General features: G+C 37.3%; 2 protein-coding genes across 3 annotated transcripts; one reads left to right on the top strand and one right to left on the bottom strand.

Annotated features, from left to right (window-relative positions):
* Positions 1-50,529: 50,529 nt before the first annotated feature.
* Positions 50,530-99,102, bottom strand: Vom2r24 (vomeronasal 2 receptor, 24). 2 transcript variants are annotated; one of them, XM_039091517.1, is made up of 10 exons: positions 99,050-99,102; positions 97,350-97,418; positions 95,855-95,886; positions 85,156-85,313; positions 80,571-80,746; positions 67,710-68,001; positions 60,330-61,136; positions 53,934-54,161; positions 52,840-52,963; positions 50,530-51,457 (listed from the first exon to the last, which is right to left on the bottom strand). In XM_039091517.1, exons 5-10 carry the CDS (start codon positions 80,696-80,698, stop codon positions 50,538-50,540), a joined length of 2,499 nt encoding a protein of 832 aa, XP_038947445.1. In that variant the 5' UTR covers positions 80,699-80,746; positions 85,156-85,313; positions 95,855-95,886; positions 97,350-97,418; positions 99,050-99,102; the 3' UTR covers positions 50,530-50,537. The 2 variants fall into 2 exon arrangements, with proteins under 2 accessions (XP_038947445.1, NP_001092963.1); NM_001099493.1 differs by lacking the exons at positions 85,156-85,313; positions 95,855-95,886; positions 97,350-97,418; positions 99,050-99,102 and having other exon boundaries at positions 50,538-51,457; positions 80,571-80,785.
* On the top strand, positions 96,916-129,837 carry Vom2r23 (vomeronasal 2 receptor, 23). Its single transcript, NM_001099649.1, has 6 exons — positions 96,916-97,130; positions 112,855-113,146; positions 114,283-115,089; positions 115,739-115,966; positions 123,909-124,032; positions 128,915-129,837. Exons 1-6 carry the CDS (start codon positions 96,916-96,918, stop codon positions 129,835-129,837), a joined length of 2,589 nt encoding a protein of 862 aa, NP_001093119.1.
* The last annotated feature ends 14,342 nt before the right edge of the window (positions 129,838-144,179 follow it).

The raw sequence follows: 144,179 nt of genomic DNA, 5'->3' as shown, positions 1-144,179 counted from the left end.
CCCTTTGTGATTTCTTTATTGTTTATATTTCCATTTTTAGGTTCGTGATGGTTTTATTCAATTCCTTCACCTGTTTGGCTGTGTTTTTTCTGGAATACTTTAAGAGATTTTTTCTGTTTCCTCTTTAGGTGCAGCTTGTTACCTGTTTAGCTGTGTTCTCTTTTATTTCTTTAAGGGATTTATTTATGTCCTTGAAATCCTCTATCATCATTATGAGATGTTATTTTAAATCCAAATCTTGCTCATCCACTGTGATATGCTATGTAGGACTTACTGTGGTAGGAGAACTGGGTTTCTAATGATGCCAAGTAGAATTGGTTTCTGTTGACTTTTTCTTGCCTTTTCCCCTTGCCATCTGTGTATCTCTAGTCCTACCTGTTGTTGCTATCTCTGCCTCCTCCTGTCCGTCCTGTGATCCTGATTATGTAAGAACTTGTAAGAGTCGACCTTTCTCTGTGGTATTATAATTCTCGAATCCTGTGATCCTGAGATCCTGGGTTTGTTAGAGCTCCTTGGAGTCTAGCTCCCTCTTGGATCCTAAATTTCTGATGTGCCAATGCTCCTGAGATCTTGTTGTGCCAGAGCTCCTGGTAGTCAACCTTTCTCAGGCTGTTATAGGCATGGGTAGTTTGGAAGGCAGTCATGATAGGTCTCTTTTTTCTCAGTACCCCATAGCCTCAGTAACAATGTCAGGTCTTGGGGCCTCTCCTGGAGCTGGATCGCACCATTTCCATCCTGCATTTCTTTCTGACAAAAAGAATTATGGGTCAGAGTTTTGACTGTGGGAAAGCAATTCCATCCCTCACTATATGCGTTTTCTTACTAATGGAGGTGGGTGCAGAAAGATCCCTCTCCCCACTGTAGGTCATTACATCTAGGGTCCCCCCTACTTTGAGTTCTTAGAGTCTTTCACTTCCAGGTCTTTTGTACATTCTGGAGCATCCTCCCTACCTCCTTCCTCCTGAGGTCACTTGTTTCCATTCTTTCTGCTGGCCCTCGGGGCTTCATTCATTTTCCCATATCCAATACCAGATTATATTCCCCTTTTTCCCCACCTCCAATCCCGTTCCCTCCCTTGTACCTCCCCCTTCTTTTGTGGTTGTTTTCTTCTCCCTCCCAAGTGAGAATTGTTGAACTTTTTGAGTTCTGTGGACTACACCTTGGGTGTTCTGTAGTTTTGGTGTTTTGTTTTGTTTTGCTTTGGATTAATAACCACTAGTTATTAATGAGAACATACAAGGCATGTCCTTTTGGCTCTGAGTTAGCTCACTAAGAATGATATTTTCTATTTCCATCCATTTTCTGCAAAACTAAGGATGTCTTTGTTATTAATAACTGAGTAGTATTCCATTGAGTAAATGAACCACATTTTCTGTATTCATTCTTCTGACATAGGACATCTGGGTTGTTTGCAGCTTCCGATTATCACAAATAAGGTCATTATGAATATAATGGAACCGATGCCTCTGTAGCCTACTGGGGTATCTTTTGGGTATATTCCCAAGAGTGGTATTTGTGGGTCTTTATGTAGTTCTATTTCCAATTTTTTGAGGAACCTCCAAATTGATTTCCAGACTGGTTATACCAATTTACAATTCCACCAGCAATGTAGGAGTGTTCTTCTTTCTCGACATCCACACCATCATCTTTTGAAGATGATGAAGATTTGATCTTAAACATTCTTACTGGAGTAAGGTAGAATCTCAGGGTCATTTTGATTTTCATTTCTCTGATCATTAAGGATATTGAACATTTCTTTAGGTGCTTCTCAGTAATTCAAGATTCCTCTGTTATGAATTCATGGTTTAGTTCTATACCCAATTTTTTATTGGGTTGTTTGGTTTTTTGTTATTGTTTAGTTTCTTGAGTTCTTTATTTAATTTGGATACTAACCCTCTATCAGATATAGCGTTAGAAAAAAAGCAATTTCCGAATCTATAGATTGCCAATTTGCCTTACGGAAGATTTTCCAAGCCATTAGGTTGCATTTATCAATTCTTGATCTTAGAGCATGGGCCATTGGAGTTCTGTACAGGAAATATTTCCTTGTGCTAATGAGTTCAAAGCACTTTCCCACTTTCTCTTCTATTAGATTCACTGTGTCTGGTTTTATGTTGAGGTTGTTGGTACATTTGGATGTTAGGTTTGTGCACGGTGACAAATATGGTTCTATTATCGTTTTCCTACATATGGACAGCCAGTAAAACCAGCACCATTTATTGACAATAAATTTATTTTACCATTGAATATTTTTGTCTTCTTTGTTAAAGTGCGAGTGTGTATAAATGTTTGGTTTTATTTCTGGCTCTTTGATTCTATTCCTTTGATTAACCTGTCTGACTCTGTACAAATAGCATGCAGTTTTTATCACTATTGCTCTGTAGTGGAGCTTGAGGTCAGGGATGGTGATTACACCAATAATTCTTTTATTGTTAAGAATTTTTTCACAGTGCCACGAGCTGACCTTGCCCCATATCTCTCTGAACCCAAATCCTTGGGGGAGAGAACTGGACGCTCAGAAGGCTGGATAATCCTGAGAGCTCAAGGGAGACCGTTACTTCTGCTCACGTTCCTGGCCCAAAAGGAACCCACCTAGAGCCATCTGGACACAGGAACCTAGGAGCATTCAGGGAGAGAATCCTTTCTGTCTCTGCCTGCAAACAGAGCTGAAAGCCATTCTTCAGGAGCATTGACAAACTTAGGTAAGACCAACTTTTCCTCTCCTAGCAAACCACCCACAGCCCTCAAGACACACAAACCCAGAAGCAGTTGGGACAGGACCCTTCCGGTTTCTGCCTGTGCCCAGAGCTGACCCAGCCCCATAACTCTCTGTTCACAGATCCCACTAGGAGAAAAATGTCTATAGGAGTGCTGACACACAGACTTATAGGAGGGTCAAGCCACTATCAGAGACAGCAAGACAAGCTAACACCAGAGAAAACCTGATGGCAAGAGGCAAGCACAGGAACCTAAGTAACAGAAACAAAGCTTACTTGGGTTCATCAGAATCCAGTTCTCCCACCAAAGCAGATACTGGATATTCAAACACCCTAGAAAAGCAAGATTTGGATTAAGAAATCATATCTCATGATGATAATTGAGGACTTTAAGAAAGATATAAATAACTCTCTTAAAGAAATACCGGAGACCACAGGTAAGGAGAACTATAAATGTTGCTGGGACAAGCATAGGTCATCATGCCTACCCTCAACTGGGTAGTCCCAGTGAATTAATAAGAAATAGCAGAAAATTTCCATCAGAGGCGCATCCAACAAAGTACTTCAACTAAGAATCTGTGGAGGCCATTGATAATAAATTCAGTGTAGTCAATAGGGATCTAAGAGCTGCGATAGCTTAATACAATGTGATACATTGGAACAGACAAAGAATGTGAGATAAACACTATGGAAAATTCATAAGTGGTGTATTGATTAATGTTGGTCACATATGCTGCAGTAGAAAGAGAAGCTCAGCAAGATGCTATGCCTTCATTTCCCTAAGAGGCAGAGGGTTCAGTCTTCTTGGAAAAGACTCACACATGCTTGCACATTCTAGTTATTTTACCCAAACATTATACAAGGTTAATTGGGACCAGAAAAGGTTCATGCTACCAAAGTTGTCTCACACTTGCTATCCATGAGAGCAGTCCCTTTTGATCATGGCTAGACATAATCAAACTTAAGAACTCAAGGTTTGCCAGGAGTGTCATAGGACCAAAGTTGGTGCAGCTGCAAGCTCTAATATAGTACCAAGTACAGATTCTCTAGATTGGCAATAAATTTTCAAAATTCAAATGGTCTCAAAATTATTTGTTAGCCTCTATTATTTGACCAAAACATAGCAAAGGCTTTGCTGAAACATTTTACTTAAAGTCAGACATAAATGCTTTACTCTGCATACTACAACAGTGGTGAACTTTGTGTGTGCATTATGTGTACATACATGGTACATGGAAGACCTTTTGCTCTCAGACCCGTATCCTCAAGTCATGAATTTCAATGAAAGACACTTTACATCTGGATAGTTATCATTCAGTTCCTGTTATATTCCCTGGCCACTGCCATATTGCACTTGTTCAAGTAAATAACCCCTCTCCCAATCAGGCAACCATAATTACAAGCAGTGAGCTCTCTGTCACAACAAAGTCCCACAAAGTAAAACAAAAGAGGACATGAAAGTGTTTGAGGGGACTTGTTGGAGAAGGTGATAAGAGGAAAATAGTGAGAATATGATCAGTATTTGTTAAATTGTAAAATAACAAATATATTATTCAAAAGATTTGTTTATAACAAATGCTTATTCCTTGTCTAGAGAAAATGATGAGCAGCATGTTCAAAACTTTTAAGGGCTAGGAGTATAATTTTACTTTTACAAGTCTTTTAAGTAACAACAACAAAACATTGTTTCAAAAGGGGAGGAGCATTTAGGTTTCTGTCAGCACCAGGAGTTGAACCTGTGCTACATCTCTGTGTAAGTAGATCCTGCTGAGAGTGAGCTGATCTCCCAGGAGTATTAACACACCTGAAAACCTTTATTATATTTGGCTGTGCCCACACCATAGTGTTTGTCACTGTTGAATGGCCACATTTTTCTATAACAGAGTTTTGTTTTTCACTAATACATCCCTACTAGTTTCCCCTCCCCCATTACTCCTATTTTCTCACACCTCATCTTCCCTCTCTCTCAGATCCACTCCTTCACTCCTCTTCTCTTCAGAAAAATTAACAAACCAAACACAGATCCAAAAACCCTGAAACCTCCACTCTACCACTAGAACAACCACCACCACCACCTCCCCCGCCACCACCACTACCACCACCAGCACCCTGTCCATAGTCTCCCAAGAATATTGACATTATACTTAGCAATTTCTGACATAGAACACATCCTCCAGAAATCCTGCATAGTGCTTAGGTGTTTGTAAGCATCTTTGAGTTTCAGACTCCCTTGGTGGATTTGTTGCATAGTCAGTGATGCTTGCTTTTTTCTCTGACCCAGATGTCACATAATTTTTGATATTCTACACACGATTTTTTATTAGATATATTTCTCTACTTATATTTCAAATATTATTCTCTTTTCCAATTTCCTGTCCATAAGCTTCCATCCCCTTCCCTTTACCCATATGGGTATTTCCCCCATCCATCCCCCTTATGGCCCACTACCATAATCCCCTGCACTAGGGTTCGAACCTTGGCAGGACCAAGGGTTTCCCCTTCCACTGGTGCCTCAACAAGGCTATTCTTGGCTACATATGCAGTTGGAGCCGTGGGTCAGTCCATGTATAGTCTTTTGGGAGTGGTTTAGTTCCTGGAAGCTCTGGTTGGTTGTCATTATTGTTCTTATGGGGTTGCAAGTTCCTTCAACTATTTCATTCTTTCTTCTAATTCACCCCAAGGGAGTCATGTTCTCAGTTCAGTGGTTTGCTTCTAGCATTGACCTCTGATCTGGACATGCTCTGGATGTGTCTCTCAGGAGAGATCTTTATCCAGTCCCTTTCATTGTGTACTTTTTAGCTTCATCGATCTTATCTAGTTTCGGTGGCTGTATATATAGAGTCCACATGTGGGGTAGGCTCTGAATGGCTGATCCTTCATTCACTGCTCTAAACTTTGCTTCCATATTCCCTCCTGTGGATATTTTTTTTATCCCTTTAAAGGAGGGGGAGCATCTGCATTTTGGCCATCCTTCTTCTTGAGCTTCCTGTGGTCTGTGGATTGCACCTCGTGTAATTCAAGATTTTGGGCTAATATCCCCTTACAAATGAGTACATACCAAGTGTGTTTTTCTGTGATTGGTTTACCTCACACAGAAAGATATTTTCTAGTTCATTCCATTTTCCTATGAATTTCACGAAATAATAGTTTTTGATAGCTGAGTAGTACTCCATCATGTACATGCACAACATTTTTTAGTCCATTCCTCTGTTGAAGGGCATCTGGGTTCTTTCCAGCTTCTATCTATTATAAATAAGGCTGTTATGAACATAATGGAGCATGTGTCTGTGTTGTATGTTGGAGCATATTTTGGGTATATGCCCAGGAAATGTATAGCTGGGTCCTCAGTTAGTGGAATGTCCAATTTTCTGAGGAACCTCTAGACTGATTTCCAGAGTTTTTGTACCTGCTTGCCATCCCACCAACAATGGAGGAGTGTTCCTCTTTCTCCACATCCTCGCCAACATCTGCTGTCACCTGAATTTTTTATCTTAGCCATTCTGGTTGGTGTTAGGTGGAATCTCAGGGTTGTTTTGTTTTGATATGCATTTCCCTGATTACTGAGGATGTTGAACATTTCTGTAGGTGTTTTGTGGCCATTCTATATTCCTCAGCTGAGAATGCTTTGTTTAGCTCTGTACCCCATTTGTAATAGGGTTATTTGTCTCTCTGGAGTCTAACTTCTTGCGTTCTCTGTATACGTTTGATATTAGCCCTCTATCAGATGTAGGATTGGTAAAGATCTTTTCCCAATCTGTAGGATGTCATTTTGTCCTAATGACAGAGGCTTTTGTCTTACAGAAGTTTTGTAATTTTATGAGGTCCCATTTGTTGATTCTTGATCTTAGAGCATAAGCCATTGGTGTTTTTTTCGGCAAATTTTCTCCAGTACCCATGTGTTCTTGCCTCATCCCCACTTTTTCTTATATTTATTTGAGTGTATCTGGATTGATGTGGAGGTCCTTGATCCACTTAGACTTAAGTTTTGTACAGGGTGTTAAGAATGGATCAATTTGCATTCTTCTACTTGCTGACCTGCTGTTTAACAAGCACCATTTTTCACAATGCTATCTTTCTTCCACTGTATGGTTTTAGCTACTTTGTCAATGATCAAGTGACCATAGGTGAGTTCATTACTGGGTCTTAAATTCTGTTCCACAGATTTATCTGCCTGTCTCTGTACCAATACCATACAGTTTTTATGAGTATTGCTCTGTAATACTGCTTGAAGTCAGGGAGGGTGATTCCCCCAAAAGTCCTTTTATTGTTGAGTATACTTTCCCTATCCTGGGCTTTTGTTATTCCAAATAAATTTGCAAATTGCTCATTCTATCTCTATAAAGAATTAAGTAGGAATTCTGATGGGGATTCCATTGAATCTGTAGATTGCTTTTTGCAAAGTGCCCAACTCTGAGATATTATTCCTGCCAAGCCATGAGCATGAGAGAATTTTTCTTCTTCTGATATCTTCCTCAATTTCTTTCTTAAGAAACTTGAAATTGTTGTCATACAGATATTTCACTTGCTTGGTTAAAGTCACACCAAAATATTTCATAATATTTGGAACTATTGTGAAGGGTGTCACTTCCCTAATTTCTTTCTCAGCCTGTTTATCCTTGGAGTAGAAGAAGGCTATTGGATTTTTTTTTAGTTAATTTTATACTCCAACACTTTACTGAAGTTGTTTATCAGGTTAAGTAGTTCTCTGGTGGAACTTTTGGGGTCACTTAAATATGCAAACATATCACCTGCAAATAGTGACAATTTGATTTCTTCCCTTCCAATTTGTATCCCTTTGACCTCCTTCCATTGTCTGATTGCTCTGGCTAGAACTTCGACTACTATATTGAATAAGTAGGCAGAGAGTGGGTAGCCTTGTCTAGTCACTGATTTTTAGTGGGATTGCTTCAAGTTTCTCACCATTTAGTTTGACGTTAGCTACTGGCTTGCTGTATATTGCTCTTACTATATTTATATATGGGCCTTGAATTCCTGATTTTTCCAGGAAATTTTGTAAAATGTTATCTCAGCATCAAATGAAATGATCATGTGTTTCTTATCTTTGAGTTTGTTTATATAGTGGATGACACTGATGGATTTCCATATATTAAAACTTCCCTGCGTCCCTGGGATGAAGCCTAGTTGATCATGATGGATGATCGTTTTGATGTGTTCTTGGATTTAGATTGCAATAATGTTATTGAGTATTTTTGCATCAATATTCATAAGGAAAATTAGTCTGAAGTTCTCTTTCTTTGTTGTATCTTTGTGTGGTTTAGGTATTAGCTTAACTGAGGATTCATAGAAGGTATTTGGTACTGCTCTGTCTGTTTCGATTTTGTGGAATATTTTAGATAATATTGGTATGAGCTCTTCTATGAAGGTCTGATAAAATTCTGCACTAATCCTATCTGGTCCTGGGCTCCTTTTGGTTGGGCGACTTTTAATAACTGCTTGTATTTCTTTAGTAGTTATGGGTTGTTTAGATGATTTATTTGTTCCTGATGTAACTTTTTTACCTGGAATCTGTCTAGAAAATTCTCCATTTCTTCCAAATTTTCCAGTTTTGTTGAATATTAGATTTTGTAGTAGGATCTGATGGTTTTTATTTTAATGTCTTCAGATTTTGTTGTTATTTCTCACTTTTCATTTCTGATTTTAATTTGGATACACTCTCTGTGACCTCTGGTTATACTGTCTAAGGGTTTATCTACCTTTTTGATTTTCTCAAAGAAACAACTCTTGGTTTTGTTTATTCATTTTATAGCCCATTTCATTTCTACTTGGTTGATTTCAGCCCTGAATATGATTATTTCCTGCCTTCTACTACTCGGGGTTTTTTTTTTTAATTTCATTTTGTTCTAGAGCTTTTATGAGTGCTGTCAAGTTGCCAATATATGCTCTCTGCTGTTTCTTTTTGAGGCACTCAGAGTTATGAGTTTTCTTCTTAGCACTGCTTTCATTGTGTCTCATACATTTGGATATGTTATATCTTCATTTTCATTAAATTCTAAGAAGTCTTTAATTTCTTTCTTTCTTTCTTTCTTCCTTGACCAAGTTGTAATTGAGTAGAGCGTTGCTCAACTTCTATGTATATGTGGGTTTTTGGTCATTATTGCTGTTATCAAAGACCAGTCTTAGTTCATGGTCATCTGATAGGATGGATGGGATTCTCTCTAACTTCCTCTATCTGTTGATGCCTATTTTGTGACCAATTACATGGTCAATTTTGGAGAAGGTACCATGAGGTGCTGAGGAGAAGGTATATTCTTTTGTTTTAGGATAGAAAGTTCTATAAATATCTCTTAAATCCACTTGGTTCATAACTTCTGTTAGTTTCTCTATGTCTTTGTTTAATTTCTCTTTCCATGATCTGTCCATTGATGAGAGTGGGGTGTTGTAATCTCCTACTATTATCATGTGCGGTGCAATGTGTGCTTTGAGCTTTAGTAAGGTTTCTTTTATGAATGCCAGTTCCCTTGCATTTGGAGAATAGATAATTAGGATTGAGAGTTCATCTTGACGGAATTTTCTTTGTGGCATATGATATGTCCTTCCTTATCTTTCTTAGTGACTTTAGGTTGAAAGTCAATTTCATTTATATTAGGATGGCAACTCCAGCTTCTTTCCTTGGGCCATTGGCTTGGAAAGTTGTTTTCCAGCCATTTACTCTGAGGTAATGTCTGTCTTTGGTCTCTGAGGTGTGTTTCCTGGATGCAGCAAAATGCTGTATCCTCTTTACATTTCCAGTCTGTTAGTCTATGTCTTTTTATTGGGGGAATTGAGTGTGTTGATGTTGAGAGATATTAAGGAATAGTGATTGTAGCTTCCTCTTATTCTCATTTTTAGAGGTGGAATTATGTTTGTGTGTCTCTCTTTTGGTTTCATTGCTAGGAAATTACATTCTTATTTTCTGTACAGTGTAGTTTCTCTCCTTGTCTTCCAGTTTCTATATCCAGGGTTGTCTTCCTTTTTGCTTTCTTTATTGTGTCTATTTCCATTTTTAAATCCTGAACGGTTTTGTTCAATTCCTTCTCCTGTTTGGTTGTGTTTTCCTGTAATTCTTTCAGGGATTTTTTTGTGTTTCCTCACTAAGGGCTTCTCTTTGTTTACTTGTGCTTTCCTGCATTTCTTTAAGATCACTCTTTATGTCCTTCTTAAAGTCCTCTATATTTATCAAAAAATGTAAATTTAAATCTGAGTCTTTCTTTTCCGGTGTTTCTGGATATCCAGTATTTCCTTTGGTGGGAAAACTGGGCTCTGATGATACCAAGTAGTCTTGGTTTATGTTGCTTAGGTTTCTGTCTTATTTCCCTCTATATCAATACAAGTTCTTTGTTGAAGAGAAGAGGTGAGAATGAACAACCTTGTCTCGTTCAGACGTTCAATGAATTATACTTTTTCTCTGTATCCTATGACGTTGTCTGTTGGTTTTTTAAAACAAATCTTCTTTATTAAGTTGAGCTACATTCTTTATATCTCCATTTACTCCTGGTCTTTCATCATGAAATTATGTTGGATTTTGTGAGAGGGCTTTGCTCCACTCAGTTTTTCCCCTGTACTTTGGTCTGTTTATATGGTAGGTAAATTAATTTATGTAAAAGTGTGGATCTCTTTGATGAGAGTAACATGATCAGAGTGTATAGTTATTTTTGCATGATATTGGATTAAGTTTTCAAACATGTATTTGTGTCTATGTTTAAAAGAGGTTGCCCTACAATTTTCTTTGTTTTAATTTATTCTATGATAGTGTCTTTTTATGTTTCTGAAACCAGGGTAATGCCACCTTCCCAAAATAAATGTTCTTTCTTAATTATTTTGTATAATATTTGAATATTTATTAGTGTTACTTTTTCCTTGAATGTCTGGAAGAATTGTATACTGAATACATCAAACTTGAGACTTTTTGACAGGAGATTTTTAAGTTGATATTTGGATCATTTTCAATGCTATAGTACTACATGAATTATTACTTTAATTTATATTTATCATTAGTAAGTCATATTTGATATTTCTTGAAATTCATACATTTCCTTAAAATTCTCCACTTTGTAGGAACAGATGTGTTTTTAAACATGTTTATGGTTTTCTGAATTTTCTCAGTGTCTGTTGTAATGTCTTGCTTCCAACTTGAATTTGAATTCTCTCATCTTCTTTTGTTACTTTGGCTAAATTTTTGTCATTATTTGTTTCATTCATTGTCTGTGTTGAGTTTTTTTTTTTATTAACTTGAGTATTTCTTATATACATTTCGAATGTTATTCCCTTTCCCGGTTTCCGGGCAAACATCCCCCTCCTCCCTCCCCTTCCTTATGGGTGTTCCCCTCCCAACCCTCCCCCCATTGCCGCCCTCACCCCATAGTCTAGTTCACTGGGGGTTCAGACTTAGCAGGACCCAGGGCTTCCCCTTCCACTGGTGCTCTTACTAGGATATTCATTGCTACATATGGGGTCAGAGTCCAGGGTCAGTCCATGTATAGTCTTTAGGTAGTGGCTTAGTCCCTGGAAGCTCTGGTTGCTTGGCATTGTTGTACTTTTGGGGTCTCGAGCCCTTTCAAGCTCTTCCAGTTTCTTTCTCTGATTCCTTCAACAGGGGACCTATACTCAGTTCAGTGGTTTGCTGCTGGCATTCGCCTCTGTATTTGCTGTATTCTGGCTGTGTCTCTCAGGAGCGATCTACATCCGGCACCTGTCGGTCTGCACTTCTTTGCTTCATCCATCTTGTCTAATTGGGTGGCTGTATATGTATGGGCCACATTGGGGCAGGCTCTGAATGGGTGTTCCTTCAGTCTCTGTTTTAATCTTTGCCTCTCCCTTCCCTGCCAAGGGTATTCTTTTTCCTCATTTAAAGAAGGAGTGAAGCATTCACATTTTGATCATCCGTCTTGAGTTTCGTTTGTTCTAGGGATCTAGGGTAATTCAAGCATTTGGGCTAATAGCCACTTATCAATGAGTGCATACCATGTATGTCTTTCTGTGATTGGGTTAGCTCACTCAGGATATTTTCCAGTTCCAACCATTTGCCTACGAATTTCATAAACTCGTTGTTTTTGATAGCTGAGTAATATTCCATTGTGTAGATGTACCACATTTTCTGTATCCATTCCTCTGTTGAAGGGCATCTGGGTTCTTTCCATTTTCTGGCTATTATAAATAAGGCTGCGATGAACATAGTGGAGCACGTGTCTCTTTTATATGTTGAGGCATCTTTTGGGTATATGCCCAAGAGAGGTATAGCTGGATCCTCAGGCAGTTCAATGTCCAATTTTCTGAGGAACCTCCAGACTGATTTCCAGAATGGTTTTACCAGTCTGCAATCCCACCAACAATGGAGGAGTGTTCCTCTTTCTCCACATCCTCGCCAGCATCTGCTGTCACCTGAGTTTTTGATCTTAGCCATTCTCACTGGTGTGAGGTGAAATCTCAGGGTTGTTTTGATTTGCATTTCCCTTATGACTAAAGATGTTGAACATTTCTTTAGGTGTTTCTCAGCCATTCGGCATTCCTCAGCTGTGAATTCTTTGTTTAGCTCTGAACCCCATTTTTTAATAGGGTTATTTGTTTCCCTGCGGTCTAACTTCTTGAGTTCTTTGTATATTTTGGATATAAGGCCTCTATCTGTTGTAAGATTGGTAAAGATCTTTTCCCAATCTGTTGGTTGCCGTTTTGTCCTAACCACAGTGTCCTTTGCCTTACAGAAGCTTTGCAGTTTTATGAGATCCCATTTGTCTATTCTTGATCTTAGAGCATAAGCCATTGGTGTTTTGTTCAGGAAATTTTTTCCAGTGCCTATTTGTTCCAGTTGCTTCCCTAGTTTTTCTTCTATTAGTTTGAGTGTGTCTGGTTTGATGTGGAGGTCCTTGATCCACTTGGACTTAAGCTTTGTACAGGGTGATAAGCATGGATCGATCTGCATTCTTCTACATGTTGCCCTCCAGTTGAACCAGCACCATTTGCTGAAAATGCTATCTTTTTTCTATTGGATGGTTTTGGCTCCGTTGTCAAAAATCAAGTGACCATAGGTGTGTGGGTTCATTTCTGGGTCTTCAATTCTATTCCATTGGTCTATCTGTCTGTCTCTGTACCAATACCATGCAGTTTTTATCACTATTGCTCTGTAATACTGCTTGAGTTCAGGGATAGTGATTCCCCCTGAAGTCCTTTTATTGTTGAGGATAGCTTTAGCTGATGTCTAGTTCATAGATTTGTGCCCTGATTTTGGTGAACTCTTCCCATTTACCTTTATGTGATTTTTCTTATATATTTAAGACTTTCAGGTATTTAATAACATTATTAATTTGTAATTTTCAAAACTTTTTTATGTGGATCCAAGTGCCAAAAATATTTCTCTTATGACAACTTTCATTGTGTGCCATAGATTTTGAGATTTTGGTTTGTTGTGATTTTCATTTCAATCCGTTCTAGGAATTTCAATGTCCTTTTGATTTCTTCCTTTAGTCAATTTTGGTTTAGATTTTTGTTACATCGATTTCATGGATTTGCCTGTCTTTCTTCCTTCCTTCCTTCCTTTCTTTCTTGCTTCCTTCCTTCCTTCCTTTCTTTCTTTCTCTCTTTCTCTCTCTCTCTTTCTTTCTTTCTTTCTTTCTTTTCTCCCTTCCTTCCTTTTCTTTCTATAGTTGTTTATATTGTTTATTTTTCTCAGTGTCTGTTGTAATGTCTTGCTTCCAACTTGAATTTGGATGCTCTCATCTTCTTTTGTTACTTTGGCTAAATTTTTGTCATTATTTGTTTCATTCATTCTCTGTGTTGATTTTGATATAGTCCAGATTGTCTGGTAAAGTGCAAGATGTAATTTCAGTTTTCCTATATTTTAGAGACTTGTTTATATCCTAATATGTGATATTTTGGAGAAAGTTCCATAAGCTTCAGAGAAGACTGTGTATTATTTTAGTATTTGATTGGAATTTCTATATGTGCGTTAAATGCATTTGATTTTTCCAATATATTGGAGCACAAAAGAATCTTTCCACGTTAAAAATAATAGTGACGGTTAATATAAGGAACCCAGAAGAGACACAAAATGTTGCAAATGAGAAATCTCTTTTCAAAGAGAGGCCCTTCAGAGTAGGGCAATATCATTTCAGTAGACACTAGAAAGTCACAAGACATTGTGATGATATTCTATGAATTATAAAACAGGATCAGTTCTCCCCTAAACTACTCTACAGAGAAAAACTATCAGTCTTAATGAATGTTAAAGGCAAATTTTCATCATAAATGAGATTGAACAAAATTATGATCACTGACTGAACCAGTTCTTAAAAGACATGAGAAGGAGTAGTTAGGTTTATAGAGGAGGATAAATAAATCCAAATTGACAGTGAGAACAGTAAAGAATTCCAGAAATCAGAATAAAAAAACTTATACTAGAATAGCTAAAAACAAACTAACAAACAAACTAACAAAAACTAACATATGCAATTCAATAATACACATCAATATTTATGTTTACATAAAAATAATAATCAAAGAAGATAAAGTAGACTGCATAAGAAAATGATTCTGTTTTCTCCATGAAACATAATTCATATTCAATGAGAGATCCTAATTTAGGATGGAAGATGTAAAAAGCCTTCAAAGCAAATATAATAAAGGCAATGTACAACATATATCCAGCACCAAATTTAATGGAGAAAGACTTAAAGTCATTCCACTAAATACAGGAAAATGATAAGACTGTAATTCTCTCCCCATCTATTCAATATAGTACTCAATATTCTAGCTAGAGCAATAAGACCACCAAAGGAAATTAAAGGGATACTACTTAAAAAGAAGAATAATTAAGAGCGTTACTATTCAGAGATGATACTATACAGGTGACCCCGAAAATCCTAAAGGAATTCCTACGGCTGATAAATACTGTTAGCAAAGTGGTTGGATACAAAATTAACTAAAAAATCAGTATCCCTCCCATATAAAAAGGTACAAATGGACTGAGAAAAAATAATCCATGTAAGGAACATGCGTGACAATAGCCACAAACAGTACAAAATAAATTGAAACAATTCTAACAAGGAAATGAAATACTTTTATGATACAAATTTTAATTCTATGGAGAAAAAATTGAAGAACATATAAGAAGAAACAGTATCTTATGATCATGGATCAGTGGAATCAAGATATTAAACCTCATCACATTATCAAAAGCATACAAAAGATTAAATGCAATCCCCATCAAATTAACACACAATTCCAGCATCTCTGATTTCAAAGTGTACTACAGATGTATGGTAATGAAAATTTTCATGGTATTGTCATAAAAACAAGCTTGTTAATCAATGGAATAAAACTGAAGACCAAAAGATAAATCCATATATCTATGGACAAAAAAAATTGTTAAATAATGCAGAAATAAACAATGAATACGAAAGCATCTTCAAAACATGGTATTGATCTAACTAGATGTCTGCATGTAGATGAATGCAAATTAATCCACATTTATCACACTGTAGAAAACAAGTCGGAATGGATCAAACATTTCAATATAAAACCAGATACACTGAACCCAACAGAAGAGAAAATGGGGAATAGCCTTGAGCACATTGGCACAATAGACAGCTTTTTGAGCAGAACACTGATAGCTAACACTGGCTCTAATACTGACAATTAATAAATGGGAACTGATGAAACTGAAAGGTGCCTGTGAGACAAGAGACACTGTCAAAATGACAAAACAGCCGAACACAGAATAGGAGAGAGATCTTCACTAACTCATCTAATAGAATGATAATATTAAAAATACATAAATCACTCAAAACTAGATATTAAGAAGTCTATTAATCTGAATAAAAGTTGGGGTACAGAGTCAGAAAGAAAATTCTGAAAAGAGGAAATCAGGTAAGTAGTTAGGAAGCAGTTAAAGAATGTTCATCATACTTAGCCACCAGGATAATACTAATTAAAGCCACTTTGAGATGCCATCTTAAACCTGTCTGGAGGACTACAATTATGCTGGTGAGTATTTTGAGCAAGGGGATCACTCCTTTATTGTTGGTTGGAGTACAAACTTGCATAGTCACTATGGAAAATAATATGACAGTTACATCAAAAACTGGGAATTGACTTACCTCACCACCCAGCTATACTACTTTTGGGCATATACTCAAAGGATGCTTTATTCTACTATAAGGATACTTGCTCAGTCATATTCATAGGACCTCATTCAAAATAGCCACAAACTTGAAGGAATCTAGATATTCTTCAGCTCAAGGATTAATAAAGATAATGTATTATAGTTATAAAATAGAATATTGTTTGGTTTTTTAAAAAGACATTGTGAAAATTTCATACTAGTTTATAGAACTAAAAAAAATCACGCTGATTGAGGCAACCCATATCTAGAAAGATAAACATGATATGTACCCACATATAAGAGGATATTAATATATAAGTAAAGAATTTTCATGCTTCAATCCACAGAACCAGAGAGGCTAAGTGACAAAAAGAGCTCTAAGTGGATGCATGGATCTCCATGGAAAGAGAAAGTAGAATATATTTTGTGTGTGTACTGTGGACAGGCATTTTTGGGAACAGTACTAATTTGGTAGGGGTGGGGAACAATATGGAGGGAGAGAATCTATAGCAAGCCAGATGGAACAGGGGAAAATTAGGGAAGTGATGTGCAAACCTAATGCAGTGAAATATTCTAGAAATTTACAAGGATAACTAATAAAATTCTAGTGAGTACTCCCAGTAAAGAAAGATATGGAATTATGTAACAGTAAGAAGTGAAAAGAACCCAGAAGCCCTTCAACAGAGGAATGGATATAGAAAATGTGGTACATCTACACAATGGAATGCAACTCAGCTATCAAAAAAGATGACTTCATGAAATTCATATACAAATGGATGGAACTAGAAAATGTCATCCCGAGTGAGGTAACCCAATCACAAAAACAAACAACAAACAAACAAACAAATAAATAAAATACCCACACATGGTGTCCACTCACTGATAAGTGAATATTAGCCCAAAAGCTCGAATTACCCAAGATACTATCTACAGACCACATGAAGCTCAAGAAGAAGGATGAGCAAAGTGTGGATGCTTGAGTCCTTCTTAAAAGGCGGAACAAATATATGCATAGGAGGGTATATAGAGACAAAGTTTGGCGCAGACTGAAGGAATGGGCATTCAGAGCTTGCCCCACCTGGGGATCCAGACCATATATGTATACAGCCACCAAACCTAGACAATATTAATGAAGCCAAAAAGTGCATGCTGTCAGGAGCTTGATATAGCCATTTCCTGAGAGACTCAGCCAGAGTCTCTCAAATACAGAAGTGAATGCTAGCAGCAAACCATTGAGAATAGGATCCCCACTAGAGGAGTTCTAGAAAGGATTGAAGGAGCTGAATGTCCTTGCAATCCCATAGGAACAATAATATCGACCAACCAGAGCTCCCAGGGACTAAACAACTATCCAAAGAGTACACATGGAAAGACCCAACTGCATATGTAGTAAAGGATGGCTTTGTCGGGCACCAATGGGAGAAGCCCTTGGTCCTGCCACAGCTGAATTCCTCAGTGGAGGGGAATGTCAGGTTGTGGAGGCAGGAAGGAGGGTGCCTGGGGAGGGAGAACACCCTTATAGAAGCGGAAGCGGGGATGGGATAGGAGAGTTTATGGACAGGAAACTGGGAAAGGGAAGAGCATTTGAAATGAAAATAAAAATATGCAATAAAAATAAATTAAAAAGAAAGATATGGAATCTGAACAATCCATCTTTGTAACCAATTATTCCAGTCCTGGGACTGGTGCAACAATGCCATAAAATTTTAATTTATCCTGCCAGTAAAATGCACTGAGGCAATGGAGAGGCAGAACTTGCTGAAGTTGCTAACCAAAGTCTCATCAAGTTTGAGGCTGCTACTAGGAGGCTTGACATTGTGCAGATGACCAGTCACCAGAGACTGGATAGCATATAGAGGTAGGATAGGAAAAATTAGTAGAATGATTCCCAAAGATATCCTGTTGTATTCATATATCCATGCCTAGGTCAATTGTAATCAAAGAGGCCCCCACTGGCAACTAATGACCAACAGTCAAACATTACATGGAGAAAGAGCTAAAACTGGAGATCTCTACTGGGTCCTTCCTATTGGAGTTCTAGAACAGGTGGAAGAGGAGGAAAAATTGGAGGAGTGAGTGGGGTTTTTGATACTGCGAGAACATAGCCCAGAGAATACAACAAGCAGGGCTAGGTCCTTGCCATATATGTTACGGTTGTTAGCTTGGTGATTTTATGCGACAAGTGGGAGTCAGGATGTCTCTTAGTCTTTTGTTTGTTCTTCAGACACTTTCCCTTCTAATTAGTTAACGCACTCATCCTTGATATGTGTGTTTGTGCCCAGTCTTATTGTATCTTGTTATGCTGTCTGTGTTTGACTGATATCCCTGAGAGGCTTGTTCTTTTCTGAACAAATCATGGCACAGATCAGGGGGAGAAAGATTTGGGTCAGGCTGACATTATTGGATGGTGGGAAAGCTATGGTAAGTTTGAATTAAAAATTAAAACATTAAGAAAAAGAAATCTAAGCAGGCATATCTTTCCTGAGATGTAACAGAATAAACATCAAACCAACCTATTGAGAAGAGCTAGTCAAACATACTTTATCTTCATTAAAGGAAAAAATTCATCAACAGAGTATTGTAGTTTTACATATGCACACATTCAACATAGGAGTACCCAACTTCACTAATGAAAGTATATTTTAAAAAAAACAGATCTACCACAGCACAAATGTAGTGAGTAATTTCAGTAGCCCACTTTTTGAAATAGACGGGTAATATAAAAAATCAAAACTAATTAGAGAAGCTTTGATGTTAAATGACATCATCAGTCAGTTCAATCACTACATTAACATCCCTTGTACCCTTGTAAACCTCTAGATAAACGACATGTTTATACTATGTAATATTTATCTACTATGTACTCACCATCTTTCAATGACTCATGTATGTGAAAAAATATTTTCAAAGTGTCTTAACAATATAATAATTCTTTCCAAGAACCCTTCTGTTCTCTACCAAACAGTGAATTTTGATGGTCAAAAATTTGAGGTCATTGTAACATAAGATGTGTTTCTCTTTTCATGAATATAAGCAATACATTTTCTTTTAAATATCAAATTAGAAAAGTTTTTAAAATGTTGAGAATATCACATTTTATCAAGAAGGTGAGAATGCAGGTGTTCTCTACTTGGTAGATTTTTAAAATGATATCTTTCCAGTCAAATTCTTTGTAAAATGTCTTTTATTTTTGAGATTATAATAGAATCTCAGAATATCTTTCTTTCCTTTTCTCCCTCTGAATACTCCAGAACTACTTTGCCAGCAATCATTTTAAAGATGTAATTGTCTCTTTCTAAAGATAACAAAATAAAGCTAGTTATTATAACATCGGTTAGAATAAATGAAAATAATAGATACTGCATGCATGTCCACCCACAGGGGTTGGCCTAAAGGGACTGGTGTACCACGACTGTTCCCATCTCACTTCACAGCTATGATACATCTATAGCACATATCTATGTGTTTAAAAGCTTTTTTCATATTTATAGTGAACAAATGAAGTTAATAAAGACTCCTTTATGTTTGTCTTTCTGTCTATCTGTCCGTCTAGTTGCTTTTTTTCTCTTTTCCTAGACATACACACACACACATATACACACACATGCTCACTCACATAACACACACAAACCTACTCACACCACACACACACACACACACACACACACACGTCACACACACATATTGTTCTATATAGACAGCAATGAAATATCTTTATAGACAATGTTTCTCTGACTAACTTTGTGCACAGAGGCTAACAGTATATTCTTGTCCTGGGAATCATGACACAACAATACTATGGGGAAACTCTAGGGATGTTTATATCCTCCCTAAACCTCTATTATATATGAATGTTGACCAAAAGCTATTTATGTAGTGTGCTATTTTACTAGTTCTGCTTACAAAGTTTCTCTGGCACTTAAGAGAATATAAAATCATGATTCCAATAGAGTATTCAGTGTAATTATTTGGGTGTTCCACATTTCTGTATAGATAATGCTTGTCTTGAAAACATAGGTCCACCCATCTGTGACTCAAAAATGATCAAATTAAAGGTATGCACTATCATGATAGCCAGCAAGTTACTTGGTTTTGAGAGCACATGGTTTACAATAAGTTGTATAATTAATCTGACTAAAATTAAAAGTAGATATATTATACTCCATAATTTAACCATTGTATATTTCCCATAGGATGATACTGCTGTCATGATAAAGGAATTTGCATACGTATTACTGACATAGCTATAGCAATGCATATTTAAATTAGTGCAAACAGTTTTAAAATAAAACTGGAAAGATGTGTCTTATCTGAAAACTATAGTTTTGAAAACCAATAAATTTACCTTGGACAAATAAAAGTTCATGTTAGATTATAACTTTAGCATGAAATATCAGAAGTATTTAAAGTAAACAGTACATTGTAGAATATTTTGAAATAACCAATAAGGCAATATTTATGTCCTTTAAATTGCAAAATACTAAAAAGAGAAAGTATCCACAGAAAAGCAGAAGAAACATAAAATCTGACATTTCATATTTTAATACATAAATCATTTCAACTTATTGATATACCTATGCATACATAACTAGTAAAATATAACTTGGATGTATTTTATGTTAGTGTGAAAGAATAGTACTCCATACATGGTGAAATAAACTGTCATTATTGCTTTGCAGGAAAAATAACCAACATGCATAAAAGATTCCATAATGTGCATATATTTACTACTGTAATTTAATCTGTTTTAATCTATGGTAGTCATATTGTGTTTATCCAGAGCATATCAAATATTCATTTATCATCTTAATTTGTTAAGAATGTAAAAAACCCAATTATAAAATTACACCACCAAAATTAGTGTCATAGAAAATAATGCTAGCTCTATAACACTTGGTCTTTTGTATTCATAATTAAAACAATTATACTTAATGTAGCTACAGTTACAACAGGAAGAAGTTTATCGTAATAAAGAATTGTTTCTCTTTAAGTAATATGTGGAGTCTCTTATACCTATGTAAAATATTTTATTGAACTATGAATGCACTTGGTAACCTTGAAGCGTATATGTTTGTATATGCACCAATCTCAATGAAAAATAGTATGTAATAAATGATGTGCTACCTAAACCAGATATGCTGTTTTTTATAGCATTTATAATTGTAAGTTCATTTTAATATTATTTCTAACGTCCTAGGGTATTAAATCACATTTATACATCATTCTCTTCTTTTACATATTAAACAAGCCAGTCATAGTGGGCACATGTAATTACAAGTATGATACTTGCAGATATGGGTCTGCTATAGTACAACTTGAAGTGGCATTCAGGCTGATGCACAGTGGTGTCTGACCTTTTGATATTGGAAAGTTGAAGAGAAGAAGAGAAACTAGGATAGCATCGCTATCAACCAGAAGAATTTTCATCTTAGTGTGAAAGGTACAAACTTCTGGAAGACCATACAGCCTTGTAATTTTCCTTGAATTAAGCAAGTATCTCTGGAACCAATAGACTCTTCCACAGAATATTTTGGTGAGGTATCAGTTTCTAAATTTCCCAAGTTGCCTATGGTAAGGCCAAACCTAATACAATATGCTTATTTAAATTGACATTGTACACTTGAACATATTCTTCTTTCACTGATGAATTAATGGCTTAGATCCACAGTCACCTTTCAGCAAACACAGTAATACTACACTAATCATAATCCATCCTGAGCCCTATGTTTATTTTAAGTTAATTTCCACCCCTTGTTTCCAACTTAAACCCTAAAAGTATATTTCCATGCTCCTTCATTGAGTTCAGACTTGAATGCAAGCTGCACTTCTCATTTTCAGATACTTGTATGGTTACCATCAGCAAAGAACATGTCTGTCTGGGATAAAATGCACTGTTTTCCTTTAAACACTAACATGCATGATTTTTTCTCTATAGCAGGACCTAAGAAACTGAATCAGAATTTTCACTTTATGTTAATCTTGTGTCTTTGAGAATGACGAGAAACATGTATTATGCTCCAGCAAAATCAAGATGTTCACAGAAATATTCATGACAGTACACGCACACACACACACACTATATATATATATGTGTGTGTATATATATATATATGCAGCAAAGAGGCAAACATGGCAAGCTATCACAGAATACAAATATTAAAAGTTAGATAAAATAATCTGAGGCAGATGGAGGCATTTATGAAGCAGAGAGTAGGTCTCAATTTCTAATATTTCCATTCCTGCTCCCAAATTGTCAGCATCAGACCCAGACATTATTTGTCACTGAAGCCTCACACAAGGAAATAGTTGGTCACTAACAACAGTGGCATTATCACTTCTTACAGGAGCACAGATAGATTTCTAGAATCCTCTCAAATGCTTTATTATTTTTTTTTTATTTTGTGTTCTTTCTCCTGCAGATCTAACATTGAAAACATCCAAATTTTGAGGAATTACAGGCAAAGCTAAGGAAATGGGGAAAATGTCCACTGACTACTCAGGAAAGCAAGTGACTAAACCCAAACTCCCTTGAATGTAGCAGAGGAGTCACTCTAAGAAGGAACGGCAGACAGATCTGGGAAGGGAGGAAAGGGCGTGTCTTACTCGGGTAAAGATCCGGAATAATGAAGCTTGAGTCTGTACTTCCCCCGGGGAGTGTCAATGCCAAACCTTGAAAATGTATAAATGGATAAGGGACTTATCAACCATAACATCTCGGTTGCATTTAAGCATCCTCCACTCAGTTGTTTTGTTGAGGGGTTGCACAGCAAATGCAGGGAAATATCCAATAATCACATTTCCTTCACCACGTATACGGTAATTCATCCTGACTAAGCACTTGCTGCTTTTGTAGGAGCACACAAGAATTGGAATCTTCAGAAAGCAAGAGATAAAAGTCCAAGAGAACAGCGTATGAACAAGGTTTCTGCCACTCTGTGAGCAGGGTAAGATGAACTCCGCAATATCCAGCACACAAATGCATAGGTTATGTGTGCGTGATTGCTTAGAATTTTATTGGTGAATGAAGTTATCACTTGAATCATCCCAAGTTCTTCTGAGAAGACTTTTGACTTCCCTCTGTAATTCTCCAGTACTTTCTTCCCGTAGGCTTTGATCTGAGGGCCTGCTTTTATAACAACAAACAATATGAATAAAAAATATTTTAATGCTTCTTCTCTAGCCACAGGCAGTATGATTTCATCCAAACCAACAGAGATCCAGGCACTACTCATGGAAAAGCCAATTATAATGATACAAAATGTAAACCTGGTAGGGCCATGGTAGATGAAACAGAAAAGGTACCAAAAAAAAAAAAAAAAAAGAAAAAGAAAAAAGAAAAAGAAAAAGACCGTACCTTTTCTTAGCAAGTTTCAGTAGCAGAAACCATGTTCTGTAGAACTGGAGAAAATAAATCCTAGTTTTGCATTCCAGGCTCTCCACAAGTCACAGACTATTTTTTAAAAAAAAATGTCTGAAAGCCCATATTATTTCCAGGCCCCTCTCTAGACAGTTTGTGTCTCTTTGTAATGAAACTGATGGTTCTACAGAATTGATTTCCAAATTATCAAGTTTGTGTCCATACAGAAATCAAGTTTCCTGTATGAATCTAAACTTTTTGTAATATTCTTCTGTGTAGCATGAATCTCGGAATAGACATATTGTTTGATAGCCCTTAATCCTAGAACAGATACTCACTGATACTTCATACCTGAGAACATACTATCTTTAAGAAATATATAATAATACCTTAGAAAAATATGTAGGTAGCACAGACCATGGGACTTGGGGGAAAGATTTCTCTGGGATGGGGAAATTAAGTAGAATTTTTGGGTGACCTTGAGTCAGTGGATGTACAGAGAACAGAATAAGAGGATCACAAGAGAAGGGGGAAGGGAGATGAGGTTGAGAGAGTGAGTGTGGGAAGAGACCAGTAGAAGTAAAGGGCATTTAAGGGACAATAAGGAACTCTAATGCACTGTAAATTTTCCTTAACATATAAAGACAATCCTATTGAATGCTCCTAATAATAGTGAGATAGAGACACAACTGCCCATTTCTTGTCACCAAATGAAGCTCTCAGTTTCAAAAATGTCTTACACCCAATTGATTTCTTGTCAAATGAGTCGTATGGATAGGCCTAAATAATTCAAGTTGTTGGCAAGACAGTAAAGCTATTGTCAACAAACTGATAGCAAGGCTCTATTGCTGATATCATCCACACTAATTCAGCTTAGTTTTTCCATCTCCAAAGAATTAGTGTTTACAGTGCATTGGGGTTTTTTTCTTAATAAGAGTTGCCTTAGTCATGGTATATGTTCACAGCAGTAAAACCCAAACTTAGACATCAATTCAGCCTCGAATCCTTTGTTTTACATTGGGTCCTGCCTATAAATTATGCTGGAGCAGTAGCACAAAAAATCTCTCAGGAATATAAAAATAGTGCTGAATGGACTTATAGGCTCAATTATCAAGATGAAACTCATATCTGACACCGCTTGGATAGTTCTCTGACTCCTTTGTCTTCTTTGGGGGCTCTTTCAAACTTCTGTTGGCTTTCTTTATCTAGCTCCAATGAGATAGTTTTTGTTTTATTTTATTTTATTTTGTTATATTTTATAAACTATATAGGTTAAAATATGTAAAAATATTTTAAAAAGCATGATAAGAAGGTGAATATGAAGCTACAAGGAACATGAAGAACACTAAATAGAAAGCATCAGGAAAGAAACTTTCTATGACAAATGATAATAAACAAAGCAACAAATACAGAATAGCAAAAGTTGCAAGAGAAAAACATATCATATGTACCATGTAACATATCAAGGGAAAACCAAAATAACTTCATCTGACTTCTCAGTGGATAATAAATCTAGAAGGGCCTAGATGGATGTTCTGTATTTTTAAAGTGATCATAGATGCCATCCAAGACTACTACACCCAGCAGAACTTTTAATCACAATAGATAGATAGAGATAAAATTTCCATGATGAAAACAAATTCATGAGTTGTTTGTCTCTATGTCTACAGAAGTTGGTAGAAGTAAAAGTTTAGTCTGAAGAGGTTGACATACATAAGGAAATACAAAATCGTGTAGGGTGGATAGGATAATTAATTATTTAATTAATTCCAGCAAGTAAGATGCAGAGCCAAACTAATCCCTGTGAGTTTGATGCCAGGTTGATCTACAGAGTATGTTCAAGGTCAATCATATCTACACAGAGAAAACTTGTTATGAAAAAAAAAGACCCCAAACTACCAAGAAAGCAAAAAATTCAACAATCAAAAACAGAACAAAACCAAAAACAAATCAACCAATAAACCAACAAAAAAAATTAAAGAATTCCATCACATTATAAAAGTTAGGGTAGGAACCTAAACCATAATAACAAAAGAGCTGGAATCAACAAACAGGGTCCATTGATCCATATTGATAGTATTCCATCAATTTGTCAAAAAAGACACAGACTAATAGAATGGAGTAGAAAGCAGAATTAATCTCTCATGCTGTGTCTACATAACACACATTAACAAGGATAAACATTACCTCGGCAAATACGATTGAAGATATTCAAAGGATATGGAACAATGATGCAAGCAGGTGCAGCCATATTAGCTTATGACAAAACAGATATTGGACACAAACTTATTAAAAGAAATAAGAATGAATACTATGTACTCATCAGAGCAAAAATTCTCCAGGTGGAAATTGTACTCTTAAATATTTATGCAACAAACACAAGAACAGCCAATTTCGTAAAAGAAAAATACCCAAAATATAAAAACCACATATTGACACATAATGATAATGGGTGACTTTAATAATCTATTATCACTAATAGTGAGGTCTTTCAACAAAAATTCAACATAGATTCTTGACATTAAATAAAGTGAGAAAATAAGTGAACCTATTACATATTTACAGAAGATTGTACCCAAACATAAATGTATATATGCCTTTTTTCAATATCTCATGGAACTTTCTCCAAAAGTGACCACATAGTTGAATAAAAAGCAAGTCTCAACAGATACAAGAAAACTGAAATGACAGACTTCATCTTATTTTACTAGCACAAATTAAAGCTGAATAATAGCAAAAGAATGCAAACAAACTCATGAAAACTTAACAATCACTACTGAATGAAAAATTGAGAATAATAATCCTAAAATAATTTTAGAAAATAGAATAAAAAAGGAATACTGCATAGTGGTTTTTAGAAGGCCCAAATTACACTAATACCTAGACCACACAAAGACACACATCCATCAAAAGAATATTATAGACAAATTTCTATTATCTTTGAGATGAAGAAACTAAGTAAAACTTTTTCATGTTCAATCCAAGAACATGTGTAAAGTATAATCCAAAACAATAAAATAGGCTTATTCTCATTGTAGCAAGGATGGTTAACATGTATACATCAGTAAATATATTTGACCATATAAACACACTGAAAGTCACAAACCACATGATGTTCTCATTAGATGCTGAAAGTCCTTTCATAAACTCAAACACCCCTTTCTGACAAAAGTTGAAGATAGTCTTGTGATACAAGGGACATACCTTAATATAATAAAACCATTTAAATCAAGCCTACCACTAAGATCGAAATAAACAACCCACTAAGATCAAAACTCAAAGTATTTCCACAAAAGACAGTACCAAAGCAAGGATTTCATTCTATGCATACCTATTTAGTGTAGTACTTGAAATCATTTTATGTAGTGTGTTTTCTTTTTTCTTTTTCTTTTTAAAAAAAAACCAGTCATTTTACTTATTGACTTCTGTAATGTTGCTCCTCTTCAAGAACCCCTCCCCCAAGTTCTTCCCTCTATTCCCCTTCCTCTTCACTTCTGAGAAGGTTTCCCCCACCCCATCTTCCTTCCCTAGGACATCAAGTCTCTACAATTTTAGGCACATCATTTCCTGTTGAGTCCTCACAAAGCAATCCTCTGCTACATATATGACTTGGGGGCTCAAACCAGGCTGTGTATGTTCCTTGGTTGGTGGCTTAGTGTCTGAGAGCTGCCAGGTTAGTTGATACAGTTAGTCTTCCTATGGGATTGCCATCCCCTTCAGTTCCTTCATTTCTTCCTCTAACTCTTCTATAGGTTTCCCTGACCTCAGGACAATGGTGGGCTGTATCTGCATCTGTCTCATTTGGCTGCTGGTACAGCATCTCAGAGGACAGCCATGCTAGACTCCTGTCTGCAAGTACAATATAGCATCGGGGCAAAGGATGCTTTCTTGAATAGGTCTGTTGTAGAACACGATAGTTAAGAGAGTATGGTTGAATTTATTTTCCAGGAGCTTTGAACTGGCTATAATGCCAAAGAGAACTGTTTGCAAACAGCAACTACTACAAAAGTTCCACCAGATTATTATATGAAACCATTCTGGCAACCATAACAGAAAATCATAATCAGGCTAATCCCAAATTCATAGGGTATCAAACTTGCTGGTAATGGTAAGATATCCATGACAGAATTATGAGACTGCCATCCTTAAGCGCATCTGCAGAGCACACCACTTCTCTTCTCCATGTTTCCCAAGCCTGCCACTCTTCTGTTGTTGGAGATTCCAGGGCCACTGAGTTGAGGGTTCCAGAGACTGCAGCTCCTGATTGCAGCTCCTGATTGCAGCTCCTGATTGCAGACCCTGCCAGGATACATGCCATGACACATATGGCAACCCAGAGTATTAAAGTCCTAAAGAATGCCTCTTTATCCTCCCTGGATTTTGAACCATGTGGCTCACTTCCATTTGTTCCACAGTGAACAGTCCATTTTCCTGTCACTTTGACCTGTCTCCTTAGAGCTCATTTCTGGCCCTGCCCACTACAACCAGATTCCACTCATGTAACTCCTGTCAACACACCTATGCTAGGTGCTTTCCCATTTTTAATTAGTTGTCCAAGTCCCTTTATAATACACCCTGGAGACCTGCAACCTGTTCTCTCTCTCTCTCTCTCTCTCTCTCTCTCTCTCTCTCTCTCTCTCTCTCTCTCTCTCTGCTCCCTGCCTGCCTTACACACTGTTCCACATTTCAGACTTTCCTGGAACTTCTCTGCACAGACTCCCCATGTGCTCTGTCCCAGCCTGAGTTGTCAGATGCCACACTCGGGTATCTGCCCACGACCTATGGTATTGAACTTTTCAAATACAAGGCATTCCACCTAACTTTGGATATGGAAATTCCAACCTTCTGGGCTAATACACACACAAAGATATAAATCCTGTAGATGCCGAGCTGTTTTTGTTTTATTCCCAAAGCACAGTATTAAAGTTGAAGGGATCTGCACACAGTAGGTGCTTCCACCCAGATCCTGGATTAGCTGCAAACCACAAGAAAAACACCAATTTTCTCAGAGATTCTTAATTAAACAGTGAAAAAAATTAAAGTGGTTGGTTTCTGACTCATGCTGAAAAACAGCAGCATATGTCCCTACAGGTATGCGATTATAGGAGGAAAAAAATGGGGAAGTCTGGGGTAGAATGGGCTAGGATGCTCTGGTATGTTTTGATTGGCATGCCAATTAGGTGAAGCCAAGACTTTCTATTGCTGTACTTTAATATTTTTTACAGCTGGACATTGGTAGTCATCCCCAGAAGGGGGAAGTGAGCAAATAAGGGAATAGGCCTCTGTGGCTAACTTTTCGTGTGTAATTTGATGGTTTATAGCCATGTAGGGGGAATGGGGAAGAGCCGTGTTTGTCATGCTGAGGACTGGTAAAGCCCACTCAGAAACTTACACAAATTTCTATTTACTCAAATCATGAACCGTAGCTGTGTTCCCTAAGGATAGCAATTTTAGTGATATCCAAGATACAGAGCTCGAGAACCAGAGTTGTGTTCAAGGATGTCAAAGCACATAAAGCATGTGAATGAACTCAGAGCACATAGGAGAAAAATGAACAATGGACATGAGAACACTAGCAATGCCTGAAGGAAGTGCGGACAAAGTAGAATATAAGACTGAATTCAATAAAGAGAAACATGTAGAAAACCCAAACTAAAAAGAAACAAGAAGTCAGAAATGCAATAACTGAAATAGATTAGGTAGGAGACTAAAGATCAGGGTTTGAAAACAGGATAGAGGAGCTGAATGGCTCAGTCAAAGGAAATGATGAACAAAAATAAAAGTCTTATGACTAGAATAAGAAAAGATAATCCTGAGTGAGTTAACTCAGACTCTGAAAGACATGCTTGTTATGAGCTCACTTATAAGTAGATATTAGCTTCAAAGTACAAGATAACCGGGCTATAATTCACAGAGCCAGAGAAGCTAAGTACCAAGGAAGGCTCAAGGTAGAAACATGAATCTCATTTTGAGAATAAGTATCACCAGTTGTAGGGTGATTGGGAATGGGCACAATAAGAAACAGTTTGTGGATAGAGATTACTAACAAAGACCACTGGATTCCTGGAATTGGGAAAGTGATATTTCAGGGATGAGCAAGAAACTTAGTGCAAAGGGAACTCCCAGTAATTTAGAGGTAGACCCTACTTAAGACTCTTAACAATAGGGTATACAGAGCCTGTAGTTGATCTCTCCTATAAAAGGAGGTATTGGGACAACAATCCAGCCACAAAACTTTGAACGTACAATTTGTCCTGTTTGTAAGATGTGCTGGGGTAAATGGTGTCCAGAAATTGAAAGTGGCCAACCAATGACATGGTCCAGCATATCATGAGAGGGCTCTTATCCCTGAATCTATGAAGGGCTGTGGGATAGTGTGTCCTGGTTTCCTGGGAGTCGGGCGAAACACCTACTGTCCCTCAGGGTCACCGGGATTTCAAACTTCCTCAGCCAGGAACCAGAGTCTTTCACTGTCCCATAAGAAACAATCATATAAGATCTCAGGGAACCTAGAATCAGCTGACTCTGCCACCAGAGGATAGCCAAGGGTGTCTTTTGAGGCTACCTGACCAGGCTAGCTGATAAGTTTACAGCAGAAGATTCTGTGTTCAGCAATTGTGCTAACCTGCAAAGTCTAAAGTGATAAAGCTGAATGTGTGATTTTCATCTGAGGATTCAAAGCCTCAGGCAAGGTTGGTAACTCGACCTCTCCAAGAGCAAAAGAGTGTAGGAAGAGAAGCCTGGTCCTTGATGGCTGCTAGGCAAAGCTAAGCTAGTAGGAACAAAAGGGGACTGCAATGGGCCAGAGAGAACTCAGCAGCTCTGGGACAAATGTGTTAGCATGGTTTTTTTGTTTGTTTGTTTGTTTGTTTGTTTTTGTTTTTTGTTTTTAATTACATGCAAGAGTAGAGAGCTCAGACCTTGGAGAGAAGAGAGGGGAAAAGAAGTCAACGAAATGATTCCTAATTATACTGTACTATATTAGTCCAATTGGCATTAGAGAGGCTTTTCCTAACAACTAATGGAAACAGATACAGAGACCCACAGCCATTAGGCAGAGTTTTGGAAATTCTGTAGTAGAGGGAGAGGAATGATCATATGAGTCATATTTCTGGCCAGGAACCTGCCACCAGCCCTGGCAGCTGCAGATTTCCATTCATTTTCCTGGCTTCTGGGCCTTTCTCATGACTTTCCTCTCAGCTGATCCTACTTCCTCATTCTCCTCCACCCCATCTCCCAGCTAGCTTTCTCCTTCTCTGTGCCTGGTGTGACAATTTTTTTCTCCTTCTAATTGCAATTTAAACGTTTTGCTTGGAACTTCATTCTTATTTAACTTCTTTGTGTCTGTGTGGTATATCATGGGTATTCTGCGCTTTATGGCTAATTTCTCCTTATCAATGAGTGCATACCATACATGCCATTTTGTGTCTGGGTTGCCTCATTCAGGATATATTCTAGTTCCATCCATTTGCCTGTAAAATTCATGATGTCCTTGTTTATAATAGCTGAATAGTGTTCCAATGTGTAAATGATCCACATTTTTAGTATCCATTCTTTGGTTGAGGTACATCTGGATTGTCTCCATTTTCTGGAAACTAGGAGTAAAGCTGCTCTGAGCATAGTGCAACAGGTCTTCTTGTGGTATGGTGGAGCATGTTTTGGTTATATATATATATATATATATATATATATATATATATATATATATATGAGCTATATAGTGGTCTTCTGTTAGAACTAATTCTAATTTTCTGAGGAACCACCAGATTGGTTTTCTGAGTGGTACCAGTTTGCAATGCCACCAGCAATAGAGAAGTATTCCTCTTTCTCTACATCCTCACCAGCATGTGCTCTCCCTTGAGTTTTTGATCTTAGTCATTCTGATTGGTGTAAGATCAAATTTCACAATTGGACACAATGGTTCTTAAAAAAAAAACATAGTGTTGTCTGGGTGGTAGTGGTGCATATGTTCAATGGCAGCACTTGGGAGGCATAAGAAGGCAGATTTCTCAGTTTAATGCCAACCTGGTTTTCAGAGCCAATTTTTGGACAGCAAAGGCTACACAACAAAAATCAAAATTCAATGGTGCATGCAGAGACTCACTTTTGTCTCAGATGAGGAACATAAGCAATGTACATGGCACAACTCTTTAGCTCTTAAACAAGTCAGTTATACCATCACATCTATAGCTTGCAAACACTGAGGAAGAGGAGACAGGAAGAAAGTAAAAAAGGAAGAGAGGGAAGAGCCATGAGGAGCCATTCTCCAGAATCCATACAACTGTTTTAATCAGTAACTAAGAGAAGAAATATATCAGCTCTGACCTCACTGAAGACTAGTTCTAGCTGCAATTAGCCTGGAAAGGGGAGGGAAACTGACAGGGGTACCACCCATTACTTTACAACTGTATCTGTGGATACATTTTTTTTTTTTTAGGAGAAAAGGAATTACTGTCTTTATTATGTCCCGTGTGGTGAGCCCACAAGGCTCCAACACATAGCTTCAAACTCACAGTCCCACAGATGGCCCTGGTTAACACTGGTATATCACAAAACAAAATGAATGGAAATGAAAATGTCGGAGTGGGTAATGGACACATACACATATACATGAATAGATAGATACTTAGATAGAATTGGAGAATTGGGAGAATAGAGCAGGATTGCATGGAATTGGGGATGAGAGTATGTACTAATCAAGTCTTATAATGTAAAAAAAGAAATTAACAATAAAATAAAAATGACCATATTAACTTGTAATAGTATCTGTTTTGGAATCAGATAATACTAGCTTCATTAACAGTCTAGAGGTGTGGCTTGCTTTTTTTTTAAAGTCGGATATTTTTTATTGACATTTAAAATGTTATCCCCTTTCCCCATTTCCCAGCCATAAGCCCCCTATCCCATCCCCCTACCCTTCTTCTATGAGGGTGCTCCCTCTCCCCAACCATCACCCCTTGACACCAACCCTGATATTCACCTACACTGGGGGTCCAGCCTTGGGAGGAGCAAGGACTTCTCCTCCCACTGGTGCCCAACAGGGCCATCCTGTGCTACATATGCAGCTGGAGCCACGGGTCTGTCCATGTGTAGTCTTTGGGTAGTGGTTTATTCCCTAAGAGCTCTGGTTAGTTGGTATTGTTGTTCTTATGGGGTTGCAAGCCACTTTAGCTCCTTCAATCCTTTCTCTAATTCCTCCAGCAAGGACACCATCCTCAGTTCAATGGTTTGCTGCTAGCATTCGCCTCTGTATTTTACATACTCTGGCTGAATGTCTCAGGAGACAGCTATGTCAGGCTCCAGTCAGCCAACCAGTGGTGGCACATGACTTTAATCTTGGCACTCTGGGGAGAGAAGGAAGCGTGTGTAAGTTGGAGGCCAACCTGGTCTACAGAGCTACTTCCACAGCAGGAGTTGCAAAAAGAAACGTTTGTTAGAAAAAAAAAGAAATATGTATATATGTATATGTATATATAACTATGTGTGTGTGCATATATAAACAGTTAATTTATAATTTTTTATTTAATCTGTTTTCATAGTCCAGTCATTATCCCCATCCCTGTGTGCCCTCTGACTGTTCCTCATCCCATTTCTCCTCCCCTGTCTACAAGAAGGTTTCCACCTTCCCCCAGACCTACTGACACCCTGGTGCCTACAGGCTCCTGATGGTTAGGTGCCTCTTCTTTCACTGTGGCCAAATAAGGCTGTCATCTTCTGTATAAATGTTGGGGGCCTGATATCAGCTAGTGTATGCTGCCTAGTTGGTGACTCGGTGTCAGTGGGGGCCAGGTTAGTTGAGACTGCTGGTCTTCCCATGGGGTTGCCCTCCTCTTTAGCTTCTTCCAGCTTTTCCCTAATGCAATCAGAGGATTTCCCGGTTTCTGTCCATTGGTGGTGTGGAATTACCTGCATTTTGACTATTTCACCTCCTTATAGGGTCTCTCTGAGGGCAGCCATCTAGGCTCCTGTCTGCAAGCATATCATAGTCCTACACATGTTTCAAAAGAAAAACTCTATCACGAGGAAGGTACCTACATTAAAGGAAAAAATACGATATTAATCATGTTACAGTAAAGCTAAAAGGAGAGAGTCACATGCACATAATGCCACCTTCAACAACAAATGTAACAGGAAGTAACAATCATCTGTTTTTAATATGTCTCAACATCAAGGGTCTTCACTCCCCAGTAAAAAGACAAAAGCTAACTCTGATAGTTTGTATATACTTGGCCCAGGTAGTGAGTGGCACTATTAAGAGGTGTGGCCTTCTTGGAGTATGTGTGTCACTGTGGACATGGACTTAAGACGCTCACCTTAGTTGCCTGGAAGACAGTATTCTGCTAGCAGCCTTCAGATGAAGATGTAGAACTATCATCTGTTCCAGCACCATGCCTGCCTGGTTGCTGCCATGTTCCTACCTTAATGATAATGCACTGAATCTCTGAAACTGTAAGCCAGCCCCAATATATATTATCCTTTATAAGATTTGCCTTGGTCATGGTATCTACTGATCGGACTAAAATCCCAACTAAGACAGAAGTTTGTACCAGGGCCTGGGGTATTGCTGTGATAGGCCCAACCATGCTTTTGCTTAAAAGAATGTAGATTTTGTGACTTTGGATTTGGAAATCCATGGAATGCTTTTAAGCAGGACTTAATAAACCAACCTAGTAGGAATATAGAAGACTGTGGTGCTCAGAGTTATTTGAAATGTGTAGGCTTGCTGGTCCAAGGGTTTTCAGTATAGAAGTTTACTATGTGACTGAGAAAATGTTTTTATGATGTTTTGGTGAATAATGTGGCTTCTGTTTGCCATTACTCAATGAATCTATCTGAGGTTAAGGTGAAGAGACTCAAATTAATTGCATTGACAAAGGAAGTTTCAAAAGAAAAGCCCAACAAAGACTTTGTTCTCTGATTAAGTCTGATGATGAGTGTTTTGAACCAATGGAGCAAACTGAGAGAGGAAAAATGCAAAATATATAGTTTGAGTATAAAAGGGACATCAGGAAGTGAAATGGAGCTGAATCCCTCATTTAAAGGTATTAAATTGAATTAAGGGGAAATGACCTTGGGGTAAGATCTCACCCAGCTATATTTAGGTCCAGGAATGGTAGTACAAGCCTTTAATCCCAGGATGCAAAGACAAGCAGATCTCTGAGTTCAAGGCCGGCAGAGAAGAGAGAAAATTCTAGGTGACGACAAACCTTAATTCAGGCTTGGTGGACCACATCTTTAATCCCAGTGCATAGGAGACAGGTCTACAGATCACTGAATTCAAAGTCAGTCTACAGAGCAAGTTCCATGACAGCCATGATTAGGCAAAGGAGGAGTTGGAAAACATAAATCTAGTGACAATGTAACAGAACAAATGGGCTATGTTCCATCGTCAGCTAACATCAGAAATCAGCAGCTTTGGACACGTATCTCTGGCTTTAGAACCCAGAATAGAAGAGACTACTGGAGCCAATGATGTTGGTTAGCTGGTGCCAAGAAATTAATCATAATTAAGAAGAGACCAGTATCACTGCCGTGAAATCTTCAGGGAAGTGTTTTCAGAGCCCAAAGAAGCTGTGTTCCAGAAGTACCCAAGGTTGTACCTCCTGTAGCAGCTGTACTTGGTAATATATAAGAGCCACACAGGTGGTACTGGTTTTGAAGGGATGAAGAGGTCCGGAAGAACAGCTGAGTCTCAGAACTATGAGAAGCCATGGAAGGCCATTGGTGAAAGTGCAGCCTCAGTTGAAGTTGATGGTCTAGCACTGAAGGGATCATGCAAAGGTATTGAGGCTTGACCCCATGAAGAGAGATTATGAGAGACTATTGGTGAAGTCTAGTTGCAATGGAAGACCCTGATGTATTAGAGATGCCAGTAACATGGGATGATCACCAAGAAAAGCACCACTAGCAGTGGAGTAGTTCAACCTGAGCTTTGAGTGCTGCAGAGGGCAGAGCTTAAGAAGTGACACCATTTCTCTGGAGGCACCTAGAAGTTCATGTGTGGATTACAAACATGGAAACAAGAAACCTTAACATTCAAGTTGTCTTGGAAACCCCAAATTTTTCAAGATAACAGAGCCATAGGATATCTGCTAAGGAATGCTGCTAAAAGGAAGTGGAACCAGCCCAAGACAAAGATGAAAAAGTGGAGATCTGAAGACCTCTTTGAGATATGCAGAGTTTGGAGTTTGCCCAGCTGGTTTCCTGTCCTGCTTTGGGGATTACAGTTAAGTAACTGGATTAATCTCAGAAGAGACTTTGAGCTTTGGACTTTTTTTTTTTTTATTAACTTGAGTATTTCTTATATACATTTCGAGTGTTATTCCCTTTCCCGGTTTCCGGGCAAACATCCCCCTCCCTCCTCCCCTTCCTTATGGGTGTTCCCCTCCCAACCCTCCCCCCATTGCCGCCCTCCCCCCATAGACTAGTTCACTGGGGGTTCAGTCTTAGCAGGACCCAGGGCTTGCCCTTCCACTGGTGCTCTTACTAGGATATTCATTGCTACCTATGGGGTCAGAGTCCAGGGTCAGTCCATGTATAGTCTTTAGGTAGTGGCTTAGTCCCTGGAAGCTCTGGTTGCTTGGCATTGTTGTACTTTTGGGGTCTCGAGCCCCTTCAAGCTCTTCCAGTTCTTTCTCTGATTCCTTCAATAGGGGACCTATTCTCAGTTCAGTGGTTTGCTGCTGGCATTCGCCTCTGTATTTGCTGTATTCTGGCTGTGTCTCTCAGGAGCGATCTACATCCGGCTCCTGTCGGTCTGCACTTCTTTGCTTCATCCATCTTGTCTAATTGGGTGGCTGTATATGTATGGGCCACATGTGGGGCAGGCTCTGAATGGGTGTTCCTTCAGTCTCTGTTTTAATCTTTGCCTCTCCCTTCCCTGCCAAGGGTATTCTTTTTCCTCATTTAAAGAAGGAGTGAAGCATTCACATTTTGATCATCTGTCTTGAACTGAACTTTTGAACCTGTAAACCAGCACCAATACATGTCATGCTTTAGAAGATGTGCCTTAGTCATGGTGTCTGTTTGTAGCACTAAAACCCAACTAAGTCACTGACAGACTCAATGGAAAAAACAGGACCCAGCATTTTGATGCATAGAAGAAACACAACTCAATAACAAAGAAAGAAATTACCTCAGAGTAAAAGGATGCAGAAAGTCTTCTAAGCAAATAATGCCAAGAAAAAAGATGGGGTTGCCATCCGGATATACAATAAAATAGAGCTTCAACCAAAAGTTATCTATAAAATTTTAATATGTTTTAGAGGCACTTCTTTCAACATAAGCTATTTTAGAAATTATAATCTTAAAATTTTCTAAAGCAGCAGAATCAAGTACTCTTTAGACAAGGAGTTCAGAATTAACTTAATTAGTTAACTTGGGATAGAAGAAAAAAACTCAAATACAAAAGTAATTGTTCTTATACAGTCCAAATCATTCTTATACAGTTGCTTATAGAGCAGAAGTTCTTATATAGTTATAAAGCACTCAAAGATCATTGATACATATATTTACATGTAACTTTAAAGCACGAGAGTCTTAATTTTTGGTATATAATAAAAATTTAAAACATATAATAATTTAGCCAGAGAGTTCTTAATTTTTAATATAAGGGTGAAGGATATTATATATAAATATAATATAAAAGGTATGTTTTATATACATATGTAATATATATGTACATATACATAGTTTTTATACATATACATATACAAACATATACACACACTTCATTTTTCTTTTGTTGGAGTATAGTATATGTGTAGATACATTGCAAATATGTAGCAATCAGAGGAAAAAGTGTGGCAGTTGGATCTTTCCTTCCAAAATGTGGGCTTTGGAGCCTGAACAAAGTTGTTAGGTTTAGCAGCAGAGGCTATTACACACTAAGTCATCTTGCCAGATCTGGTCTCAGATTGCTTATTCAGTTTCTTTAGGAGATTCAAGGACAAGCAAAGGTTATCTTTTTCCCTAACACTGTCTTAGAAATAATATTTAGCTTGTGAGAGATGACTTAGATAATCTCTCCCAAAGTAGAACCTAGGTAATATATTCACAGTGACACAAATGAAAGGAGATGTGTCCTCAAAACCTTTTTGTTTCTTTATTACAAATGGTTCCATAGAACATACAAATTTGCTCAAAAGAGTCCCTTCTTTGTGGAACGCAGCAAATGCCCCAATTGATCCACATTGTCATAGCATGTACTATGTGTATGTGATATAACAGTACATCAATAATATCTCCCTAAACATAGTCATGATATAGCTCAGAAGAGAGCCCAGCAAGAAAGTAATTGAAAGGTGGTGTTATTATGTTGAGTAAAAGGGTCATATACATGTGGAAAGTAAAAAAAAAAAAGTGTTTCATCCATTTGTGTGCCATAGAATTCTCCATAGGTATATAAACCCTTTATTAAATTAGGCAATGTGATCAAAGTAGGGAAGATACATTAACAACATGACTGCCTGGAAATCAACATTATCCAATGTTGAAAAACAAAAAAGCAAACCAATCAACAAACCAGACAAAGAAAAAGGAGGGTTAAACTGCACTGCCTGAGTTTATATAGACTTGAATATTATTGCTGATATCAGTAACATGATAAATTCTGTAATTCTTTTGTTCTGTAGACCGGGTCTTCTGTGTTCCAAGCTGTACTTCATCCTGTTATATAGTCAAAGAGGACCCTGATATTGTGCTGAGACAAATAAGGCAAAATAGGTCATCCTGCCCACCCACTACTAGTGAATTAATGAGAAATAGCAGAAAATTCCATGAGAGGAGCATCCAACAAAATATTTCAACTCAGAAGCTGTGGAAGTCATTGAGAATAAAGTCAGTAGAGTCAGGAGGGATATAAGAGCTATGATAGCATAGTACAACGTGTTATCCTAGAACAGACACAGAATGAGAGATAAACACTATAGAAAATTGCATAAATTGTATACTGATTGATGTTGGTAATAGATGCTGCAGTAAAGAGAGAAGCTCACTAAGATTCTAAGCTTTTATTTCCTCAGGAAAAGAGGGTTCAGACTTGTTGAAAAAGTCTGACACCAACTAGCTCATTCCAGTTACGTTTTCAAACATTATACAAAGTTAATTGGGGGCAGAAGAGGTCCCACCTATCAAAGTTATCTTTCTCTTGCTGCCCATGAGAGCAGACAGTCTCCGTGTATTTCAGTACCATTTCACCATAGCTAGACATAATCAAATGTAAGAACTTCACTTTTGCCATGAGTGTCTTAGAACCAAGGTTGGTGCAGCTGCAAGCTCTCATATAGTACCAAGAGCAGATTCTCTAGAGAGGCAACATTACCTCAAGGTTAAAATAGTCACACCACAATTTCTCACCCTCTACTGGTTGATCCAAACATAGGAAAGGCTTTGCTGAAATATTTCACTTAAAGTCAAACATAAAGAGGTTATTATACATATCATTGCAGTGGTGAAATTTGTGTGTGCATTATGTGTCCATGTGTGGTACATGCAAGACATTTTTCCCTCAGAGGTGTATCCACAGCTCATGAATTTTAATTAAAGATACATTAAAACTGGATCATTATCATTCAGTTCCTTCTATATTCCTTAGCCACTGCTATATTGCCCTTGTTCAGGTAAATATCCACTCTCTCCAAAATTAGGCGACCCTAATTAAATGCAGTAAGCCCTCTGTCACAACAATGTCCTAAAGTCAAAACAAAAAAGACATGTAAGTAGTTAAGGGTACTTGTTGGAAGAAAAAGGGATAAGAGGGAAATAGAAAGAATATGATTATATATTAAATTGTAAAAGAACAAATATATTAAAATGATTGTCTTGCCTCCTTATCGAGAGAAAACTGTGTGTAGCATGTTTAAGAATGTTATGGGAGATCTCAATAAAGAATTACCATGTTCCAGAATCCTCAGGATTAATAGACCCAGGAACTTAAATATTAGAAATGGTAGTAGACCAAGAGCTTCTCCATGTTCCCAAAATTATTTTGAATTTGAAAAGATAATAGCCAAACATGATGTGATAAGACACTCAAACAGGACAAGAAGGAATGTGGGGTTCTGAGGGTAGAAGGATGGGCTTGGGTATCAGAGAGATCTGCATTTAAGTATTCCTTCTGCTGTACAAAACTGCATAACTGATTGTTGAATTCTTAAGATTGTTATATGTAACAGAGAATGGCCTTGTCAGGCATCAAAGGGAGAAGAGACCCTTGGTCCTGTCAAGGCTCAGTGTCCCAGTGTAGGGGAATGTCAGGGCATGGAAGTGGGAGGGAGAGGGTATGTGGGTGAGGGAGCACCCTCATAGAAGCAGGGGTAAGGGTGATGGGATAATGGGTTTCTGGAGGGGAAACCAAGAAAGGGGACAACTTTTAAAATGTAAATTAAAAATCCAATAAAAGAAAAAAATCAAAAAAAAAGAATGTTATGGAACAGAAGTGTAATTTTCCTACATATCTAAAACTGTTTTAAGTAACAACAACAAAAATGTTGTTCATAAAGAAGAGGAAAAGAGCCAGAAAGATGCTTGAAATATCAAGAGCACCTATTGTTCTTGCCTTTTTTGGCTCTAAATTCTCTTCTCATGAATGTCTGAACTGTCTCATCCCTCTGAGTCACAACCAAGTGCCCTGTAGTAGGGAGAAGCAAAAGCAAACAGAACTAATACCTGCGTTCACTTAACAAGCCATGTATTCAAGTACTTTCCCCCTTGTGACACCAGTTGTCATAATTATGACAGAGACATAATTCCTAATAGTTAAGGAGACACACCAAGGCCAGAGTCTACACTTTACAGATGCTTATGACTCTATAAAGATGGACACGAAGCTTGACTTCATTGTCTCCAGAGAGAGACATCATCAAAGGAATCATTCACAGGTGGAATATACAAGACATTCACAGCATAGACATATATCCTGGGATGTGGTATTATCTCATCGTTTAGTATGTAGCTCATATTCCTCCAGGTTGCACCAGTGTTTCTTTTTTTCTTTCTTTTTCTTCCTTCCTTCCTTCCTTTCTTTTGAGAGTGTCCCATGTATCCCATATCTCTAGGATTACTTCTTTCTTGATTTTTTCTTTCAAGGTACTCTCCTTTACATAGAGTCCTTGCAGACACTCATTCCATATTTCATCAGGTAAGAAAACAATTTTCCACCCAGTGACCACTTCCCTCTCTTATTTCTGGCACAAGCCTCTGGCTATGTCAAGGTTAAGCTGAATACAGGGGACACCCAGGTAGAAACATTCAAAATTGTGCATCCTAGAAAGCATGGTTCATACTGCCCCAGAGACCTCTCAAAACAGTGTCTGAAGCCCAAGAGTAGGACCATTATTCTTTGAGAATTTTATATTTGTATAAAATATATTTTGATCATTTACACTCTCAAATCTTCATTCTACCCACAGATATTCTTCTTTCCCAGCACTCAACTCAGCCCCAATGGAACTTTCCAGATGACTCTGGGAAATGTGGTCCACGTTTTTGGGGTATGTGCAGTCCAAGGGGCCTTAGTAAAGTGGGGTGTTTAATTGCCTTATTTGTTTATTCTGTGATCTTCTATCATATTAATTATATTTTATTTTTGAGGTAAATTAGAATGGGCTTGACTCCCTGATTTCTTCTAAAAGTTGTCATTGGTATCGCTACAGGAAGCATACGAGAGCAGACCACTCAGATACAGTGTATAGCCAATTGAAAATCTTTATTCTAGTTGGGTGTGACCAACCCAAATGTTTGGCATTTTCGTATATACCAATATATCAAGAACACAGTTTTGTTTTTCACCAATATATCCCTAATGTGGTTTCTCCTCCCCCATCATTTCTATTCCCCTCCCCGTATAATCTTTCCTCTCTCTCAGATCTACTTCTCTTTTCATCCCTTACCATTCAGAAAAACAAACAAAAAGTTTGTTTCCCACATTTTCCAGAGTCATCTGGAAGGTGCCATTGGGGCTGAGCTGAGTGCTGGAAAAGAAGAATATTTGTGGGTAGAATAAAGAGTTGATAGTGTAATCAAAACAAAACATCACCACAACCACCATCACCACAACCACCACCACCACTACCACCTCCAAGAATATGACCAGGGATATTCACATTGAACTTAGCAATTTCTGACTGAAAACTTACAGGAATCCTTCATACTATGCATGTTCCTCGGGTATTTATAAACGTCTTTCAATGTCAGAATCCCTTGGTGGGATTGTCCCATAATCAGTCATGCCTTCTTTCTTCTTTGACCCAAAAGAAACATAATTTTTTCAAAATCTACCCACATTTTTAGGGGTTATGAGTGATTCCACAAAAAATAATGTAGTAGTGGTAGTAGAGAGATGATTTATGGTGCAGTTATCACTTCCCAACTTTAGGCTCATATACCTTCATCTGGAAATGTATACCCCTTAACTAGAAATGTCTGTGAGCTGGTGAGATGCTGATTTTTGTTGCTTAGTAGAATAGGCATGCAGACAAAAAGTTAACCAAGTTTCAATGGAGTTAACTGGAAATGTAAGTGAAAGGACATATCTTCAGGACACTTCATGTCCCAAACAGTTTGGAACACAAATTCTTCAAAGCTGACATCAAAGCAAGGCTTGGTCTGAAATATAGATCAATTTGGGGCACAGAGTAAGTACCAACAAGTAGGATAGATTTAAAATAACTTCTTGTGTTGTACTGGAATGCAAAAGGATAAAGACAGAAATCAACTACAAGAGAAAGCAGAAAACAAAGCTATGTGAAGAATAGCCAGAACACTCATGAGTACTGAACATCTCAGAGAAGAAATTAACATAGAACTGAAAGAGTCTTTTATTTGACTCAAAATGAATTGCAAAATACTATATAATAAAGGCCACCCTGATGGGTACATTTAAAATTTCAAATGTCTAAGGTAAAAATTAGAGGAGATGACAACAAATACCTTAATGTATCTTAAGGCTGTAGAAGTGAGTACCAACTAGAATCGCAAAAAATAATCTACTGGCATTAGTAAATTAACATAAATACTATAAAATAATAATGTAGAAAGCAGACGAAGTAAAGATAATTTTTTTTTGCAAAATATATAAGATTAACAAATCTTTAACCTGCCATAGTTTTCTGTACACAAGTCCCGTAGGGGAGAGGGCTGGACTCTTAGAAGTACAGACAATCCTGAAAGCTCAGAGGAGACCACCACTTTTGCTCATATTCCTGGTCCAAGAGAAACCTGCCTAGTGCCCTCTGGACAAAGGAACCTAGGAACAGTCAGGGGCAGAATGCTTCCAGTTTCTGCCTGTGCCAGGAATTTAATTAGTCCCACTGCCCAGAGCTGAAAGCCAGTTGTTAAGAGCATGGACACACCTGAGAGCAGAGGTACAGCCAACACTTCTGCTCCGAACAACTGGTCTTGAGCCTTCAGGACACCCAAACCCAGGCAGCAGCTGTCTCGGACAGGACTCTTCTGGTTTCTGTCTATGCCCAAAGCTGACTTGGTCCCATAGCTTTCTATACCCAGATCAGGCTGAAAGAAAAGAGATCCACAGGGTTGCTGACAAACAGGCTTATAGGAGGGTCAGGACATTGTCAGAGAAAGCACGACAAATTAATACCAGAGACAAACTGGTGGTAAGAGGCAAGCACAGGAACCTAAGCAACAGAAACTAAGACTACTTGGCATCATCAGAGCCCAGTTCTCCCAACAAAGCAAATACTGGATATCCAAACACACCAGAAAAACAAGATTTGGATTTAAAATCACATCTCATAGAGTACTTTAAGAAGGACATAAGTAAATCCCAAAAAGATGATAGAGGACTTTAAGAAGGACATAAGTAAATCCCATAAAGAAATACAGAACAACACAGGTAAACAAGTAGAAGCCCTTAAAGAGAAAACACAAAAATCCTTTAAAAAATTAGAGGAAAGCACAAGAAAACAGGTAAAGTAATTGAACAAAACAGTCCAGGATTTAAAACTAGAAATAGAAAAAAATAAAGAAAGCACAAAGGGAGACAACCCTAGAGATAGAAAACCCAAGGAAGGGATCAGGAGTTATAGACGCAAGCATCACCAATAGAATAAAAGAGATAGAAAAGAGAAACTCAGGGGCAGAAGATAATATAGAACACATCCACCCAACCTTCAAAGATAATGTAAAATGCAAAAGCTCCTAGACCAAAACATACAGGAAATCCAGGACAAAATTGGAAGATCAAACCTAAGGATAATAGCTGTAGAAGAGAGTGAAGACTCCCAACATAATGGGTCAGTAAATATATTCAACAAAATTATAAAAGAAAACTTCCCTAAACTATGGAAAGAGATGTCCATAAACATACCAGCAGCCTACAGAACTACAGATAGATTGGACCAGAAAAAAATTCTTCCCATCAGAAAATAGTCAAAACACCAAATGCACAAAAGAAAGAAAGATTATAAAAAGCAGTAAGAGAAAAAGGTCAAGTAGCCTATCAGAATTACATAAGACTTTTCACCAAAGACTGTGAAAGTCAGAAGATCCTGGGAAGATGTCATACAGACCTTAAGAGAACACAAATGCCAGCCCAGGCTACTATATCCAGCAAAACTCTCAATTAACATAGATGGAGAAATCAAGATATTTTATGACAAAATCAAATTTATATAATATCTTTCTACAAAGAAAATAGATGGAAAACTCCAACTCAAGGAGGTAAATAAACCCTAGAAAAATGCAGAAAGTCATCTACTTGCAACCAAACAAGAAGAGAGAAACACAAACATAATTCCACCTCTAAATATGAAAATAACAGGACATAACAGTCACTATTCCTTAATATCTCTCAACATCAATGGAGTCAATACCCCAAGAAAAAGATATAGACTAACAGACTGAATACATAAAGAGGACCCAGCATTTTGCTGCATACAGGAAACACACTTAAGAGACAAAGACAGACACTACCTCAGAGTGAAAGTCTGCAAAACAAATTTCCAAGCAATTGATCCAAAGAAACAAGATGGAGTAGCGATTCTAATATTGAATAATATCGACTTTCAACCAAAAGTCATCAAAAAAGATAAGAAAGGATTCTTTATATTCATTAAAGCAAAAATCTACCAAGATGAACTCTCAATCCTAAGTATCTATGTCCAAATGAAAGGGGGCCTACATTCATAAAACAAACCTTATTAAAGCTCAAATCACACATTGTAAATTATGCAATAATAGTACGAGATTTCAACACCCTGCTCTCATCAATGGACAGATCATGGAAACAGAAATTAAACAGAGACATAGAGAAACTAACAGAAGTTATGAACCAAATGGTCTTAACAGGTATTTATAGAATATTCTATCCTAGAACAAAAGGATATACCTTCTTCTCAGCACCTCATAGTACGTTCTCCAAAACTGACCATATAATCAGTCACAGAACAGGCCACAACAGATACAGGAAGCTAGAAATAATCTCATGCATCCTATCAGATCACATGGACTAAGGCTGGTCTTCAATAACAACAAAAACAACAGAATGCCCACATATATATGGATGTTGAACAATGCTCTACTCAATGATAATTTAGTCAAGGAAGAAATAAAGAAAAAATTAAGAACTTCTTAGAATTTACTGAAAACAAAGATACAACATGCCCAAACTTATGGGACACAGTGAAGGCAGTGCTAAGGGAAAAACTCATTGCTCTGAATGCCTGCAAAAAGATACAGGAGAGAGCATTCATCAGCAGCTTGACAGCATAGCTAAAAGCTCTAGAACAAAAAGAAACAAATACACCCAAGAAGTGTAGAAGGCAGGAAATAATCAAGCTCAGGGCTTAATTCAAGCAAGTAGAAACAAAAAGACCTATGCAAAGAATCAACAAAACCGGGAGCTGGTTTTTGAGAAAATCAACAAGATAGATAAACCTTATGCAGACTAACCATAGGGCACAGGGAGGGTATTCAAATTAACAAAATCAGATATGAACAGGGAGACATAACAAAAAATCATTAGATCCTATTACAAAATCCTATATTCACCACAACTGGAAATTCTGGATGAAATGGACAATTTTCTAGACAGATACCAAGTACCAAAGATAATCAAGATAAGATAAACAAAACATTCCCTTAACTCCTAAAGAAATACAGGCAATTATTAAAAGTCTCCCAACCAAGAAATCCCCAGGAACAGGTGGGTATATTGAAGAATTCTATCAGGCCTTCATAGAAGACCTAATTCAAATATTCTCCAAACTATTCCACAAAATAGAAAAAAGAAGGAACTCTACCAAATTGATTCTATGAAGCCACAATTATGCTTCTAACTAAACCACACAAAAACCAAACAAAGAAAGAGTACTTAGGAAGAATTCCCCTTAGAATATTGATGCAAAAATACTCAATTAAATTCTCACAAAACGAGTCCCAGAGCATATCAAAATGATCATCCATCATGATCAAGTAGGCCTCATTCTAGGAATGCAGGGATGGTTCAATATAAAGAAATGCATCAATGAACTCCACTATGTAAACCACATCAAAGAAAAAATAACACATTATTATCTCATTAGTTGCTGAGAAAGCATTTGATGAAATTCAAGAGCCCTTCATGTCAATAATCTTGGAACTATCAGGAATTCAAGGCCAATACCTCAATATATTAAAAACAATGTACAGCAAACCAATAGCCAACATCAAACTAAATGTAGAGAAACTTAAAAAAAACCCTTTTAAATTCAGGGACTAAACAAATCTGCCCACTCTCTCCCTACTTATTCAATATAGAATTTACTGTCCTAGCCAGAGCAATCAGACAACAAAAGGAGGTCAAATGGATACAAATTGGAAAAGAAGAAGTCAAAATATCACTATTTGCAGATAATGTGATAGTATACTTAAGTTACCCCAAAAGTTCCACCAGAGAAATCCTAAGCCTAAAAACAACTTCAGCAAAGTGGCTGAAGAAATTTAACTCAAACAAATAATAGTCTTCTTCTACTCAAAGGATAAACAAACTGCAATAGACTTTAAGGAAGTGACACCCTTCACAATAGTCACAAGTAACATAAAGTACCTCAGTGTGACTAACCAAGCAAGTGAAAGAGCCATATGATAAGAACTCAAGACTCTGAAGAAAGAAATTGATGAAAATCTCAGAAGATGGAAATATTTTCCGTGCTAATGGATTAGCAGAATTAATATAGCAAAAATGGCAATTTTGCCAAATTGGTTCAACAGAATTCATATCAAAATTTCAACTCAATTTTTCATAGACATAGAAAGAGCAATTTGCAAACTCATTTGGAATAAAAAAAATACTCAGTATATTGAAAGCTACCCTCAACCATAAAATAACTTCTGGGGGAATCACCATCCCTGACCTCATTCTATATTACAGAGCAATAGCCATAAATACTATATGGCATTGTTACAGAGTCATGCAGGTTAATCAATGGAATAGATTTGAAGACCCAGAAATGTATCCACACAACTATGGTCACTTTGACAAAGGAGCTGTAACCTTTCAGTTGAGAAAAGACAGCACTTTCAACTAATGGTGTTGGTAAATTGGAGATCAATATATAGAAGAATACAAATTAACCAATTCTTCAATCACCTTGTACAAAGCTTAAGTCCAATTGGATCAAGAACCTCCACATAAAACCACATAAACTCAACCTAATAGAAGAAACATTGCAGAAGTGCCTTGAACACATGGACCCTGGGGAAAATTTCCTGAACAAAACAATAGCTTGTGCTCTAAGATCAAGAATTGACAAATGGGACCTCATAAAACTGCAATACTTCTTCTGTAAGGCAAAGGACACTTTCATTAGGACAATCAGCAATCAAAAGATTGGGAAAAGATATTTACCAATACTTCATCAGATAGAGGGCTAATATCCAATATACAGAAAGAACTCAAGAAGATAGACTCCAGAGAGCCAAATAACCCTATTAAAAATGTGGCAAAGAGCTACAAAATGATTTCTCAGCTAAGGAATATAGAATGGCTGAGAAATACCTTAAAAAATGTTCAACATGTTTAGTCATCAGGCAAATGCATATCAAACCAAGGCTGAGTTTCTACCTCAAATCCAGTCAGAATGGCTGAGATCTAAATCTCAGGTTACAGCAGATCCTGGCAAGGATGTAGAGAAAGAGGAGCACTTGTCTGTTGTTGGTGGGATTGCAAGCTGGTACAACCATTCTGGAAATCAGTGTGGAGGACCCTCAGAAAATTGGACATTGCACTACCTGAGGACCCAGCTATACAACTCCTAGGCATATACTCAAAGGTTTCTCAAACAAGCAACAAAGACACATGCTCTACTATGTTTGTAGCAGCCTTATTTATAATAAACAGAAGCTGGAAATACCCAAATGCCCTTCAACAGAGGAGTGGATACAGAAAATATGGTACACCTACACAATGAAGTTTACTTCAGCTACTCAGCTATCAAAAACAATGACTTCATGAAATTCATAGGCAAATGGATGGAACTAGAAAATATCATCCTGAATGAGGTAACCTAATCACAAAAAACAGAGATGTTATGCACTCACTGATAAGTAGATATTAGCTCAATACCTCAAATTACCCAAGATACAATCCACAGACCACATGAATCTCAAGAGAAAGGACTGCCAAAGAGTGGATGCTTCAATCCTTCTTACAAGGGAGAACAAAAATATTCATGGGGGGGTATGGAGACAATTGAAAAAATGACCATTCCGAGCATACCCTGAGCCACCACAACTAGACTATGTTCATGAAACCAAGAAGTACACGCTGACATGAGCCTGTTATAGCTGTCTCCTGTGAGGCTCAGCCAGAACCTAACAAATACAGAGGCAAATGCTAGCAGTAAACCATCGAACTGAGAATGGGTTCCCCATTGGAGGAATTAGAGAAAGGATTGAAGGAACTGAATGGGCTTGCAACCCCATTAGAACACAACGAGATCCAGGGATTAAGCCAGTACCCAAAGAATACACATGGACAGACACATGGTTCCAGCTGCATATATAGCAGAGGATGGCTTTGTTGGGCACTAATGAGAGGAGAAGCTCTTGGTCCTGCCAAGAAGACTCGACCCACCAGTGTAGGGGAATGTCAGTGTGGGTAGTTGAAATGGGTCGGTGGTTTAGGATGGGGAACACCCTCGTAGAAGATGGCAGAGGGGGTATGGGATGGAGGCTTATGATTGCAAAACTGGGAAAAGGAATAACTTTTGAAATATAAATAAAAAATATCCAATAAAAAACAAAATATAAGAACAACAACAACAACAACAATTAAAAACAATTCCTTAACCAAATTAACCAAAAGAAAGTGCTAGTGGATGCAAACTATTGGAGTTGGAGGTTCAAAGAGTATAATTAATATAACAGCATGAAATCCTAAACCCACAGAGTACACATACCTGTACAACCCATGTTGCACTAACTCAGGAAATATTAACAAATTGATGATTTTCCTAAAACAAAATATGATATATGATTTATTTAAGTCCATGACCAGCAATGAGATGGAAACAGTCATAAAGGATTTTGGCTGCTGAGGAGATGGATCAACAGTTACTAGCACTGATGATCTTCCATAGGACCTGGATTTGGTTCCCAGTGTTCACTTGGAAGATGACAGTCATGCATAAGTCCACTTTGAAGTGAATCTGAGACAGTCTTCTGATGTACACACTTGCAGTGCATAGCTATATACTCAGGAAAACTACAGAAGTCATAACTCATAAAAAATACCTGAAATTAAAAAAAAGAAGAAAGCAGACAACAAAGTACAAGCTAATGGATTCATCAGTGAAAATTTCCATACCTTCATTTTATTTCTAAAATTGGTTTTAGATGTGTGAGGTGACATACGCCTTTAACCCCAAGTGTTGGAAAGCAGAGGAATGTGGAAGCCTGTAAGTTTGAAGCCATTTTCACCTACAGAGTGAGTTTGAGGACAGCCAGAGCCACACAGAGGAACCCTGTCTTCAATGCCCTCCACCCAAAATTGTTTTGTTTAATACTCATATGTGTTTTGCTTTTATATTCAAAAAATGTTTTGTACAACTTTCATAACTCATGCTTGTAGATATCAGAAGAATTTGTTGTGTGCTCTGAAAATGGAATTATAGAGAGTTGTGAGCCACCATTTTTATGTTGGGAATCAAGTCCTTTTACCCTTGAGGAGCAGCCAGTGCTCTTAACTCCTAAGCTATCTTTCCAATTCTTATAGCAGGTATCAATTCTTCTCAATTTATTCTACAAATTAGAAAACCTTTCTCCAAATCCAGAGTCACACTAACAGAAATGCTGGAAAGATACACAATAATGAATAAAATTATAGGCTGCGTGTGTTGGCACATGCTTTTAATCATACCAGTACTTAAAAGGCATAATCAGATAGGTCTCTGAGTTTGAGGCTAGCCTGGTCGATAAAGTGAATCCAGGACAAACAGGCCTCTACTACATAGAGAAATTCTGTTTTGAAAATCCACAAAATATTTTTACATTGATTTGGTATACTGATGAACATAGGAAAACAATTACAGTGAAACACTTTTTAAAATATTTTAATAACATACCAGTATGTACCAATTTTAAAAAAGAGTTTTAACTGTGAAGATGTAAAAGCATAAAAGCTGCTTAGATGTTGAGAAGAAAACAGAGACGTGAACACAGAATCAGAGAAAGTAGCTGCATGTGCACATTTGATATCACCATATTTCAAAGAGTAGTTTTATATATTGACAGCAAATTGAGTTTTTAGGTTGACATTTGGCAGTGAGGTATGATGTAAGTTCCTAAATTCATAATAAATTGTATGTAGGTCATTTGCAGTGGCCAGATATATAATAATCTTCATGAAAGCTTATATCACATACAAAGAAATTAGATTCCTTGAGAATAAAAGACATAAAAGGAAATTATGAAAAATTATAAAATGTCTTGATTTTAGAAGCAGAATAATATATTGACATAAAATTTGCTGTATTGGATGTCAAATTTACAAATTATTGAACATGTAAACTCTGCATATGTGACGAATCTGTTCAACACCACATGTAATTAATAGAGGAAATAAATCTTTTTGGAATCCAGTTGTAAAATTAATAAAATATGTTAATAATCCAAGTGGAAGAACTAACAAATTAGGATTTCATGCAAGTTTCATCAACAACACAAAAATAATAGTTAATAGAAGAGGAAAGCTGAAATTGCAGCATATATTTCAATAAGGCAAAAGGATTAGTTTAATATGATCACCTAAAGAAATAATAGCCCCTGGCATCAAATGTCCAGCTAGAATTTTATAAGTGAGTGCTCAGACAGTGAAGAAAACCTAGCCTTCAAGTATATTGTTTAATTTCATTAGTACAGAAGAAATATGTTAAGGTGTTTTTCTTCTAGCATGTGTTTTGTCCTTGATATATTGAAGTGAGTTCTTTTCTGATCTTAATAATATGATGTGGCACTTGGGGGCAAAGATGATGCCTAAGAGCGATGTACCAGAAGCCAAGATAGAGAAGACTTCCATAGCCACTGTGGTCTTCCCCTTGGTGCTATGGTAGATAGGGAGAAAAGTGATCCAGACACTGCAGAACACCAGCATGCTGAAAGCCAGGAACTTGGCTTCATTGAATGTGTCAGGTAGGTTTCTGGACAAGAAAGCCATAAAGTAGCTCCCCAGGGCTAGTGCTCCCAGGTATCCCAGGCTGCAATGAAAAGCAACAGCTGAGCCTTTGTTGCAAATGATGATGATGTGTCCATGTTCTGAATGAACATCTTTATCAATAAATGGAGGCGATGTTGTAAGCCAAATTCCAGAAAGAAAAATTTGGAGCAAGGTACATAAGGGAATAATGAGATTAGGGGCCCTTGATATCAGCAGCCATCGTCTAACTGTTTCTGGAGCAGTGATCTTGAAGGCTATAACTACAGTGATAGTTTTGGCCAACACAGTGGAAAGAGCCATGGTGAAGAGAAGCCCAAAAATGTTTTGCTGCAGGATACAGGAGGCTGTGCTGGGACGGCCAATGAAGAGCAAGGGACAGAGAAAACAGAGCATCAAAGTGATGAGCAGGGTGTAACTGAGAGCCAGGTTATTGGCCTTGACAATGGGGGTGTCCCTGTTCTTCAGAAATACCCCAAGAACAGCAGCTGTGAGTGAGGAGAAACTCAGGGATATGACGCAAAGTGTCTTCCCTAATGGGTCATCATAGGTCAGAAATGTCACAGTTTTCTGTAGGCAGTGGGTCTTCTCTATGTTTGCATAGTGAGTTTGTGGACACTTCACACACTGATCCATATCTGAAAGAAATGCGGGTGATCATGAGTGCATACTCTGTTTTCCCCTTTTATTCTAAACCATTTTCCAGTTCCCACACACTGTACTATTATCAGGATAATCTTGCTTTGTCTGATACACACATAGGAACACTGTCTAGATAATATTTCTAAACTCAGTTTTCCTTCTACTTCATGTTGATATGAATTAAATAGGGCAAATGCTTCTTTTCTATTGTTACACATATGGTATCCTTGCCTATAGTGACACAGTTACATCAGTTTCAGAAGTCATTAGCACACTGACATACATTGCATGAACCTAGTTTGGTTCTGACATCCACTCTTTTTTTTTTTTGTTTCTTTTTTTTTCCGGAGCTGGGGACAGAACCCAGGGCCTTGCGCTCGCTAGGCAAGCCCTCTACCGCTGAGCTAAATCCCCAACCCCCTGACATCCACTCTTTATCAATATATTCTAATTTTAAGAGGGCATGGGGCTTCATTCAGATGGAGAGAATGTCCTTTAAAATCATAATATCACAGTGATGTACTTCTATATCTGTCCCCAATATAAAATATCCATGGTGTTTTCCAAATTCCTTAATTCTCTGAAGGAACCCAAGTGAATTGGATTTCTGAAGTTCCTGGAGCCTTGAAATGTTTCTCTAGTGAAACAGTTCTTATAACCCTGGATAATAGTAGCTATGTTATAATACATAAAGAGCTGCTCATCAATTCTTATGTCTTTATGAACTACATTTGAAAATTTTGTTCCTGTTTTGTTTATCTAAGCTCATAATGTATACATATGGATTTTGCCATATTTTCTCTATATTAACAAAATACCTAGTATTCTATATATGTGTTTTTTTGTTTTTTTTTCAGAGCTGGGGACCGAACCCAGGGCCTTGCACTTGCTAGGCAAGCGCTCTACCACTGAGCTAAATCCCCAACCCCAATATACATTTTAATTATATTTAATTTTCTTTGTATTGTGATATCACCATTCTCACTCCCTATATAAAGACATTCTTATCAGAATTTAGACCTTCCCTTACGCCTCTTAGATTCTCCCTAATTCCATGCCCAGAAAGTTCCATACTTTTTCTTTAAGAGAGAAACAAAAAATTCCAACAAAATAAACAAAACAATTAAAGAAAACCCTCACTCTCACACACATACATACAGAAACTACAAAACAGAAAGTTGTAAACTAAAGTATAAAAAGAGTGTATTATTTCAGTGGGAAAAATGAGCTGTAACCTGTGATGTTTTAAACATCTGCAAGAAAGAAAATTATCTTCACTGAAGTAAACCGATTGCAGCTCACAAACAGATGTTTTACAATTGCTTAGATATTAGAGATATTGACAGGTATGAATGTCTTTTGCACAACTGACATTTACCAGTCTCATTGGAAATTTCATTCTCTGGACAAGGAGTACAATCAAAGCAACAGACAACCCTGCCCTCCTGGTAGGTTTTCCTGAATCCAGGATGACAGCTCTCACTGCATACAGACCGTGGAACCTGAGAATGGAATGTATGATAGTACTTAGCCAGGCTTTTATGACATTCACAGTAGAGTGGTTTGAAATATAAAACCATTAGTTTGTTCATGTAAATTTCTCTAAGTGCAGATAGATGAATTGTCTTTACTACTAAAATGAGTCATTCACAGGCCCTGTGGTCAATGCTTGTCCCTAATTATATGAATTTCTTAGAAAGTTGTTGAAACATTATGTGGTGAAGCATAGAAGTAAAAGTTTATGATCTTGGTATCCTGGCTTGTTTATACTAAAAATCTACTGCCTCTTTACTCTTGGATATAAATACAAATATTTTTTGTTCAAAGTAAAAGTTCATCATTTCGGTGTGTTGGATTTTAGAATCACTGTGGAAATGAATCTATGAGAATTACTGGCAAATATCTCTAATCTGGTGGTCCTGATTTATTGGCAATGGTACCTGAATAAATTCAAAGCAGGAAAGGATGTTAACACAAGTACTCAGCTGTCTCTTCACTCTAACACCCAAGAACACAGCTTTCCGCAGTGAGAGACTATATTCCCAAGCAGTGAGCCAAGAAAAATGTTTCTGTATTTTTAGGTAGCATTTTTGCATTAGCAAAACAAACAACTAACACAGCTACACATTCCCATTATGATTTTCCTTGCTGACTGGAGCCTACAAGAAAAAGGCCAACTACCCATTGAATAAAAATTTCTAAGCTGTGATCATGACAAACATTCTGGCTGATGATCTGAGATAGTGGTGGAAATCATCCTGAAGGGTCCAGTCTTCATGATATTAAGTAAATGAGAAGATGGAGAATAAATAATTCATTTTGCCAAATTAGGTGTTAAGATAATTCTGTATATTGGTGGTCATTATGTGCCTATGACTGGGCCACATGTGAGCAATGAAGTGTTCTGACATTCAAAACCATGGTTTTGATATTTAGATACTGTTTCAAACATAGAAGTAAGATTGAACCCACCTCTGTCGATCCTGTGGCCCACTGTATCATATTAGAAGAAATGGACAATTTCTGTTCCTTTGGAGCATTTGGAAAAAATGTTCCTACTTTCACATTTAGCCCAAGACCTTTTGGGAAATTCCAAAAGTTGAGAATGTCATACTCTACATATGATTTCCTTTTATAATCCAGAACCACACTGCATCCATACTGATTGATAAGTTGTATTTTCCTTAGAAAGGGGTGAAGCTAAAAGAGATGCATTTGCTTATATTACATAAACTCCAGAGAAGTGAATATGAAGCAGAATCAGGAAATATCTCAAGTAGATTTTAATTCCTAATGTGAAAAGTACCTTTAATAACATATAGCCCATGGTGCCCAAAGATAATGAAAGCATCGTTATCTTCCAAAATTCTTCAATCAGTTTCATCAAAATACTTAGAACAATGCACCCAGAGCTAATGCTGTCCCACAATTCTTCAGACCACAGAGAGCTGGTCTGGCAAGAACTCTCTCACTCCTAAGTCCATAGCCCACAGGTGAGGCATCACTTTCTCTCCACTGACTATCCAAAGAAAGACCCAATTAGAGCATGTAGCATGGGAGCCACAGAGCAGCCTGGGACAGGACACTTCTTGTTTCCATCTGCACCCAGAGCTAAGTCTGTCCCACAGCCTTCCAGACCAAAACCTGCTGAGAGAAAGCTGTGCCAGGAACACTCTCACTCCTAAGCCCACAGGTGGTACCCAACTTTTGTTCCACTGACTATCTAAAGAAAGACCTGATGAGAACACACAGGGAACAGGAGCCACAGGGTGTCCTGGAAAAGGACCCTTCTGTTCTACATCTGCACCAAAAAATAACGTTGTCCCACAGCTCTCCAGACTGAAAACCACCTGAGAGAGAGCTGGTCTTCCAGGAGAGCTCTCACTCCTAAGCTCACAGACTCACAGGCTCACAGACCCAAAGGAGGGACAAGGTCCAGTCAGAGACAACAAGACCAACTAACAGAGATAACTAGATGGTGAGAGGAAAGCACAAATATCTAAGCAACAGAAACCAAGACTACTTGGCATCATCAGAATCCAGTTCTCCCACCACAGCAAATACTGGATATCCCAAAACACAGGAAAAGCAAGATTTGGAATTAAAATCAGATCCCAAGATGATGTTAGGACTTTAAGAAGGACGTATGTTGCTTCCTTAAAGAAACACAGATGATAACAGATAAACAAGTAGCAGTCTTTAAAGATAAAACACAAAAATCCCTTAAAGACTTAAGGAAAATACAACCAAACAAGTGAAGGAATTGAACAAAAGCCTCCAGGATCTGAAAATGGAAATAGAAACAATAAACAAATCACAAAGTAAGATAACCCTGGAGATAGAAATCCTAGTAAAGAGATCAGGAGTCATAGACACAAGCATCACCAACAGAATACAAGAGATAGAAGAGAGAATCTCAGGGACAGAAGATACCATAGAAAACATTGACACAATAGTCAAAGAAAATACAAAAAGCAGAAAGCTCCTAACCCAAAACATCCAGGAAATCCAGGATAAAAGGAGAAGACCAAACCTAACGAAACTAGGTATAGAAGAGAATGAAGATTCCCAGCTTAGAGGGCCAGTAAATATCTTCAACAAAATCATAGAAGAAAACTTCCTTAACCTAAAGAAAGATATGCTCATGAGCATAAAAGAAGCCTACAGAACTCCAAATAGATTGGACCAGAAAAGAAACTCCTCCCATCACATAATAGTCACAACACCAAATACAGAAAACAAAGAAAGAATATTAAAAACAGTAAGGAGAAAAGGTCAAGTAATATATGAAGGCAGACCTATTAGAATTACACCAGACTTTTCAACAGAGACTATGAAAGCTAGATGACCCTGGACAGATGTCATACAGACTCTAAATGAATACAAATACCAGCATAGGCTACTATATACATTAAAACTCTCAATTATCATAGATGAAGAAACCAAGATACTCCATGACAAAAACCAAAGTTACACAATCTCTTTCATAAATCCAGCCCTACAAAGATAATCGATGGTAAAGTCCAACACAATGAGGGAAATGACACTCTTGAAAAGCAAGACAGTAATCTTCTTGTGACTAACCCAAAAGAAGGTAGCCACACAAACATTCTACCTATCACAAGAAAAATAACAGGAAACAACCATCACTATTCCTTAATGTTTCTTAACGTCAACAGACTCAATTCCCCAATAAAAAGACATAGTCTAACAGAATGGATAGGTAAAGAAGACCCAGCATTTTGCTGCATAAAGGAATGCACCTCAGTGACAGATATGATCTCAGAGTAAAAGATTGGAAAAAATTTCCAAACAAATGGTCCTAAGAAACAAGCTGGAGTAGCCATTCAAATATTGAATAAAATATACTTTTAACCAAAAGTTATCAAAAAAGATAAGGAAGAACACTCCATACTCATTAAATAAAAAAACATCTGCCAAGATGAACTCTTAATTCTGAAAATCTATGCTTTAAATGCGAGGGCACCCACATTCACAAAACAAACTTTATTAAAGCTCAAAGAACACATTGTACCTCACAAGATGATAATGGGAGACTTGACTATCCCACTCTCATCAGTGGACACATCATGGAAACAGAAACTAAAGAGAGACACAGTGAAAACAACAGAAGTCATGAGCCAAATCTATTTAAAATATATTTATAGAACATTTCATCCTAAAACAAAAGAATATAAATTCTCAGCACCTCGTGGTACATTCTCCAAAACTCACCATATAATTGCTCACAAACAGGCCTCATTAAATACATGGTGATTGAAATAATCCCCTGCATCCTATCAGATAATCATAGATTACAGCTAGTCTTCAAAAACAAAAATAAGGAACAGAAAGCCCACATATATAGTCTCCACTCAATGACAACTTGGTCAAGGAAGAAATAAAGAAATTAAAGCCTTTTTAAAATTTAATGACAATGAAGGCACAATATACCCAAATTTATGGGATGCAATGAAAGCAGTGCTAAGTGGAAAACTCATAAATCTCAGGGCCTCCAAAAAGAAATTGGAGAGAGCCTACTCTACTAGCTTGATAGTACTCCTGAAAGTCCTAGAATAAAAAGAAGCAAATACAACCAAAAGGAGTAGACAGCAGAGGTGAAATCAAACAAGAAGGAACAAAAAGAACTATACAAAGAATCAATAAAACCAGTATGTTCTCCTTTGAGATATTCAAAAAGATAGATAAACACAGCCAGATTAAGCATGGGGAACCGAGGCAGTATACAAATTAACAAAAGCAGAATAGGTAGACATAACAACAGAAAATGAGGAAATTTAAAAATTATCATATCTGACTACAAAAGTTTATACTCAACAAAACTGGAAAATCTGGGTGAAATGGACAGCTTTCTAGACAGATACCTGGTACCAAAATTAAATAAGGATCAGATAAACAGTCCCATAATACCTAAAGAAATTGAAGTAGTCATTAAAAGTCTCCCAACCAAAAAAGTCCAGGACCAGATGGTTTTAGCTCTGAATTCTATCAGAACTTCAAAGAAAACCTAATAACAATTCTCTTTAACTGTGTCACAAAATAGAAACAGAAGAAACACAACCCTATTTGTTCTTTGAAGCCACAATTACATTTACAATTCAATCACTCAAAATCCCTACAAAGAAAGAGTACTACAGACCAATTTTCCTCATGAATATTGATGCAAAGATACTGAATAAAAGTTTCACAAACACAATCCAAGAACACATCAAACAATCATTTACCATGTTCAATAGGCTTCATCCAAGGTATACAAGGAAGGTTAAGTATATGGAAATCCATCAACATAATACACTGTATAAACAAACTCAAATGAAAAAAAATCAGGATCATCTTATTAGATGCTGAGACAACATTTGACAAAATTCATGGTAAAAATCTTGGAACGAAAAGGAATTCAAGGCCCATAGCTAAACATGAATAGCTATATATATCAAACTTGTAGCCAGCATCAGGCTAAATGGAGAGAAACTTTAAGCAATCCCATTGAAATGACAGACTGGACAAGCAGCCCACTCTATCTATTCAACATAGTACTTGAAGTTCTAGCTAGAGCAATTAGACAACAAAAGGAAGCCAAAAGGGATACAAATTGGAATGCAAGTAAAAATATCACAATAGAGGTATAATATCCAATATATACAAAGAACTCTAGAAGGTAGACTCCAGAGAATTAAATAATCCTATTAAAAATTGGGGTACAGTGCTAAACAAAGAATTCTCAACTGAGGAAAAATGAATGGATGAGAAGCACCTAAAGAAATGTTCAACATCTTTAGTCACCAGCAAACGCAAATTAAGATAACCCTGAGATTTCACATCAAACCAGTGAGAATGGCTAAGATCAAAATCTCAGGTGACAGTAGATGCTGATGAGCATGTGGAGTAATAGGAACACTTCTCTATTGTTGGTGGATTGCAAGCTGGTACAACTACTCTGGAGAACAGTCTGGCCTTTCCTCAGAAAATCAGACATCGTGCTACCTGAGGAGCTAGCTCTATCACTCCTGCGTAGACGCCAAAAAAAATGTTCTAACATATTACAAGGACACATATTCCACTATGTTCATAGCAGACTTAGTCATAAGAGCCAGAGGCTAGAAAAATCCCAGATGTCCTTCAATAGAGCAATGGATATAGAAAATGTGGTATATTTACATAATGTAGTATTACTCAGCTATTAAAAACAATGACTGCTTGAAACTAGTATGCAAATGTATGGAACTAGAAAATATCACCCTGAGTGAGGTATCCCAATTACACACACACACACACACACACACACACACACACACACATGCACACACACACACACACACACACACACACACACACACACACAAGAAAACAGGTTATGCATTCTCTGATAAGTGGATATTAGCCCTGAAGCTTGGAATACCTAATGAAAACTTAAGAGAACAAGAATAAGGAAAACCAAAATGTGGATGCCTCAGTCCTTCTTAGAAGGGAGAACAAAATACATACAAAAGGAAATTTGGAGACAAGGAAGAGGTAATCCAGAGATTGCCCCACCTGGGAATCCATTTTACATGCAGCTACCAAACCCAGTCCCTATCACTGATGTCCATTAGTGCTTGCTGACTGGGGCTAGACATGAATGTCTCCTCAGAGGCTTACTGATACAGAGGAGGATGCTTCCAGCTACATTGCGGTAAGCCACAGAGCCCCAGCAGATGGGTTAGGGGAAAGACTGAAGGATCTGAAATAGTTTGCAACCCCATAAGAAGGACAACAATATCAACCAATTAGACCCAACCAGAGCTCTCAGGGACTCATCCACCAACCAATGGGTACACATGGAGGGACCCATGGCTCCAGAAGCATATGTAGAAGAGGATGGCATTCTCCAACGTCAATAGGAGGGAAAACCCTTAGTCCTGTGAAGGCTTGTTTCCTCAATGTCATGGAATTCCACAGCATTGAGGTGGGAGTTGCAGCATCCTCATAGAAGTAGGCAGAGGCAAGAGAGGGTATGGGAGAGGGGAAAAAGATGATAATACTTGAAATGTAGATACATAAAATAGCCAAGAAAAATAAACTTAAAAACATTTTAAAAGAGACATATACCAAGACTGAAGACATGTGTCAGATGTGAGGGGACTTACTATTCTTCCAGATGACCAGAGTGATGTTTACAATATTCACATAGTGAGTTAATACCATCCGTATCAGAATACCATGCCTATGTATTATACATACATACATACATATATATACATATATATACGTATATGTGTGTGTGCATGTGTGTGTGTTTGTGTTTGTATGTGTGTGTATATATGTACGTAAGTATATATGTGTGTGTATAAACAAAATAATTATGCAAAATTTTTAAATAATTTTAATAATAAACAGTCATGTACCTGTGGAGGAAAAATACTTAGAAACAAGCACCCATAATTCATAATGGTTCATGGAAAAACTAATCAGCTTCTTTGAAGATATAGTCATACCCAATTACATTTTAACAATATTTAGTTTCACACTCCAAAATTAACGATTTTATGAGTAATATATATATATATATATATATATATATAAGAATTTTAGAAGTGTCCATTGTAATAATTTTTTTACCTCTGTCTTTTCTGTGGTGTGAAATCTGTGTTAAATGGAATTTGCATTTTGAAAATTTTACTCTGAAAATATTGGATGGCTCTTTGTAATGCAACTATATGATTACTTTACAATAATTCTCCCATGCACAGTTTGTCTTGCAGATTTTTAACAAAATAATCTGTAATATGGATTGGCTAGTTTGAGTGCATTTGTAAACTCTAAGAGTGTCATGTTGCTGATGCCACAAAATAACTGAAGTAACATTACCTGCCAAGGGAAGAATACCATCTTTTTTCCTTTTTCATGAGGTTGAAATTGTACTTGGTTGAGAATCATCTCATGCAGACTGTGGGCCACAGCATACACAGCATTGTATACATTGTAACTCTCTTCACTCATGGCCATGTCAAATATGTTCCCGGGCAAGAACCCCAGGGAGGCATTAGGCAAACAGTTGTGCACAATTTTACAATCTTTCTTAACAAAAGAGCAGTTGAAGAAAATGTGCCACAATACATGAAGATAAGTGTCTTCCGGGTACTTGGAAGGGTTGGATTTCTGCATAAAATCTGTAAAATTAGGAATCTCCTCACGATGGTGTGAAAAAATAAGAGCTCCATGCAATGAGTCTACCATGAAATAATCATCAAATTTAGAAACATCCCACTGTGAGATCAGTACCCACACTTTCCATGTGAGTAACTTCTGCTTAATATTTACTATTAAGCTTAATAGAGAATCAGAGTCCCCATAAATAATAATCACATTTGATGATGATTCCAGGATCTGCACCTGATTTTTCCAGGATTTGGTAAAAAATGAACCTCTGGTGACTACGATCATTTCTACAAATGCTGTGCAGACTCCGTTTTTATCCATCTCACTTCTCAAATCTGACAGTGTCTGGGCACCTTTGTGATCATCTATGATGAATAACCCCACCCAGATCCAGTGGAAATGAAGCATCAAAGATACAATGCCAACTGTCAAAGATGTGTCCTTCGGGGCCACTTGGTACAGAGAAGAAAACCGTCTTTGTTCACTCAGGAGACTATCAAAAGGTCCAAATGTAAGCTGTAGAAAAAATAGAAAGAAAATTGTCATAAAATTCAACTCAGTTGTGCAGCAATGGTTTGAAGCTTAGAGGTCAAATCCTCCTTTGAAAGTCAAACTTGTATTTTATGGGTTTTCAAAAAGTATATAAAAATTCTTAATTTTTTTTAATTTCTTTTTTTTATTATTAACTTGAGTATTTCTTACATACATTTCAAGTGTTATTCCCTTTCCCGGTTTCCGGGCAAACATCCCCCTCCCCCCTCCCCTTCCTTATGGGTGTTCCCCTCCCAACCCTCCCCCCATTGACGCCCTCCCCCCCACAGTCTAGTTCACTGGGGGTTCAGTCTTAGCAGGACCCAGGGCTTCCCCTTCCACTGGTGCTCTTACTAGGATATTCATTGCTACCTATGAGGTCAGAGTCCAGGGTCAGTCCATGTATAGTCTTTAGGTAGTGGCTTAGTCCCTGGAAGCTCTGGTTGCTTGGCATTGTTGTACATATGGGGTCTCGAGCCCCTTCAAGCTCTTCCAGTTCTTTCTCTGATTCCTTCAACGGGGGTCCTATTCTCAGTTCAGTGGTTTGCTGCTGGCATTCGCCTCTGTATTTGCTGTATTCTGGCTGTGTCTCTCAGGAGCGCACTACATCCGGCTCCTGTCGGTCTGCACTTCTTTGCTTCATCCATCTTGTCTAATTGGGTGGCTGTATATGTATGGGCCACCTGTGGGGCAGGCTCTGAATGGGTGTTCCTTCAGTCTCTGTTTTAATCTTTGCCTCTCTCTTCCCTGCCAAGTGTATTCTTGTTCCCCTTTTAAAGAAGGAGTGAAGCATTCACATTTTGATCATCCGTCTTGAGTTTCATTTGTTCTTGGCATCTAGGGTAATTCAAGCATTTGGGCTAATAGCCACTTATCAATGAGTGCATACCATGTATGTCTTTCTGTGATTGGGTTAGCTCACTCAGGATGATATTTTCCAGTTCCAACCATTTGCCCACGAATTTCATAAAGTCATGGTTTTTGATAGCTGAGTAATATTCCATTGTGTAGATGTACCACATTTTCTGTATCCATTCCTCTGTTGAAGGGCATCTGGGTTGTTTCCAGCTTCTGGCTATTATAAATAAGGCTGCGATGAACATAGCGGAGCACGTGTCTTTTTTATATGTTGGGGCATCTTTGGGTATATGCCCAAGAGAGGTATAGCTGGATCCTCAGGTAGTTCAATGTCCAATTTTCTGAGGAACCTCCAGACTGATTTCCAGAATGGTTGTACCAGTCTGCAACCCCACCAGCAATGGAGGAGTGTTCCTCTTTCTCAACATCCTCGCCAGCATCTGCTGTCACCTGAGTTTTTGATCTTAGCCATTCTCACTGGTGTGAGGTGAAATCTCAGGGTTGTTTTGATTTGCATTTCCCTTATGACTAAAGATGTTGAACATTTCTTTAGGTGTTTCTCAGCCATTCAGCATTCCTCAGCTGTGAATTGTTTGTTCAGCTCTGAACCCCATTTTTTAATAGGGTTATTTGTCTCCCTGCGGTCTAACTTCTTGAGTTCTTTGTATACTTTGGATATAAGGCCCCTATCTGTTGTAGGATTGGCAAAGATCTTTTCACAATCTGTTGGTTGCGTTTTGTCCAAACCACAGTGTCCTTTGCCTTACAGACGCTTTGCAGTTTTATGAGATCCCATTTGTCGATTCTTGATCTTAGAGCATAAGCCATTGGTGTTTTGTTCAGGAAATTTTTTCCAGTGCCCATGTGTTACAGATGCTTTCCTAGTTTTTCTTCTATTAGTTTGCGTGTGTCTGGTTTGATGTGGAGGTCCTTGATCCACATGGACATAAGCTTTTTACAGGGTGATAAGCATGGATCGATCTGCATTCTTCTACATGTTCATCTCCAGTTGAACCGTCACCATTTGCTGAAAATGCTATCTTTTTTCCATTGGATGGTTTTGGCTCCTTTGTCAAAAATCAAGTGACCATAGGTGTGTGGGTTCATTTCTGGGTCTTCAATTCTATTCCATTGGTCTATCTGTCTGTCTCTGTACTAATACCATGCAGTTTTTATCACTATTGCTCTGTAATACTGCTTGAGTTCAGGGATAGTGATTCCCCCTGAAGGCCTTTTATTGTTGAGGATAGCTTTAGCTATCCTGGGTTTTTTGTTATTCCAGATGAATTTGCAAATTGTTCTATCTAACTCTTTGAAGAATTGGATTGGTATTTTGATGGGGATTGCATTGAATCTGTAGATTGCTTTTGGTAAAATGGCCATTTTTACTATATTAATCCTGCCAATCCATGAGCATGGGAGATCTTTCCATCTTCTGAGGTCTTCTTCAATTTCTTTCCTAAGTGTCTTGAAGTTCTTATTGTACAGATCTTTTACTTGCTTGGTTAAAGTCACACCGAGGTACTTTATATTATTTGGGTCTATTATGAAGGGTGTCGTTTCCCTAATTTCTTTCTCGGCTTGTTTCTCTTTTGTATAGAGGAAGGCAACTGATTTATTTGAGTTAATTTTATACCCAGCCACTTTGCTGAAGTTGTTTATCAGCTTTAGTAGTTCTCTGGTGGAACTTTTGGGATCACTTAAATATACTATCATGTCATCTGCAAATAGTGATATTTTGACCTCTTCTTTTCCGATCTGTATCCCCTTGATCTCCTTTTGTTGTCTGATTGCTCTGGCTAGAACTTCAAGAACTATATTGAATAAGTAGGGAGAGAGTGGGCAGCCTTGTGTAGTCCCTGATTTTAGTGGGATTGCTTCAAGTTTCTCTCCATTTAGTTTAATGTTAGCAACTGGTTTGCTGTATATGGCTTTTACTATGTTTAGGTATGGGCCTTGAATTCCTATTCTTTCCAGGACTTTTATCATGAAGGGGTGTTGAATTTTGTCAAATGCTTTCTCAGCATCTAATGAAATGATCATGTGGTTTTGTTCTTTCAGTTTGTTTATATAATGGATCACGTTGATGGTTTTCCGTATATTAAACCATCCCTGCATGACTGGGATGAAGCCTACTTGATCATGGTGGATGATTGTTTTGATGTGCTCTTGGATTCGGTTTGCCAGAATTTTATTGAGTATTTTTGCGTCGATATTCATAAGGGAAATTGGTCTGAAGTTCTCTTTCTTTGTTGGGTCTTTGTGTGGTTTAGGTATAATAGTAATTGTGGCTTCATAGAAGGAATTCGGTAGTGCTCCATCTGTTTCAATTTTGTGGAATAGTTTGGATAGTATTGGTATGAGGTCTTCTATGAAGGTCTGATAGAATTCTGCACTAAACCCGTCTGAACCTGGGCTCTTTTTGGTTGGGAGACCTTTAATGACTGCTTCTATTTCCTTAGGAGTTATGGCATTGTTTAACTGGTTTATCTGTTCCTGATTTAACTTCGGTACCTGGTATCTGTCTAGGAAATTGTCCATTTCCTGAAGATTTTCAAGTTTTGTTGAATATAGGCTATTATAGTAAGATCTGATGATTTTTTAATTTCCTCTGAATCTGTAGTTATGTCTCCCTTTTCATTTCTGATTTTATTAATTTGGACACACTCTCTGTGTCCTCTCGTTAGTCTGGCTAAGGGTTTATCTATCTTGTTGATTTTCTCAAAGAACCAACTTTTGGTTCTGTTGATTATTTCCTGCCTTCTCCTCCTCCTGGGTGTATTTGCTTCTTTTTGTTCTAGAGCTTTTAGGTGTGCTGTCAAGCTGCTGACATATGCTCTTTTCTGTTTCTTTCTGCAGGCACTCAGCACTATGAGATTTCCTCTTAGCACAGCTTTCATTGTGTCCCATAAGTTTTTGTATGTTGTACCTTCATTTTCATTAAATTCTAAAAAGTCTTTAATCTCTTTCTTTATTTCTTCCTTGACCAGGTTATCATTGAGTAGAGCATTGTTCAATTTCCACGTATATGTGGGCATTCTTCCCTTATTGTTATTGAAGACCAGTTTTAGGCCGTGGTGGTCTGATAGCACCCATGGGATTATTTCTATCTTTCTGTGCCTGTTGAGGCCCGTTTTTTGACCAATTATACGGTCAATTTTGGAGAAAGTACCATGAGGAGCTGAGAAGAAGGTATATCCTTTTGCTTTAGGATAGAATGTTATATAAATATCTGTTAAGTCCATTTGGCTCATGACTTCTCTTAGTCTGTCTACGTCTCTGTTTAATTTCTGTTTCCATTATCTGTCCATTGATGGGAGTGGGGTGTTGAAATCTCCTACTATTATTGTGTGAGGTGCAATGTGTGTTTTGAGCTTTAGTAAGGTTTCTTTTACATATGTAGGTGCCCTTGTATTTGGGGCATAGATATTTAGGATTGAGAGTTCATCTTGGTTGATTTTTTCCTTTGATGAATATGAAGTGTCCTTCCTTATCTTTTTTGATGACTTTTAGTTGAAAATTGATTTTATTGGATTAGAATGGCTACTCCAGCTTGCTTCTTCCGACCATTTGCTTGGAAAGTTGTTTTCCAGCCTTTCACTCTGAGGTAGTGTCAGTCTTTGTCTCTGAGGTATGTTTCTTGTAGGCAGCAGAATGCAGGGTCCTCGTTGCATATCCAGTTTGTTAATCTATGTCTTTTTATTGGGGAGTTGAGGCCATTGATGTTGAGAGATATTAAGGAATAGTGATTATTGCTTCCTGTTATATTCATATTTGGATGTGAGGTTATGTTTGTGTGCTTTTCTTCTCTTTGTTTTGTTGCCAAGATGATTACTTTCTTGCTTCTTCTAGGGTATAGCTTGCCTCATTATGTTGGGCTTTACCATTTATTATCCTTTGTAGTGCTGGATTTGTAGAAAGATATTGTGTAAATTTGGTTTTGTCATGGAATATCTTGGTTTCTCCATCTATGTTAATTGAGAGTTTTGCAGGATAGAGTAATCTGGGCTGGCATTTGTGTTCTCTTAGGGTCTGTATGACATCAGTCCAGGATCTTCTGCCCTTCATAGTTTCTGGCGAAAAGTCTGGTGTGATTCTGGTAGGTCTGCCTTTATATGTTACTTGACACTTTCCCCTTACTGCTTTTAATATCCTTTCTTTATTTTGTGTGTTTGGTGTTTTGACTATTATGTGACGGGAGGTGTTTCTTTTCTGGTCCAATCTATTGGCAGTTCTGTAGGCTTCTTGTATATTTATGGGCATCTCTTTCCTTAGGTTAGGAAAGTTTTCTTCTATGATTTTGTTGAAGATAATTACTGGTCCTTTGAGCTGGGAGTCTTCACTCTCTTCTATACCTATTATCCTTAGGTTTGCTCTTCTCATTGAGTCCTGGATTTCCTGTATGTTTCAGACCAGTAGCTTTTTCTGCTTTACATTATCTTTGACAGTTGAGTCAATGATTTCTATGGAATCTTCTGCTCCTGAGATTCTCTCTTCCATCTCTTGTATTCTGTTGGTGATGCTCATATCTACAGCTCTTTGTCTTTTCTTTTGGTTTTCTATATTCAGGGTTGTTTCCATGTGTTCTTTCTTGATTGCTTTTATTTCCATTTTTAATTCCTTCAACTGTTTGTGTTTTCCTTGAATTCTTTCAGGTATTTTTGTGACTCCTCTCTATGGGCTTCCACTTGTTTATTTATGATTTCCTGGAATTCTTTCAGGGATTTTTGTGACTCCTCTCTATGGGCTTCTACTTGTTTATTTACGATTTCCTGGAATTCTTTCAGAGATTTTTGCGATTCCTCTCTGTAGGCTTCTACTTGTTCTCTAAGGGAGTTCTTCACGTCTTTCTTGAAGTCCTCCAGCATTATGATCAAATATGATTTTGAAACTAGAGCTTGTTTTTCAGGTGTGTTTGGATATTCCATGTTTGTTTTGATGGGAGAATTGGGCTCCGATGATGCCATGTAGACTTGGTTTCTGTTGCTTTGGTTCCTGTGCTTACCTCTCGCCATCACATTATCTCTTGTGTTACTTTGTTCTGCTATTTCTGACAGTGGCTAGACTGTCCTATAAGCCTGTGTGTCAGGAGTGCTGTAGACCTGTTTTCCTGTTTTCTTTCAACCAGTCATGGGGACAGAGTGTTCTGCTTTCGGGCGTGTAGTTTTTCCTCTCTACAGGTCTTCAGTTGTTCCTGTGGGCCTGTGTCTTGAGTTCACCAGGCAGGTCACTTGCAGCAGAAAAGTTGGTCTTATCTGTGGTCCCGAGGCTCAAGTTCACTCGCGGGGTGCTGCCCATGAGCTCTCTGCGGCAGCAGCAACCAGGAAGATCTGTGCTGCTGTTTCCGGGAGCTTCAGTCCACCAGGGTTCCAGACAGCGTTTGGTGTTTTCCTCTGGCGTCCGAGATGTGTGCAGAGTGGAGTCTCTTCTGGTTTCCCAGGCGTGTCTGCCTCTCTGAAGGTTTAGCTCTCCCTCCCACGGGATTTGGGTGCAGAGAACTCAAAAATTCTTAATTTTAAGAGCATTCTTTGTCTACTCCTTTTAGTTCGTCTAAGCTACAGAAATACAGATGTACCATTTACTGTCTGCCTCATTTTCCTCTCTGTGAAGAGTGATTTAAGTTTCCCTATTTTCGTTCACAGCTTCTTAAAATATCAGCAAGCAGACAGACTTTTAGGCTAAAATGTCACCAGCTCTCACCTGTGGAAATTTGTAAAGATCCAGAAGTGTCCCTATGTATTCAGATATTGCCCACGATGGTCCTGTAAGTACAGCAGCAGTATTTTTCTCACTTGCAATTCTGTAGTTAGGCATGGCACAATCATAGCCTGAAAGTGAGCCAAAAAGTTTGCCTAATGTTTTCCTTTGACCATGTGGGACATTATTGACCTCAAATCCCAGGGATACATTCGATAAAAGATATGGGTTACTGTTTATCTCCTCAATGGCAAACATCATGGCCAAAATACATTGGTAGTTCCTCAACTTAAACCTGAACAAAAGATAAAACAATAATTATGAGGAGGACTCTTACCACATAATATATGTGCACTATGGTGCAATGGCTTTTAAAGTTTGAATGCTTATATTTCCAAAAATCCATCTCTCTCTCTCTCTCTCTCTCTCTCTCTCTCTCTCTCTCTCTCTCTCTCTCTCTGTGTGTGTGTGTGTGTGTGTGTGTGTGTGTGTGTGTGTGTGTGTGTGTGTGAGAGAGAGAGAGAGAGAGAGAGAGAGAGAGAGAGAGAGAGACCCTATTCTGGCTTATTTGTTTTCATCTTAATGTCTTATTATTTTAAATGCCTTTTTGTTTTGTCCGCCAATCCAACATTTTGTCCTTAAATATAAACACTTTAAGACCAATTTGTGTTTTCAAGAATACTTTGAGGCATGGTCATTGGCTGAAATGTTGTCAAATTATGAAGTTATACATCTTTAAAGAAAATTGTCGTATCGACTCTTTGTACCTAAAAATTGCCACTCACTATGTAGCATTATGTGAGGTGGTATGCTCAGCTGCACTTCGCATACCAAAATTTTGTCAGGTCTGGGATGACACAGGAGTAATCTATGTTGTCAAAATTCTGGTAAGTTCCTAAGTCCAGCTGCCTTGTTTTACCCAGATGTTTCAATATATTTACTCATCACTTCTAGCTCTTACACGTATTTTTAAAACTTTTATATTACAGTGATCCCTGGAATGGTGTGAGTGTAATAGTTATGTTTCCTTCATTGGTGAACATTCTTTGTCTCTTTTTCTCTGTATTTGTATTTGTTGTGGGTCATTGTGGCAATCACTATCTATGAAAACAACAGCATCTCATTAGAAATCATTTTATTGATTTTTCTTGCCAGTTGAATTTGGTTTTATCCTTGACCACTGGGGCATCTAGGTTCAGGGTCTTGGCCCTCCATGCAATGTCAGTGGCATAGGTCTCAAGCTGGACAAACCATTCTTTTTAGCAACACACAGTTTTGTGCCATCTACTCTACCACATCTTGTAGGCAGGGTAAATTGTAGGTCAAAGGTTTTGTGTCTGGGTTAACATACCAATCCTTCCACTGGAAGTCTTGTCCAGTTTCAGGAAATAGCAAATTTAGGCTCCATATCTCACATTGCTTGGAGTCTTATCTAGGATCAAGCTTACAGAGTCCTGGAAGTTTTTATTGCACTAAGTTTCTAGCTTGTCCCCAAAATGACCCATATTGTACTAGTCTCTTCCCATACACTCTCCATCCTTCAATGACCTCATCCCACCTGTGTCTGTGTCTGCCCAATTGGTATCAGAGATTCAGAGACCCACATTCAAACATTAGGTGGTGCTTGCAGAATTCTGCAAAAGCAGGGGAAATGATTTCAGAAGCCAGATGGGTCAGGGATACCAGAAGGAAATCCACAGAATCAAATAACCTATCCTAACCGAGCCTAACCTAACCTAACTAGCGGCTCACAGAGTCTGAAATGACAACAAAGGAGACTGCATGGGACTGAGTAGGACATGTGTTATATATGTTACAGTTTGTAGTTTGGTCTTCTTGAGGGACTCCTTACAGTGGGATCAGTGGTGGACTCCCATTTTTTTTTATCTGCCTTTGAAGTCCTTTTCCTCATACTGGGTTGCTCTGTCCAGCCTTGATAAAAGGGGAGGTACCTTGTATTGCTGTAACTTGATATACTATGTTTAGTTGATAATCATGGGAGCATACCAACCTGACCTTGTCTGAGGAGAAATAGAAAAAAGTAGATGGGGGTATGCAGAGGGAAAATTGAGGAGGGACTCGGAAGAGTAGAGGAAGGAGAAATTGTGCCCAAGATGCAATAATAAATTAATAATGATCATAAAAAAATCATAGTTTCTCTGACAAGGTTTGAGGGATCTATTGATAAATGGGTAAAATGATAAATTATTAGGATATAGTTTTACATTGAGTCCATTTATCAAGTTAATAGTAATTGCTTCTCCACTAGACTGTATATTTCATTTAATTGTCAGTACTTGGCCCAACACCAGTTCAAGGGATGAATTTCATCATGCAAAGCAAGGTATAAATCCAATCTTAAATGGTTCCTTACTTCAATGATGTAAACCTTAGTTTGCTTTCTGTGCATATGGTAAAACACTGACTATGTGAAACTTGGACAGGAAAATGATTATTTTGTTTACAGGACCTTCTCCATGGAAACCATTGCAGGAAATCAAGTTAAGAGCCTGGAGACAGGAACAGAGACAAGGACCACAATGGAACAAATCTTCCTGGCTTGTTGTTCATGAATTACTTAACCTGATTTCTAATAGAACACAGAAGTACTTGTCCAGAAGTGGCACTAGGCCTTACACATCAATCATTAATTAAGAAAATTCTGTGGATTTTTCCCATAGGGCACCTTGATGGAAGAAATCCGTCAATGGAGAATCAGTCTTCTCAGATTAGTCTACATTTCTGTCCCATTAATTAAGTGTTCACGCTCATAGTAACATGTATCTTTTTCTTCTGGCAGTATGCATAGCACTTTCTAGCATTAAAAAAAGCTATCCACTAAGATGAAGCTTCCTGGTCCATTCCTGTTGGATTTTTCTTTATGCAATGAGTCAAGTAGGTCCTAGCAGCAAATCACTGAAGTGAGAATGGGACCCCCATTGAACGAATCAGAGAAAGAACTGAAAGAGCTTGAAGGGGCACGAGACCCCATATGAACAACAATGCCAATCAACCAGAGCTTGCAAGGACTAAGGCACTACCCAAAAACTATACATGGACTGACCCTGGGCTCCAACCACATAGGTAGCAATGAATAGCCTAGTAAAAGCACCAGTGGAAGGGGAAGCCCTTGGTCCTGCCAAGACTGAACCCACAGTGAATGTGATTGTTGGGGGGAGGGCGGTAATGGGGGGAGGATGGGGAGAAGAACACCCACATAGAAGAGGAGGGGGAGGGGTTAGGGGGATGTTGACCTGGAAACCGGGAAAGGGAATAACAATCAAAATGTAAATAAGAAATACCCAAGTTAATAAAGATGGAGAGACCAGTGAACGTGATTGTTGGGGGGAGGGCGGCAATGGGGGAAGGATGGGAAGGGGAACACCCATAAAGTAGGGGAGGGGTGGGGCTAGGGGGATGTTGGCCTGGAAACCGGGAAAGGGAATAACACTCAAAATGTAAATAAGAAATACTCAAGTTAATAAAAAAATATATAAATAAAAAATAATAATAAAGATGGAGAAAAAAAGAAAAAAGAAAGAAATAGAGATTTACCATAAAATTATAAGTGGTAAGCAAGAGGAACAATTTTAGCCTGTATAGTTGGGCTTTATATTGAGGTTCTTGATACATTGAACTTGAGATTGTACAGGAAAGATCAAAATAAAGTTTCATTATTCTACATGTAGATATTCACTCTGTCCATCACTTTTAAAGTTCTACCTATGTGTTTATGAGTACCTTGTAACTGTTTTCAGCACACCAGGAGAAGGCATTACATCTAATTACTGATGATTCTGAGCCACCATGGGTTTTGGAACTTGAACTCTCAACATCTGAAAGAAAAGTCAGTGCTCTCAACCACTGAGCCATCGCTCCAGTTTCCAGGCTTCTATGTTTGGACAAAAGTCCATTACTGTCCCGTTTGTCAAAATAAGGTGGTTAAATGAGGGTTCCTTTACATGTTTACATGTGCTCTATTCTATTGGTAAATGAGTCTGTTTTTAATGACACATCTATGCTGTTTTTGTTACTTTATTTCTGAATTATAACATGAACTCTGAGACTTTGACGCCAACTGTAATTTTCTTGCTGTTGTTCAGGATTGTTTTTGTCTATGTTGGGTCATTCATGCTTTAAAAGGAAAATTTAACCTACTTCAATTTCTGCAAAGACTGCTATTCAAGTTTAATAAGTCTTTCCTTGAATCTGGAGATTGTTTTTGGTAGTATGGACATTTTCACAATGATTAATGCCACTGATCAATGAGCTTAGTAGATCCTTCCAACATCTGGAATCTTATGTAAAATGTATCTGTGTCTTAAAGCTTTCATCATATCTGTATTTCATTATCCTGGTTTATTCAATCAAAAACATTTTATTTTGGGAGCTATTTTGAGAGGAATTTTTTCTCTGATTTCTTTCTAGGTATGTTTAGCATTTGTACTCAGGAATGTTACCAGGTTTGTGTGGTAATTCTTTATCATGTTGTGTTGCTGAATTTCTCTATCAGGTATATCACTGTTCTGACAGAGTGCATATGATCTTTTCTGTACATCACAATAACATCTGCAAGTAAAGATTTCAGTTCTTTTCGTATCTGTTACCTCTTTATCTCATTTACCTGTCTTATTTCTTTCAATATCAATTCAAGTTTTATGTTGAAGAAAAGGTGTGAGAATTGACAACCTTGTCTTGTTCAGAAGTGCAGTGAAATATAATGAGTTTTCCTCTGTTTCCTATGATGCTGTCAGTAGTTTTTTTTTTTTTTTAATTTCTTTATGGAACTGAACTACATTCTCTGTATTCCCATTTTCTTCTGGACTTTTATCATGAAATTATCATGGATTTTGTGAGAGTGCTTCATTCTATTCACTCATAGGATCATTTTTTTTCTATTCCTTTGTCTGTTTATATGGTTAATTGCACTCACTGACTTAAAGGTGCTGAACAAACCCTGCATCTCTTGGATGAGGGCAACATGTTAAGAGTATAGTCATTTTGGTGTGTTATTGATTTCAGATTTCAAACATTTATTTATGACTATGTTCAAAAGAGGTCATCTTATACTTTTTTTGTTTGTTTTTGGTTTCATTTTTTCTTGGATAGGGTCTTTGTATGCTTGTGAATTCAAGGTAATATTGCCTTCAAAAGGAAATGTTCATTCTCTTTCTCTTTTACATAATAATTAGGCATATATTAGTGTTACTTATCCCTTTCATGCCCTGGTAGAATTGTGCATTAACTACATCTGACTTGATCTTTTGGGGGGTAGATTTTAAGTTCATATTTAAGTCTTATTCAATGATATAGGAGTACTTAAATTGTTAACTTCACGAATATTTAAATTGGATAAGCCATATGCATAACTTCAAATTCATACATTTCTTTAAAATTTTCATCTAGAGTGATATGTGTATTTTTGTACATATGTTTATAATTCCCTGAGTATTCTCATTATCTGTTGTAATGTCTTATTTCCATCTTTAATTTTATTCATTATGATTCTCTGTTCATTTTTCTTACCTTCACAAGTTTTTGTCATTATTACTATTATTGGTTTCATTCATTCTGTGTGCTGATTTTTAATTTCTGGTTCTTGAATTCTGACCTGATTTTGATCAACTGTTCCCTTTCATATAAATGAATATTGATTTTCTTATATATTTAAGCATTTCAGGTATTGTATAAAGTTATGGTGCTCTCCAAAATTTTTGTTGTGTATCCAAGTTCCAAAAACATCCCTATTTCTTTGTGTACCATAGATTTTTGAGATTTTGGTGTGTTGTGATTTTAGTTTCATTCCATTCTAGGAATTTCAATTTCCTTCTTAATTTCTTTAATCAATTTTGATTAAGTTTTGTGTACTTAGGTTCTATGGATTTGTCTTTCCTTCCTTTTTCCTTTCTTTCTTTTTTCTTTCTTTCTTCCTTCTTTTCTTTCTTTCTTTATCCTTTCTGTTGTTGTTTATATCCTTATTTAGTCCATGGTGTACTGATAAAGTGCAAGATATGACTTCACTTTTACTGCATTATAGAGACCTTTTTTATCCTAACATGTGGTATTTTGGAGAAAGGCATAATAATGGCAATTTACAGCAAATAACCAGCATCAAATAGGTGAAGAATAGCCAGCATCAAATAAATGGAGAAAAGTTTAGTGGAGTAATTCTACTAAACTAAAGAAAAAGATAAGGCTGTAATTCTTGTTATGTCTATTCAATATAGTACTTGGCATTATAGCTAGAGGAATAAGACAACTGAAACAGAATATAATGATACTACTCAAAAAGACTAATTCAAACTACCATTATTTGCAGATGATACTATACCTAAGTGTTCCCCAAAATCAGAGCAGGGAAATCATTTATTTGATAAATATTCTCTGCAAAGAAATTATATACATGATTAACTGAAAAAAAATCAGCATCCTTCCCATATAAAAAGGGCAAATGGACTGAGAGAAAAATACAAGAAGGCAACCCCATTCACAATAGCCAGAAATAATACAAAATAACAGAGTAATTCTAACCAGTCAAACCATATTTTATGACGCAAATTTCATGCCTTTGGAGAAAAAAATTGAAGAACATATCAGAAGCTGGAACAAAATCCTATGATCATTGATCAGTGGAATCAATATAGTAAACATGGACACACTACCTAAAGCAATCAAAAGATTAAATGCAATCTCCTTCAAATTTCCAATGCAATTCCAATTCCTAAAGATCTTGAAAGAACAATAATAATTTCTTTTAGAAAAACAAAAATCCCAGGATACCTAAAGCAATCTTGAAAAATAAAAGAATTTCTGGAGGCACCATCATCCCTGATTTCAAGGTGTATTACAGAGGTATGGTAATAAAAATTGCATGGTATTGGTATAAAAACAGACTTGTTGTTCAATGTAATCAAATTGAAGCTCCATAGATAAATCCACACACTTATGGAACAAATTAGATGCCTGTACGCAGAAGAATGCAAACTGACCCATATTTATCACCCTGCAGAAAACTCAAATCCAAGTGGATTAAACACTTCAACATAAAACCACATACACTGAACCCAACAGAAGAGAAAGTGAGGAGTAACCTTGAATACATTGGCACAACAGATGGCCTGGTGATCAGAACATTAATAGGGCACAGTGCCACTAATACTGACAATTAATAAATGGGAACTCCTGAAACTGAAAGGTATTTGTGAGGCAAAGGGCACTGTCAAAATGACAAAACAGCATAATGCAGAATAGGAAAGATCTTCTCCAACTCCTCATCTGATAGAGTGCTAATATCGAAAATATATAAAGAACTCAAGAAACTAGAGAGGGGGAAGCAAATGAACCCAGTTAAAGGCAAAGTACAGAGCCAGACAGAATTCACAAAAGAGGAAACTCAAATAGTTGGAAAAGAGTTAAAGAAAAGTTCAACTTGTTTATCCATTAAGATAATGCAAATTAAAATGACTTTGAGATACCATCTTAAACACCTGTCAGAATGACTAAGTTCAAAAACACAAAAGGTAGCACATGCTAGGGAGGGTTTGGAGCATTGGAAACACTCCTCCTTTGTTGCTGAAAGTACAAACATACAACCACTGCAGAGTACTATATGGCAGTTAAGGAGCTAAAATTATCCAATAGGAAATGGACAGCATTCTCAACAGATGGTGCTGGTTCAACTGGTGGGCGGCCTGTAGAAGAATGCAAATCAATCCATTTCTTTCTCCTTGTACAAATCTTAAGTGTAAGTTTAAGTGGATCAAAGACTTCCACAAATAACCAGATATATTGAAACACTAGAAGAAAAAAAATGGCAAAGAGCCTTGAACACATGGGCACGGGAAAAAATTTCCAGGAAAGAATACCAATGACTTATGCTCTAAGATCATAATCAAAAATGATACCTCATAAAACTGCAAAGCTTCTGTAAGGCAAAGGACACTGTGATTAGGACAAAGTGCAACCAAGAGATTTGGAAAAATTTTTTACCAATCCTATGTCCAATAAACAGCTAATTTCCAATATATACAAGGAACGCAAGAAGTTAAATTCAAGAGAATCAAATAACCCTATTAAAAATGAAGTACAGAGCTAAATAAAGAATTTTCAACTGATGAATTTCAAATGAGTAAGATGCACCTAAAGAATTCTTCAAAATTCATAGTCATCAGGGAAATGAAGATCAAAACATCCATGAGTTTCCACCTCACACCAGTCAGAAGGGCTAAGATAAAAATTCAGGTAGGGGTTGGGGATTTAGCTCAGTGGTAGAGCGCTTGCCTAGGAAGCTCAAGGCCCAGGGTTCGGTCCCCAGCTCCGAAAAAAAGAGCCAAAAAAAAAATTAAGGTGACAGTAGGTGCTGATGAGCATGTTGAGAAATAGGAACACTCCTCCACTGTTGGTGGGATTTCAAGCTGGTACAACCATTCTGGAAATCAGTCTGGTGGTTCATCAGAAAATAGGAGATATTACCACCTGAGAACCCAGCTATACCACTCCTGGGCATATACCCAAAAAAATCTTCTAACATATAACAAGGACACATGCTCTACTATGTTCACAGTAGTCTTATTTATAATTGCCAGAAGCGAAAAAAACCCAGATGTCCCTCAACAAAGGAACAGGTACAAAGAATGTGTTATATTTAAACAATGGAATACTACTCAGCTATTAAAAACAATGACTTCATGAAATTCTTAGGCAAGGGGATGGAACTAGAAAATATCATCCTTAGTGAGATACCAAATCACAAAAGAACACACATGGTATATATTCACTGATAAGTAAATATTAGCACAAAAGCTCAGAATACCCACAATGCAATTAACAGACTGCATGAAGCTCAAGGAGAAGGAAGACCAAAGTGTGTATGCTTCAGACCTTCTTAAAAGGGGGAACAAAAATGCTAACAGGAGGAAATATGGAGACAAAATATGCAATAGAAACTGCCACACCTGTGGATCCATCCTATATGCAGCCACCAAATCCAGATTATATTGCTGATGCCAAAAAGTGCATGCTGGCAGGAGCCTGATATAGCTGTCTGCTGAGAGGCTCTGCCAGAGCCTGACAAATACAGAAGCAGATGCTCCCAGCTAACCATTGAACTGAAAAGAGGGTCCCCAATAGAAGAGCTAGAGAAAGGACTGAAGGAGCAGAAGGGATTTGCAACCCTATTAGAAGAACAAAAATATCAACCAACAAGATGCCCAGAGCTTCCAGGGACTAAACCACTATCGCAAGTGTACACAGGGATTTCCTATGACTCCATCTGTATATTAGCAGAGAATGGCCTTATCATGCATCAATGGGAGGAGTGGTTCTTTGTCCCATGAAGGCTGCATGTCCCAGTGTAGGGGAATGTCAGGGCAGGGAGGTTGGAGGGAGTGGTTGAGTGGGTGAAAGGGCACCCTTACACCCTTATAGAAGTAGGGGAACGGGAGATGAGATAGCAGGTTTCTGGAGAGGAATCTGGGAAAGGGGATAACATTTGAAATGTAAATAAAAATGTATCCAATAAAAGAAGAGGGAAAAAAGGAGAAAACAGAAGAAAATTGGGAATTGAGCTATCTCAAGACCAATACACTACTCTTGTCCATATATCCAATGGATGCTTTATTCTACCACAAGAACACTTGCTCTACCATGTTCATTGGCCCTTTTTCATAATAGCCACAAACTGGAGGCAATCTAGATGTCCTTCAGCTGGAGAATGTATAATTATAATGTTGTATATTTACACAATAGTGTATTATTCAGTTGTTTAAAATGACATTATAAAAATTTCAAGCAAATTGATGGAATTAGAACAAACACATCCTGAGTGAGGCAATACAGATCTACAAATGTGAACATGATATGTGTCCACATATAAGTGAATATTAGTTTATATGTAAAGGATCATCATGCTACAATTCACAGGCCCAGAGAGGTTAAGTAATAATTAGGGCTCCAAGTGCTATGCATGGATCACCATGGGTAGGGGAAATAGAATAGATTTTGTGAGTGGACTGTGGAGATTAGGACAGAACGGATCAGGTAGGGACAGGGAGAAAGATGAAGGGAGAGAATACAAGGCAAAACATATTGAATTGTGGAAAATTTAGGAAGCAAAGTGCAAACCTAGTGCAGTAAAAGCTTCCAGAATTCTACGAGGGTGACTAGTAGGTTTCTAACAAGGACTCCTGGTAAAGGAAGAGGTAGAGTCTGAACAATCCATCTCTGTAACCAGGCACATATTCCAGTGCTGGGAGTTGGAAATAAATGCCATAAAATATTCTGCCTATTATTTATTCTGCTGTATGTATTGACGGAATGGAGAGGGACAACTTGTGGTAGTGGCCATCCAGTGACTGGTCTAATTTGAGGTCCACAGCAGGAATAAAAGCACATGTTTGACACTGTCCAGATGACCAAGAACAAGATGTGGGATAACGCAGAGACCTAAGATAGGAAAAGAATTAATTAAATGATTTCCAATGAAATTCTGTTGTACTAATTGATCATAACTAGCTCAATTTTTATCATAGAGGCCATACTGCCAGCTAATGGGAGCAGACACAGAGCCCCACAGTCAAACATCAGGTGGTGAGAGAATCCAATTTGGAGATCTGCACTAGTTACTTCCTCTTGGAGTAATGGGAACTCTGTAGAAGAGGAGGATATATTGGAGAAGGAAGTAAGGTTGTGGATACAAGGAGAACACAGCCCACAGAATAAAGTAAGCGGGGCTAGGTCCTCCCCATATATGTTATAGTTCTTAGGTGGTGATTTTTGTGGAACTACAAAAAGTGGTAGATGTGATGTCTCTGATTCTTTTGTTTGTTCTTCAGACACTTTTCCTCTTACTGGGTTGCATCACTCACCCTTGGTATGAGTGTTTGTGCCCAGTCTTATTGTATCACATTATGCTGTCTGTGTTTGGACTTGGTGGCAAGGATCAGGGAGAGAAGGATTTGGAGTGAGGCTGGGATTAGTGGAGCAAGAGAAAGCTGTGATATGGATGAATTGAAAATGAAAATAATAAGAAAAAGCAACTTAGGCAGACATAGTTATCTTGAGATGTAACAAGATAAACATCAAAGAAAACCTACTCAGAAGGACTAGTCAAACATAATTTATACTCATTAAAATAAAAGTTCAAGAACAGGGTATTACAATCCTAATCATTACATCAAATACAGGAGTATCAAACTTCTCTAAAGAAACAGTAGTAGATAAAACAAACAAAAAAAAATAAACCAGAGTACACAGTGGTTAGTGATTTCAATACCCCCTTTCAGCAATAAACAGGTAATATGTGAAAAAACAACACTAAATAGAGAAATTCTGATATTAAGTGACATCATCAGTCAGTTCTGTCACCACATTTAACACACTTTGTTCCCTTGTTAACTTCTAGATTAAGCACATGTTTACACCAAATATTGTTTGTTCACTATGCACTCATCAGTCTTCAGTGACCCATCTGCATGAAAAATATATTCAAAATGTCTTAAAACTCTAAGCATTCTTTCCAAGAATCCTTCTGTTTTGTGTCAACCAGTGGATTTTGATGCATAATCCATTTCAATGATCCATAATCATTTTAGCACAAAAGATATTGTTTAAAGGTTTTTAAAAACGTTTCTACAGACCATATGGAGTAAATAAACTCTCCATTCTCTTTTTCTATCTCTCTGTGTGCGCGCGTGTGCGCACATGCACATAAACACACACACACACTCACTCACACACACACACACACACACACACGTACTTTATACTTAAGGGCACTATATTCACGGCAGTGCAAAAACGTATGTGGGTTTTCAGTCTCACTGTGAACACAGGCTAAGAACATTCAGTTTGCCTGGGAACCAAGGTGCATTAACACTGTGGGGAACTCAAGGGCTGTTTATATCGTACCCAAACTGTAGTATACATGAATTTTGACCAAAGTTTTTACACACCATGATATTTTACTACTTCTACTAAAAACTTTCTCTAGCACTTAAGAGAATCTAAAAAGATATATCTAAAAGACTATTCAGTATATTTATTTGGGTATCTCAGAATTTCATTGTAGATCATGCTTGCCTTCAGAACATAGGTCCACCAATCTGTGACTCACAAATGCTCAGATTAAAGGCTTGCATTACCATGATGTCCAGCAAGGAACTTGGTTTTGAGAGCTGGTGGTTTACAATAAGTTGTATAATTAATCTGACCAAAATAAAAGTTGATATGTTACATTCCATAATTTAACCATTGTACATTTCCCGTAGGATGATACTGCTGTCATGATGGGAAATGAAAATGTATAAATATTACTGATACCTATAGCAAGGCAAAACTTAAAAATAAATTGGAAACAATTTTAGCATAAAGTGGAAATATGTGCCATATCTGAAAAAATAGTTTTGAAAACTGATAAATAAGCCTTATACAACTCAGCATTCATGATATTTCCTACCTTCAGCATGAAATATCAGAAGTATTTAAGCAGTACATTGTAAAATGTTTTCAAATAACTAATTATAAGGTATTTATGTCTTTTAAATAGAAAAATACTGAAAATGGAAAGTATCCACACAAAAGTTGTAAAGTCTTTAAAATCTGACTTTTCATATCTTCTAATACATAAATCATTTCAAGTTATATATATATACATATATATATATGCACATGTAACTGGTAAAATATAACTGGCACGTATTTTTATGTTAGTGTGAAAGACAAGTATTCCCATATACAATGAAAGAAATTGTCATTATCACTTGCAAGGAAATTAACTATCATGCATAAAAGATTATATAATGTGCATACATGTACTGCTGTAACTAATGGACTTCAATCCAATGGTAGTTATATTAAAGGACTTACTCAATCATAATATCCCTGGTAAATTTAGTCATCCTCCAATCAGTGGTTTCGTTGAGTGGGTAGGCAGCAAAAGCAGGGAAAAATCCAACAATCACCACGTTTCCTTTACCATTTAAGCGGTAATTCATCCTGACTAGGCACTCACTGCTTCTGTAGGAGCCCGCAAGAATTGGAATCTGCAGAAAGCAAGAAATAAAAATCCAAGAGAACAGCATATTAACAAAGTATATGCCCCTCCTTCAGCATGATAAGGTGAATTCTGCAGTGTCCAGCAAACATATGCATGGTTTATGTGTGCATGATTGCTTAGATTTTCAATGGTCACTGAAGCTATAAATTGAACTATCCCAAGTTTTTTCTGACAAGACTCTTCACTCCCCTGTGGATTTGCCCAGTACTTCCTTCCCAGAGAGTTTTAATCTGAGGGCCTGCATTCAAAATAATAAACATTATGGATAAAAAATATTTTTAAAGGATCTTCTCCAGGCAGAGGCAGTATGATTTCATCTAGGACTTCAGAGATCCAGTCTCTGGACATGAAAGCCTTAGTGAATTCAGCCACAAATATGACTCAAGAAATTACTCATGGGATAGCCATTTATGATACAAACATTTAAACCAGATGAAGTCATGGTAGATGAAACATAAAAGAGCCCCAAAAAGTTCATGACTGACCAAGTCTCAATAGCAGAAAGGAAGAGTATCAATTCTACTTTTGCTTTCCATTTTCTCCAGGAGTCACAGAGTTTTTGGTTTTTAGTTTGTTTGTTTGTTTGTTTGTTTGTTTGTTTTTTGTTTTGTAACAGATGTTTGAATTCCAAAATATTTTTTCTTTTTTCTTATTACTCATTCCATTCAATTGTATCTCAAATGATATCCCACTTCCTGGTCTCCCCTCCATAAGACCCCAGTTGCAAAACTTCCCTCTCCTTCCTGCACTTTACCTCTCTGAGGGTGCTCCCTCACACACACACCCTATCTTACCATCCCAGATCCAGTGTCCCCCTACACTGGGACATCAAACCTTCATAGGACAAAGGGTCTTTCCTCCCATTGACTCCAGACAAGGCCATTCTCTGCTACATTTGCAGCTTGAGTCATGGTCCCTCCATGTGTATTCTTTGGTTGGTGTATCAGTCACTGGGAGCTCTGGGGCATCTGGTTGGTTGATATTGTTGTCCTTCATATAGGGTTGCAAACCCCTGCAGCTCTTTCAGTCCTTCCCCTCACTCTCTCATTGGGGTCCCTTTGTTTAGTCCGATGGTTGCCTGCAAGCATCCTAGTGTGTATCAGTAAGGCTTTGACAGAGTCTATCAGGAGAAATCCATATCAGGCTCCTGTCAGCAAGAATTTGTAATTAACAAATGACTGGGTTTTGTGGCTGCATATGGGATGGATCCGAAGGTGGGACAGTCTATTGGTGACCTTTCCTTAAGTCTCTGCTCTACTCTTTGTCCCTGTATTTGCTTTACACAGGAGCGATTCTGAGTGAAACTGTTGAGAAAGGTAGGTGGCCCCATCCTGGAACTGGGGGCCATGCCTAATGGTCTCTACAGGCTCTTTCTTCCCTTTGTTGTGTATTTCAGCTAATGGTATCCACGCTGGTATCTGGGAACCTCTTGCTTTTCTGGTGCCTGGGACTTTCTGTTGGCTAACCTCAATTCCCCCTCCCACACTGTGATACATCTATAGCAATATAGTTTCAATTTCTTGAATCTATATACATCTCCCTTGTCTCCTTCCACACCTGATTCTGCCCCCTTGTTTAATTCTCCCAATCCTCTCTTCCTTCCAAGCTCCTTCCATCCTCTACCTCCAGTGACTTTTGGTCCCCTCTAGAAGTAGGACTTGGAAGAACCCACACTTTTATCTCCTTTCTTTCTTTCTTTTTTCTTCTTTTTTCACTTTTCATTCTTTACTGGATTTTTTCTTTACATTTCAAATGTTATTTCCTTTCCTGGTTTCTCCTCCAGAAATCCCCTATACCATTCCCTCTACTTGACTCCCTGACATCCTGCCCTGGCATTTCCCACACTAGGGAACTGAGCTTTCACAGGCCCAAGGGCTTCTCTTCCCATTTGTGCCCAACAAGGCCATCATCTGCACCTGGAGCAAGGGGTCAATCCAAGTGTACTCTTTGGTTGGTGATTTAGTCCCTGGAGCTCTGAGGTGTCTTGTTGGTTGATATTGTTGTTCTACATATGTGGTTGCAAACCCATTCAGCTCCTTCAGTCCTGTCTTTAAATCCTCCATTGGGGACCCTCTTTTCAGTTCAATGGTTGGCTGTGAGCATTCTCTTCTGTATTTGTCAGGCTCTGGCAGAGGCTCTCAGGAGACAGCAATATAAGGCTCCTGTCAAAATGCACTTCTTGGCATCAGCAATAGTGTCTGGGTTTGGTGACTGTATGTGGGATGGATCCCCAGGTGTGGCAATCTCTGAATGGCTTTTCCTTCCTTCACTCCCTACTCCATACCATGTCTCCATATTTCCTCCTGTGAATATTTTGTCCCCCTTTCTAAGAAGGTCTGAAGCATGCACAGGTTAGTCTTCCTTCTTCTTAAGCTTCATGTTCTCTGTGAAATATATCTTGGGTATTCTGAGTTTTTGGGCTAATATCCACTTATCAGTGAGTGTATATCATGTGTGTTCTTTTTTGTCTTTTATTGAATATTTTTAATTTACATTTTAGATGTTATGCCCTTTCCTGGTTTCCCCTGAAAACACTGGCTATCCCATCCTTCCTTCTTCATTTCTATGTAGGGGTTCCCTCACTCACCCACACACTTCCTCCCTCCTCCCCACTTTGACATTCCCCTACACTGGGACATTGAGCCTTGACAGGACCAAGGGCCAGTCCTCTCATTGATGCCCAAGAAGGCCATCATCTGCTATATATACAGATGGAGGCATAGGTTCATCCCTGTGTACACTTGGAATTGTCATTTATTCGCGGGAGCTCTGGATATGTTGTTGGTTGAGACTGGTTGGTTTATGGGCTTGCAAACACCTTCAGCTTCTTCAGTCCTTTCTCTATTTCCTCCCCTGGGAATCCTGTTCTCAGTTCAATGGTTGGCTGCGAGCACCCAACTCTGTATTTGTCAGGCTCTGTCAGAGTCTCAGGAGACAGCCATATCAAGCTCCTGCCAGGATGCACTTCTTAGCATCTACAATATATTCTGTATTTGGTGGCTGTATGTATATGGGATGGATCCCCCAGGTAGGGAAGTTTCTGAATGGCCTTTCCTTCAGTCTCTGCTCCATCACTGCCTCCATATTTTCTTCTGTGAGTATTTTTGTTCCCCCTTCTAAGACTAAACTCTGGTCTTCCTTTTTCTTGAGCTGTAGGTGATTTGTGGATTGTAACTGGGTTATGACCAGCTTTCAAACTAATATGCACTTATCAGTAAGTGCATACTATATGTGTTCTTTGTGATTGGGTTACCTCACTCAGGATGATATTTTCTAGTTCCATCCATTTGCCTAAGAATTTCATGAAGCCATTGTTTTTTAATAACGGGGTAGTACTTAATTGTGTAAATGTACCACATTTTCTAAATCCAATCCTCTGTGGAAAGACATCTGTGTCCTTTCCAGCTTTTAGCTACTATAAATCAGGCTGCTATCAACATAGTGGAACATATGTCCTTGTTTTATGTTGGAACATTTTTTAGGTAAATGTCCAAGAGTAGTATAGTTTGCATACATCAAAGTTGATTTTCTTAGTATCCTCACTAGTTTACAATCATATTAGCAGAGAATAAGTGCTTCTTTATCTGCCACATGGTCAGCATTTCTAGTGACATTTTCTTTCTTTTATTTTTCGTCAAGTAATAGTAATTTGGTATTTAATTATGTACAACTCACAGTTGTATGAGTTTATATAAAAGCAACTGCTTTTGAAGAAATGTAGGATGGTCTTAGGAAATTTCAGCACAATTATATTTTGCATAAATGGCTATAAAATTTTCAACTCCACTACTAAGCTATTAGATACAGAATATTAATATTCTTAATAGTATTGCAAAAGAGCAAAATGTCTTACACTGGAAACAGTTTTTGATAGTAATCATTATATGATGATAAATTTTAGATTGATTTCCTCAGTTTTTATTGAATTTATCCATTTGGCCTATTGTAGGCTTTGAAACAATGGGTGATATTCGCAAACTCAAAGCTCAGCACTGATGTGCAGGCCATACAGGTTGTGTGACTAGCAGCTCTCCACATCCAGGAAGACATTTTATTGAAAGGGCTGAGGTAGAACCTTACAATAGTTGACTTGGCATTTGCCTCTTAGGCAAGGATGTCTTATGACACTGATGTCTTACTATCAGTTACAGTGGATCTCATGTCTTCTTCTATGATCCGTGGAAATATATACATTTAGGATCTCACACATATATTAAAATAGTCATAAAATTTCAATCTTTAGAAAAGAAAACAAAGAAAGAGTGAAAACAATATCAGAAACCAAAAGCTGATGCTGTGGAGGATACTTGTAGCCCCAGCTGTTCATGGAACTGATATAGGGGCACACATTGATAAAACTGATAAAAGACAGCCTAAAAATCTATCGTTAGATACCTTCTGAAAAGATCCCAAATACCAAAAAGCTAAAGTAATTCAGCCATGTCAGTGGATCTCTTTAGTAGCAGGGCTGTGGAGGTCAAGGTTGGATCAGCAGTAGAAGGTGAACTTCATCCACATGAGTTTGTGTACAGTCGGTGCCATAGGACATGACCCTAAAGAGAGATCAGAGTAAAGCCCCATGCATTTTAGTAACAGAAGGAAGTCAAGAGATATCAGAAGAAAAGTAAATTTCCTGTTGGAGAAAGAGGACAACCTTAGGCCTAGACCAGAAATAGGGAGAAGCTTTAGTGCCAGGGAGACTTCTGGGCATCTTGAAGTAAGGAGCTAGCATTACCTGTGCCCATTCTAACCCACACTCCTGGTTTTATGCTTCCAGAATTCCCTTCTTCATTCCATAAAAGTTACTTTCTTTTATTGGATAAAATCTTTCTGGCCTTGGGTATAACATGGGGGGAACAGGAATGGCAGGATCACATGGGAAGGGTGAGGGTAGATGGGATTGGCAGAGTGAATGTAGAAAGAGACAGGTAGACTTAAGGACTTAAGGAACATTTCAGGGGCAATAAGGAAGCCTAATGTGGTGGAAACTTCCTTAAACATATGAAGGCAATCCTTTTGAAAATCTATTGTTTATTTTATTTTATTTATCTACATTTCAAATGTTTTCCCCATTCCTGTTTTCCCCTCTAAAAATGAACTATCGCACCCTACCTCTCTGCTGCTTCTATGAGGTTGCTCTCCCCACAAACCAAACCTCACCGCACTAGCATTCCCATATGCCAGGGCATCAAACCATTAAAACAATCCTAATGAATACTCAATATATAAGCAAATACAAGACTCAACTGGCCATCTCTTCTCACCAAATAAAGCTTCCAGTATCAAGAATGACTTACATTCAATATACTTCTTAGCCAAAGGGGCACTATGGAACTCCTCAAACAACTCAGGTTGTTGAAAAGACAATAAACCTGTTGTCCACAAACTGATTGCATGGTCCAATTGCTGATGACAATATCCATATTAATTCATTAGGCATGGAGAAATTGAGCTGATACCTACATAGAACTTTCAACCCCATATTCTAGTGTCTTTGATAAGCGAAGGCACTCTGCAGTCTACCAAAAGAAAAATTTAAGTATCAACCCAGCCTCAAAACCTTTGATTTGCAATGTGTTCTGTCTATAAAATATGCTAGGGCAATGGTGGGATAAATCTCACAGGAATATGCAAACTAGTGAACGAATTGACTTAAAGGCTCACTCATCAATATGAAACTCATAACTAAAACAGCTTGGGTGATCAAGAGTAGGAGTCTAGATAGCCTAGAGTTCTAAAATAAAGTCAAATACACTGCTTTAGGAAAAAAAAGTGACCCTTAGGATATTCTGCTACACTCATAGATGTGGTATTCAGCCACCATTAGGAAGGACTCTTCTTGCAAAAAATAGGAACAAATGCACCTACTACCAGATACTATGGAGGGGAAAGGCATTGGAACACAAAGCTTTAAATGAGATGTTTCCATCAAATATCTCCTTCAGAACCCAGGGGACCATATAGAAGAAGAGTCACAAGGAATGTGGGAGCCAGAGGGGAAGGGACTGGCCCTAAATCACTGATCAAAGCTCATACGAACTGCCAGTGACTGAAGCAGCAAACATAGGTCCTACATAGGTTTGTACTTTGTGTATATATTATACCTTTCAATTTAGTACTTTTATAGGATTCCTGAATGTACAAATGAGAGGGTCTCACTCCTCTGACTATCTTGGCCTCTTCTAACTTCTATTGGTTTGACTTGTGTGACTCCATTGGGATGGCTTTTACTTAATTTTGTTATATTTTCTGAAAAGATAAGGTTCAAAATGAATAAAAGTATAAAAATATGAAAAAGAGGAACAATAAGAAGAAGAGAAGGAGGATCAGGAACAATAAGAAGAAGAGAAGGAGGATCAGGAACAATAAGAAGAAGGAATGGGGGAGGAGGAGGAGGAGGAGGAGGAGGAAGAGGAGGAGGAGGAGGAGGAGGAGGAGGAGGAGGGGAAAAATGTGCCTATCAAGCTACAAGGAATATGAAGGACACCAAATAAACAGGGCCAGCAAAGAGACTCCTCATTACACATAATAAACAAAACAGCAAATGTATACTACAAAGAAGGAATAATAAAAGCTGAAAGAGAAAAAAGACCAAGTAACATATCAAGGCAAAACCAATGAAAGTACATTTGACTTCTCAGTGGAGACTAAAGACTAGATGTTTTGCATTTTTAATGAGATCATAGATGCTGTCCAAGACTACTACACCTGGCAGAAATTTCAATCACAGTAGATAAAGAAATATAAATTTTTTTCATGATGAAAACAAATTTAAGCATTGTTTGTTTTTGTACACAGCTCTCCAGAAGTACTAGGAGGAAGACCTTAGTCTGAAGAGGTTAACACTCATAAGAAAACACAAAAGCTGTGGGGTGGATGGCACACAGCTTTAATTTCAGCACTTGAGAGGCAAAGGGAGGCTGAAGTCTATGAGTTTGAGGCCAGTCTCATCTACAGAGCTAATTCAAGTTCAGCCAGATCTACACAGAGAAACCCTGTTAAGAGAAAACAAACCAAATAAACTAACAAACTGACAAAACAAACCAACACTCAAAAAGAAAAAAACAAACAAGCAAACTAACAAACCAAAAGAAGCCAAAAAAATACACATGAAAGAAATAATTACATGCCAGCACATCATAAATATAAGGTAGGAACCTACATTATAATAACAAAATCAACAAACACTGTTCTTTGATCCATTGATCCATGTAGATAATAATGGCCTCATTTCCTCAAAGCACAGACCAAGCTGAAATGAAGATATAATTGAAAAGCCCAACAAGCCAACCAGAAAACGCAAAGGAACACGTTACAAGTATAATGAAGCAAACATAAGAAAAACTATGACTTGAAAATAAAACAGAACATTTAGACCAAGTAAAAGAGAAATATGAAAAATAATTAAAGGAACATATGAAAATAACAAACAGAATATATGAGATACCAAGATGAACAAACAAATGAAAACCCTTCATATTACAGATATACATAAAGGAGAAGGAACTGAAGTCAATTGCATAGAATAAATCTTCAACAAGATCATAAAAGAAAATGTCACCAAACTAGGGACAGAAACATACATATGCACAAATCTCATAAAACACCAAATTGAAAAGACTAAAAAAGAAAAAGAAACTATGAAGCATATCATAGTTAAAACAACAAATATACATAACAAAGAATGATGTTAATATCTATAAGAAAATACTCAAATCACATATCAAGAAAAACTCATCAGAATAACATATGATTTCTCATTAGAAACTATGAGATCCAGAAGAACTTGGAGAAATGAATTTTACGTCTTTAGAAACTGAGATAGTCAGTTGAAAATAACATACTCAGTAAAACTATCTTCTGTGATCAAAGAGAAGCAAAAAACTTCCACCATATAAACAACATTTTAAAAAATATGCAATCCTAAGAAAAAAATACAAGCTGAAGTATTTGAGATTGTGTAGGAGAAAGAACATACAAAAGAGACTAAGGAAAGACACATTGAGACATAACTACATAAACACAAAATATCACTGAGAACACATCTGGAAACACATACCAAAGCTCAACAATATGATGTCTACAATAACACAAAAATTTCAATAATATCTATAAGTATTAATACCCTCAATTTCCCATATAAAAGACAGACTGACCTAGTAAATCCAGAATCAAGTCCATCTGTTTCTTTTCTCTAAGAAAAACATCTTAGATTTAAAGATGGACACCAATTTAAAGTAAATAAAAAGAAAAAAAATTTCTATAAATGGGACCAAGAAGGAATCCAGAATGACCAGCCTCGTATCTGACAAAATACACTCCAAATTATAACTAGTCAGAAGAGAAAAACAGGGATTCTTCATTCTAACCAAAGGAAGAGTTAACCAAGAAGGCATTATTCTCATAAACATATGTGTACCAAACTCATGGGAGCCCAATTTCGTAAAGAAATCTGCTACTTGAAGGCAACACATATATTAACAACAAGTCAGTAATAATGGAGCACTTTAAAACCCCCACTTTCTCCGACAGATATGTCAACTGGGCAGGTAATAAACAGAGAAATATCAAACCTAATTGACATCATACTTCAAATGGATTAAACAGACTCCATAGGCTCATAGGAAGTGGCATTCCATCTATGGCCTTGTTGAAATAGGTGTGGCCTTATTGGAGGAAGTTTGTCATTGCGGGTATGCACTGAGCTTTCAAAAGTTTGAGGTAGGCCCAGTGGCTCACTCTATTTTCCCCTTGACTGCCAACTGAGATATAGAAATCCCAGCTACATTGTTAGCATCACTTCTGCCTGTAAGCTACCATGCTTCCTGCCAAAGTGATAATGAACTAAGCCTCTGATGTGTAAGACAGTCCCAATTAAATGTTTTTCTTCATAAGAATTGCTATGGTCATTGTCTATCATCACAACAATGAAGCCTTTACTAAGATGGATGCCTATAGAATATTCTCCCCATGCAGCAAAGAATGCACATTGAAGTCAGAGGCACATGAAAGTGTTTCTAAAGGGGAGCACAATCTAAATATAGGACACAAAACCTTTCCAATTTCAAAAAGTCTGAAATTACTCCATGTGTTTTGTCTTACTGCAATGTAATAATACTTAAAATAGATAGAAATAAGATTCTAATCAACATAAAAATTCAAGGTGATTAAATAACTCTTTACAAAATGGTGAATGAATTAAAGAAGAAATTAAGAAACATTTTTAAATCATTCTAGAACTAAATAGACAAGAAAAAATGTCACAAGAAATTCTTTGGGAGACATTGGAAAGCAGTCCACTGAAGGAGGTTATAGCTCTAAGTGCCTACATTTAAAGTCAGATATAACACATAAGGGTGAGTTTGTGATGCTACTCAAAACAAAAACAAACTAAATACAAACACAGTAGACAGCAAGAAATAACAAGAAAAGGAGCAAAAATTAACAAAATGGAAAGAAATAAAGCAAGCCACAGAAGCAACCAATCTAAGAGCTGGTTCTTTAAGAAGATAAAGAAAAGTGACTGACCCTTGGCCCAACAAACTATAAGAAAGAAAGAGGAGGAGCAAATTAAGAGAGTTAGAAAATAATGGGAAAACATCACAACAGACCAAAAGTGCTGGGGACAACATATGATGACAGGGACTGCCAACAGTAGGCCATGATGGAGACATCTCAGAAGCCCAAGGCAGCTTCTTGTAAAAAAGGGTGGCATCTGGGATCCTGAGAAGCAGGAGACACATCCCTCCAGGGAATCCACCATCTGAAATAAGAGGCTGCTTGCGGTAGGCTAGGAGGGAGACATCTCAGTAGCCCACAGTAGCTCTTTTTTTTTTTTAAAGAAAAAAGGGTTGTTCCCATTTTTCCTAACCGTAGCCCTGGACAACGGCTATATAGATTTCAATAGTGTATGACTGCCTTTCAGTTGGCCTTGGTGTGCATAATTTTTCTATTATATCTGACTTTCTTACTTATCTCTCTTTCTGCTCTGGTGAATTCTGTGAAAGTAGATGCTTCTTGCTGCAATGGTTTTTAAACAAGTGGAAATTGAGGCATAGCGGTATAGTACAGGACAGCCCTAATGGCCCAGCTGCATCCTGTGTGTTCTCATCTTGGAAACAATTTAATAACTTCACAATAGAAGTTCCAGATTAATCCTTGACATGCAAAGAAACTTTGAAGAAATTATTAGAAAATGAATGGGAGCCAACATTGGGACCTTAAGAAAGGAAAGTTATTGAAGTTAGGAATTAAGTTTTACATATTTGAGAGTGGTTCCTGGGTAAGGAAGCATAGAATAAATAAAATTATATACTTATAAAACTAAGTCAAAATACTGGGACTCTTATGAGATTCATTGTGTGCAAGGAATAGAAATCTAGCAGAACTACTGAATTAAGGTTTAACTCTGGCCAATGCCTGGCAGCTTTGCCCAGGTCATTTATCATTAGGGCTTCACAGGAAAATGCAAGTAGCTGACCTCAGAGCTCTGAGCTCTGAAGTATAATAAGCCAAAAGTTAAAGTTTAAATAATTATAAATATGCAGTTACTATTTTTTGCCCACAGGAATAGGGGAAGCTAGAAACTTTGGGGAACAATTGTAATTCTTAATTCTTTGTAGAATGAGGTTAGGCAATGATTATACAATGTCTTTTATCTACCTGCTTTTAGATTATCAATAAAAACCAGGGCAAGAGAAAGGCTAGAGTGTGAATGAGAGAACACATGAAGGAGAAAATGTGAGAGCAAGTAAGAAAAAATGAGAAGAACATGTAAAGAGTGAGTGAAGAGAGAATGTGAGGCGAGTATGAAGATTGTGTGTATGAGTGAAAGGAGAGTGCATGTAGTGTGTGTGAGATATGTGTAAGGTGTGTATGAAGAGTGTGTTTGAGAATGAAAAGGTAATGAACAGAGATGTGCATGAGTGTGGGAGTTCAAGAAAAGCACAATGGAAAAAAGCAAAGTGCTCAAGAGAATACACAGTATGTTCAGCCTCAAGCTGAGAGAGAGAGAGAGAGAGAGAGACAGAGACAGAGACAGAGACAGAGACAGAGACAGAGACAGAGACAGAGACAGAGACAGAGACAGAGAGAGAAAGTAACTTTAAGCCTGGAAATTGCCTGTCAGTTTGTACGCAAAGAGTAGTCAGTGTATTTTAATTATGCGCCTTCCAGATATCCCTGCTACCGGTTGAGCAATCTGATCCTGTGTCGAGGCCAGACCCCGACACGAAAGACCAAAATACTGTAAAGAATATTTTCAAAACTTGTACTCCATTAAGCTGTTAAACCTAGGTTTACCCAAACTGCAAAGTTAGAAAACTTAGAAAAACTTATCAACAACCTAAATAGACACACTAAAAATTAGGATTTTGAAACAGAAAAAAAAAAAAAAAAACAACCTTTCCACCTAAGAAGAATTGAGGACCAAATAGATTCATAGTATAACTATACCAGACATTCAAAGAAGTTCTACATATAGTATTTCAAAATATAAAACAGAAGAAACATTCCCCAGACTCCCTCACCAAAACCCATATCACTCTAACACCCAGAACAATAACAACATAGTACAGGACAATGTACATGATAAATAAAAAATATAAAATAAGCTAGACAGTAGTATCACATGCCTTTAATCACAGCATTCGTGAGGCTGACACAGTTGGATCTCTGAGTTGAGACCAGCCTGGACTACAGAGCAAGTTCCAGGACAGCCAGAGCTACACAAAAATATTGCTACCCTCAGAAAGATGCCAAATGAATTATTTTGAAACACAATATAGAACTACATCCAAAAGGTAATATATATTTACCAAGTTGACACTCCCCTTAAAACCAATATAAAAACAACTCAGTAAACATAGTGAACCAGAGTTAAACAAAGAAATCACAGCTGAGGAATGCTAAATGGCTGAGAAACCCCTAAAGAAATGTTCAACATCTTTAGTCATAAGGGAAATGCAAATCAAAACAACTCTGAGATTTCACCTCACACCAGTTAGAATGGCTAAGATCAAAAACTCAGGTGACAGCAAATACTGGCGAGGATGTGGAGAAAGAGGAACACTCCTCCATTGTTGGTGGGATTGCAGACTGGTAAAACCATTCTGGAAATCAGTCTGGAGGTTCCTCAGAAAATTGGACATTGAACTACCTGAGGACCCAGCTATATCTCTCTTGGGCATATACCCAAAAGATGCCCCAACATATAACAAAGACACATGCTCCACTATGTTCATAGAAGCCTTATTTATAATAGCCAGAAGCTGGAAAGAACCCAGATGCCCTTCAACAGTGGAATGGATACAGAAAATTGGTACATCTACACAATGGGATACTACTCAGCTATCAAAAACAATGACTTTATGAAATTCATAAAGGTAACCCAATCACAGAAAAACACACATGCTATGCACTCATTGATAAGTGGATATTAGCCCAAATGCTCAAATTACCCTAGATGCACAGAACACATGAAACTCAAGAAGGATGACCAAAATGCAAATGCTTCACTCCTTCTTTAAAAGGAGAACAAGAATAACCCTGGGAGGGAATAGGGAGGCAAAGTTTAGAACAGAGGCAGAAGGAACACCTGTTCAAAGCCTGCACCACATGTGGCCCATACATAAACAGCCACTAAACTAGATAAGATGGATGAAGCAAAGAAGTGCAGGCCGACAGGAACTGGATGTAGATCTCTCCTGAGGGACACAGCCAGAATACAGCAAATACACAGGCGAATGCCAGCAGCAAACCACTGAACTAAGAACTGGACCCCCGTTGAAGGAATCAGAGAAAGGACTGAAAGAGCTTTAAGGGGCTCGTTACCCTATATGAACAACAATGCCAAGCAACCAGGTCTTCCAGGGACTAGCCACTACCCAAAGACTATACATGGACTGACCCTGGGCTTAAACGAGGCAATGAATAGCCTAGTAAGAGCACCAGTGGAAGGGAAAGCCCTTAGTTCTGCCAAGTCTGAACCCCCAGTGAACATGATTGTTGGGGGGAGGGCATTAATGTGGGGAGGATGGAGAGGGGAACACCCATATAGAAGGGGAGGGGGAGGGGTTATGGGTATGTTGGCCCTGAAACTTGGAAAGGGAATAACAATTGAAATGTAATTAAGAAATACCCAAGTTAATAAAGATGGAGGAAAAAATAATGAACCCCATAAATGAACCTAAAGACAAAAAAAATCACATGCTCATCCCAACAGATACAAAAAATTTTGGGGACAAAACTCAAAATTCCTTCATGATAAATGCCCTAGACAATGTAGGGCTGAAGGAAACGTAACATAACACAAAGTAGATTAAGTATGAGGAACCCACACACAATCTCCTTTCAAATGGAAAACATCATGAAGCAAAGATAATAAAGTCAGGAGCAAGACAGGGATGTCCACTATCTGCACTCATGTAAAATACTGTGATTGAAGTCTTAGCTGGAGCAATAAGGCAAGATAATAAAATTAAAGGATTAGACTGAGAAAGAATAAATTGTATCATCCATATTTGTGAATGATATAACACATTAACGATCCCAAAATTCTATGCAAATTTTCTACAAATTATACACTAATTCAGGAGTTGGGACAGATATATAACCAACACAAGTAAATGATATATATATAAATACACTCCCAATTACAATAGTCTTAAGAATTATCTGGTAGTATAGCTAACCAAAAAGGGGAAGGAACTCTACTATGAAATATGTTAAACCTCTAAAAAAAGGAGACAAGAGAAAACAGTACAAAATATAAAGAAATTTCATGCTCATGGATTGATAAAATTAACATTTTGACAAATCACCATTTTTTCAACAACCATTTTGTCACTGTAATCCCAATCAAAATTCCCATCTACTTTTTCGCAAAAACAGGAAAAAATTATCCTAAAATTCACATAAAATCACAAAACATTTCAGATAGCCCAAATAACTGAGAGGAAAAAATATTGCTGATGTGATTACCATTCTGGATCTTTAGATAAATTATAGAGCTGTAGTAATAACATTATAGTCCTGGCAGTGGACATTTCACAAAGAGATAAGAAAACATACGCTAGAGAAAACAAAAACATACTCAACTAATGGAGCTGAGAAAACTAGATTTCCAAACACAGAAGAAAGACGATAGACCAATATCTATCACCTTACACAAAAACAAACTCCAAGTTGATTAGAAATCTAATCCTGAAGCACTGAAACTATGAGAAAGAGCATGGGCAGAATTCCACATGTCACCAGTGTCCTTTCTGAATAAGTTACAACTTACCCAATGATTAGAGCCAACAACTGGTAAGTGCAACTGTGTGAATCTTAAGTCTCTGCACAGCTGAAGAACCAGGAAAGAAGGTGAAAAGCTGGCACACATTAAATCTAAGAATTTTTGTCACCTTTATATATGATAGAGGATTATATCCAGGATATGCAAAGAACTCAGGGAATATTGAATGAGAGTAAAATGACCATCTCTAAAACTAGACTGGGACCTGTACAGAGAGTTATAAAATAAGGAAAAGGGCTAATGAACCTCCTTCCCTCCACCAAGATAATTTTTAGCTATTAAGAAAATTATTTTTTTAAGTTTTTAAATTTTATTTTTCTTGGATATATTATGTCTTTACCTTTCTCCCCTCTCTCATACCCCCTCCACTCCCCCTGCTTCTATGAGGATGCTCCCACTCCCACCGACCCCCTCCCACCTCAACGCCCTGGAATTTCCCTATATTGGGGAAACAAGCAGTCACAGGACCACGGGCTTTTCCTCCTATTGATGCTGAACAATGCCATCCTCTGCTACATATGCAGCTGGAGCCATGGGTCCTTCCATGTGTACTCACTGGTTAATGGTTTAGTCCCTGGGAGCTCTGGTGGGGTCTAGTTGTTCTAATCAAAATAACTTTAATAATTCATTTTATCTCAATTGGAATGGAAAAGACGTAAAAAAATGGACAAGAAATGTTTAGAGTAGGGTAATCCTATTCAAGCCACTGAGAGCCCAGGCAATGGAAGTTCGGGGGGAGGAAGGGCTACTTCATTCAGAAACTGTGGAAAAGTAGAGCCAGAGGACAATGAAATTTACCTGAGTCTGACTTCAGCAATATTGATTCGTCCCTATTAAAGAGAAGCCATTATTTACACAATGATTTACACTGTATGCTCTGTGTAGTTCTCATGGTGGGCATTTGCATTGACTTTCATTATGGCTACAGGGACCCATACAGTAGAATCATTGACTTAACTCAACCCTGTGCTTTTGTAAACAGAGTCATTCTGTCCTGACAGCATTACTCAGCATCTGTGGGGGATGAAAACCTAGATGCTTTTGTAAGGTATTAAATTTCTTAAAGATACTATGTTTTCATATATGTTCTAGTATTAAGGGTTATCAGGGCAATATGTCTATTCAGAAATTTATTATGGCTAAACGAATATTACAGAAAATCAAAGTTCAGAGTCATACAAGAATTTGATTTCTTCATTGACATGAAGTTGATCATTTGAAAATCAATTCAGCAGAAACATCAGTTTCATTAGAAAGAGACACAAACTGTTAGAATGGGGCCTGCACATAATATTGGCATTCAAAGATATGGTTAAAAAAAAACTGTGACTCATGGAGACCCTGGAAAGCAAAACTAAGATTGTTTCTCTCCTCTTCTTTTGTGCATGTTGTCTGCTATGGGACTTGGTCAGGCCCGCCAAGGACTTTTACGGTTATTTTCTGTTTTTGCTGATGTACACGTTTGTACCATCAAAAATGGTTTTCCCCTGAGTAGTTTCTTGGACCACATTTGTAGCTGAATTCACTAAGATATTCATGTCTTGGGACTGGATCTCTGTAATCTTGGATGAAATCATACTGCCTCTGGCTGGAGAAAATCCTTTAAAAATATTTTTATCCATAATATTTGTGATCTTGAAAACAGGTCCTTAGACTCAAAACGTTTGGGAATAAAGTATACGACAATTCCACAGGGGAGTGAAGAGCCTTGTCAGAAAGAACTTGGGATGATTCAAGTGATAACTTGAGTCACAAATAAAATTCTAAACAATCTTGCAACACATAAGCTGGGCGTACATTTGCTGGACCCTGCAGAGTTCACCTTGTCATGCTCAAGGAGGGGTAGACACATTGTTAATATGCTGCTCTTTTGGATTTTTATATCCTGCTTTCTGCAGACTCCAATTCTTCTCTGTTCCTACAGAAGCAGCGAATGTTTAGTCAAGATAAATTACCGTTTAAAGGGAAAAGGAAATATGGTGATTATTGGATTTTTCCCAGCTTTTGCTGTCTATCCCATCAACAAAACAACTGACTGGAGGATGATGAGGTTCAACAGAGATTTTATGGTTGAGTAAGTCTTTAGTCATTTATTCCGTTTCAAATTTGGCATTCACATGCCCTAGGGGAAGTCCAGATTCAAACATCATTATTCTGATTCTTTACCCTAATAAGACATATCCTCTCTTTCATTCTTAGATCTTTCTGCAGTTCTGCCTCATTAGTAACTCATCTGGCATTTACAAAGAATAAGGACTTTTGGGTTTATTTGCTTTTTTTCGACAATAGATACCTCAAATTTCCCCCATATTGTCTGCCATGCCTGTAACTCATCAGAGTTTGGATGTTTTCAATGTTAGCTCTGCAGGAAAAAGAATATAAAATAATAAGTTAATAGAGTATTCAAAAGTGGTCCAGAAATTTAGCTGTGCTCCTGTGAGAGGGGACAATGCCACTGTTGTTAGTGACCAACTATTTCCTTGTGTGAGGCTGCAGTGACAATGTCTAGGAGTGCTGCTGACAATTTGGGAGCAGGAATGTCAGGATTAGAAATGGAGATCTAATGTCTGCTTTAGAAATACATTCATCTGTCTCAGATTATTTGATCTAACTTTTAATATTTGTATTCTGTGATAACTTACCATGCTTACCTTTTTCTGCATATATATATATTATTTGTTGTGAATTTATTTCTGTGCATATATTCATTGGACTGGGGCTCTGAAAAATGTTTCTAGGTATTTTCAAAGATGAAATATTAAGGTACAGTATCAGACAAGTTGGCTTGAGTTTCTTTGGTCCTGCTAAAGAGAAAAAAAATCATGCCTGTTCGTGTTTGAAGGAAGACAGGTGTATCTTATCACAGGTAGACATGGCCAGTGGTATAGCTAAGAACACAGTGAGTATCTGAAAATGAGAAGTACAGCTTGTAATAGAATCTGAACTCAACAGGGTAGGACAGAAATACACATTCAGCAATTAAATTGAAGACAATGAGTGGAAATTCACTTAAAATAAACACAGGACACAGGATGGATTATTGTTAATGTGGCATTACTGTGTCTGCTGAAATGTGACTTTGGAGCTAAGCTATTAATTTAGCAGTTGAAGAGGCATATGTTCAGTGTTAACTGTCACTTGAAATTAAGAATATTGTAATATGTTTAGCCTTACCATAGACAGCATGGAATGTTTAGAAATTGATGCCTCCACATAATATTCTATGGAACAGTCTATTGGTCCCAGGAATCCTTGCTTACTTCAAAGAAGATTACAATGTGGTATGGTCTTCTAGACATTTGTACACTAAGACAGAAACTATTCTGGTTTACAGCAGATGCTATCCTTTTTTCTCCTCTCCTTGACTTTCCAATCTCAACAAGTCAGCACCACTGTGCGTAAGCCAAAAAGTCTCTTCAACTTGAACTACAACAGTCCCATGCCTGCAAACATCACACTTGTAGTTACATTAGCCTTCTGTGTCTGACTTATTTAATATAAACAAGAAGAAAGTACTGGTTTAACACCCTGTTATGTTAGAAATAAAACTAAAATGAACTTACAATTATAAAGGCAACAAAAAATAACATGTCTGGTTTAGACAGCACATTTTAAAATTTTTTCTTTTGAGATTGGGACACACTCAGGCATATATTCTTCAAGGTTCACAAGTACTTTTATACTTCAATAACATATTTACATAGGTATAAGAGACTCCATGTATGATTTGAAAGAGAAACTGTTTTTTTCTTAAGTTCAATTTCCTCATGTTATAACTGACGCTACATTAAGTATAGTTGTCTTAATTACCAAAAATAAAAAAGACCAAAAGTTGTGGAGCTAGCATTATTTTCCTTGACACAATTTTGTGTGGTATAATTTTATAATTGCATTTTACTTTCTTGTCAAAATTAACAAGATGGAAAATGAATATTTGATAGATTCTAATTTTACAAAATATGACCACAATCAGATTAAAGCAGATTCACTTACAGCAGTATGTACATGCACATTATAGAATCTTTTACGCATGATGGTTAATTTCCCTGCAAAGCAAAAATGATAGTTTCTTTCAGTGTGTATGGAAGTATATTTCCTTCACACTAACATAAATATATGTCCAAGTAACATTTTACCAGTTATTCCACATATAGATATCAATAACTTGAAATGATTTATGTAATAAAAGAATATTAAAAAGTCAGATTTAAAGGTTTTTTAAAGGATTTGCAATCCATAGGAAGAACAATATCACCAACCAGATCCTACCTGCCTCCCAAGCTCCCAGGGGCTAATCACCATCCAAAGAGGACAAAGGGATGGACCTATGTCTCTAGTCACATATGCAGCAGAGGATGGCCTTGGGAGACATCAATGGGAGGAGAAGCTCTTGGTTCTGGGAAGGCTCAGTGCTCCACTGTAGGTTAATGCCAGCATGGGGAGGCAAGAGTGGGTAGGTAGGTGGGAGAGCACCCTCAAAAAAGCAGTTGGAGGGAGGATGGGATTGGGGGTTTCCAAAGAGAAAACCAGGAAAGGGGAGAAATTTTAAAAGTAAGTAGATAAAATACCAAATTAAAAAATAAGAAAAAAAGGGTTTTTTTACTACTTTTCTCTGGATACTTTTCATTTTTAGTATTTTTCAAATTAAACGTCATAAATATCTCAAAATTGGTTATTTGAAAGTATTTTACAATGTATTGTTTACTTTAAATAAATCTGATATTTCATGTGGAAGGTGGAAAGTAACTTGAAATTTTAGTTGTTTATGGTAAGTTTATCAGTTTCAAAACAATATTTTTCAGATATGGAACATGTTTCCAGTTATATTTTAAAACTGTTTGCACTAATTTCCTTAAGTTCTCATTTCTATAGATATCAGTAATATTTCTGCACATTCAGTCATCACATTGACAGCCGGATCATCTATGTGAAACATACAGTAATTAAATTATGAAATGTAATATATCTCCTTTTGTATTTTAGTCAGACTAATTATATAACTTATTGTAAAGCATTTGCTCTCAAAATCTAGTATCTTGCTGTGTTTCTTGGTGATGCATGTCTTAAATCTGAGTATTTGTGAGTCACAGGTGGTACGAGCTATGTTTTCAAGACAACCATGATCTGCACAGAAATTCTGGGACACTCAAATAAATATACTGAGTACTGTTTTAGAAATTTTTTTTTAGATTTTCTTAAGTACCAGAGATACATTTTAAATAGAACTGGTAAATTAGCACTGTGTATATATAGCTTTTTGTCAAACCTGTGTGCTTACAGTGAGACAAAGAACACCCATATAGTTTTACACTGTTCTGTATATAGATACATATATACATACTCCCTTATACATAAAGGAGATAGGTAGATAGAGAGAGATAGAGAAATAGATAGGGATAAGTGAGTCTTTACTTCATATGGTCTCTGTAAATATAAATAAAGCTTTTAAACTATTATCTTTTATGTTAAAATCACCCCAAATTTTTGTGCAATCAAATCCCCTGCTTAGTAGAGAACAGAAAAATTCTTGGAATGAATACTTATATTTTTAAGAAATTTTGAAAATATTTTCTATGTAGATGGGTGATTGAGGACTGCTGAGTGCAATGATGAGGACAAACAATCCTTTTTGTAAACATGTCATTTATCTAGAGGTTTACAAGGGCACACCATATGTTAAATGTAGTGATAGACTGACTGGTGATATCACTTAGCATCAGAATTTTCAGTTTATTATTTTTTCCTATATTACCTGTCTATTGCTGAAAGTGGGTTATTGAAATCATTTACCACTTCTGTGCTGTGACTCATCTGTTCTTTTAAATCTAATACAGTTTTATTAGTAAAGTGGAGTATTCCTTTGTTTTATGTGTACAAGATTAGGATTGTAATAGCATGTTCTTGTTTTTCTTTCTTTAATGAGTATAAATTATATTTGACTAGCCCATCTGAATAGGTTTTGTTTGATGTCCATCTTGTTACATCTCAGGATAGCTATGCCTGCTTAAGTTTCTTTTCCTTATTATTTTCATTTTCAATAGAGTCCTATCACAGCTTCCCTCCCTCCACTAATCGCAGCCCCACCCCAAATCTTTCTTCCCTGATCCATGCCACGATAACTCTTCAGAAAACACCAAGCTTTTCCCTAATATCAGTCAAACAGAGACAACATAATGAATATGATAAGACAGGGTAAAACACCCATCAAGGGTGGGTGAGGCAACCCAGTAGGAGGTAAAGTGTCTGAAGGGCAAACAAAAGAATCAGAGACACCTTGACTCCTACTGTTTGTAGTGCCACAAAATCACCAAGCTAACATCCATGACATATATGGAGAGATCCTAGCCCTACTTATTTTATTCTGTGAAGTGTGTTCTCCAAGTGTCCACAACATCACTGGCTTCTCCAATATTTCCTTCTCTACCACAGTGTTCCTAGAGATTCAACAGGAAATACGTAGTATAGATCTCCAATGTGGGCTCTCTCCCCAGTTGATGTTTGACTGTGGGTCTTTGTGTCTAGTTGGCCTCACCCACCAGTTCTGCATCTCCATTACCTCAGTCTATCTTACAGGTGGGATAAATTATAGGCAGAATGTTTTTATGGCATTAATGTCCCAGTCCCAGAACAGGAATGCTTGCCTGGTAAAAGAAAAGATTGTTCAGGCTCCATGTTTTCCTTTACTAGTTGTCCTCCTTGGAAAACTACTAGTCGCCCTCTTAGAATTCTGGGAGCTTTTGCTGCACGAAGATTGCACATTGGTCGCCAAATGTCCCCCAGTTCTATTTGGCTTGTCCTGCCTTCTTTCCCATCATATCTTTCCCCACCCCTACCGGAACACTGTGGTTCCCATTCCCACGTGCCTACAGTCTACCCACAAAGTCTATTTTATTTCCACTTTGTGGGAGATCATTGCCTCCTACTTAGAGCCCTTCTTGTTACTCAGCCTCTTTGGGTCTGTGGAGTGTATCATGATTCTCTTTTACTTGAAAACTAATAACCACTTAAATCTGAATGCACATCATGTTTATCTTTCTAGGTCTGGGTTGCCTCATTCAGGGTGCATTTTTTTCTAGTTCCATCAAATCACGTGAAATTTTCATAATGTTATTTTTAATAGCTGAATAATACTTTATTGTATAAATATACCACATTATATTTATCTATTTTTTCACCTGAAGGACATCTAAATTGCTTCAAGTTTGTGACTATTAGTAATAAGGACCTACGGACAAGTGGTTGAGTGAGTGTCCTTGTGGTAGACTAAAGCACCGTTTGGGTATCTGCTCGAGAGTGATATAGCTGAGTCTTGACCTAGGTCAATTCCCAGTTTTCAAAGAAACTGCCATATTACTTTCCATAGTGGCTGTACAAATTTGTACTCCCACCAGCAATGGAAGAGTGTTTACCTCGTTCCAAATCCTCACCATCATGTGCTACCTCTTAGGTTTTTGAACTTAGTCATACTGACAGGTGTAAGATGTTATCTCAAACTCATTTTAATTTGCATTATCCTGATGGTTAAACAAGTTGGACTTTTCTTTAACTCTTTCCCAACAATTTGAATTTCCTCTTTTGAGAAATCTTTTTCTGACTTTATACTCTGCCTTTTATCTGGATAAAGTGGCTTCTTGCTATCTAGTTTTTGAGTTCTTTATATATTTTGTATATTAGTACCCTTATCAGATGCAGAGTTTGTGAAGATCATTCCCAATCAGTAGTCTGAGTTTTGTCATTTGACAGTCTCCTTTGTTTCACAGAAGCGTTTCAGTTTCATCAGTTCCCCGTTAATTAATTGTGAGTATTAGTGTCAGTGCTAGCTATCTGTGTTCTATTCAAAAGCTAGCCCCTGTGCCAATGTATTCAAGGCTACTTCCACTTTCTCTTCTGTTGGGTTCAGTGTATCTAGTTTTATCGTGAAGTGTCATTACCATGATTTTTTTTATTACCATACCTCTCTAGTAAAACTTGACATTAAGGTTAATGGTACCTCCAGAAATACCTTCTCAATTTTCAGTATTGTTTAAGCTATCCAGCGATTTTTCTTTTTCTACAAGAAATTCTTATTGTCCTTTCAAGGTCCTTAAAGAATTGGAACTGTGTTGGAATTTTGATAGGGATTGCATTTAATCTATTGACCACTTTGGGAGTGTGACCATGATTACTCTCTTTATTCTACTGATCTGTGATTATAGGATATTGTTCCATCTTCTGATATGTCTTCAATTTTTTCTCCTAATATCTGAAATTTTGTTCATCCAAGTCTTTTCTTTGCTTGGTTAGAATTACTCCAAGTTATTTTGTGTAATTTGTGGGTATTGTGAAGTAGTTTGCTCCCCTGGATTTTTTCAATACATTTGTTCTTTGTATATTGGATGGATACTGATTTTTTTAAAAATATTGTATCCAACCAGGACGTTTTTAGATTGAAGATTATTTTTTAAATCTTGTAACTGTTGTAGGATTTCCTTGCTAGGATTTTGGGGGTCTGATATCTATAGTAGTGTGTCATCTGCAAATAGTGATTATTTGAATTTTTCTTCATTTCAAGTTGTATCCCCTTGGTCTTCTTTGGTTGTCTTACTGGTCTAGCTAGAATATCAAATACCATATTGAATAGATGGGGAAAATATACAGCATTATCTTTTTTCTTAATTTAGTGAAATTGCTTTAATTTTATCTTTATCAATTTAATTTGATGTTGGCTATATGCTGTAAATTGCCTCTATTATGTTGAGGTATGTTTCTTGAGTCTCTCCAGCCAACTTAGCTTTCAGTTACATTTGCTTTGAAGGCTTTTTCCATCTTTAACCCTAATTTGGGATCTATTATTGGATATGAACTATGTTTTGAGGAGATAGCGGAAGCAAGAATATTGTTTTCTTATTAAATTTATTTATTTCGTCTCCTCATTATTACTATGAAAATATAAAATTAAGATGTATCAGAGAATGATATATATTAACTCTGTCATTTTTTTATTGCTGTTTGTTTGTTTTAGTTGTTCTATTATAGGTTCGCTATTCCAATTGATCGCTCTGCCATCTTGGACATATTTATAGTCTTCTTCGAACTATTCCTTCATGTGTCCTTTGCAGAAGGGGTTCAGTAATCATAATTTTGTTCAACCTCATTTTATGATGAAAAATTCCTCTTAGTTTCATTATGATTGATAGTTTTACTCTGCATAATAGTTTAGGTGGGGCACTGGTGCTGTTTTATAACTCATAGAATATCAACCCAATCCCTTATTGCTTTCTAGTCTCTACTGAATCTTGTGCTATTCTGAAGGGCCTGTCTTTAAATGATACATGTTCTTTCTCATTTGCAGCTTTCTGTGTCCTTTTTTGGTTCTGTATATTAATCATCACTATTATTTCTTAACAAGGGATATTTGAACTTCTGAAAAAATCAATTAGACTGAACATACATCTAGAGAATCTCCAGTCAAAAGCTAAAAGAATACACATTCTTTTCTGCAGCTTTTGTGACTTTCTCCAAACACATATTAGGATAAAACCAAGATTCAAAAATATAGGAAAACTGAAACCACATCCTGTACTTTGTCAGACCATTGGGGACTAAATCAGGACATAAACAACAGAAAGAAAGAACCAACCAAATAAAATTAACAAACAAAAATCCATGGAAGCTAAGAAACACAAAACTAAACCAAAGTTGATTGAAGAAACAAATCAAGAAAAAAAGAAAACCTGAAATTCCTAGAATGGAATGAAACTAAAATTGCAACACACCAAGCTCTCAAAATCTGTGGTACACAATGAGAGCTGTAGTAACAGGAGTGTTTTTGGCACATATCAAAAAATTTGGAGATCACACATTAATGAATTTATGAGATACCTGAAAGCCTTAAGGCCGTAAAGGTAAATGGGGAGAGTGCATCAAAATCAGGACAGAAATCCATGAACTGGAAATGAAAGACCAATACAAAGAATGAATAAAAACAATAATAATGATGACAAAACTTTAGACAATGTAGCAAAGGAGGAAAGAATCCAAATAAATGAAATTAAAGATGGACATGAGACATTACAAGAGACACTGAGAAAATTCAAGAAATCATAATCTTATGTTTAAATACACATATATTCCTCAAAATTAGAAATTTTAAAAGAAATGTATGAACTTCAAGATATAGATATGGCTTTCTAATGTTAAATAAAAAAGAAGTTAATTCTTCAAGTAGATGTAAATATTCCAAAGGATCCAAATAATAACATAAAATTCCATCCAAAAACTCAATTCAACACATACACACACACACACACACACACACACACATGTATATATATATATATATATATATATATATATTCATATATATTAGAAAAGAAAGAACAATTACTTTGGGAAGATGGATTACCATGATATCAGAAACATACAAAGACAAAGAAAAATTGTAGAATGACCAGTTTTGAATGTAGACACAAATAAAGATTTGAAACTGAATTTCATAACATGTCAAATTGACTAGACACTCTGATCATGTTGTCCTCATCAAAGAGATACAGCACCTTAAATCAATGAATGTAACACACCATTTAAACAGAATTAATAAGAGAAAAAAAACAACTGATCATCTGAAATGAATGGAGGAAAGCTCTCTCAGAAAATCCAAAATCATTTCATAATAAAAGTCCAGGAGAAAATGGTTATATAGAGAATGTAGCTTGGCTTAATAAAGATGATTTAAAGAAAACAGCAACAGACACCATCATAGGAAACAGAGGGAAAACTCCATATATGTCAGTGTACTTCGGAACAAGATAAGGTTGTCCCTTCTCACCCCTTCTCTTGAATTGAATTGCTATTGACAGGAGAAGGAGATAAAGATGCAACAGATAGGAAAAGAAGAACTAAAATGAAGAACTTGCAGATGTTCTGATGATATATAGAACTCTACTTGCAGATATTTCAATGTACAGAAGAGATCCTACAGACTGTATAGCTAATACAGACATTCAGCAACACAACATGATTCAGAATTACCACACATACCTGGTAGCCTTCCAATGTACAAAACAAACATTGAGAAATAAATTAAGGAAACAATTCCTCTCAAAATAGCTCCCAAAATTTATTATTTCTGAATGAATAGAGCAAGATAATGAAATGCAGATATCATAAAAATTATGACTTAGATAAATTTTACATAAGATTCCAGATATTGGAAGGATCTACTAAACTTATTGATCAGTAGCATTAATTATTGTGAAAATGTCCAACTTACCAAAGGGAATCTGCAGATTAAGGGCAACACTCATCAAAACTTGAATAGCACTCTTTACATGTATTGAAGTATGATGAATTTTCCTATTAAATCACAAAAACATTAAATATAGACAAAACAATGCTGCTGGAAAACAGCAACAAAATAGCAGATGGTGTCACAGTCCCAGATTTCATGTTATATTTCAGAGCTACAGTACCAAAAACAGCTTATATGTGGCATGAAACAGATTCAATGATCAAAGGAATAGAATTGAGAAGACACATAAACATGTAAAGATATACTCATACAGCAACCAGATTTTTGTCAAAAAAATGCACATTTGTAAACCAAAGAATCTTGGGACCTGGAGAAATTGCTTGGTGGTTAAGGGCACGCACTCCTCTTCCAGAGGTTGTAATTCCAATTCCCAGCAACCACATGGTGGCTCTCAACCATCAGTTTGGGATCTGATGTCCTCTTCTGGTGTTTTTGAAGACAGCTACAAGGTACTCATATGCATAAATAATATAAAGCTTTTATATAAAAGCTTTTTTAATATAAAGAAAATAATAGAAAAAGAAAAAACTTTAAAAGTGCTGGCCATACTGAATAGCTACATGTATAATAATGAAACATTATTTCTATCTCAATTCCTATACAAACTCAAGCTCAATGTATCAAGGATTTCAATGTAAGATTCACCTATTACATGCTAAAATCATTGCTATTGGTTACCCTTTAGAACTTGATGGTAAGACTCTGTTGCTAAAGAAGACACATATTTGACTTAATGCATAAAGTAAATTACAGCAGGAGTGGACCAGGAAGCTCCATCCTTGCTGGATAGCTTGTTTAATGCCAGAAGGTATTGAGCACACTGCCAGAGGGAAAAGGTAATCACCAAGCACAGGTAACTATGAGCCTTGTCAAACTCAAAATAGTAAGTGTCGTCACAAGATATGCCTTCTGGTACAAAAGTATGGTGAACATTCATCTGGTTGGGCATGAATCTAGACTAATCTGAAAAGATTCTCCATTGAAGGTTTTATTCCATCAGGATGCCCTGTAGGGAAAACGCCACAGAATTTTCTTAATTTATGATTGATGTGTAAATAGTGCATCTATAGTGAATGGCACCACCTCTGGGCAAGTAGCTCTGTGTTATATTAGAAATCAGACTGAGAATTTCATGAGCAGCAAGTCAAGAAGATTCATCATGGTCCCTACCTTTATTCCTATCTCTAGGCTACTACCTTGATTTTCTGCCATGGTTTCCCATAATTATGGACCTGTAAGCAAAATAATCCTTTCCTGCCCAAGTTTCACTTGGTCAGTGTTTTACCATCAGAACAGAAAGCAAACTAAAACATACATCATGGGATTAATGAACCATTGTAAGATAGCATTGACATCCTGCTTGACATGTTAAAAAAAATGGTCTCTTACACTGGTATTCGACCAAAAACTAACTCTAGAGGAGAAACAATTGCTATTATCTTGATAAATAGACACTATGTAAAATTTATTCCTATATCACTATTCCCATTGAACAACAAATCCTTCAAAACCTGTCAAAAAGGTATGATTTATCATTACCATTGTTATTACTATTATTATTATTATTAGTAGTAGTAGTAGTAGTAGTAGTCTGAATTTATTATTACATCCTGACTACAGTTTCCACCTTTTCCTCTCTTACCATTCCCTGCCCCACACTAGCTCTCTGCCCACCCCCATCTACTTCTTTCTGTTTCTCTTCAGAAAAGAGCATGTTGATATCCTCCCAGGGATATCAACCAAATATGGGACATCACTTTATAGTACTACAAGGCTCCTAACCTTTTATTAAGGATGAACAAGGCAACCCAGTATGAGGAAAGGATCCCAAAGACAGCCAAAAGAATCAGAAAAAGCTCCTGATCCCACTGTTAGGAATTCCTCAGGACAACCAAGATACACAACTTTAAAATATATAACATGGGGCCCAGTTAGTCCCATGCAGTCTCCTGGTCCTCAGTTCAATCTCTGTCAGCCCCTATGATACCTAGTTAGTTGATTATATGGGGTTCCTCCTTGACACTTTTGGGTTCTAAAATCCTTCCTCCTTCTCTTTTCCAGAATTCCACAAGCTCCACCTACGGTTTAGCTTTGGGTCTCTGAATCTAATTCTGTCTGCTAAATGAAGCCTCTCAAATACTAATTGTGCTAGTCATAGTAAGGATTAGGTCAATGAATGATGGAGAGAGATGTATAGAAAGGGACAACTGTTATTGGGGGTAACTTAGGGACAAGCTAGAAACTTAGTACAATAAAACCTTCCAGAAATCTGTAAGCTCGATCCTAGATAATACTCCCAGCAATGGGAGAAGGGAGCCTAAACTTGGCAATTCCCATAACTAGGCAAGATTCCCATAAGTAGGGGGATTGGGTTGCTAAGCCAGAAACAAAATCTTTGACTTAAAATTTGCCCTGCATGCAAGATGTGGTGGGGTAGATGGCACAGAAACTGCAGAGTAGTTATCTAATGACTTGTCCAGCTTGAGACCTTACACCATGAGAAGGAGCCTACCACTGACACTACTTGGAGGCCAAGACCCTGAACCTTGGATAGCCCAGAGGTGAAGGATAAAACCCAATATGACGGAGAAAGAAAAAAAATGGGCCAATGAAATGATTCCTAATGAGATGCTGTTTTTTTTTTCAAGGATGGTGATTGCCACATTGCCCGAAACAAAAAACAAAAACAAAAACAAAGAAAAACCAAAAAACAAAAAACGAAAAGTACAGACAGTAAGAGATAACATAATGTTCATCACTGAAGGGACCATAACTATCACACTCATACCATTCCAGGAATCATCAAATAAAAAGAGGTTAAAAAATGTATATAAGAGCCATGGTGATGAGTGATTTTAAGGAAACATCTGGACATAACAAGGCAGAAACACTTAGGAACTTACCATAATTGTGACAACATGAACTATATCTGTGTCAGCCCAAACCAGACAGAATCTCAGTATGCAAAGGTGAGGTGAGCATACAAACTCACATATAGATACAGAGTGAGTGATAATTTTTGGTTACTGGGAGAGGACAACACAATTTTCTTTAAGAATGTATAACTTCATAAATGGACCACATTTCAGCAGGTGATTATGCATCCAAGAATATTTGAACAGCACAAATTTGTCTTAAGTGTTTATATTTAAGGACAAAAGTTGAATGGGCAGACAATGGGATATGTGTTAAAAGTGTTAGGGAAGATGAGTTTACGAACAAAAGAGTTTGTCAAAATTCCAGATTGTCAGAAAACTTTAAAAAACCCTCTCACTCTATATCTGATAGACAATAAGGAACTGAAAACACTTGAATTCATTGACATTGGAAAGGACTTTCCAAATTTGACCATGATACTATAGACCTTAAGACCAACAATTAAAGGCCTTGTGTAGTTCTGTACAGTTTTACTCCCTGTCCTTTGGAGGTAGAGACATATGAATTTCTGTGAGTTTGAAGCCAGAGTTATCTAAATAGCTAGTTCAAAAACATGCCATACAAAAAAGAAAAATTGAAAAGAAAACCATGGAAAGAGACAAAGAATGAGGGAAGGAAAGAATCAAGCAAGATAGAAAGAAAAAGAAAGGAGGAGGAGAAGAGAGAAGAGGAAAGCAAAGCAAAGAAGAAATGGAGGAAGGGGCATATCAAGGAAGAACAAAAAATAAGAAATTGGCCTGCACAGTATTGAGATTATTATACAATAATTGACATTCTCATACGTAATGGAAGAGATCTACTAAATATCTAACATATGTCAGGAAAAGGAATGTATAAATAACTCAAAAATTTTAACAACCAGAAGTAAACAAATTAAAATAAGGAATAGATGAACAGATTCCTCAAAATATAAAGTACAAATGTTTGAGAAACAATGTTTTAAATGATCAGTGTTCTCTTTCTCAGAAAAACACAAAATAGATATAATTTAAAACAAAATCTTATCCCAGTCAAAATAGCAAGGTACAAAAATAAGAAAGAATGACATATGAACATGGGTTTGAGAAAGGTGCAAATGTATTCACTGCTGGTAAATGTGAAAACTAATACAGCAATCTAGTTTCTTCTTTGATAACACTTCCTTCATTAAAATCTCAAACAGTTTAGGCTTTTATTTTCTGTGTTGGATACTCTGATTTAATTCTTCGTTCAATGAAGCATATCCAGGATACTTTTTTCTGCATGCACACAGAGACACACATCCCACTGAGATACATGTACACATATCATACAACCACGCACACAAAAATTAATTATAGACATAGTAACTGTTATTCAGACAGATTTAATGATCTGGTTGTTTGTGAATTAAAAAGTTTCTTCATAAATAGTGGCTTGATCAGGAAACGTTTTGTTTTTTTGGATGTACAGATTCAAAGATGAATTAACCCCTTCTGGAACTCAAGTAGGTAGCAATGAATATCCTAGTAAGAGCACCAGTGGAAGAGGAAGCCCTGGGTCCTGCTAAGACTGAACCCCCAGTGAACTAGATTGTTGGGGGAGGGCGGCAAGGGGGGAGGATGGGGAGGGGAACACCCATAAAGAAGGGGAGGGTAGAGGGGGACGTTTGCCCGGAAACCGGGAAAGGGAATAACACTCGAAATGTATATAAGAAATACTCAAGTTAATAAAAAAAAAAGAGGTCCAGATTCAGCATTCTACGACACCATAAACAATTAACATTAAAGGTAATTTTAATCACATGCAAATTTAACTTAATGGAATCTTCTTGAAAGAAAGAAAGACAGACAGACAGACACACAAATACATATATACATTCAAACATACCATACATACATACAAAGATTCATAGGCAGATAAAAGAAAGACATATCAGAGGAATCACCAAAGAACAGGGAAGAGAAAGCCACAACTGGCCCATTTCTACCCATCAAATGAAGCTTACCGTTCTAGAAATGGGTTAATTGAGTCATTTGCAAGATTGGGCTTATGGAAACACACAAATAACCCAGTCTACTGCCAACACTATTGGTTGCTCTATACAAAATGAAGGTAAGGCCACATTGCTGAATACAACACTAACACAAGTTATTGAATATGAAGAAGTTGAGCTGATATCTACCTAGAGCCTTTACTACTACTGACTAATGATCATTTTATTTAAGGTACTCTGCATGCTATCAAATAGGAAATGCAAACATCAACCCAGCTGCAAACCCTCTGATCAATAGTGGTTTCCTGCCCTGCAAGATACAAATATACAATAGTGGAATAGTGCGACAACTTTGTGGGATTAACCAAGCAATTTCTGATTGGATTTAAAGTCGACTCTTCTATAAGCTCAAACCCAATACAACTTAAGTCATCAAGAACCTGAAGCTAAGATAAGCCATCAACCTAGGGGAAAAACAAATAGTGTCATTCTGCTAAGTGAATAGAGAAATAAAACGACTCCTTTAGAATATGCTATTATACTCATAAATCAGTGTCTCACTTTACCACCATCAGAGAAGTGTCCTACTGAGTAGCACACTCAGTTCTAAATAAGATGTGTAAATAAAACCTACTCAGGGTTCAGTAAATACTTTAGAAGAGGAAGTAGAAAAAAATGTAAGAGCCAGAGACTATGCAGGAGACTGAGGAAACAAGTGTTTCTAAGCACAGCTAGACTGATTGACATATGCACTCACAGAGAGTGTGGAAGCATGTAGAGGACGTGCAGTGGTCTATGACAGATAGGATGGCAGTGTTTAGAGGGAAATGGACAAAATCTCCAACATTTAATAAGAAATCTGTAAAATATTCCAAGTCCCTATTCCTAACCCAATTGCAAATACAAAAATTAATTGCCTCAAAATGAGTCTCCTTGAGCATACAAAGTATTCTTAAAGCATTGCCCCATGCTCAGTACTAAATGGAAAACAAAATAAATAAAATCAATGGCAATTTGGGAGTTAGCATTTTAAACATACATGATTTTTTTATACATAGTATGTTTTTGTTGTTGTTTGGTTTTTATGGTTTTCTATGTAAAAAAACAAGTATGTCTCTTCATATGCATTTCTATGTGTCTCTATTACTTGTCCTTCTTTGGGTATGTGTGTGTGTGTGTGTGTGTGTGTGTGTGTGTGTGTGTGTGTGTGTGAGAGAGAGAGAGAGAGAGAGAGAGAGAGAGAGAGAGAGAGAGAGAGACAGAGAGAGTGCTAAATGTCTTCTTTTTAAAATAATGTATTAATACTTAAGATGCCGTCTTGTTTGTAGTAACGGAGAAAAGAATAGGTGTGAGTTTGCGTGGCATGCAATGTAGGGAGGATATGGGAAAAAGTGATGGAGAGGAAGCTGTAATCAGAATATATAGTATGAAAACAAACTATCTTCAGTAAAAAAATAAAGAGTACTCCTGTTCTAATACCAGCAAATACAGAGAAGACATTTTAACATGGATTTTGGAAATAGAAGCATTCAAACTGTAAAAGCCATTGCACTAAATTTGTACACATGTTATATGGTATGAGTCTTCATCCTAATCATTGTTCTACCTTTTGTTCAGGTTTAAGTTGAGGAACTACCAATGTATTTTGGCCATGATGTTTGCCATTGAGGAGATCAACAATAATCCCTTTCTTTTACCCAACACGTCTTTGGGATTTGAGGTCAATAATGTTCCACATGGTCAAAGGAACACTCTAGCCACTCTTTTTGGCTCACTCTCAGGGTCTGATAATGCCATACCTAACTGTGGAAGTGCAAGAGAGAGCAATCCTACTGCTGTACTTACGGGACCATCGTGGGCAATATCTGAATACATAGGGACACTGCTGGATCTTTACAAATTTCCACAGGTGAGAGTAGGTGGTAGGACATGAGGTCAAATATTTTCTTAATTTACATTTCAAATGTTATTTCTTTCCAAGTTTCCCAGACATAAGCCTCCTATCCAGTCTTCCACTCCCATTCTTCTATAAGGGTGTTCCCCTCCCCAAACACCCTCCTTCCTGTTCCCCGGCATTCCAGTACACTGGGCAGTCCAGCCTTGGCAGGACCAAGGGCTTCTTCTTCCATGGTTGACCAACAAGACCATCCTTTGCTACACATGCCATTGGAGCCATGAGTCAGTCCATGAATTATGTTTGGTTAGTGGTTTAGTCCATGGGAACTCCAGTTGCTTGGCATTGTTGTTCTTATGGGGTTGCAAGCCCCTTCAGCTCATTAAATCCTTTCTCTAATTTCTCCAATGGGGATCTTGTTTTCAGTTCAATGGTTTACTGCTAGCATTCACCTCTGTATTTGACATGCTCTGGCTTTGACTCTCAGGAGACAGTAATATCAGGCTCCTGTCAGTATGCACTTCTTAGCTTCATCAAACTTATCTAGTTTGGGCATATATATATATATATATATATATATATATATATATATATATATATATATATATGCTGTATACTCATGTTGGGCAAGCTCTGAATGGCTGTTCTTTCCGTCTTTGCTCCAAACATTTGTTCCCCCATTTAAGAAAGAGTGAAGCATCTGCACTTTGGTCATTCTTCTTCTCTTGAGCTTCATGTTGCTGTGGACTGTATCTTGGGTAATTCAAGCTTTTGGGATAATATCTGCTTATCAGTGAGTGCATACCATGTGTGTTTTTCTGTGATTGGGTTAATGAGGTCAGTTCTATTTGGTGACATTTTAGAAGGCAATGACAGAATAAATGGAAACTTAAATTATTCTTGACAGAAAGAGTGGTGATGCAGACAGTTAATGGTACATCTGCATTTCTGTAGCTAAGAATTGATAAAAGGCAAAGATAGAGTAGACACAACATTATTGAACATAAGAATTTTTTGTACTTTTCTGGTAAATTTGCAGAAAGGCAAATTTGACTTTCAAAAGAATATTTTCCTGAAGGGTTCAAACCATTGCTGTAGAATTGAGCTGAGTTTTATGACAATATTCTTTTTCGAATTATTTTTTTCTATAGCTTACCTTTGGACCTTTTGATAGTCAGCTGGGTGAACAAAGACGGTTTTCTTCTCTGTACCAAGTGGCCCCCAAGGACACATCTTTGACAGTTGGCATTGTATCTTTGATGCTTCATTTCCACTGGATCTGGGTGGGGTTATTCATCATAGATGATGACAAAGGTGCCCAGACACTGTCAGATTTGAGAAGTGAGATGGATAAAAACAGAGTCTGCACAGCATTTGTAGAAATGATCGTAGTCAGTAAAGGTTCATATTTTACCAAATCCTGGAAAAATCAGGTGCAGATCCTGGAATCATCAGCAAATGTGATTATTATTTATGGGGACTCTGATTCTCTATTAAGCTTAATAGTAAATATTAAGCAGAAGTTACTCACATGGAAAGTGTGGGTACTGATCTCACAGTGGGATGTTTCTAAATTTGATGATTATTTCATGGTAGACTCATTGCATGGAGCTCTTATTTTTTCACACCATCGTGAGGATATTCCCAATTTTACAGATTTTATGCAGAAGTCCAACCCTTCCAAGTTCCCGGAAGACACTTATCTTCATGTATTGTGGCACATTTTCTTCAACTGCTCATTTGTTAACACGGATTGTAAAATTGTGCATAACTGTTTGCCTAATGCCTCCCTGGGGCTCTTGCCTGGGAACATATTTGACATGGTCATGAGTGAAGAGAGTTACAATGTGTACAATGCTGTGTATGCTGTGGCCCACAGTCTGCATGAGATGATTCTCAACCAAGTACAATTTCAACCTCATGAAAAAGGAAAAAAGACGATATTCTTCCCTTGGCTGGTAATGTCACTTCAGTTGTACTGTGACATCAGTAACATGAGGCTTAAAAACTTTTTAAATGCACTTAAATTAGGCAATATGTATCTTAGGGTATTTTGTTAAAAATCTGCACAACAGACTGCTTAAGGGAGAATCTTTTTAATTCAACATATAGTTTTATTACAAAGGGCCATGCAACATTTTCACAGCCACATTTTCAATATGAAAAGTCCATTTACCACAGAGATTATCACACTACAAGAATACAGAGACAGAGAAGGAAAATTATCACACTGTGTGTGAACACTTCTAAAATGGTTATGATTTGTAAATGATCTCTCATAAAACCATTAATTTTGCAGTGTGATACTCAGTATTTTTAAAGTGTAATTGTTTATGAAAATATTCAAAGAACCTGAAAGTTTTCTTCATGTAGTCATGATTTAGGGGTGCTTGGTTGTAAGTATTTTAATAAAACTGATTGGAACATTTTAGAATATAATGATTCTTTTTCCTTTGTCTCTGGTTATCATGTATTAGATGTGATTGATGCCTATATTAAAGGTGCTTTACATATCAGGCTCTAAAATCAGCTGGAGATATTTCCTGACTCTTATTCACTTTCACTTCTCTGGAGTTTTAGTAATATAAGTAACTTCATCTCTTTTAGCTTCACCCATTTCTAAGGAAAACACAATTCATCAGTCATGATGGAGCAAATATGGTTCTGGATTTTAAAAGGAAATCACATATAGATTATGACATTGTCAACTTTTGGAATTTCCCTAAAGGTCTTGGGTTAAATGTGAAAGTAGGAACGTTTTCTTCAAATGCTCCAAACAACCATAAATTGTCTATATCTTCTTACATGATACAGTGGGCCACAGGATCAACAGAGGTGGGTTGCATCTTACTTCTGTCTTTTGAACAGGATGAAAATCTCAAAATCATTTTTCTGAGTATCGGGATTTTGCATTGCTCACACAGGGTTCATTCATAGTCACATAATGACCATGAATATTCAAATTATAATCATCACCACCACCACCACCACCACCATCATCATCATTATCATCGTCATCATTTTTACTTTATCTCTTTTTACAGTCCAGTCATTATGTCCCCAAAACAGTCCACCCTCAGACAGTTCATACCACTTCTCCTCCCACACCTTATAAGACATATATATATATATATGACTTATATATATGTACATGTACACACACACACACACACACAGAGAGAGAGAGAGCACCATACTACCTCTTCTTTCCCTGGCGCCTCAAGTCTTTGGAGTGGTAGGTACTTCTTTTCTCACTGAGACAAGGCAAGGCAATTGTTGGCTGTATGTGTTTTGAGAGCCTCATATCAGCTGCCTGTTGGTAGTTCAGTGTATATGAGTATCTGAGTATTATCTTAACACCTAATTTTACAAAATAACCTATTTATTCTCCAATCTTCTCATTTACTTAATATTATGAATGCAGAACTTTTCAGGATGATATCCATCAGTATCTTTTATCATCTGACAGAATGTTTGTTGTGATCCTGGCTTAGAATTTTTTATTCAATGGTTAGTTGGCCTTTTTTTTCAAAACTCCAGTCCAGAGAGGAGGATAATGGGGATGTGTAGCTGGGTTGGTTGTTAGTTTTGCTATTGAAAAACTGCTATATAACAAAACCCTTTTCTTGCCTCAGTGTTCGAAAGCATCTTCTATCACTGTAGAAATCCATGTTCTTAGGTGATTGAGGCAGTAGCTCACACTGCATTAACAGTAAGGGTGCAGAGACTGCTGAGTGCTTCTATTCACATTTCCTGCTTTTGGTTTATTCAGGGACAATGGCAAATAAATCAGGGCCAACCACTATTACAGATGGTGTTTTACCTTGAAATAAACTAATCTAAAAAAGTATTTCCTGGGGTTTGGGATTTGGCTCAGTGGTAGAGCGCTTGCCTAGCAAGTGCAAGGCCCTGGGTTCGGTCCCCAGCTCCGAAAAAAAGGAAAAAAAAAAGAAAAGAAAAAGAAAAAAAAAGTATATCCTAATAATTTTCATAGATACATTTCCATAGTGATCCTAAAACCCATCACACTGAAATGATGTAATTTTACGATAAAAAAATTACTTGTGGCAGACACTGTGATAGAGAGAGAGACCCAACCGCCTGGTCAGGTGGGCACTCCTGAGGCTGCAGAGCGGAAGAGACCACCAACACTGCTCACCCCTGCCCACATCCCTGGCCCAAGAGGAAACTGTATAAGGCCTCTGGGCTCCCGTGGGGGAGGGCCCAGGAGCAGCAGGACCCCTGCCTGAGACACCGCCAGAACCTGAAAGAAACAGACCGGATAAACAGTTCTCTGCACCCAAATCCCGTGGGAGGGAGAGCTAAACCTTCAGAGAGGCAGACAAGCCTGGGAAACCAGAAGAGACTGCTCCCTGCACACACATCTCGGATGCCAGAGGAAAAAGCCAAAGACCATCTGGAACCCTGGTGCACTGAAGCTCCCGGAAGGACACTCAAGACACAGGCCCACAGGAACAGCTGAAGACCTGTAGAGAGGAAAAACTACACGCCCGAAAGCAGAACACTCTGTCCCCATAACTGACTGAAAGAGAGGAAAACAGGTCTACAGCACTCCTGACACACAGGCTTATAGGACAGTCTAGCCACTGTCAGAAATAGCAGAACAAAGTAACAATAGAGATAATCTGATGGTGAGAGGCAAGCACAGGAACCCAAGCAACAGAAACCAAGACTACATGGCACCATCGGAGCCCAATTCTCCCATCAAAACAAACATGGAATATCCAAACACACCAGAAAAGCAAGATCTAGTTTCAAAATCATTTTTGATCATGATGCTGGAGGACTTCAAGAAAAACGTGAAGAACTCCCTTAGAGAACAAGTAGAAGCCTACAGAGAGGAATCACAAAAATGCCTGAAAGAATTCCAGGAAAACATAAATAAACAAGTAGAAGCCCATAGAGAGGAGACACAAAAATCCCTGAAAGAATTCCAGGAAAACACAATCAAACAGTTGAAGGAATTAAAAATGGAAATAGAAGCAATCAAGAAAGAACACATGGAAACAACCCTGGATATAGAAAACCAAAAGAAGAGACAAGGAGCTGTAGATACAAGCTTCACCAACAGAATACAAGAGATGGAAGAGAGAATCTCAGGAGCAGAAGACTCCATAGAAATCATTGACTCAACTGTCAAAGATAATGTAAAGCGGAAAAAGCTACTGGTCCAAAACATACAGGAAATCCAGGACTCAATGAGAAGATCAAACCTAAGGATAATAGGTATAGAAGAGAGTGAAGACTCCCAGCTCAAAGGACCAGTAAATATCTTCAACAAAATCATAGAAGAAAACTTCCCTAACCTAAAAAAAGAGATACCCATAGGCATACAAGAAGCCTACAGAACTCCAAATAGATTGGACCAGAAAAGAAACACCTCCCGTCACATAATTGTCAAAACACCAAACGCACAAAATAAAGAAAGAATATTAAAAGCAGTAAGGGAAAAAGGTCAAGTAACATATAAAGGCAGACCTATCAGAATCACACCAGACTTCTCGCCAGAAACTATGAAGGCCAGAAGATCCTGGACTGATGTCATACAGACCCTAAGAGAACACAAATGCCAGCCCAGGTTACTGTATCCAGCAAAACTCTCAATTAACATTGATGGATAAACCAAGATATTCCATGACAAAACCAAATTTACACAATATCTTTCTACAAATCCAGCACTACAAAGGATAATAAATGGTAAAGCCCAACATAAGGAGGCAAGCTATACCCTAGAAGAAGCAAGAAACTAATCGTCCTGGCAACAAAACAAAGAGAATGAAAGCACACAAACATAACCTCACATCCAAATATGAATATAACGGGAAACAATAATCACTATTCCTTAATATCTCTCAATATCAATGGCCTCAACCCCCCAATAAAAAGACATAGATTAACAAACTGGATACGCAACGAGGACCCTGCATTCTGCTGCCTACAGGAAACACACCTCAGAGACAAAGACAGACACTACCTCAGAGGGAAAGGCTGGAAAACAACTTTCCAAGCAAATGGTCAGAAGAAGCAAGCTGGAGTAGCCATTCTAATATCAAATAAAATCAATTTCCAACTAAAAGTCATCAAAAAAGATAAGGAAGGACACTTCATATTCATCAAAGGAAAAATCCACCAAGATGAACTCTCAATCCTAAATATCTATGCCCCAAATACAAGGGCACCTACATACGTAAAAGAAACCTTACTAAAGCTCAAAGCACACATTGCACCTCACACAATAATAGTGGGAGATTTCAACACACCACTCTCATCAATGGACAGATCATGGAAACAGAAATTAAACAGTGATGTAGACAGACTAAGAGAAGTCATGAGCCAAATGGACTTAACAGATATTTATAGAACATTCTATCCTAAAGCAAAAGGATATACCTTCTTCTCAGCTCCTCATGGTACTTTCTCCAAAATTGACCATATATAATTGGTCAAGAAACGGGCCTCAGCAGGTACAGAAGGATAGAAATAATCCCATGCGTGCTATCGGACCACCACGGCCTAAAACTGGTCTTCAATAACAATCAAGGAAGAATGCCCACATATACGTGGAAATTGAACAATGCTCTACTCAATGATAACCTGGCCAAGGAAGAAATAAAGAAAGAAATTAAAAACTTTTTAGAATTTAATGAAAATGAAGGTACAACGTACCCAAACTTATGGGACACAATGAAAGCTGTGCTAAGAGGAAAACTCATAGCGCTGAGTGCCTGCAGAAAGAAACAGGAAAGAGCATATGTCAGCAGCTTGACAGCACACCTAAAAGCTCTAGAACAAAAAGAAGCAAATACACCCAGGAGGAGTAGAAGGCAGGAAATAATCAAACTCAGAGCTGAAATCAACCAAGTAGAAACAAAAAGGACCATAGAAAGAATCAACAGAACCAAAAGTTGGTTCTTTGAGAAAATCAACAAGATAGATAAACCCTTAGCCAGACTAACGAGAGGACACAGAGAGTGCGTCCAAATTAACAAAATCAGAAATGAAAAGGGAGACATAACTACAGATTCAGAGGAAATTCAAAAAATCATCAGATCTTACTATAAAAACCTATATTCAACAAAACTTGAAAATCTTCAGGAAATGGACAATTTCCTAGACAGATACCAGGTATCAAAGTTAAATCAGGAACAGAAAAACCAGTTAAACAACCCCATAACTTCTAAGGAAATAGAAGCAGTCATTAAAGGTCTCCCAACCAAAAAGAGCCCAGGTCCAGATGGGTTTAGTGCAGAATTCTATCAAACCTTCATAGAAGACCTCATACCAATATTATCCAAACTATTCCACAAAATTGAAACAGATGGAGCCCTACCAAATTCCTTCTACGAAGCCACAATTACTCTTATACCTAAATCACACAAAGACCCAACAAAGAAAGAGAACTTCAGACCAATTTCCCTTATGAATATCGACGCAAAAATACTCAATAAAATTCTGGCAAACCGAATTCAAGAGCACATCAAAACAATCATCCACCATGATCAAGTAGGCTTCATCCCAGGCATGCAGGGATGGTTTAATATACGGAAAACCATCAACGTGATCCATCATATAAACAAACTGAAAGAACAGAACCACATGATTATTTCATTAGATGCTGAGAAAGCATTTGACAAAATTCAACACCCCTTCATGATAAAAGTCCTGGAAAGAATAGGAATTCAAGGCCCATACCTAAACATAGTAAAAGCCATATACAGCAAACCAGTTGCTAACATTAAACTAAATGGAGAGAAACTTGTAGTAATCCCACTAAAATCAGGGACTAGACAAGGCTGCCCACTCTCTCCCTACTTATTCAATATAGTTCTTGAAGTTCTAGCCAGAGCAATCAGACAACAAAAGGAGATCAAGGGAGTACAGATCGGAAAAGAAGAGGTCAAAATATCACTATTTGCAGATGACATGATAGTATATTTAAGTGATCCCAAAAGTTCCACCAGAGAACTACAAAAGCTGATAAACAACTTCAGCTGGGTATAAAATTAACTCAAATAAATCAGTTGCCTTCCTCTATACAAAAGAGAAACAAGCCGAGAAAGAAATTAGGGAAACAACACCCTTCATAACAGACCCAAATAATATAAAGTACCTCGGTGTGACTTTAACCAAGCAAGTAAAAGATCTGTACAATAAGAACTTCAAGACACTGAGGAAAGAAATTGAAGAAGACCTCAGAAGATGGAAAGATCTCCCATGCTCATGGATTGGCAGGATTAATATAGTAAAAATGGCCATACTACCAAAAGCAATCTACAGATTCAATGCAATCCCCATCAAAATACCAATCCAATTCTTCAAAGAGTTAGACAGAACAATTTGCAAATTCATCTGGAATAACAAAAAACCCAGGATAACTAAAGCTATCCTCAACAATAAAAGGACTTCAGGGGGAATCACTATCCCTGAACTCAAGCAGTATTACAGAGCAATAGTGATAAAAACTGCATGGTATTGGTACAGAGACAGACAGATAGACCAATGGAATAGAATTGAAGACCCAGAAATGAACCCACACACCTATGGTCACTTGATTTTTGACAAAGGAGCCAAAACCATCCAGTGGAAAAAAGATAGCATTTTCAGCAAATGGTGCTGGTTCAACTGGAGGTCAACATGTACAAGAATGCAGATCGATCCATGCTTATCACCCTGTACAAAGCTTAAGTGCAAGTGGATCAAGGACCTCCACATCAAACCAGACACACTCAAACTAATCGAAAAAAAACTAGGGAAGCATCTGGAACACATGGGCACTGGAAAAAATTTCCTGAACAAAACACCAATAGCTTATGCTCTAAGATCAAGAATCGACAAATGGGATCTCATAAAACTGAAAAGCTTCTGTAAGGCAAAGGACACTGTGGTTAGGACAAAACGGCAACCAACAGATTGGGAAAAGATCTTTACCAATCCTACAACAGATAGTGGCCTTATATCCAAAATATACAAAGAACTAAAGAAGTTAGACCGCAGGGAAACAAATAACCCTATTAAAAAATGGGGTTCAGAGCTAAACAAAGAATTCACAGCTGAGGAATGCCGAATGGCTGAGAAACACCTAAAGAAATGTTCAACATCTTTAGTCATAAGGGAAATGCAAATCAAAACAACCCTGAGATTTCACCTCATACCAGTGAGAATGGCTAAGATCAAAAACTCAGGTGACAGCAGATGCTGGCGAGGATGTGGAGAAAGACGAACACTCCTCCATTGTTGGTGGGATTGCAGACTGGTACAACCATTCTGGAAATCAGTCTGGAGGTTCCTCAGAAAATTGGACATTGAACTGCCTGAGGATCCAGCTATACCTCTCTTGGGCATATACCCAAAAGATGCCTCAACATATAAAAGAGACACATGCTCCACTATGTTCATCGCAGCCTTATTTATAATAGCCAGAAACTGGAAAGAACCCAGATGCCCTTCAACAGAGGAATGGATACAGAAAATGTGGTACATCTACACAATGGAATATTACTCAGCTATCAAAAACAACGGCTTTATGAAATTCGTAGGCAAATGGTTGGAACTGGAAAATATCATCCTGAGTGAGCTAACCCAATCACAGAAAGACATACATGGTATGCACTCATTGATAAGTGGCTATTAGCCCAAATGCTTGAATTACCCTAGATCCCTAGAACAAACGAAACTCAAGACGGATGATCAAAATGTGAATGCTTCACTCCTTCTTTAAATGAGGAAAAAGAATACCCTTGGCAGGGAAGGGAGAGGCAAAGATTAAAACAGAGACTGAAGGAACACCCATTCAGAGCCTGCCCCACATGTGGCCCATACATATACAGCCACCCAATTAGACAAGATGGATGAAGCAAAGAAGTGCAGACCGACAGGTGCCGGATGTAGATCGCTCCTGAGAGACACAGCCAGAATACAGCAAATACAGTGGCGAATGCCAGCAGCAAACCACTGAACTGAGAATAGGTCCCCCGTTGAAGGAATCAGAGAAAGAACTGGAAGAGCTTGAAGGGGCTCGAGACCCCAAAAGTACAACAATGTCAAGCAACCAGAGCTTCCAGGGACTAAGCCACTACCTAAAGACTATACATGGACTGACCCTGGACTCTGACCCCATAGGTAGCAATGAATATCCTAGTAAGAGCACCAGTGGAAGGGGAAGCCCTGGGTCCTGCTAAGACTGAACCCCCAGTGAACTAGACTATGGGGGGAGGGCGGCCATGGGGGGAGGGTTGGGAGGGGAACACCCATAAGGAAGGGGAGGGGGGAGGGGAATGTTTGCCCGGAAACCGGGAAAGGGAATAACACTTGAAATATATATAAGAAATACTCGGGGTTGGGGATTTAGCTCAGTGGTAGAGTGCTTGCCTAGCAAGCTCAAGGCCCTGGGTTCGGTCCTCAGCTCTGGAAGAAAAAAAAATGAAATACTCAAGTTAATAAAAAAAAATTACTTGTGTTTATATCTAAGAGTAAAGAGGCAGTAGATTTGTAGTCATAACAAGACAGGAGACCAAGGACGTAAACTTTTACTTCTATGCCTCACTTCATAATCTTTCAACAATATTCTAACAGATTCATATTATTAGTGACAAGCATTTACCACATAAGCCTATAAATGGCAATTCCTAGTAGTAAAAATAATTCAAATATCTGCATTTAGAGAAATTGTTATAAAAATTAATGGTTCTTTAACAAAACCACCCTATTGGATATTTGATAAAACCTGACCATTTCCTAACATACATTCCATTCTCAGATTCCCCAGTCTGTATGCAGTGAGAGCTGTCATCCTGGATTCAGGAAAACCCACAAGGAAGGCAGTGTTGTCTGTTGCTTTGACTGTATTTCTTGTCCAGAAAATGAGATTTCCAATGAGACAGGTAAGTGACAGTCTTGCAGAAGACATTAATACCTATCCACATCTTCAATATCTAAGCAAATGGAAAACATCTCTAAGTGAACTGCAATCACTAAAATATAGTGAAGATAATTCTCTTACTTCCAGAGGTCAGGAAATCACAAGTTACAGATCATTTTCTCACTTAAATAATACATTCTAGACATTGAAATTCATACTCGCTTTGTGTTCTTGAATGAATGTGATTGAGGCTGCCTACAGGAAACCACTTTATTCACATTAGAGTTCTCTGCTTCATTTCACCATGCATTTTGTCTTAGTTTCTTTTCTATTGATATGTCAAATCAATGGGACCAAGAAACTTACAGTAGAAGCCCTTTAATTGACTTACATTTTCAGGTACCTAGCATCCATGAAGTCAGAGCAGAGGCAAATATGATAGTTTGAATGAACAGGGCCCCCATATGCTCTTTAGTTGAATTTTGGACTAGAGTTATGAAATTATTTGGGATGGATTAGGAGGTGTGGCAATGCTCAAGGATGACTATCACTGAGGGTGGGCTTGGAGTTATCAACAGCCCACTTCATTTTCATTTATCATACACTCTCCCTTTCCCCTTCTCTCTCCTCCTCTCCCTACGCTTCAGATACAATTGTTCAGCTATTTTTTCAGATACCTTACTTTCTATATTTACTATGTTCTCCATATGGATCTGTGAGTCTGCAAGTTACATTCTTTCTCTTATAAATTAGCTTGGTCATAATGTCTCTTTTTAGCAATAGAAAATGAACTAAGACATCATAAGAACAGTGTAGAGCTTACATGCTGATTCACAAGTAGGAGATCAAGAAGACACACTGAATGAAAATATCCTTAAAGACCTCCAATAGTAACATGCATCTCCCAAAAGAGCCTCATCTAATCCTTTCCAGATAGTCCCACAAATGAGGGGCAAATGCATACAAATATGCATGGGGTGGGGAGCATTCTAATTAAAACCACCACATTTTGCTCACTGATACCCATGTTCTTGTTAGCAAATCATAATGTATTTTTTATTTTGATTTTATAAATTTCTGTTATATAAAACATCCTGAAGATAGTCTTCCCTCCTTCAGTCAGCCCCCAACCTCCCCTCTCCTCCCAATCCACTGTTCTTCCATTTCCCTTCAGAAAATGGTAGAGATGTCAACTGAACATGTCATAAAAAATGCAATGAGACCAGGCATAAGCCCTCATGTCAAGTCTAAACAAGGCAATCCAGTTTGAAAAAAAGGGGGGGGGGGTCAATGAACATGCAAAAGAGTGAATCATGCCCAAATTTCACCATTAGGAATCCCATTTAAAAAAAAAATCCCATGATAGGTGGATCCTGCTTGCATGTACATTCTGTTATGTCTTTTTATTGGGAAATTGAGTCCATTAATACTGATAGAATTTGTTAACCATTCATTATTGATTCCTGTTATTTTGATGGTGATGGTGGCAGTGGTGGTTTTTGGTGTGGATGTTCTGTGTTACAAATTTTCTTTGACCAATGAACCTAAATTTTTCTATAATATCTTCAATTCCTTGATTATTTTTTTCATCTCATGTATTCTATTGTTGATACTTGTATCTTTATTTCCTGTTCCCCTAACTGAATTTTCCATTTCCAGAATCACCTCAGTTTGTGTATTTCTTTTTTTTCTTTATTGCTTCTATTTCCATTTCCTCATCTTGAACAATTTCATTCACCTCTGTTTTTATTAATGTATTTTTTATTTCCTCCAATATTTTGCTTGACATTTCTCAGCTTCCTTAAGACATTATTTTCATTTATTTCTTCTTATACAAATGTGTGCCCAGCTCCACATACACTGCTCTTTTTTATTAAATTGCAATTTAGTTTACTGCAACTTGTTTACTAAACTGAAAATTGGTGCTATTAAATGTTATGATAAACTGCGTCTATTCATTCTCAGTGGCTCACCAAAAACAAACAAACAAACAAACAAACAACAACAACAACAACAACAACAACAACAAAACTAGACAATTTGGAACTGATCAAAGGAAATGGATTTTTTTTTAGGTTTGGTCAAACTGAGAGAGGGAAATTCTTAAGGACCGTATCACCATTCTAAACTTGGATTTAAGGTCATTTTCTTGTGCTTCAGCAGCATTGAAATGTTGTATTCTTGCTGTCTTAGGATACCTAGGTTCTGGTGGTGGCAGATTGCCCTGACTTTCATTGACTGTACTGGCATTTAAGTATCTGTGTTTAGGATCATTATAAATATAAGTACTAATTTCTATGTTTATTTTCGGTTTTTCGTTTCTGTAACCTCTTTGGTTTTCTGGTCTTTGTAGCATAGATTTCTATTTTTTTATTGGATATTTTCTTTATTTGCCTTTAAAATGTTATCCTTTCTCCTGGCTTTTCCTCCGGAAAACTCCTATCCCATCCCCCTTGCTCCTGCTTTTAGGATGGTGCTTTCCCACCCAACTGTCTACTCCCTCAGGTCCATGCCCTGGCATTCCCCTTCACTGGACCAAGGGCCTCCTTTCACAAGGATGCCTGAAAAGGCCATCCTCTGCTACAGATGTGGCTGGAAACATAGGTCCCTCCATGTGTACTCTCTGTTTGATACTTTAGTTCCTGGGAATTTGTGTGGTTGATATTGTTCTTTTTCCTATGGATAACAAACCTGTTCAGCTACTTCAGTACTTTAACTCCTTCATTGGGGACCTCGTGCACAGTCCCATGTTTGTCTGTGAGCTTCTACCTCTGTATATGTCAGGCTCTGGCAAAGCCTCTCAAGAGACAGCTATATCAGACTTGGGCCAGCAAGCACTTCTTGGCATCCGCAATAGTGTGTCTGAGTTTGGTGTCTGTATATGGGCTGGGTTCCTAGGTAAGGCAGTCTCTAGAGGATTTCCTTCAGCCTTTGTTCCACATTTTGTCTCTGTATTTCCTCCATTGTATATTTTGTTCCCCCACATAAGAAGGACTAAGCATTCAAACTTTGGTCTTTCTTCTTGAGCTTCATGTGGTCTGTGAATTGTTTCTTGGGTATTCTGAGCCTCTGGACTGATATTCACTTAGCAGTGAATGCATACCATGTGTGTTTTCGTTACTGGGTTACCTCACTCAGGGTGCTATTTTCAAATTCCATCTATTTGCCTAAGAATTTCATGAAGTCATTGTTTTTAATAGTTGAGTAGCACTCCATTGTGTAAATGTAACACATTTTTCTGTATCTATTCCTCTGCTGAAGGACAGAAGGTGGGTTCTTTCCAGCTTCTGGATATTATGAATAAGGCTGCTGTGAACATAATGGAGCATGTGCCCTTGTTATATGTTGAAACATTTTTTGGGTATATGCCAAGGAGTTGTATAGATGGGGTCCTCAGTTAGTACAATGTCCAATTTTCTGAGGAACCACCAGAATGATTGCCAGAGTTGTACTAGTTTGCAATCCCAACAACAATGGAACAGTGCTCCTCTTTCTCCACATCTTCCCCAGGATCTGCTGTCACCTGAGTATTTGACCCTAGCCATTCTGACTGTTGTGAGGTGGAATCTCAATGTTATTTTGATTTGTAATTCCCTGATGACTAAGGATGTTGAACATTTCTTGAGGCGCTTCTAAGCCATTAGTACTCATCATTGAGAATTGTTGAGCTCTATACCCCATTTAAATGTGGGTATTTGGTTTTCTGAAGTCTAATTTCTTGAGTTCTTTGTATATATTAGACAGTAACTTTCTGTTGGATGTAGGATTAGATGAGCTCTGATCCAGAAGAGAGTGTCTGACCAGCTTAAGAGCAGGAATTGTGGTGCTTCACTTGGTGCAGCAGTAGTTCTCTGTTCCTCTGACTGGTGTGACCTGTACCTGTTCTTCTGGCTATTTTTGGACTTACTGGGATTTTCTTAATAGTGTGGTTTACAAATTTATGTTTTCATAGTTTGTGTGTGCTTGTGTATGAGAGTGGATTTTTTCATTGTTGTTTTGTTTAATTTCTTGGGTATTTGTACTTCTCTTTTAAAGAGAGAGAGAAAGTAAAGGTGTACAACTGCGCATGAAAATGAGGAGGACCTAGGAGTAGTTAGGAGATTGCAAATCCTGATTAGTATGTGTCACATAGGGAATATGAATAGTGATTTCATGATATAAAGAAAACTAAAGATTATTAAAAATTAAAAGGATATAGAAATATATATTTTGCTAATATATTCAAATTAGAGCATTATATGTGTATACATTATGTATGATCTAAGAGTATATTGACAAGATGTCACCGAGTGTTCACAAGTTATTAAATAAATAAATAAGAATTTATGAGCAGTTATTTATGTATTATTACATAGGTACTACTGTGCAGGGTTATAAGAATTGTTCAAGGATGAAACATTTCAAGATTCCAAGAAATTCAGAAATCTAATTCACTCAGGTTCCTTCATAGAATGAAGAAATTTAGAAAACACCATGAATATTTTATGTTTGGAACAAAGATAGAAGTACATCATTATGAGATAAGGATTTCAAAGAACATTCTCTCAATTGCACTGAAATATCATACCGTCTTAAGATTAGAGTGTATTTCACATCCAAGTTTAGGTTCATGCAATGTACATCAGTGCTCTAATGACTTCTAAAACTGATACAACTGTGTCACTAAAGGCAAGGATTCCATATATGTAAAAGCAGAAAAAATCATTTGCTCTGTTTAATTCATATCAGCATGAAGTAGAAAGAAAAATGATTTAGAAATATTACCTGGAAAAAAGTTTTTTTCAATCAGAAATAAAGCAAGCGTGTTCTTATAACAGGGCAGTGTCTGGGAGCTGGTAAATGGCTTAGAATAAAAGGGAAAACCGGAATGTATACTCATGATCAATCACTTGCATTTCTGTTAGATATGGATCAGTGTGTGAAGTGTCCAGAAACTCACTATGCAAACACAAACAAGATCTACTGCCTACCAAAAACTGTGACATTTCTGGCCTATGATGACCCATTAGGGAAGACACTTTGCTTCATGTCCCTGGGTTTCTCCTCACTCACAGCTGCTGTTCTTTGGGTGTTTCTGAAGAACAGGGACACCCCCATTGTCAAGGCCAATAACCTGGCTCTCAGTTACACCCTGCTCATCACTTTGATGCTCTGTCTTCTCTGTCCCTTGCTCTTCATTGGCCATCCCAGCACAGCCTCCTGTATCCTGCAGCAAAACATTTTTGGGCTTCTCTTCACTGTGTCTCTTTCCACTGTGTTGGCCAAAACTATCACTGTGGTTATAGCCTTCAAGATCACTTCTCCAGGAAGAATTAGAAGATGGCTGCTGATATCAAGGGCCCCTAATTTCATTATTCCCTTATGCACCTTGCTCCAAGTTTTTCTTTCTGCAATTTGGCTGACAACCTCTCCTCCATTTATTGATAAAGATGCTCAGTCAGAACATGGACACATCATCATCATTTGCAATAAAGGCTCAGCTGTTGCTTTCCATTGCAACCTTGGATACCTGGGAGCACTAGCCCTAGTGAGCTACTTTATGGCTTTCTTGTCCAGAAACCTACCTGACACATTCAATGAAGCCAAGTTCCTGGCTTTCAGCATGCTGGTGTTCTGCAGTGTCTGGATCACTTTTCTCCCTATCTACCATAGCACCAAGGGGAAGACCACAGTGGCTATGGAAGTCTTCTCTATCTTGGCTTCTGGTACATCGCTCTTAGGCATCATCTTTGCCCCAAAGTGCTACATCATATTATTAAGGCCAGAAAGAAACTCACTTCATTATATCAGGGACAAAAAATATGCTAAGAGAAGAAAACCTTCTTAACAACAAGGTTCTGTGCTTCTTAAACATGTTTGAAGGCTGGTTGTTGTTCACTATCTGAGCACTCACATATAAAGTTATAATTGGATATTTGATGCCAGGATCTATTATTTCTTTACTTAATCATATTAACCTATTCTTTTTTTCATGTTGAAATGTGTGCTGCATTTTTAGTTTCTTGCATTCACCATTAGTTTTTTTTTCTGATTAATTTGCAATGAAATCCTAATTTGTGAGTTCTTCCCTTTGGATCATTCACATATTTTATTAATTTTACAACTGGATTCCAAAAAGATTTATTTCCTCTATTAATTACATGTGCTGATAAACAGATTCAAGTCATATATGTAAAGTTTACTTGTTAAATATTTTGTAAATTTAATATTAAATACAGCAATTTGCTTAAAATATCTTTTTGTTTCTAAAGTCAAGACACTTCACAATTTTGTCATGATTTCCTTTCATATATGTTTTATTCTGAATAAGTCTAATTCCTTTGTATTTTAGGTAAGCTTTCATGAAGATTAATCTAAGCCATGTCATTGCAAATCAGCTACATACTAGGTTATTTGGAACTTAGGACCTTATTTTATAACCCACTGCCAAATGTAAACTGGATAAAAAAGTTGCTGTCAGTATATAAAACCACTGTTTGAATTACAGTGTTACCAAATGTGCAGATGTAACTACTCCCTCTGACTCTCTGTTCACTTCTCTGTTTTAGTGTAAACATCTAAGCAGCCTTTATCTTTTTACAGTTCATTACCATTCATTCAATTGGTACATATTGATGTATTATAAAAATGTTTTTAAAAAGTTTTTTACTTTAATTATTTTACTATTTTCATCAGGACACCACACTTGTTTTAAAAAATTACATTTTCAAAACAGTTTCTCTGTGTAACAGAGCTCTGGCTGTCCTAGACTCACTTTGTAGACCAAAGTAGCCTCAAACTTAAGATCCACTTGCCTCTGATTTTCAAGTTCTAACATAATTAAAAGCATGTGCCACCACACACACCCTATAATTTTCTTCTGCATTGTGTAACTTCCTTGCTTTACTATCAGTTTGGAGAAGGGTTTTATAATTTATAGAAGAATTTGAGACAAAATGTTATCTGCTACAAGAGTTAGTGGGATGGCTTAGTAGGTAAGGACACAGCTGCTCTTGAAGGCAATAAACACACCTAGTGTCTCACAGATATCTGTAACTCCAGTTTTAGAGAACATAACAACTTCTTATATCTACAAGCAACAGATATTAAGGTAGTACAAAACATAAATACAACCCAAACACATATGAGTATGCAATAAAACAACTTCGGGTAGGGTGCATTGAAGACAGGGTTTCTCTTTGTGGCTCTGGCTGCCCTCATACTCTCTCTGCAAACCAGGGTGGCTTCAAACTCACAGAGTCCACATTCCTCTGCCTTCCAACAGTTGGGATTAAAGGCATATGTCACCATCCCCATCTGAAACAAATTCTTAAGAATAAAGATACAGAAATTTTCTATGATGAATCCATTAGCCTGTACTTTGTTGCCTGTTTTCCTGTTAGTATTATTTCAGTTTTTTTCTCTTTTATGGATACTGCAGTTTTCCCGAGTGTATGTCTCTACACTACAGACATGTAGGTCAGAAGACTGTGTCAGTTTGATTTGAAACTGGACTTACACATGATTGCCAGCTGCCATGGGAGCATTGGTAATCAAATCCAGGTCCCCTGGAAAATCACCCAGTGCTCTTTTCTGTTGATCCATCTCCATGCCAGCCAAAATACGTTATGAATGTTTCAATCTCTTTGCTTATCATTGACTTACTCAATCATATATCATAACTTAATTATGGATATCCATACATTTATTTGCTATTTCAGGAAATGTTTCAATACGGGTTTTTAAATTTTGTCTTCTGTGGGGGATATGTATTTCATGTTGTTTATATTAATTACTAATTTCACATCAAATCCCAATTGTTTGCATCTGCTAGTAATTACTTTTGGTTAATTTGGTTAAGGATTTGTTAATGTTATCTATATTTGCAAAAAAAGATTTCATTACTATATCTACTATTTATATCATTATTTTTATAGTAGTTTAATTTTCATTTATTCATGCCAACACATCTTTTTGTTTTAATAGTAGTTTGTGCTCATTTACACAATGTCTCAAGATACATTAGGTTACTTGTTTGGAATGTCCCTTGCTTTGTAACTTAGACAATTTGAATTATAAATGTACTCCTCAGGGTGGCCTTTATTGTACAACATTTGGAAATCATTTTCAACCAATTAAAATACTTTTTCAGTTCTATCTTAATTTCTTCTCTTAGATACTCGGTAATCATTAGAGTGCTGATCATTCTTCATATATTTTTGTTTTCTCTCATTTCTCATATAGCTAATATCAGTTTTTACTCCTTTATACTCCAGTAATATACAAGGAGTTATGTCAAGTCTCTTGTGTTCTTGGATACTTTCTATGACTTAATTTCACAACTATTTTAGACCAATCTTTCTGGTGTGCTTTGAAGAAGCATTATTTTAGTAAAGTATCCTGAAGATATATGCTATTTCACATATGTTTCTTTTTAACTGAAATGGAACTTTGTTAACTTTTTGCCTGCTTTAGTACTTTATTGGCAAGAACATCAAAAGAGAGCATCTTAACAATTCGCAGACATTTCTAGGAAAGGGGTTGACAGTTCCAGACAGGTGAGCAGCATTCATAGTGTGATGGATCCCTGTGAGATGAGTTTTCAGTCAGAAATTGCTAAGTATAATGTGAATATCCCTGAGAGGCAATGATGTGCCGGTTTTTGTGGTTGTTGCTCTTCTTGTTCTTGTTCTTCTTGTTGTTTGGTATTTGATTGTTTATTGGTTTGTTTGTTTTTCTGAAAGGAAAATGGAGAGGAAAGGAGGAGTGGGTCTGAGGAAGATGGGATATGTGATGGGAAAAAAATGGGTGATGGGGAAGGGAAATGTACTAGGAAGGTATTGGTAAAAAATAGAACTCTGTTCTATCCATACAGGATATACTACAGTACTCATCTCATAGGGATCCTTCATACTATGGATGCTGCTCAAGTGTTTATGAGTATCTTTGAATTTCAGACTCCCTTGCTAGGTAGATTCCATAGTCAGTGATGGTTGCTTTCTACTCCAACTCAGATGCCAAATAATTTTTCATAATTTACCCACATTTTAGGAGTTATAAGCAATCCTGCAATTAGCAATGTAGGACTGGTGATGGAGAGATGATCCATGGTACAGATTTTCTTCCCAACTTTAAAGTCATTTACCTTTGTCTGGAAATGATGAAAGAGAGATAAATGGATATTTTACACGTAAAGGGTGATTCCATCATGAAGATATACTTTTATAAATAATAAAAATATATCTCTAAACTGCTTTTTGCTGTGCAAATGTAACATTTTTGCATTGCCTGCTTGCAGAGATCATTTTTCACAATTACTAGGCCTTGATATAATTAAAATATATAAAACTTGTAAATGAAACAAATAGGCTAATTTCATTAACTTTTATTTAAACTATTTTCAGGAAATATATCTGGCAGCAATTTCTTCTTTGCTTCTTTTTTTTGGCAATAAATAAAATATCTTTATTATGATTATTTAATAGTTAAAATCTGCATGTTTCCTTAGATAAAGTAGTTTATAACAGGATAAAAAATTACAAAAAGGCAAGCTCTTAATGATCCATTTGAATTAACTATAAAATCAAAATACTGCTAGTAATTTTAATATCTTGTAAAGTAACACAAAATATATTCCTATGTAATACAAACCTCAATAACCCAATCTCCTAGTGAGCGATTATTTACAAACTCCGAACTGAGAGACAGTTTAGCCAAACAAACGAAACGATGTCCTTAATAACTTCATCTGGTGGAATCTAAGCTTCGTGAGCAGAAATACTCATTTAATACAATGTTAATTATATTAACCTTAATTTACATTTACTTGGTGTGAATTTACCCATTCTAAATGCTTCTGTGCCTGGAAAATACAACTTTTGAAAGCGCTTAAGGAATTCTAACACAGTTTAACAATTCAGTCTGGCATCCCAAACCCACTACCTTACAGGTACAGATTTAACCGAGGGTACAAAATTTAACGATATCCCCGTTTTTGTTGAACTTCCTGTCTAAACTGCATGGTTTTAGTTTTCTCAGTTGTCCATATACCAGCGTCACTGACTAGTAAGCAAAGCAAGCCACATTACTTTTTTTAAATAACATCTTTAATTAAAGTTTTTGCAAGGTAAAATATTAAACTTAAAATAGTCTTAGTACATCAAAATACTAAGCTCTTTAGTTGTATTCCAAGATGGTCTTTAAAACGTAACACCCGATATATCACAGAAGAGCAACCTTGATCTGCAAGTGTACAGAATGAATTTTACAAACATAATAAATATATTTACGCCCTTACACATAACAGTATGTACAACAGCAGTCGACAACAGTAACTCTGACCAGCTAGGGACGAGCCCCCATCGGTGTAACCGAGGCATTCTGAACTGACTTAAGGAAGTTTGACTGAACGACCAATTCTTTATTCAATGTTGTTTTGTTCTCCCCTCAAATGGTAGGAAGCTTTTCTTCTTCAAAATAAAAATATTAAATTTGATGCAATCTTCCTTAAATCATGCACGAAAGTAAGATAACAGATGGACAAAGGCAGGCTTCCAGGGGGAAGAGTATAAACCAGAATAATTTCCATAAGGGTAACAAATTAAAAGATAAACCTAACTTTAATAAAGATGAGAAAACACATAACCATTAACCGAAACCCCAACATCAGCTATAGCAGCTTCAGACAGGTAGGGAGGAAACATGAAATGAAAACGTACAAAGATCCAATAAAATAGCACATTGCACAAAAGCTCAAAAGTTCAAGATGAAGTAATATGAAAATATAAGAGCCTTCTCAAGTGGAAGAAAATGCTGTTATAAAGGGAAAACTGCTAAGAGGAGATATGTGTGTTTTCTTATTCAAGGAATACTTACCCTCTAATATGGTGACATTATTGCTATAAGATAATAAAAAAAATATTCTCAGAGGGAGACATTCATCCATACAAGTCACCAAAAGAAAAACCTGATTTTCAATACAGCAAAAGAAAGCCTTTATATAAAAATTAGTATTTTTTTACATTGCCTTCTAAAGCCAGAATGCTTGTCAATAACACACTTTGATAACTATATGTACTGCATGAATTTTGATGCCAGCCTGACTTTTCAAAAGGCAACAGTGTAAGTGTGACACATTTAATAGACATGTGAACATTTCAGATATAAAAGCCTAATATAAAGACCCCCTCCTATCCTGTTTGACTCTAGAAACTGCACATGACAAAGTTGTATTACTCTAGGAAATCCCATGTGCTCATGGGCATTTTGGTGGTGTGAGAATACAAACGACCACCAGGCAAGAGTTCATGGACTGGAAGGCACACATCCCACCTTAGTCATCTGTGTAAATTTACCTTAGCGCTACTGGCCTCACATCATGTAAGAGGTGCCTTCACTGTGCACACAAATCTCAACAGATCAGCTTCTGAAGACACTGTTCGAGTCCCTATTTCCACCTTCTGAACAAAACATGCTACCTTCATCTTAAAATTCTGCAAGTGGGAATCCCTTGCTTCCCAAAGGAATGACACTTTAATAGAACTTAATGACATCATTGGTTAAATGTAATGGCGAAAGCATGATTGAAAATTCAAAGCAAGTGACATTACACAGCAAAAGCTACTATCCTGAGGAATGCAGCATGCTACTTGATTTAAAAGGAGCACAATATAACAGCATGGAAAAGCACAGTCTGGTGTGCAGGGCGGCTGGAACCAGTTTTCAGAGCTTTCCCAGATCACAGTATTGTCCAGGATGCCAGCATTATTAGTCAGTACACATAGATACAAATATCAATGGTCAGTTCCTGCTTCACTCTCAAAGAAGTGGTTGCTCACGTCTGAACATTTTGGCTAGAAAACAGGCCAGTGTTCAATGCTAACCTTCAGTATGTCTGACTACACAGAGAAGCCAGGGCATGTGCGGCACTAACATAGCCCACTAGTCCCACTGCGGCCACACTGCTGTGCTGCTGTAGGTAGTTCAGGTTACTGATTCACTGAGTAAACACACACCTAGAAACTATAGCAAGGGACCACTCAACAACTCTCGGGATCCTGTGCCCTCTGTTCACCAAGGTTTAGTTCAACCAGAACTGCGGTGTGCTTTGAGAATAGGAGATTAAACAGACTTCCCCTCAAGAAGCTACATTAATAAAAAAGAACAAACAAAAAACCTGTATTACCAGTTATGGGATACAAAATCTAACTCCTATCATGTTAAGACCCCACCACTGATAGCAAATTTCATAACAGAAATTGGTTCAGTAGGAGGAAGTGGAGAGGAGAAATCAACTGCTTTAAGAAACTTTAAAATATGTACTTAAAAAAGCACTATATAGCTCACAGTTTTTCTTTTGTACTATAGTTTATCTGTTACTTCCAGAACTACATAAAGTCAAATTAAAGGAAGACAAAAATGGAAGACCAAAAAAAAAAAAAAAAAAAGTCAACAGGCAAGTTACCTTGAACACAAATTTTGTTAGTCACTAGAACAGAGGTGACGGAGAGTGAGTGTCCCTGCAGGTCCCAGGAAGCTGCTCACTGCAGCACCTCTTTGTTCTGCAGAGCCCCATACGGGAGCAGAGCTACACATCTCAGCACACGGCCGTGTCTGCAGGTTTAATATACAAGTCTAATCTCTGTATTTTCTCTCCAATGTGCAAGTCTATGTATCTCATCAATGGCCTGAAGAGCTACCCAATGAAAGAGGTAAATTTGTATTTTGTGGCCCACTTTCCTCTACCCCCTCCACCCTCAAACTTTTCCCTCCAATTACAAAGTTTTTTTTAAAAATTTTGTTCAATTAAAATAATTTCTAAAATTCTTTACTAGTAAACACAAGAAACTTTTATAATTACTAAATTGTTTAATAAAAACCCAGTCCTCATGCCTTGCCCTTAAGCTTCTTAGATCAATGTACAGAGTGCCATCCCAGGGTTTACAGAGACTAATGCACAGGTAAGCACACACTGTAGTCCGGCAAGAAAGACCTTCGCGTAGCACGTGTACTATACAGTTTCAGCTCAGTGGTGCCTCTGTGAAATAAAGACACATTCCTGAGGAGCCAATCTGGGGTTTCCTCATAGCCTGGGACTGAGCAGTTTTTCTGTAAGGAAATTAAACTGTCCCTCTAATTCTAGATAACACAGGTAAGACCCAAGTCTTTCAATCACATTTAACAAGTATAAAAACCTAATTAAACCAAGCATCTACTCCTGGGTCAACTTTGTCTCAAACTGTGGCCATTGATCTTTTTCTGTAAATCTTAAGTAGATGTTCATACAGCAGAGAAGCAAGAGGTATATTTTACTGAGGGAGAGTAACAAGTAAAAATGTTTAAGACCTATTATGAGTTTTAAATTTTCTTATACAAATGAATTAAAATTCAACACCATAATTCTTGCCCTTCTGTAAAAAGCTCACACGCAATTTTTACCAAATATAACCACATACAATAAGCAGTTTCAGTTCAATCTATCAAAAGGGTAATTTCTTCAGGTCATTCCAACACGTATCTTCTGATTGAGCTCAACTTGGAAACGAATATAGACAAAGCTTTACATGCTAATTATCAATGGCAGGTTCCTGTATTTAAAATTGACAGTTACAGTTGTCCTACACAAACCCCTCCCCCCGCCCAGCAGCCCCAGGTGCTACAGTTCCATGGCTCGCCAGTCTGAAGTAGTGTCTATGTGGTCAAGGCCTAGCTTTGTTCCCGTAGCTTTGCTTCTACTGCGCTGTTCTGACATGCAGAAGTGAAGGTTTGGCTGAAATATGTCCCAAGTTTCAAACCGTCCATGTTAACGTTTTAAGTTTCTTTTGTCTTATTTATAAAAGGAAAGAAGCGACTCTTCACCACTCTGCATCTCCAATGGCTTTGGAAAATATATAATCTCTTCCATTAAGATTCATAATGCCATCCTTGAGATGAAATTTCCATTTATTTTTACTTCTTTGCTTCTTTTTAAAGAGTTATTTCTTTTACTTTTTGAGATTAATATAACTAAATAATTTCTCTCTTTCCCTTCTTCCCTGTAAATCTTCCCCTTCTTGTTCTGTTTGTTCATTAAGTGCTGTTACATAAGTATGTATATATGCAATCAAATTAAATGCACCAGTGATTAATTCCAAGTCACCAATAATGCATCGGTGTCAGGAAAAACTAAAAGCACCTCCCCTTAGAGTCATTTAAACAAAAGAGAGTCCACATTTTATCCTGTCCTACATGCTTCCTGTGTCTGCTGTCCTCTGTCTGTCTGTTGGTGTGAGTCTCAATCCGTGCCGGCCTAAAGGCTGTCTTATGAATCTGTTAATGTTTGTCTCTGTGTGTGTTTGTCTGTTTCCTGCCTTCTGCAATAGTACACAAGGAGTATGAAGTAGAAAATTCATATCTGGACCACTTTTAGTTAAATGGCTCTATGGGAAATGATTTCATCTCTTTCCCTGACTTAATACAGATGCATCATTGATGACACAAGGTTAAATACTGCTATGTTTATTCCATAGACATATTCAGATTCTATTCACTGATGATATTTTTTTCATACCCAGGAAAAAAAACAACTTACTTACAGCAATGTTAAAGAAGTCGCACTGTTATCTGAAATGTGTCAATGCCTCAGAATCCTGTGCTTTCCAGGACAGACCTTTAACTCTGGGTTTGTGTTTCTGTGCTCTCACCTGCTTGCAGAGCTGATATACCTTTTAACCTGTGATTATCATGATAATACAGTTGGGACATCATAACACACCAGAAAAATATGTTTATCATTATAATCATGAAAAACCTTTCTTAGCTAGGATGTCTAAAAAGATTCTGAAGTCTCTGTCCTCTAGCCTATGCAGGTATGCATAGGTATACACAGAGAATTGTAGGGAAAAATCAGGAGACCATCTATGGAAAAAAAATGGCTAAAATGTGTAGTATATCTATGCAACAAATGCAGGAGCACCCACATTCATAAAAGAAATTTTACTAAAGCTCAAAGCAAACATTGTACTTCACACAATAATAGTGGCAGAGATCAACACCCTATTCTTGTCAATGGACAGATCATGGAAACAGAATCTAAACAGAGACACAATGAAACTAATGGAAATTATTTAACATATGGATTTAACAGACATCTATAGAACATTTTATGCTAAAAAAAGAATATACCTCCTTCTCAGCACCCCATGGTACCTTCTCAAAAAGTGACCATGTAATTGATCACAAAACAGGCCTAAACAGATACAAGAAATTTGAACTAATCTCATGCATCCTAGGAGATCACCATGGACTTAGGCTGGTCCTCAATAACAAAAACAGCAGAAAGCACACGTATACATAGAAGTTGAACAACACTCTACTCAATGATAATTTGTCAAGGCAGAAATAAAGAATGAAATTAAAGGCATTTTAGAATTTAATGCAAATGAATGTAAAACATTCCAAAACTTATGGAATACAGAGAAAGCAGTGCTAAGAGGAAAACTCATAGCTCTGAGTGCCTCCAAAAACAGACTTGAGAGAACATTCACTACCAACTTACCAACATATCCAAAAGCTCTAGAACAACAAGAAGCAAATACATCCATGAGGAGTAGATAGCAGGAAATAATTGAACTCAGGGCTTAAATCAACCAGAGAGACAAAAGTAAAATAAAACAAAACCAACAACAGCAGCAACAACAACAAAAAAAAATTACACTAAGATTCAACCATAACAGGAACTGGTTCTTTGAGAAAAATCAACAAAATAGATAAACACTTAGCCAGACTAACCAGAGGGTAGAAAAACAGTACTAAAATTCACAAAATCAAAAATGAAATTGGAGACATAACAATAGAAGGTAAGTAAATTCAAATAATTACCAGATCATACTGCAAAAACCTATACTCAACAGAACTGGAAAATCTGAATGAAATGGACAACTTTCTACACAGATACCAGGCACCAAAGGTAAATCAGGATCAGATAAATGATCCAAACATTCTGAAAAAAAAAAGCAAAGCTCAGGACAGATGGGCAGATCAGTTTAATACAGAATTCTAACATATCTTCAAAGATCGAATACCAATACTCTTCAAACTATTCCACAAAAGAAGGACTACCTAATTCATTCTTTGAAGCCTCAGTTACACTTATACCTAAAGTGACTCAATAAAGAAAGAGAATTTCAGACCAATTTCCATAGGTAGCAATGAATATCCTAGTAAGAGCACCAGTGGAAGGGGAAGCCCTGGGTCCTGCTAAAACTGAACCCCCAGTGAACTAGTCTATGGGGGGAGGGCGGCAATGGGGGGAGGGTTGGGAGGGGAACACCCATGAGGAAGGGGAGGGGGGAGGGGGATGTTTGCCCGGAAACCGGGAAAGGGAATAACACTCGAAATGTATATAAGAAATACTCAAGTTAATAAAAAAAAAACCAATTTCCATTATGAATATTGATGCAAGATACTTGATAAAGTTAATGCAAACTGAATCGAAGAACATATCAAAACTCTCATCCATGATGATCAAATAGGCTTCATCCCAGGGATGCAGAGATGGTTCAATATAAGGAAATCCATCAACATAATCCACTATATAAACAAATTTAAGGAGAAAAATCACATGATCTTCTCAAGTCTTGGAATGATCAGGAATTCAAGTCCCATAACTAAACATAGTAAAAGCAATATACGGCAAACCAGTCCCAATCTCAAACTAAATGGGGAGGAACTAGAAGCAATCCCACTAAAATTAGGGACTAGACATCACTGTGTACTCTCTCCCAACCTATTTAATATAGTCCCAAATACAACTTGAATATACTTTTTCTTAATAGCTCATGGAAGTTTCTCCAGAAATGACCACATATATGAATATAAAACAAGTCTCAACAGATACAAGAACACTGAAATAACACACTTCATCTTATTTTAGTACCACATATTATAGCTGTATATCAACAATTGAATGCACACAAACTCCAGAAAAGTTAACAACTATAACTACTGAATGAAAAGTTGACACTAATAATCTTGAAATAATTTCAGAAAATAGGAACAAAAGAAATACTGCCTAATGCTTTTTAGAAAGCCATAATTACATTGATATCTAGACCACACAAAGACCCACATCTATCAAAGGAAGATTATAGACCATGACATTATAATCATGACAGAGATGAAAAGTCTAAGGAAAATATTTGCAAACAGAATCTAAGAACACATCTAAAGTAATATCCCAATATATTATATGTGCTCATTTTCACTGTAGCAGTGATGGTTTAACACAGATACATCAATAAATATATTTGACCATATAAATAGGCTGAAAGACCAAAACTACATATAGTTCTCATTAGATGAAAAAAATCTTTTCATAAAATTACAAACATCGCTTTTATGACAAACATTCTAGAGAATTTTGGGAAACAATGGACTTTTAATAATAAAACCATTTAGAGCAAACCCATAACAAAAACCCACTAGGAGAGAATCTAAATGTTTCCACTGAAACTACAAGCAAAACAAGGATTCCATTTAATATATACCTATTTAATGTAGTACTTAAAAATGCCTTTGTCTTTTCTTTTCTTTTTACTTTTTTTTTAAAAATTAATCATTTTATCCATGTGCATCTCAAATGTTGCATCCCTTCCAGACCCCCTCCCAGAATTCTTTCCTCCATTCTAACCCCTCTTCACATCTGAGATGGACACTAGAATGTTTTCATGCAATAACATTTTAGAGAGTTTCTATTAACTGTCTTGTGCAAACTCGGTTCTTTTTGCTATTGTAGCCAGTCCAATCTCCCTTGCCTGGGCAATCAAGTCGCCCTAGGATAAGGCACATCCTCTTCCACTGAGACCTGAAGGGAGGACTTTGCTACATATGTGCTAGGGGACTCAAAGCAGCCTGTGTATGCTCCATGGTTGGTGGCTTAGTCTCTGGGAACACCTACAAATCCAGGTTAGTTGACACTGTTGATCTTCCTATGATGTTTCATTTCCTTCAATCCTTACCCTAATTCTTCAACAGGGTTCTCCAACTTCAGTCCAATGATTGGCTATGAATATCTGCATCTTTCTCTGTCACCTGTGGATAGAGCATCTCAGAGGACAGCCATGCCAGACTCCTGTCTACAAGTACAATATAGCAACAGGAACAAATGCCACCCTTTTGAATAGGCAGGTGGCATCACAGGATAGTGAAGAATACATGGATGAATTTATATTCTAGAATCTTTAGACTGCCACAATAGCAAAGAGAACTTGTTTGCAGACACAGTTATTTCAAGTGCTCCACCAGATTATTATACAAAAATATTCTGGCAACCATAACAGAAATTAAAATAAAAATGATGCTAATCCCAATTTCATAGCGTCTCCAAGTTGCTGACATAGATAAGATGTCCATGACAGAATTATGAGAGTGGCATACGTATGTTTAGCTGCAGAGAATAAATCCTTGCTCCTTTCCTGCAGGTTTCCCGGGCCTGCAGCTCCTCTGACCTGGGAAGTTCCAGAGCCACTGAGCTGAGGATCTGTGAGACTGCAACTGCTGATGGATGACTTTATCAGGACACACGACGTGGCATATGTGGCAACCGGGAGCTTTCAAGTCCTAAGGAATGCCTCTTCCTCAACCCTGGATTCTGAACCACGTGGTTTCCTTCCCATGTCTCCATAGTCAATGGATTTTCTTCTCACTTTGACCTGGCTCCTAAGAGTTTACTTTTGTCCCTGCCCACCACAACCAGGTTCCAGTCAGGTTGCTCCTGAAAACCTGCCCATGCTAGGTACTTTCTTTTTCTTCAATGTCCAAGTCCACCCAACTTTTTTCTTTTATCCAATCACTCTTCTCATATGGCAAATTCCCTGTACCCTGGAGACCAGTCTCCTGCTCTCTCTCTCTCTTAGTTTACCTTCCACACAGTTCCATCTGTCAGGATTTCCTAGAACTACTCTGCACAGATTCCCCAGGTGCTTACTGGACCAAACCTGGGCCTAGTACAATGCTGCAACCTGATATCTGACTCCTACCTTAGATATGACCTTCAGATACAGGATATCTCACCTAATTTTGGGTCTTTTGATAACAGTCTTCTGGACTAAAAACACACACTGAAAAAGAACAAATCCCAATAATTCAGAGTTGGTTTTGTCCCATGCCCAAAACACAGTATTAAAAATGAAGAGATCTGCACACCTTATGTGCTCTCTCCCAAACCCTGGATTAGCCACAAACCACACCAAAACTCCTATTTTCACAGAGAGATTCTTTATTAAGCAGGGAAGAAAATAAAAGTGGTTGATATCTGACTCAGACAGAAAAACAGCAGCAAATGAATTACATGTGTGATTTTTTAAAAGAAAAAAAAGTGGGGAAGCTTATGTTATAGTGGGGTAGGATACTCTTCTATGTTTTGAGTGGGCATGTAAATTAAGTGAACCCACATCTTTCTATTGTGGTGCTTTAATATTTTGATAGCTCAACATTGATAGTCATCTTCAGGAGGAGGAAGTGGGTTAAAAAAGGGAATGAGCTTTGTGGCTATGTTTAAGAATGTAATTTGATGATTTTAGCAAAGGCATAGGGAATGTTAAAGCCCCTTATATAACTAAGACAAAATGATATTTACTCAAATCACACACTGTAACTGTATCCCCTAGGTACAGTAATTTAAATGACATCCAAGGGAGGCTGAATGAGACAGAACTAGGATCTCTGAACATATTGACAGTTGCATAGCTTGATGTTCTTGTGGAACTCCTAACTCTGTGTGTGTGTGTGTGTGTGTGTGTGTGTGTGTAGGAACATGGTGGGAATGTCCTGTTTCTCACATTGTTCTCTGCTCTTGGGATTCTTTCCTCCTACTGGGTTGACTCTTCTTATTGCAGCTTGATATGCCACGATTGGTTGATATCAATGGGAGACCTCACCTTTTCTGAAGAGAAAGGGAGGAGAAGTGGATTGGAGGGGGTAGTGAAGTAGAGAGATATGGGTGAGAGACTGTGAGGAGAGGAAATAGGAAGAACTGTGTTCTGGATGTTAAAAAAAAAAGTCTCCCTATAAATAGCACTATTTAAAGATAAAAAGAAATTCTAGATGCACATTATACATTTTTATAAAATATATTAAAATTTTGACATAGCAACTCTGGAGAGCTTTACTGGGAAGCTGGATAATCATTCCATTCACTATGCAAATAAAGTG

This window comes from Rattus norvegicus, chromosome 1, assembly GCF_036323735.1.
Source record: "Rattus norvegicus strain BN/NHsdMcwi chromosome 1, GRCr8, whole genome shotgun sequence".
NCBI classification, from domain to species: Eukaryota; Metazoa; Chordata; class Mammalia; order Rodentia; family Muridae; genus Rattus; species Rattus norvegicus.
The sequence above is the reverse complement of the archived record's forward strand: the minus strand, read 5'-3'. Positions and strand labels throughout refer to the sequence as shown.

Excerpts from the sequence above, each read along its gene's own strand:
- Vom2r23 (NM_001099649.1), top strand. The coding sequence starts at position 96,916 with ATGCTGCTCTTTTGGATTTTTATATCCTGCTTTCTGCAGACTCCAATT. Across the intron at positions 97,131-112,854 it reads AACAGAGATTTTATGGTTGA|GTTTAAGTTGAGGAACTACC; the intron begins GTAAGTCTTTAG and ends CCTTTTGTTCAG. Across the intron at positions 113,147-114,282 it reads ATCTTTACAAATTTCCACAG|CTTACCTTTGGACCTTTTGA; the intron begins GTGAGAGTAGGT and ends TTTTTTCTATAG.
- Vom2r24 (NM_001099493.1), bottom strand. The coding sequence starts at position 80,785 with ATGCTGTTCTCTTGGATTTTTATTTCTTGCTTTCTGCAGATTCCAATT. Across the intron at positions 61,137-67,709 it reads ATCTTTACAAATTTCCACAG|CTTACATTTGGACCTTTTGA; the intron begins GTGAGAGCTGGT and ends TTTTTTCTACAG. Across the intron at positions 51,458-52,839 it reads TGAAATTTCCAATGAGACTG|ATATGGATCAGTGTGTGAAG; the intron begins GTAAATGTCAGT and ends CATTTCTTTCAG.